This window comes from Melozone crissalis, unplaced genomic scaffold (assembly GCF_028551555.1).
Source record: "Melozone crissalis strain CALT ecotype California unplaced genomic scaffold, PUWL_Pcris_2 ptg000005l_1, whole genome shotgun sequence".
Taxonomy (NCBI): Eukaryota; Metazoa; Chordata; class Aves; order Passeriformes; family Passerellidae; genus Melozone; species Melozone crissalis.
In genome coordinates, this window is record NW_026535783.1 from 33,435,360 (window position 1) to 33,579,538 (window position 144,179).

The following is a 144,179-nucleotide window of genomic DNA, read 5'->3' on the forward strand; positions in this document are numbered from 1 at the left end:
ATCCTGGATTCCCAAGTCTTATAGGAATTAAAACATGGGCTCTTAATCAATTATGATTTCATTGTACTATTTGCATTAACTCCAGCCTGGACACAGCAATTAACATGGGTGAACAACGGAAACTGCAGAATCATTCTATGTCCTTGTTTACTCCTGCTGTTTTTCCTGCTTCAGTAATGCTCAAGGAATTAAAAGGAATCTATTCCATTCCTCTCTGGCACTATTTCCACACACTTTATGGCATGTAGATAAAATATGCCATTCTCCACGCTGAAGTTGGTAATTAGTTTTTTTAGTGAGTATCAACATTTTGGCACAAATTTCTTTTTGACAGACTTGTGTAGGATTAATATATAGGCCTGAATAGCTGTCCCACAAAGTTGCAATGTTTTCTTGTGATAGTGATGGAACCTGGTAATTTTTCCTTTCATTCGTACAGGAGTGTTTTTGTCAAGGGTATTTTTTTTTTTTTGGACTAATTTATTTTCAAATGTCAAATCTTATTTCTCTTTTTTCCACTAAGATTACAATTTAAACATTCTCATTCTGGTCTGGTGTTGTTGTATTTTCTTTCCTAAATAATGCTAAGGCCTGGATATTGTGAGGTCTCTAGTTTTTCTATTGCCATTGACTTTACAGGCTTAGAAACATTAATTAGTGTAAGTTCATCATAACTTTATAAAGTAGCTTTAATTGCCCTTGGATTCCAGGCATGTATGTTTGATCATGGACAATTTTGAGCCAGGTATGTCAAGATAATGTAACAGATTATTTGAGGTTTTATAAAACTCAAAAAAGTGTCACTCAGTATTGCAGCTTCTAAGTCTTCTAGACTGATTTTTTTAGAATATCTAGAGACTGGTCTTCTGGAATAACATCCAAGTATCTTGCTGATGGGATCACTCAAACTGTGGGGCTAGAAAAGAGTGGAAATAATACAGCATATAGCAGTATAGCAGCTTTTCATATCCTATACACATATAAACCCTATTTGGTTTTCTGTTTAGCCTGAAAAATCTCTGTCTATCTATGGATGCCAATGGTTGCTAGAAATAATGTAACACACTCCTTCTTGCACAGCCCTTTTTATCTGGTGCTACAGTTTGCATTCTTTTCCCTCTGGCAGAGACCTAAAATGTGTTTTTCTGTTCAAATGTGAGTTTACAGTGTGGGTTATGTTTGTTTGTTTGGTTGGTTTTTTTGTTTTGTTTTGTTTTGTTTTGTTTTTTTAATTTTCTTTTTTGTTATTTATTTTCTTTATTGATTACTATTTCACTGGTCTTTCAGGGCTTTGCTTGGGTTTTTCCTTTTACTGCCAGCATAGGAATTGTGGCCTAATGATGTAGGCTTCTTCATGCATGTTAGATTTTTTTAAAAACTTCACAATTTTACTTTTTAATATTGTTCCCCCCACCAACAAGACTGGGCAAGATCCATGTACCTGTGCGCAAATTTTGTGGGTCATTTGTGAAAAAGCTACTTCAGACACCAAGTATATTTCTATGTCTCATCCTTAACCCTTATAGCTTCAGGTTCTTTATCTGTTCTTTGCACTTATCACTCCTATCATGATTTGCAATTTTTTCCTTTAAAATCAAATGGTTATAATTTCATTGTCACTATGTTGATTTCAGTCAAAGCACTATGTGACTGGTGTACATTGCTAAGAATCTCTTTTGGCATATGGGTACATCTGTTGAAACAGATTTTCAGAGTAGTGAACTTCCATGAAGTGTGCCATGGTGAGGGCTCTTAACCCTACATGCTTATTAGCACCCACGCCTGAGTAGACTTTTTTTAGGCTTCAAATACTTCTAATTAACATGTTTCAGACTGCTCTCATTGATGTCAAGTAGGTAACTGTCTCCTTCCATCATACTGTTTGAGAAGTCATGCATTTCTGTTACATCCCAATGACAAATTGTGGACTTGTTTATTTCTATCAGTCCTAGATTTTTTTTGGGAACTCAGCTTATATAAAACTTCAATACAGAATGAGAGTCCAAAAATGTTCTCTTCAAAGCAACCATTTAATTTTTTTTTTCTCTAGCCGCTATTCCTAAGAGGTTAAGTAGTCCTGCTGTTACATTACTGGACTAAAAATGGGAAGTGTAGTAAAAAAGAGCTACTTAGTGAGCTGTGGTTTATCAACAAAGAAGATGTGCTTTCTGCATTAAAGAAAATAAATATTTGATAGATGGTGGAGGACTAAGAAAAAAAAGATGACTGAGATAAGAATAAGAGCCTGAATTTTGCTTTTTAGTATATGTTTGTAATATGGAGTTATTTAAGGGCTAGATGTTCACTTAAAATGTTTCTGTAGAAGTCACTAGATGAATTTAGCTTGCTGCTCTCTAAATATATTAGCAATAGAAAATGGTTTTTAATTCATGGACATGTAACCACTCCTGAATTCGAAGCTCCTCCTGAAGACAGTAGGAGAATTATGCCTCGTTTACCCAGGAATAGACGTGGCCAGCGTGATGGTCAGCGGCTGCCTCCAGAACATCAGAAACGCCCAAGGGTGATCCTCACTTGATAGATACCATGGATCGAGATAGCCAAAGGCACCAAGATCATTGTGAATACACAACTTCCCCTGACACGATCCTTGCTGGCTACTACTCAGGAAACAGCGATTGTCCAGCCCTGCGCAGTGAAAGACACTGTCATGCATATGCGGGGTTACAAAAGAAATTGGGGCACCTCTGCCTCAGACATAAAAAAATGTACAAAACAGCCCCATCAGAGACGACATTCATGAACAGAAAGAGATCTGGGGCGACAGAGGTCAGATCCAGGTTCACCCAGTACCGATCCCAGGCTCCACGCTGTCTCTTTGGCTGTGGGTTTTGAGGACGATATTTTGGTGGCGAAAATAAAATCTTTCGCATTTCTTAATTTGGATTTCTGGCTGATCATTTATAACAAAGCTTTTTGAAGTTTATATTTTTGTCCCTTTTATAAACAAATAGGATTATATTATTTCCATTGAGAGGAAGATATGTTAAAAAAATAAGACTCTTGTTTCTATCATGTGCCATGCCCTCTTTGAATTAGTTTCCCAAATATAATAATTCCCCTTTCTGAAAATATTAAAGAAGAATTGACATGTTTTCTAGTTTCCAGCTCAGTCAGGAAAAGGTCATGTTCATTTCTATTTCTGCAAAAATTATTTTATAGTTTCTTTTTAATCTGAATTGAAAATGAATTGATGCTTAGGTGCAGTTCAATCAGTGTTAAGAGAGTGGTGTTAATAGCTTGGATGTGTGCTGATGGATTACAGATTGTAGTAACATTTTCTTTAGTTATTCCAAAGATTTTTTCCCTTGTAGTTCAGAATATTTTCCATCACAGTTTCACAGATATTGAGGTCCTGGGTCAGCTACTTTCAGTACTTAGCTGAAAGAGGAGAATTTCTGATGATCTTTCATCATTAAATGCATCTTTAAAATCCCGTTTGAAAGTTCTCCAGTTATTTCCTTTAATTACACTGGCTTTTATTTTTCTTTTTTAGTTATCTGTCTTAATACACAATCCAATCTGTTTCACTCTTGAATATTTCTAGGATTTTTGAGAAATTGTATACTTTCACAAGAACAGATAGATACACTAGAAAAAAAGCAACACTAAGTTTATAGGAAAACCCTTTCTACTTCTGGAGCAATACCAGTAAGACGATTTGCTTGAAAAGAACAAATTAATAGAGCAAATGAGAGTGTAAAGAAAAAAAAAAATCATCATTCATATTAATAAGAATAGCATCTGCAATTCCCTCAGTAGAATAAAAATGAGAATGATTAATTCTTATGCATCGGGGCATAAAATGATCTGTTTAAGTTGAATGGAATTTTCTCTGGTTTTTATTGGTGTGAGTTTAAAAATCACTGACATTATTGGATATTTTTATACCAGTCCACCTACTTAGTAGCATGACATCTGTGCAAAGAAGAGCACAGATCCTATGAAGGTATTCACATTATTGAAAAAAGGATATTTTATATTTAAAAAGTCTTGATACTTACATAATTAATGTACATACAGTTTTGAAATATTATTTAATGACTACATCAGTGGAGAAGGAAGGGTTACAGATGGCAATTATCTGGACTTTAAGCTTTTCACACTGTTCCCCACCACATTCTTTTCTCTAAATTGGAAAGATAATGATTTAGTGGTACTGTTAGATGGATAAGAGCCTGGTTGGTATATAAATATGTGGTATTCATATCCACATATTGATGGTGGTCAGTGGCTCAGAGTCTCAATGGACATGAGTGACAGGAGTGTCCCTTCTCTTTCATGTCTTCATCAGTGCCATGGACAATGAAATTGAGTGCACCCTTAAAAAATTTGCCAGTTGCATGAAGCTGAGTGATGCTGTTGACACACCTGAAGGAGGGGATGCCATCCAGAGGGAGCTGGACCAGATGGAGAGTAGCCTGGGTGAATCTTGTGAGGTTTAACAAGACCAAGCTCCAGTTGCTGCACCTGGGTTAGGGCCATCCCCAGCATTAACACAGACTAGGGATGAACAGATGCAGAGCAGCCCTGCCCAGAAGGGCTTGGGGGTGCTGGTAGCTGAGAGGCTGGACATGACCCAGCCATGGGCACTCCCAGCCCAGAGAGCCAAACGTGTCCTGGGCTGCATCCAGAGCAGCGTGGGCAGCAGGGCAGGGAGGGGATTCTGCCCCTCTGCTCTGCTCTGCTCTGGGGAGAGCCCACCTGGAACCTGCATCCAGCTCTGGGCTCCCAGCACAGGGAGGACATGGAACTGTTGGAGTGAGTCCAGAGGAGGCCAAGACCAGGATGATCAGAGGGATGGAGAGCCTCTCCTATGAGGAAAGGATGAAAGAGTTGGGATTGTTCAGCCTGGAGAGCAGAAGGTTTCTCTGACCTAGTTACGACCTTCCAGGAAAGATGTAAAGGACTATTTACAAGGGCATATAGTGACAGGACTTTTGTCCTTGATGTCTCCTTAATAGAGAGTTTGATTCTAACAGCTTTCATAATGTGATTCCTCATATTCTTTGTATTCATGCCAGGCTACTTGTTCTTCTGGTGTGCGTTTGTTTGTTTGTCCAAGAGTTCCTTTTTCATTCACTCATGTCACCTGCCATTTTTGACTGACTTCCTCTTTGTTTGGATGCACTACTCATGAGCTTGAAGGATATGATCTGTGTGCTTCAACTGGCTTTCTTGGTCCCCTCTGCCTTTCTTGGCTTTATCTTGTGGGAGTCTTTGAATCAGATCTCTGAAAAACCTGCTTTCCTGACATCCAGGATAGTGAAATCTCACATAAGAAGAGCTTTAAGCTAGAAATTATGGTGAGAGACAGAATGGGGAAGTGGTTGTCTTAAGTTAAGCGTGCAAAGTGTATAGGATGATATACATAGGATGATATATAGGATGAGAGGATGATATCATAGGATGATATGAGAATTTGTAATCAGCAAAAAATGTTGTAGTGGGGCCATTCCACATTCTGTGTGCATATGACAGTCATACAAGACAAAATTTTTGGCAAATTTCTCAAATTTTTTACTAGGTGATGGACATAGCTGAGGGCCTGTACACTGATGAATGCAGCATGAGGAAGAATAGGAGAAATAAGGGGTTTCTGTGCTGTTGCAGGGCTATGACCTCTTTGGGAAGGAAAGCTTATAACTGAAGTGCTGCAATAGATGTATACAAGCTCTTCAGAGACTGGAAAGGAGAGTAGGAAGGTAGGAAGCTGCCATTATATGAGAGAAGTGGGAATGCATTGAAGCTCTGCCTTGGAATTCATGATGAGCTAACTCAGAGCTTATTAGTCAGGATTAGCAGGCTGATCAACAGGAATAATTTTTATGGGTCTGCTACAGACTGCTCCTGGTCAGGGAGAGCAAGTGGATAAGACCTTTTTCAGGCTACTAGAGTTAGCTTCACATTCATAGGACTTGCATCTCATGGAGAACTTCAAGGACCACAACATCTGCTAGAAGCGCAACACAGAATGACAGATCACCAAGGGTTTTGAAATGCATTTTAAAAAAGCTTCCAGATATGTGGCTGAGAACCTGATGAGCAGTGACTTTGTGCTGGACCTGTTTTTGACAAATTAAGAAAAATGTCTTTGGGGATGTTCAGGGGAAGCCTTAGCCATAGTGACCCTGAGATTATGGTGTTCTGGAGAGGAGTAAACAAAGGAGAACCATAACCCTGAACTTCAGGGGAGCAGACTTCAGCCTGAATCTTTTTCAAAAAAACACAGGGAATATATATATCTGGAGTGGAGAGACCTCTGGAAGAATTTGTTGACTTTAAAGAATCACCTTTCAAACTCCAGAGGAGTTGAACCCAGTGAAGAAAAAATGAAGCAAAAATATAAACAAGAAGATAGTGACAAAACTCAGATGGAAAAACTAAGTGTACAAGAGGTGGAAAAGGGGAAAGAATATAGACAAGTAGCTTGAACATACTGAGACATGATTAGGAAAGCAAAACTCACCTGGAAATAAATCTCCCAAGAGATGTGAAGGGAAACAAGAAAAGTTTTCAAAAGTTTATCAGCAGCAAAAAGAAGACTATGGAAAATGTTGGTCTGCTGGTGAATAGGACAGATCTCATGGAAAAGAACACAGGAAAAGCTGAAGAAATTAATGCCTACTTGACCTCTCTTCTGTCAAAAGCAGCAATTAGGAATTCCAGGAATGTATGGAACATGTAAGACTCAGCCTCAATACAGGAGGATCAGGTTAGGGGATATTTAGATAAACAAAATATGCACAAGATCATGGGACCTGACAGGGTGTGCCCACAAGAGTCACTCCTATCTTTAAGAACGTACAGAAGTGGGATCCAGGGAGCTACAGACCAGTCAGACTCATCTTGATCCCTTGGAGGGTAAAGGTGGAAGCCCTCTTGGAAACCATTTCAAAACACATGAAAGACAAGAAATTGATTAGAAGTAGTCATCGTGGGTTTATGTTTAACCTAAATGATGAATTTCTAATCTAAGATGCATGAGGGGAGAGAAGTGGATGTTGGTTATACTGACTTCAACAAGGTTTTCAACACTGTTTGCCATAATACCTTCACAGACAGACTGAGGAGTACAGGCTATAAGTGCACCAGGAGTTGAAATAAAAAAGAGCTGAGTTTCTGAGCTGAAAGAGTTGTGGTCAGTGGCATGAACTGAGAGCTAGTTACTAGTGGTGTACTCCAGGGTTCAGCATCAGGGCCAGTACAGTTTAAAATCTTCATTCATGACCTGGATTCTGGTACAGAGGGCGTTCAGCAAGTTCATAGATGATACAAAGCAGGGAAGAATGTTTCTCGTGCCAGCTGGGTGTGCTCCTAGTCAGAGGGACTTTGACAGTCTGGACAAGTCACTAGATAGGAACCTCATGAAATTCATAAAGGTAAAGAAGAGATCATGGGAACAAGACAACCATGCACCAGTACCTTCTGGGGGACAGCAAGATGGAAAGCAGACTGGCAGAAAACAGCATGGAAAACCTACTGAACCAATTGGTCATGAGCAATGTGTCAGAAAAAGACAGAAAACATCCTGAGATGAGTTGGGAAAAATCACCAGCAGGTTGAAAAGCAGTGACACTTACTCTCAGCACTTGTGAGACCACATCTGGCTACTGCTTCCAGATCTGGGTCCTGCAGCACAAGAGATTTGTGGCTTTGGTGGAGTGAGTCCAGTTAAGCTTGCAGGTATTGGAGCACCTGCTATTCAAGGGGAGACAGAAAGAGCTGGGGCTACTTAGCCTGAAGAAGAGAAGTGAGATCACTTACTGGTTATCTTATCAGTGTGTACAAATATCAGATGGCAGAAAGATAGAAGAGAAAAACAGACTCTCAGCAATTGCCTGGGACAGGATAAAATGAGAAATTCCACAATAAGTCTGACTGTGCAGTGGAACAGGTTTCCCAGCGATTTTGGTTTTTTCAGTTTGCTCTGAAAGATATTAAAAATTAAAAATTCAGGAGAAAGTCCTGAATATCCTGTCGTAACTGCAAAGTTAGCCCCTGTTATGATGAGGTGTTGACCACCCACATGTCTCTCCCAGCTTCCATTAGTCTGTAACTCTGTAGTTACTCAAATCAGTAGGGACTGTCTCAGATTCTCACATTAAAAAGTCAGTTCTCCATAAGGAGAGCTGAAATGCTGGAAACAGCAAGACTAAACTAAAAGTACCAGAAATTCTTCATGCATTTGAAACCTGATTCCTCCTGGACACATCAGAAATGTGTTGAAATGGAGAGACTGCTTATATGTTGATGTAAGGTGTATGTGTAGGTGGATAAGTGGATGTGCAAAAAAAAAAAAAGTGAAAAGAATAAATTCTGAGTCCATCATCACTTTATCTGTATAATGTATTCCACACACTTTTCTTTTTGTGTCTTCTCTTTGGACAAAATTCCTCTGTTTTTAAAGCCTGAATCCTGAATGGACCTTTTGTGATCCACTCGCCTGTGATTCACTCTTAGTAAAAAGTGGGACTGCATAAAGTGCATTAACCAGCCCAGTTCTTGAGTCTGTAAACTTTCAGAGCCTGAGCCTCTCAGGTGCTCTTGCAGACACTGCCAAAACCCATGCCATCCCTCATGTTTAGGAAAAAATCTATGATAGGATTTTAGGAGTTACCACCCTCTAATTCCTCCTTAAATCACAGTAAATCCAAAGTAAATGAAAATAAGCAGACTTCTGCTGACCCAAGACTCCTGTCTGCCATACATTCTAGAGTTGCCTTTTTATTGTTTTAGTACAGTAGTAAGGGTAGTACAGCCAGGTTAAAAAATTTTAACAATAAACCTCAAAAAAACCCCAACTGCTTTAGCAAAAAAAATTACCAGTATTTAGGTCATTTGTACAAAGGATGGTTGGTTTTATGTCTGTCTATCATTATGTTTTTATGTCAGATTTTAATCTGTTTTCCATGTGCCTCTACTGAAAAACATGACACCTGAAAGATACATCTTTGTGACAACTTCTGGTCACCTTAGCATCTCTGGCAGACTTTGAGAGACTTCAGTCATCCAGTACTTGTAGATTTCTGAGAAAGAAATATTGTTTTCAGCCAGCTTTATAATTTCTTGGTATCTGCAAGGCAGTGCAAAGAGGTGAAGGTCACGAGCATTCAGGCCCTAGTGTTGGCTTTCTTCGTATTTCTAAAACTAGTGTGAAGTTGCTAACAGTGAAGAGTGACATAAAAGGAGAAGTCTCAAAGCTGCACAGAAAGAACCTGATTAGGAAAACGAAGCCAGCAATTAAGGCTAGGAAGAAATATAAATGACAGACAGAACACAGGGGTCAGAAAAGAATGATCTTTAAAGAGAACTGAGGACAACGAGAGGTCAGGGAAAATAAAAAAAACTAGACAGCTTCTGAGGAACAGAATTACAGAAAAGAGCACTTTTAACTAGGTTTAAAATCTGAGATTTAAAATGTATTTCTAGAAATATAAGAAAATAGATGTTTTAGAAGATGTGACAGAAACCCTTCCCAAACAGTCTGAATTCTTAGGAGTTATTAATTAGAGAGGCTATTATTACAAAGAAATTCTGGTTCCTACTATTACCACACTTAGCAGAAGAGCCAGTGCAGTTTTAAATATATATCCACATTTGGTTGTATAGCAAAGGTTGTACTCCAAGTGTACAGCTGTATTTCATATGTGGGAGAGGATCTTTGTCAAACAGCAGGGACTATGACCATGTGCCCATGGCTACAGAGGAGTCTTACAGCAATTCCATACAATTTTGCTAATTGTACTCTGCTTTCTGAAATATTGTCTGAATTTTGAGACTGAGATTCTCTACAAAATTAGTGTTTTCTTCTTTCTTGTAACATACCATAAGGAATTTGACATTTAGTGTTGAGACAAAATTTTCATCTTTAAAATCCTTATAATCACCTAATGCTTCTGAGCATAATACTTATCTTTATAATCTGGTTAGTCTGAACTATGAAAGATAGCACTCACCTGGAGAAAATTAGGCTATCGCTTAATTACTCATGAGTCAAGAGCTGCACACTCTAGAATCTTTTTTTCTTTTCTCAGAGGTATGGGGTGCTATGAAAAGAAGAGCAGAAAGTTGGAAAATTTGTTGCCTAATGAAGGGGAAGAAGGAGCATGTTGAGTGCGGCAAAGTCTCACAAGTTTAAGAGGCTGAGTGGTGCTATATAGCAGATGATGCTGATCTGTCTAAGCAGCTGTGCTGAGAGAGTGTGAATAATTTTTCTTTTCCTGATATTGCTGTGCAAGGATAATTAGACTTCATTGCTTCACACTGTCATGGGTGTTCTGAATTTGAGAGGTTATAACTTGTGAGCACTTAAATCTGAAGTGAGTTACTGATGTATTTGTATGCATATGAAGAACAGATACTATTATACTTTGCTTGTTGTATTATATGCTTTAATTGAAAAAAACAAGATTAAAATGTATGGAGGAATGATGTACACTAAATCAAAGATGTGTTATATACAATAATCAGATACATTGGCTGTATTTACCTTTTTTTTGCTTCCTAATGCTTCCTTTTATTCTTATATTTTGTATAATACCTTGTGAGCAGAGACATTTAAACAAAGCAGCATAATGATATGGGACAATTTTCTTTTTTATTCCTGCAATATTTCAAGGAGAGAAAAAAAAGTATCAATAAACCTTCACTTGGTTGTACATAGTCAAACAAGCATTGGTTCTTTGAAAATCAGTAAACTTGATGTATGGAAACAGCTCTCCTGTGGAAAAGGACGGGCATTAGTTCTGCATGGTACTCTTCAGTGGGACCAATAGCAATGAAGTGTCCATGACATAATTTTGACATAGGCAGTAGACTCATAAAACTAAAGCATGATTATATCAAGAAGTGAAAGGAAGCTGCTGCAAGGACATTTATGGAGTGAGACAGGGAGCTAAAGAGCAGTAACAAAGCCCTGCACCCAAGCGTTTCTTTGGCATCATTCTACCAACTGAGCGTAAAACAGCTGCATCCAGCTCTGCTGATTTGCTCATCCCTTCTTCCTTCTTTCCATCCTGCTGCTAGATGCTTTTTAGACTGTTGGCTGCAAACTTTAGGCAAGCAGCTGAAGCAGCTGGTGTGCCTGATACTTCTCTTGCCAAGAAAGGTCTTGGATAACCTAAGCTAAATATTTGAGGTTTCTCATAGTATAATGCATGATTTCAGATATTAATTGACATCATCCCTGAAGAAAAATACTACAGCTGACTGCTCAGGGTTATTTGTAACATTAGGTTTAGGTTAGTTTTACTGCTAAATTCCTTTTCTTTATTTTTTCTTTTTTCCTTTTTTTTTTTTTTTGTTGTGTTTGGTTTGGTTTTTTGTTTTAGTTTAGTTTAGTTTAGTTTTGTTTTGTTTTTAAATTTACTGGCTAGGGGCCAATTCAGAATGGTCTGAGTGTTAAGACAATTTCTGCCTGCTTAGAGAAGCCTTTAAAGCTCTTCATGACAGGAGTGGAGTTTGTAATCCACCACTACATGTACTACTCTTTGTAACTGCATGTTGCATTTATACAGACTAGAAAACTTGTCACACTGCTTGATGCAATAAATCAGTAGCTATTGAAAAAAGCTGCCAAGTTCCTGGCAGGAAGTGTAAATTATTCAAGTCTCTTCAACAGCAGTTTAAAATGAGAATGTCCAGATAACCAAGAGATCAATCACCATGCTAAAAACTGCCTTGGTCTGCCAAATGAAATTAGGTGAAAGAAAGTCCTATAGCTCTGTCAAAATGAGTTTGTCATAGGCAATACCAGAAAAGAGTATATTCATGAAGATAACAACCCCAAACAACACACACAGGGCACCTTTTTAATGGAAAATATCACTTTATCACCTTGTCTTTCTATACGCAACATAGAAAGTCAGGTCAAAGTAACATTAGTGTTTAGAGATTGGCTGCAATAATTTTTGCTCAATGCCAAGGGAATGTCAAGAAGTGCTATCATTCAGAATGGTACTACCTGGGTCAGTTATAGCTTCAAAACATCTTGCACCAGTTCCATTTCTTGCAGTGTTCAGTGCATGGAAAATATATTTCTTTCAACTATAGGAAAAATACTGTAAAAGAGTATTTTTACTCAAGAAAAACATCTTTTAATTGGAAGGGTTTTATACTTTTAGAAAGAAAATAGGACAAACAAGTGAGGGAAAAAACGAATGACAAGCTCACAGAATTCTTCACATTTCCCTAATGAATTGAATATACTTGACACTCGGATATTCTTTCCAAAGTTTCAACAGCAGATGATCAAATGTAAATAAGCTCCATTTGTTTTAGCAGACTGTTTTATCTCAGGCCTTGAAAAACATCAAAAGGAGCAGGATAAGATCAGTTAGAGTACAATCAGCTATGGCCTTTCACTGAGACCTAAATTTCTTACAGAAGTTTTAAATGTCGCTCAGAAATTAACCCATATCAACAATGGGCAAACATTTTGATCAATTAAAAATTCCAGACTAGAACTGAAGCATTCCACCTGGCCTCTGCTCTGTCTTTTAAAGGAATATTTGACTAACTGATGAGAATACAAACACTTCCAGTAGGTTTGGTGTATATGGTAGATTTTGTAACACAATTGTCAATGACGTTATAGTTCATATTGAATTCTTTATGAATTTCTTTTACATAATAAATTCACCTGGGCAAAGCCCGGTCTTGAAAATACCATTTTTCTGTGGAGTAAAATTGGAAAGTGTACAGTGACTAATTAGCTTTTAAAATTTATTAGCAATTTGACAGTCTTCTTTTCATATGTAGGTTAAGAGGCAAAGTTATAGAAAAGGTGAGAAATAGTACAATAACTTGAAGTTATATAGGTGTATATCTGAAGGTTTTGTGATATATTCATGAGAAAATTCCATGCACATTGCATGTTATGATGTTTCATTCCATCATACCAAGAAAAGCCAGTGAGGAAGGATAGCTGTGTGAAAGACAACATAATTTGACAAGTAAAAATTACATCATGTGGGGAAGAGATCATCCATTCAGTATGTGTCAAACAACTTTGTACACTGATTTATATCAAAGAAACATAATACCGAATGCAACTGGTGTAAACTTGCACTTCAAGATTACAAAGCAGTTGTGATCTGGAAGAGCCATTAAGGATCCTGAAGCAAACTCAGAGAAAGGACAACCCGAGCAGGTAAAATAGTCAGAGGCAAGTGCAAGATTGGTATGGATGACGCTTCTGAAGTCTGCCAAAATGCCACATGTATTTTCTGAATCTTACAGATCTTGGCGTCCACATGACTACCTGATCAACCATAGAAATGATGGAAGAGAAAGGGCCCTATGTTCAGTATAAATAGTATGTTATGTTTCCTTAAGGCTTTCCATCTGATCAAAGAAACCTGTTTTGAATTTATGAAGCCTATGAATTAAGACTTGATGTGTTTTATGGAGCACAAAGGGAAAAAATAGGAAGGCAAAGCTGAGGCAAACTACAAGAGCTGACACAGAGATAACTGAATTATTCTTGCATTGCTCAGCATCTCTAAACAAGATTATTCTTCAGATGCCCAAATAGTAGAGTTACATCTCCAAATTCTAAGAATCAAACATAATAATTTAGCCAAGGTCATAAGCAGGGCTGTCTCATACATATTAGTTTGATGGTTGTTATGTATTTTGAAGCTATAAAGTAAAAAAAGTTGTTTATTTTCTTTATGACTGGGCGTTTAGCATGACCTTATATTCAGTTTAAGGAGATGTACGTTGGATTGTTTTCCTTAGGAAGGTGTTGTAACTATAATATTTAATTTAAAATAAAATTATAAGCTCAAGGGAAAAATAATTGCCATCCATTTATTGTTAAACTTCCAATAGTTAGACTTTCAGAAATATAGTGTTCAATCTAGGGCTTTAATTTTCTTAATGACTTTAGTTTTGGCATGAAGATGTAGATTTGGAGATTATATCCAAGTTAATACACTTGTTTTTGTCTTCTGGTTGCATTAGTGGTCCTTGAAGGCGAGGAAAACAGATGCCCAATGTTTAGAGTTTAGTGGTCTATTTATAAGTAAGGAGTGAAAATCAGTTGGGAAAAAATGATTATACATAGATTATGCATAATCTCTATTAATACTGAAAAGTATTTTTTCTAGAAAAGCCTCAGGCTTGCAGCACAGAATAAGGAAGACAGAGGAGCAAAACAATTCTGAAAACTCTGAATTGAATATTAATATCTTAGCAAAGAGCATGAACTTCCTGAAAATGTTACAGGCAAAATAAAACTCACCAGGTGTCTAATACTCTGTTAAGACTGATTTTACGTCCTTCAGTAATTTACATGCAGGTGGGGTGAAACATGATATTAATCATATATCACATGCCCTTATGCGAGCCACAAAGAATTTCAGCTGCCTGTCAAATAATTGTTATTTTCTGAGCTGGTCATAAGAAAAGTATAATTATGAACATGCATCAAAAAGTGTTGAAAATAAGAAGAGATGGCTGTGAGGGGAAACAGTTCATTCACACAAAGAAGAATCTTTAGGAAAAAGAATAGGTACAGGAAAAGCTTTGCTTACCAGGAACACAAGTCATTCTAATGTATCTGAAATAAATATCATGTTTGCATGGGTGTGTTTAGTAGAAGTCAGAGCTAAAATAACAGACACTCATGAAAACTGAAGAATATTGTGTGTATCCAGTTGGAAATTTGCCAAATCTTTTCTTTTAATAGCCTACACAATACTTGTGACAGATAAAAGGAAAATGGTTTGCAGAAGCAAACCCACTGTCAAGGGTGATAAAGCTACAGGAGCAGTCAGATGTAAAGATCTCATATGAATGTACTTTATCTTCAGAAGCATAGGTTATCTAGATGACCATCAGGAGAAGATAAACTGTGTTCTAGACATAGGTAACCATGGGGAGACTCAGTGAAAGCTGTAGTTAGCTAACCTCCCAGGGTTACTTATCTATAGATATCTATAGATATTTATATATCTAACTATCTCTATCTATAGGTATATCTATATCTAGACTATATAAATCTAGATTATATCGATATATCTATCTATAAATACTAGCTGCAACTGTATCTAGAAAATAGGAAAGAAATATCTAGGACGGCAAAGGAGATTAATGATGCTTAGATGAGAAATGAGACAGGATGATCTAGGATTTTTCAGATTTGTCCCTTCCTTATTCTCTGTTACAGAGAGAATAACAAAAATGCATCTCTGAGCCAGGCTTGTGTCAAGTAGGATGGCATCTCTTTTCTTGGGCTTGTTAGCGCTGCTGTCATCTTGGAATAATTTATTCCTAAGAAAGTTGTTTAAATTATATTTTCTTCTTTCATCCTCTGTGTCCATGAGCTTTTTTTTATTGCTCTGTGCATGAACATACATCCCGTCCTGATTATAGTACCAGTTTTGACAGATGTCTTTATTACCCAGTGGCAGAGGACTTTTCCCTCAGGCATTGCTTTCTGGATGACTTTTTCTGACATAAGTGGTGTGTATTGTTGAATTCCTTTTGAAAAGTTCTCTTGTGGGATTTCATGCTGTCACGCATCAAGAATTGTATAGTCCTTTTATTTAAAAATCAATAAAATAAAAATTTAAACAAAGGGAAACTAGTGATAACAAACACTTAGTTTAATCAAAAGAAATGTTAAGTTCATTTACCTTGTAATATACAGAAGTATTGTATGTAAGGAAGGGCCCTGAGGTTTTCATTAAAACAAAGTTAAGTTCTTAATTCCACGTCAAGGTTTTTTATTAAAGACTTTTTTAAAAAATTGCAAATATTGCTCATGTGAAACTTTTAAAGAAAGATTGACAATTTAAAGGAAAATAGTTTTTGTGAAGCTTCTGTGATTCTTCTCGATATGGTCAAAACCAGTTTGGTTCCTCAAACATCTTTGTGTTTTGTTTCAGTCGATATTGTATTGTTCACATTATCAAAAATTACCCTCAGATCTATCATTGATCAAAATCAGAGAGGACGTGACATGTTAAAATATAAACTAATTTGAAATAGATACATTAGAGACTAAAAAAAAAAAAATCCATTGAAGAATTAAAAAAAAAATCTTCTGTTGTTGTAAGGCATCTGTAACATATAGATATATAAGTGTCTTGAAACATTTCTCAACAAATTGAAACAGAATTTAGAGAATAGATCACAATTATGTATCCTAATGACTGGAAGTCGAAATTCCATATTTAGTGATACTGCATTATAGTAATGAGCTGTGGAAAAATGAAAACTTTGTACATTGGATGATGTTGAGCTTTCTGGCAAGTCAATGCTGGTAAAATGGGTTCCCCTCAAAGAATGAAGATCTATAAGATTTTAGGTGATGGCAACAATTTTTTAATTTCCCATCTAAGTATTCTGTAGAAGGTTCTTACACAAAATTAGATGCCAGTCTGTAGCAGCTGGATCCTACCTCCTGCAAATGACCTAGATAGGGTGGATGTGAAGGTGTTTGACTTGCATTCATGAATTCCTTTTGTCCTGGGGATTTTCATGGTCGATGGACTTCAAATTTGAAACGAGATATTCTATGATGTCCGAATCCATGTGATATTCCTTTGTCTGTTACAATAAAGCACATTAGCACTACCGTTCAAGTAATAATCCTTGAATGTGAAGTCCATGCTCATAACAATCAGTGCAATTAATAGCTACGTCCTGCTGTGTTGTTTAACGTAGCATGGTGATTACCATGTGAAAACACACCAGGACTGATCTCTCAATCCCTCAGCAAGTTTTGATATGATTAAGCACTGCTGTCCCTGATTTTGATTTCTGGTTCAAGCCTGGCATGCTTTATAATATGAATACATGCTGAGGAAGAGTCAATTCTAAAACAAATTGCTACCCCTGAGCCTCAGGTTCACCATAAAAAACAACAAGAACAACAAAAAAACCCCTTCAAACAACCCCCAACCTCTTATTGCCCATTGATGTTGTCTAATGCTTAATACTGATATCTTTGTTTTTGAAACCTGATGTAAACCATGGCTCAGTTGTACTTTATTAAGGGAGTTTTGTTCAATGCAGTCAACCACTCATATTACTGTCCTGCTAAATGTGTTCTCTTTCTGTGTTCTTGTCTGTTTTCTACTGAATAAGATATTTTCACTATAATGACTTTAAGCCTTGCATGAGGAGAAATGTAGAACTAAAAGAATGGAAATGCTGGTGTGTTAGAACAAACAGTGCTATAACAACAAGAGATCAAAGACCTGATTTTAGAAAAGATTTTGGGTTAGGAGTGATACTAACCTTAAGCCTCCAGCCATTTTTAATTTTAACTCTATGGATCTCCATTTATTGGTAATAATTTTTTTTCCTTTGATCTTCCACTTGAGCTGAAGGATTATTAAATGGATAACATATAAGCCAGGCCTTCTCAATCTTCATTTTAGACTAATAGACTTCCCAGTTGAAGTGTAATAGGTACCATGCTATGATATGAACATATTTTATTTATTTTGTACAAGAAATTACAGAAAGAAATTCAAAAGAAGGTTCAAAAAAATGGGTGATGGGCATGTATTCCTGTCTTGACCAACTGGTAGAGGACACTTCACTGAAAGTTCATGCATTTAAGGTTTTGCTTAAGCACCTGCATACCCTTTTTTTTATGGTTAAGGTAAGAATACATCACACGAATATGAAATTTTTAAATGATGGAGTGAATATGTGCAAGCATAGTTTATGGAAGTTCTATGGCTTTCAGTAGCACTATGTTCTTTTAATATTCCTATTACTTAAGGGCTTTCTCTTCTCTTCTCTTCTCTTCTCTTCTCTTCTCTTCTCTTCTCTTCTCTTCTCTTCTCTTCTCTTCTCTTCTCTTGCTAACAAAGCTAGTCCAACCTTTTCATGGCATTAATTTTGAATAAAAAGAGAATTTTTTTTTCCTAATTGGCAGGTCTCTGAATGTAGATGTGTATATGCTTTGAACGAAATTTTCTTCAAATTCCAAATGACTCTGTCATTACACATTATAGATATATCTCTGGATGTACATGTACATATTTTTTCCAAAGGAATGGTATTAGTTTAATCATTTCTTAAAGGGGGTCAATGACTTCTAGGCATTGATAAATATTAGGAGTGATATTTTGTGAAAATGGAAGAGTTGTGGCTTTTAGAGAAGCCATGGCAAAGCTATGTAAAGCAACTATGTTATTGTCACACACGTGATGGGGAAAGTAAAGCCAATTATCTATGATTTAAAGACTTTGGAACTGTGAAGCCAGACTGACTTCTTTTGCCTTCTTAACTGTGTTACAGATGGTCATGTTTTGCTGACAAAACATTCTGTTTGTCTCCAAAGGAAATGATATATTTGTATCATTTTTGTTTTTGATATGCAGATAAAATAATATTTCTAGTTTCTTTTCCCAGAGCTGGATTGGAAAACATATTGAAATGCAACACTGGAAAATAAAATGAAAATTTTGTATCGGATTAGAGCACTTCTGTCCAGAGGATATAAATGCAGTCTACTTCAGGAAATTTCAATGTAGTTTACTCAATTACATTGAGTCAAAGTCACACTTTGTCATGGTTTGCAGCTAGCTTGTAGTTGCCAAATGAGACAGAATCAGACCTTCAGCCTCAGCCAGCCCAGAGGTGACCAGCTCCGCAGATGAGGCAGGGATAGGTTGGGTTTAAATCTACACAGGGATCTTCACCTATCACATTCCATCCTGAGCTGCTGGCATCTCCCTGGTCAGGAGCTGGGCTGTGAGAGGATCAGACCAATGAGCTGTGGACGCCTGGCAGTGTTGAACTCCCTCTGTAAGAAGGACAGGCTGTTTGTCCCATGGAGCTTTGGGAGGTGTGTGTGTCATCCCTGTCTCCAGCCACCAACCCCATGGAACACATGGAATTTAACATTATAATACTTGAATTTGAAACACAACAAAATTGAAAGCAAAAGCTGAAGAGACCAAATTAATCACAAATACCTAACACTTTTTTTTTTCAGGTTGGTTTTGATAGCCACAACAGAAATGTTGGGAGTTTTAAGAAGAAAATGCTTTGTTCTGTACAGTTCCAAGCTGCTTCAATATATTTTTAAGCATTGAAGTAAACAAGTTTTTTCAAGGGTGTCTACAAGCAAACTGGACAGCCTTTTCTTTTTGTTACTAGAAAATAAATATATGGGGACTTGGTATAATTTCCACTACTGCTATGCGTATAGATCATCTTTCCACTATGTGTATAGATGATAGCTTTCAGTGTAGAAATGTGCTAATATTTTGTAAATATTCTTTGCCCTATTTTAATCCTGAGTGGGTGTGTGTCATTTTGTGCAGATGATAGTGGCTCATACTTTAAAATGGCAGGTAAACACTGTTCACAGGCTAGCAAAAATGGTTTTCAACTCATCTTTGTTAGAAAGTTTCTTACCTCTAGATTACAGGATTATATCTATATATGAGAAAACTATTATAAATTTTATGGTAGATTTATTTAAGGTTCTATGTGAAGTGCATTTTAAGTTCAAACTTTGGAACATATGAAAACCTTAACATGATGAATAAAAATAAGGTACTACATATCATGTATACTTACACATTTTTAAACCCCCCAAAAACCTAAACAAAAAAGCAACCAAACAAACAAACAAAACCCACTTCAATTTCTTCATGTCAGTCTTCAATATTTTATGATCAATGGAACTTTCTGTATTTCAGGTTTTTTGTTTAAAAAAATCCCACATGATCAGATATAACTTACTCTAAAAGAAATATTATTTTAATATCAAAACATTAAAAGTTTGGATAAAATGTTCCAGCTGGCCATTGACCTCTGAACCTTTATCGTATTAACCTTTCAAAAGGAAATCCATTCTGTCACAGGGCACTTCAAGACACTCTGCTTGAAGCAGGTTTCTGCAATTCATTACAAGCATAGAGCTGTGAATTTTGATCCAGGATGTTTTAAAATATCTTTACTACCTGTAGACTGAACACAGTCCAAATGCTGTAATTGGTATTAGATGAAAAGGTACGAGGAGAAGAGCTATCCTCCTCTGCCAATCCCATAAGGCAAAAGAGTGACTCTTGTGTTTCAAAGAAAAAAAGATATAGGTACCCACCAGCTGATACTATTAAGAGGCTTGCTAACGATGAACCTCATGAAAAATTTTCCTTCAAACAAGTAAACAAAAAAAGGTGCTTTAATTCTCAAACAGAATTTTTTAAAATGACAGCTAGTTTATGTGGCCGCTCCTTAATGGACTGACTACTGTGAGTAGCCAGCCCAAGCTATGGTGTGGGCTGACAAATCTGCAGCTGCTGTGTGTTGTGCAGATGGTATCAATTGTCAATCCCTATCAGTGGTTTTGCTGTGGCACCTTTGTGCTGTGGCACAGGTGCTGTGGCACCTGTGTTAATAGGGAAGTCCCTTCCCCTATTAACATGTTTTCAGTAAGAAACAGAGAATGGAATATAATTTAAAGGTTTACCAGTGCAATAGAGTATGCAGTGTAAAGGTCTTGGTTTAATAGGAAAATTGATTTAGGAATAATGCAGCGGTTGAATTTCCCTGCAGTATATTGCCTCAATGCTGAGAAATCACCTGTGCTTTGTTCCCCTACAGCTGCAGCAAGGGCAGACATTTCCCTGTATCAACAGTGGACAGGTTTTCTAGAAAATCATAACAAATAGGAATTTGGAGAGTAAAGAAAATGAGCCAATGAGTAGCAATCATTTAAAGACATCTAAACTTGCAGAAAATCATAAAATAATTTATGTTAGAAAATACCTTTAAGTTCAATGAGCCAAATTATTAGAATGACATGCTGAAATTGAGCAGAATTGTTTTGACCACCATGACGCATAAAAGTCCACTCCATTTGATCTCCCTTTAGATTGGTCCATTAGCTTGCTCTGGACTTTTGTTTGATTGTTTGGGTGTTGTTGTTTGCTTTTTATTTTTTTTCAAAGAAGCCTTGATGATTAATATCACAACCCTACATTCTACCTAGCAGGAATTAACAAATGGCAGATTGTGTTTCAGAGTTAGTGTTTCTCAGCAAGAACCACCCTCAGAACAAGAAGTTCAGGCAAAGTGTTAATAAGATTTGATGGCCTTTTGCAACAACACTTCACTCTTTATTATTATTCTAGTTTATCTGAAATCGTACTTCATCTCCTTGCCAAAGACAGAGCTCTGTTCTTCCTCACAGTTTGCTCTTGGATGCAAAAATGACAGTAGAGAGAAGAGAGAAGAATCCTCTTTCATGTCCACCAAATTAGCTACAGAAGCAAATAGCAGCTCAAGCTGAGTGTCTTATGGTAATTTCTTTACATGATGCTAGCTCAGATTTGCTGAGTGATAACTATGAAACAAAGTTTAGTAAAGAGATCCTCTTCTCTCAGTATTTTTCTCCTTGTGCTGCTCATTTGTACTTCACCTGCTGGGCAATGGCATTGCAAATTTCTGGTGGCTGCCACTTTGTAGAGCACAAATTGGGAAATTATATCCCAATCATCTCTTCAGTTTTGGATGCATAGCCCTTGATGCTCAGGAAAATTTTCACAATTGTGAGTGGCCAGATCTAGTGTTCTGCAACAGAGAAGTTTGCCTACCTGCTTGATACCTGCAGAGCCTGAAGCAAGAGGGCAGGATCCTTAGGAAGAAAGGCTTTGGCGAGCAGGGCCAGCCTTCTTGTGGCTTTGTAACTAGTGCAAGAGCAACGTCTGTGACTGCTGGCACTGCAGGTAATTATAGAATACTTGCTTGCTTGAATAAAAATTCATCATATGCTGTGATGTAACAGTGACAGGGTATTTGAAGTACACAAACAAAGGCAGAGCTTGGCATTTGTACTCAGCAGTGTTGCTGGCTGCTATAGGGATCATTCAAGAAAATCACTAAACACTGTGTATTTTTTCACACTCCCTTTTCTGGTTTCCCAGGTAGTCTCATTCTCTCTCTGTGTAGTAAATAGAGAGTGCAGAATGTTTTTTGTTGGATTCCTTTTCCTTTTATAGAATGTTTTTGTGGAGTTTTGGGGCATACTGAAGTGTTTGACACAGTGATATAACAGAAGTGAGTGTATAAAGTGAGGAAAGGGTGTTTTGCAGCATAGATGCTATTTACAGGATTATATAAAGACACTTGTCCAGATACAAGCATTTCTATCAATATCTCGGCTCCCATCAACCTTAAATGGCTGCCACACCTTTCTAAATCAATAAAAAGTGATGTAATGAAATCAGAGCTGAGCTGAAAATCAGAGTGATCTATCATCCTGTTTCAGACATGTGTGTCTTCTCTTTTTGTCTCAGAGTTTGGCTTTAGCAACAGCCATGTAGCCTGCATCCCTTTTGACCCACATATTAGTCTGTGCCTCAGACTGCATCATTTTGCCCAGAAAGTCCTTCCCCTGTGGTCTATTTCAAATATGAAATGAATTGCACTCTGCTCAACAAGTCAGCAGGAGCTGAACAGGGGGAATGCTGGATCTTGGCACCTACCAATGGGAGAGGTTTGGAAAGCCTGCCTGCTCTTAGTGTCACCTGTTTCAGAACAGTGTGCCATGGCTGGTTGTCAATGGAGAGATTATGGAGCAGTTTTAAAGATTTAAAACTTATAATGAACATTACATAAATGTTCGGTTATTTGAAACTGTAAATGAAATGAAAGTGTTTAACTTCTTTATTGGAACATGTCATAGACTGCGAGATCTAGCTAAACTTTGTGTCTCAAAATTGTAGGATGTCAAATCCAGCCACAAATCAATTTATTTATATTACAGCTGCAGTTCAGTTGACCCTGTTTATAACTGTCAACACATGTACTTCTTAATGGTTCTTTCATATTGTCAAAATATATTTGCACATTATTAATGAATGTTCTCAGAGATACTATTCAGAGATACACACATTCAGTGCACTGATACTGATGAAAGTGCGAAGTTCAACTGTTAAGTGGAGCCAGAACTATATGGGGACTGCAGAATGTCTAAATTCCAGCTGACTTTCCAAGTCCTTGGTTCCATTTGAAACACATGACAAGGAAAATGAAAAAAACAAAACCTTTACCTTACCAAAAAATAGAAATTTAAAAAAATTTTCCTTGATTAGCTTTCCTAGGGCTTTCTTATCTACTTCCTCTGATATGATTTTAAGTCAAGGCTCTTGTCACAAGAGCAGTTACTGGTTTATGCTGTAATAAAACATTTGTTACTCAAAATATTTAGACATCCAGTGAATTATGAACTGTAGTGAGACCATCCTCCTAGCATCTACTTGCCAAATGAATGTGGTATTTCATTCAGATCTGCACTGCCAGGATCTAAGTGGGAATACACTTTAATCCACCAAAGCTTAGCATAATGTGTAAATGAAGAAAAATACACTATTACTTGGGGATTTTTTATACAGTCCAGAATATATTTTTTGTGTATTTGTTTTATTCCCATATTTTTATTTTCTTTAAATTTCTACTTTGGCAAAAGAGGAATAATTTCAAAAGATGACTCTGGCAACAAAAAAACTTCCAAAGACAATATCTTTGGCAATAATAGGGACTTGTAGGGACTTAGGATCTAGCAGGAGATTGTAGGACAAGAGATCTGGAGATAGTTTTAGGCTTTATTATTGGCATAATCATTGTACTTGGCATTGTAATCAACTATTTGCTTTCCTCATGGGAGAGCAAAGTACTGCTGATGGTATTTATGAACTGCTAGAGATCTGATGGAGATCTGATTTACTAGTCTAAGTATACCTGTGGGGTTTTTTTGCTCCTTAAAAGCATCTCTAACAGTGGATTTTTCCCCAGAAAGTTGTAAACAAGCCTTATTATGTTCTTAGAAAGGCACAGGATAGTTCTTCATGTGACAGTAAATTATTGATGGTTTCCCTTTTCTGTATTCCTAATATAGATCTGCCTACCAGTCCTCTTCTTATCGGATTTCCTGAAGTTGTTGTTTTCAAAGACCACACTGCCTATTGTAGTGAGCATGTTCCCAAGCTATTGTCATGCTTCTAGCAGAGCAGTGTTCAAAGCACAGGGGCTCGGTCCCCTACCTTAGTAATCTTGTGATTGCAGGACACAGATGCTCTATCTTTATTTTTTTATTACTTTTTTTTCTGCTTCAGAAAGGACAGGCAGGCTGAATTTTTCTCAGCTAGTGAGCCACACAGATTAGGCCAATATTCTTTGAATTATAGTCTGTGTGTGCTTTTTCATGGCTGGATGATCCACGGTATTAAGAGGAATGTTTGCTAAGACAAATGCTGCTGTCAGATTCATCAGGCTCAATATGGCAATGTTCTTGTTGAACTGCATGTTACAGAGAGCAGATCTTGCATAGTCCATTAACTGTTCACCTCCCTCTCCTCATCTTTTAAAATTTGTTGCAGTTTATGCTTGTGTGAAGAGATTTCTAGATACTTGTCTCAATTACAATGACTTCCCCTAAAAGGTCTGTGAAAAGGTTGCAGATACCTCCTTCCCCTGCCCAACAACTTCTTTCTATTTAGTCAAGAGTCCTGCTGTGATCACTGTGGCAGCATTCCATTGTTCTCTTACATTCACCAGAAAAGGGTCCTCAAACTCCTTCAAAAAATACAGAGTGAGATGCTTGCCCCAGTTCATGTCTGCAGCTGACTCTAACTCAGAGATTTTACCTATGGAAACTTTGAACTCTGATCCAGGATGACATGGGCCCTGGATGTAGGAAGAACTCTGAACATACTTTCTGAAGAACTGATTCATTGAATTTTAGCAATCTCTTTCCTAAGATTCCACACTGGGAGATGTCCTTCTCTTTTTTCTTTGTGCTACATTCTATACAAGATTTAAAATTAGGTATTTGTTACAAAAGAGACAAATAATTCACTGGAATTTTTTTTCTTTTTTTTTTCTTTTTTTTTTTTTAATAGGATGCTTAAAAATAAGGAGCTGATCACTACAAACCTAAGCTTAGTAAAATACCTGCTGAAATCGACCAGGCTGTGCTTTCTTAAACGTCCTAAATTTGGCTTTTGCAGTGGAACTTGATTTTCCAGACTTCAGGCATAGTAAAAATGATCTGAGAGTGTCAGTCTGGTCTCTCTCTCTCTTTGGTCTGTGGAAACTGTAGTACTTAACATTGATTAAGTGATCTTGTCCTTAAAATGAAGTGTGAATTTTCTGAGAAAATTTGATTGGAATGGTAGAGCTGAGGGTGACTTTGAGAAGACTGAGAAATAAGACAGATAACAGCAGTTAGTTCAACCATCCTAAAGTGAGTTTTAGGGGTGAAAAAGTTAAAGGAAGATGGAGTATTTTCTGTTAAAGTCTTGGAATAAAAATGTCTGCTTGTAAAAGATTGTATGATGTAAGACAAACACATTATCTTTTTAAATAAGGAGGTGATACTGTGTGTGGAACTAGAAGTGCAGTGTAATTCATCCAAATCTTTGGAAGAGCAGCCTGTTTTGTGTCCCAAGTGGGAGTGAAAATAAGGTGATTTCATGCCTTTCTTTGACTTAATCTACATCCTTCAGCTAATGCATTTTGCAGTGAGATTTTGCTGAGATAATCTGGTCCTCCTGTATCACTGTAACACTGCATATTGCTGATGGACTCCTTTGCTTGGGAAAGGAAATAAGTACCAAAGCTTTTGTACACCTGCTTGAATATGGGCTAGTTTTTATTCTCAATGTCTTCAACTTTTAAATTTTATAACTGTGTAATTCTTAATGTGTAATGCACTTTGAAAAGATATGCAAAGAAGACTAAATGCTTGTACTCCTTTTTATATTTTGAATAGAATAACAATCCCCAAGAAATGCTTATGTATAGATCAGCCTACGCACAATAAATTCATTAAAGGTGGGAAGAAAAGGTACATTAAAAAAATTGAAAATGTATCATCATATCTATTGGATACCAATCTCAGCATCTAATGCTGACAAACAACTTCTAGAACTGCAAACTGGGATCCTTGAGGAGATGATCAAGGAATCCAGGTGTTTATTTTGATTTTCAGATGTAAGAATAAACAGAGCTACAAATTCAAAACAGTCAGTTTTTGGCTCCATAAGCCTTGACTGCCTAAGCATGGAATCAGTCCAGGTGACCACCCTGGCATTTGTGAGGGTGGCAATTCAAGTCTCTTGTCTTGCATGTACAAAGTGTCTTGTTAACGATACTGTGGTGATTACACTTCATTTTCTAATGAAGCGTGGTCAAAAAAACCCAACAAAAAACAACTCCAAACATGCACAAAAAGAGAACGGTGACTGCAGCCTTCAAAATAAACTCCTGGCATTTCTGCTGAAGCAACTGTTCTGCCCTTTCATGCCAGCAACAGCCCACTTACACTTCATGGAGATTGTAAGTGGTCTCAGATTTACTGAACCTGTTACACACAAATACTTCTACCAGACTCATAAAATTACTTATGTATCTGAAATATGCAGGGTTAGATTCCAAATATTGAAACAATCCCACAATGTTTTCAGTGCTCTTACAACTGTGCGGTCAATTTTTAAAAATGTGATTAGTAAATTACTGACTACATAAACATGTAGGTGAATAAAGTTATACATGCAAATGCACAGGACATCAGAAAGGCATTGAAGCCTCAAGAGAGTCTTTTAGAAGAATGTAAATGAATCCATATGACATGGTACTGTGACGGAGTTTGAAATAAAATTGTACAACAAATGAAAGCAAAATTAGTGTTGTATGTTTCTTTAGTGAATTAAATATTCACCACAGGGGGAATAGAAAACCCAACAGATTTTATACACATGTACATGAATAGGCTGCAAACCTGGCTTTATAGCTAGATCTAAATCAGAGTGAAGATTAGAGAAGCTCCTTCAAAGGGAGATGGTGGGAAGTTGATGAAGATAGAGGAGAAACAGGGAAAGATTGATGATAGGTTAAGGTGAGAATAAAGGAGAAGAATTTGTCTTGGTTTTAATTTTTTTTTCCTTTGTGTAAAAATATACTTTGTGATCTTTCAATTGTCATTCCTTTTTGATGCTAGTAGAAAAATGACTGGAGGTAAAATCAGAGGAACCTGAGAAATTATATTCACATCCTTAAAAATTACAGTGTGAAGTACAATTGCTACTCCCTGGGTGGAATGTGGTTGGCTTACCTGAAACCTGTTCCATGATGATTCCCTGCAACTACAATCTGCAACCACAGCACCTGCTAAAGTGGGTGGAATGGAGGGCTGAGTGAAATGGAGACACTGCCGACAGACTCTGCTGTAATCCTTGCAGGGAGAGGAACTTGATGGCACTTTGTGATTGAGAATCTGCACAGCATGGGGAGATAGGACAAGATGTCCTGCTGCTGAGCCAACGCCATCACAGTTACCCACTTCCAAGACATATCCATCCCTCACTGGGCACATGCCCTGTACATTTTTTGGACCGTGTCTTTAAAAATGAAGAGAGACAATTTTAAACCAATCTGTAGCAAATGTATGCATGACTAGAACCACTCAAGCTCCATTTAAACACAAAGGAACAGTATAAAAGGAAGTTGAGAATGGGGGGAAAGTTAGGAAAGAGTCCACTATAACTAACAGGATCAGGCTGAACCTGTTTTCTCTCCCAAAGACATGTTTACAGGGTAGGAATCATATTATGGGTGTGCTGAGGACTTTCACTGTGGATTAGAGCTTGTCTGTATCTTGCTTTGAATACATTTTTGCTTGAACCTTAACCTGTCACAATTATACTGGTTATAAAGAGCATTATTCTGCAAATTGTTGGTGCGAGTCATTCGCCATAGCATTCACGGGCTGCAGGTGGCATACCCAAATAAAGAGGAAGATCCATTGAGTGTTCATAAAGTGAGAAGCCCCAATGAGGGGTCTCCCTTATGCTCTTGGTATGTGCCTTTAACTCAGTTGAACTGCCCTCCAATCCAGCAGGACTGCCCAGTGAAGAGTTTCCCTACAGGATGCAGACAGACCGGTTGGGCACTGGGCACAAGGAGCCTGGCTTTCCTATATGGTGCTAACAGACAAATTAAATACCAAGGGTAGAGGAAATCTCTCCTTTTTACATGACAAAACCTCATTCCATTTTGCTGCCACTCTTGTTCCTCACAGACCTCAGAGACTATGTAAAAATATTGGTTTCTCTAGTAGATGTTTGTTTATTTTTCTTACTTCCTACATGCAAAGTGAGACATGGCATTTTTGATATGTTTAGCTACCAGCATTTTACAATATTTTGCCTATTTTTAAACCCGAAGTCTTGTCTTGTCCAGCCTACTGCCTGAGTACCACTGTGTTTCCTGCTCAGTGACTGTAACTTTTCTACAAGACTCTCTGCTTCTGTGGGAATACTCCTCAGCATTTAGATGATGAAAAGTCACTTAAATTTCTGTGTGTGTACAGTATATACTAAAAATTCCTGGGGAATTTTTAGCCAAATTGGCAAGTTTATCTCTAAGTTAAGACCTTTATCTTTTAAAGAAAGCTTATTATGAATAGTGAAAGTAATGGATCATCAGCTAATGATCCATCTTGTTGTTACCAAAAGCCAGGCATAAAACTGCAATTAGTTTCCTGCTAAAATTTTCAATAGGACTTTCTTTTTTTTTTCCTGCTCTGATGAAATATGCCATAAATATAAACTGTATAATTTTTATTGTAGTCCTTTTCATCAATAAGTGACTGAGCAAGAGGATTTTGCCTCTTCTAGGGTTCATTATGCATAAAAGTGTTGTTCATGAGTTTCATATGGTACCCATGGAGAACTTGTTATTTCACATGTGTATTGTATTAGAATTTCTCATGCTGAGCAAAAATTATGCATTTTTTTCAAAAAGAGCAAGAAGTCAAGTATTTAGGAATTACTTTAATGGATGTGCAAGAAGGAATGGAGAATTACTAAACTTGAACAGAAAGCATTTCTGTGGGAACTTCCTGACTTCTGTCAATGTGCTCAGTGCTGTTCTTTGCAGCATTAAAGTGGTGGTAGAAAACTAATGACAGCATAGTTCTCAGTATCCATATTATGCGTGTTGGCAAGCAACATGATTTATTTTATATCTTACAAGAATTGTATTATTTAGCTCCCCCTTTCATGCAATGACATGTAAAATTAATAGGGGAACAATATTCTTTAGAGATTAGAAAATGTTTGATTCCAGGAGTAGCAGGCTTTATATGCCTTGTAAGAGCTGATTACCTAGTTTAACCATGCATCTTATGAAATTTGAGTTCCGCTTTTCCCATTATTTAAATCACCTTGAGAACAATTGCAGCTAAAATGTTGACCATTTCAAAATTTTATTTGAATTCAGAAGGTGGCACATGCCTCTTCCCAAGTATTATTTGAGCAGGAAGGCAAATGAGACATTTCAGTATCAACCAAAACAGTAATTTCTGAGTCAAAACGATTAAACTGTGGCATGAAAAGAGAAATAGATAGTAGCACAGGTATGCTTGGGCAAATTTTCATCATAAGCATCATGTGAGCAATGGAGTTTTACTTTTCTTATTTTTCAGTGTGTTCCACATAGAGCCAGGTAAGAATATAGGAAGAGATCTAAAGGAAGCAATTCAAAATGAAGAGAATTCCAGGAAGGCCTTGATCTCTGTAGGATTTGGAGCATGCTTTTGTACAGAAATCTACATGTCTACTTTTTTTTTTTTCCCCTGGGGCATTTATGAACCAGCTTTTCATAGTTTCACAGAATAAACATTAATTCACCAGAATTTCATATGGAATTTGCTTGTACCAAGTATCTACACGCTTTTCTTAGAATTAATTAATTAATGAAATGGACTAACTTCTCCTCATGGTCAAGCTTATCAAGTTATTGATGACAGATTTATTTGCTGAGCTTGTTTTTCAAATATTTTTTTATTGTCTCTTTCACTTTTATGGTTTTATTGACTTCATTTAAGTTAGATTTCTTTTTAATTCACAAAGTGTAATACCAGGCATTTATCCACATTATCAAAACATCTTGGTGCATATTTCTCCAACTTAATTGCTACCAAAAAAAATTCTAGGCCTGTGTATACCCTCCTCACATCTCTTTATTTGCAAGTTCAGTTGACACCTTTTCTCGTTTAAAATGTTCTGAATTTTTTGTGCAAAGGAACTGCTACAGGAAATGTGAAAAAATGAGGGTTCCTTTTCAATACTCTTGCTGCTAATTACACAGCATTTTAGTGGCATAAGTCATATTTAAACTTTTGACTGTTGCGGAGGTTTAGGTGGTTTTATCCACACGAATCCATTAACTTTGACTGTTAATAATGTGTTTATTTCCTTTTTGTTTCTTATCTTATTCTGAGTAGATGAAAAAGTCTAAGCATTACCAGAAATATTGCAGAGGCAAAGACTGTAGCTGAGCATTGAAATGACCTTATCATGTCATACGGACTCACTTCACCGACTGGTTCTGATGTTGGAGGAGTGAGAAAAGCCTCCCAGCTTCTCATCTGTGCATGATCTTTTGCCTAGCATTGTACCAGCCTAAATTAATTTTCATTCAATTGCAGCAGGGTGCAATTCACCAGGGTAAATGTGAAAATAATCTAGCTCTATTTAAAAAAAAAAAACGAGAAAGAAAAATGAAATGAGGACACATCATTGCTTATAGAGTGCTCAGAAAGCACCCTGTTCTTCTGGATTTCATAGTCTCGTACCTCACTTTTCAGTTGGATTAATTTTCCTTATCCTAAAGTGTAACATAGAATACAAGAGGGGAACTTTAAAGTTCACTTTTAATCCACTAAGGAATTAGTCCCAGTTATGGGTAAAATACTAAGCCAGATCTTAATCCCCTCACAGTGCAGCTGTTTGCTTTGCACAGGGCATGTCTCCCACAAAAATGCATTTAGAGATCTTAAACACATGTTCTACCATGCATAAGAAGGTTTCAGTCAGATGAGAAATATGAAGTGGAATAATAGCTTTCTCACAGACATAGTCTCCTGCTCTCTGTTGAGTTAAAAATGGAGTTTATTTTGCCCTGAATGAATTTCTCTCCTCACCCTCCATTGACATATTTAATCAGATTTAGCATCTTGTATGCAATTTCTGTTTGCTTGCTATGTATAATTTCTCCAATAGTATTCCAGGATTTTCTTCCTTTTCTGTAAACCAGTCACATTATCTTGCAATATCTTCATTTTCTTAAAATCTTGGACTCTGACGATTTCAGGTTTGACCCCACTTTTGCCAATCCTCTTCTTTCATTTGCAGAGCTATTTATAATAGTTTTGAAAAAATTAATTTCTTTGAGTAAAAAAGCCAGTGCTAGCTGAGTTACCATAGTAACTGACTCCTTTTTCTTGGGAATTAATGGGATTCCTGGTCATTTGGCCCTGCAGGAACACTAATTTCAGTAAAAAATTGATACTATGTGACTTTATCTGTCTTCAAATAACAGTGGCCTGGTTCTCAACTTATATTTGTGCTCAGTGATTTAGATTAGCCTGACTTCAGCTGACTAACCTCTGGTTATACGCTGGTGAGAGAAAAGGAAGTAAAAATGTTCATCTATGCACACTTTGGTATAACTTAAGTGGTAGTTGTTGATGCAGCATTTGATAATGGTTTCAAATCACACACAGAAGGCTTGGATGCATAAAGAACAGAACTCTCATTTAGTTTAAAAGATTCAATCTTGTAAGTCTTGAACAGATTACTCCCTCTAAAGACTTAGAATATTTTCCTTACTGCCATTTTTTTTACTGAATTTTTGCATCATGACCTGGAGAGGCTGAGAATAGGAAAAAATGTAAGAAATACTTTGCTTGGATTTTGATATCAACTCTAATTAAGCAAGAGAATGTCTTCAACATGTAAGAGGTTCTGAGAAAAAAACCTAGAGGACAGAATCCCTTTGAACTTTGAAGTATTTTAATCAGAATCTCAGTTTCAGAGCAGGCAACCGCTGAATTTGTAATGGGATAAGCCAATGTTTCACACTCAAAGGTTCTCAAACATTTATAAATTCAGCTCTTCATTTTTATACAAACCCATATTTGATAAAAAAACCTTTAGTGTTTAGTGCAATTCTAATACCAAGAAAATGCAATTCTAATACCAAAAGAAGTCATTTGAATGTCAGCTGCCTTTTCTATCCTGCACAAACAAATTTCATTTTATGACTAAATTTGATGTTTGTAAAATAGATCTCAACTATTATAATGGTCACATTCATGTTTTTCAGAGAGTTAATTTCTCAAAAATGTGAATAATATGCGGACTCTGGTTGTTCCCAAGGAAGTTTGAAGCTTGCCATGACTCTTTTATGTAAAGTGTTTCACAGATTCATAGCATCATTTAGGTTGGGAAAAAACCCTATGAGTCCAACCATTAACCCAACACTGCCAAGTTCATCCTTAATTGTGTTCCCAAATGCAACATCTGCATGTCTTTTAATTGTCTGCAGGGATGGTAATGTCAAAGTTTCCCTGGCAGAATGTTGTACTGCTTGATAACTATTTTGGTGAAGAAATTTTTGCAAATATCCAACCTAAACCTCCCCTGGTGCAAAATAAATAATTTAATCTCATATCATCCCTTGTTACTCAGGAGAAGACACTGGCCCCACCTCACTGCAATCTCCTTTCAAGCAGTTGTGGATAGCAATAAGGATTCCCTTGAGTCTTCTTTTCCCCAGGTTAAACAGCCCCAGCTCCCTCTGCCACTCATCTTAAGACTCATGCTCCAAATGCTCCACTACCTTTGTTGCTGTTCTTCAGACGCACAAATATATTTCTGTCCTTTCCTTCATTTCCTACTTTCTTTGTCTGGCTTATTCAACCAAGTCAGTAAGAATCCTTTTTTTAATAGCATTAAGCATCACAATATTATTTTTTATGCTTGTCATATTCGTAAGAATACAGACTGCAAATGCATCCTGAGTTTTTAGAAAAAGTACTTTTATCACCTAATTTTATGTATACTATGTTTCAAAATTGCATTGATTTTGATTAAAATACCTTGAGAGATTTTTTTCCCTTTCTCACATTGACTTTTGAAATGTTAACAAAAAAATCTGTCGTGTTTCTTCTCAAACAGCTGGCATACCAAGGAGTGTTGCCCCTTTTCTATTAAAGAGAAAGGAAATTTGGGTTGCAACTGAAGTCCTCACAGTCAGCGACTCCTCTGTCCTAGTTTTAAGCCAAAAACCCATTCCGAAGTGCAAAATACTAGGCTTTCGTGACCTTCAAAACCTATTTGAGAGTTTCTAAATGAAATTCAAGGTACTGGCTTGACATTTACATTGTGCATGGCATGTAGAATGTACTTAAAAATACCTCTCCAAGTTTCTGCGTGTGGACTTGTTTAAACTGGAGGAAGGAAAAGGCTTTTTTGTAGCCCTCAGTTTTCAGGTTTTTAAAATTTATTTGTAATTTAGAGTAATGATCTGTTAATGTCCTAGGTACTTTGCAAAGCAGATTTTTGTATTTTTATAGTTTTCTCTATACTTATATTTAAGAATTGAGTGTCAGTCTCTTCTGCGGAACAAGGGAGAATATTTACTGTTAGAAAATTTCTGACAGTGCTAAAAAGCCCCATTTCAACACTTCTGTCTTGTTCTGCTGTGTTAATTAGATATACCATCTGCTAATGATCTTCAGCTTGTATCATGATAACACCGAATTTTGAATTTTCATGCATTGGCATGTGCATTCACACCCTGTCTGGTACTCCAGCAATGTCTGCTCTGATCCCTGTTTTGTGTTGCTGAAAGTTTCCTCAGAGATCTTCCCTTAATTTCCCTCTTCCTTATTCATTACTCATTAACAGAGAAAAAAATTGTTTTCATTTTTTTACAAATTCTGACAATAACCCAAGAAATGTCAAAGTACTCCCTGTTAACTCAATTAGCTACTGTGCTGTTCTTTTCAGGTCACAAATGTTAATTTATTGTGGTCAGTAGTGATGCTATTTGGGGACCGCATGAAAGACCCTGATTTTGAACTTTGTTGCAGTGAGTGGGATTGTTTATTGGGAGGGATGTTATGTGATCTTTGAGAGTCCTTCCTGCAGCATGAAACATGGCAAACTCTTGATCAGAGTCCATCAGGCTTCAGTCACAGTACATACGATGCAAAGAGGACTAAACGCCTGTGATGTGCTCCATGTTCTGCACATAAATCTGGAGCGCTGCTTATATTCTGAGTGTAGAATCACAGGAAGAAGCTTATTTGTATGCTTGATTTTGTGAAAAGAATAAAAATTTTTAGGAGGTGGCAAAGAAAAAATGTCTTTACCTAGAAGCTCTGTGAAATCGAATACATTTGACTTGAAGAGGCAGGTTTGAAGTCTAAAAACACCGAAAGGACACGATATAAGAATCCAACTGCCACTCCAATACAATTCCAATTTCCAGTCTAGGAAACAACATAATGGTCTCTTTGTCCTTCAGCCCTTTCATTGCTCCTGCAGCTCTTGTATAAATGAGGCTTAAGTTTATAAAAGCTTATTAAACTCCCTAACCCCCTACCCACATCCCTGTAAAATTGCAAAATACTTTCCTTGTGTGACCTCTAAGGTCTTTGGAAGAGAAATAAGAGTCTTCTTTGACAGAGGGCATATTAAAGCAAAGATCATTTACATCTATTCAGGTATCAGTTTTTCCAAAATACATTGTCTAACTCAACAACAAGTTCTTATTTGGTGTATCGGCTATAAAAATCAGAATCAAATTGCTGTCAATACACTGTACATTTATTTTTCAAATGTAGCTCATATTTTCCTGTTCATCTCTTTTATGCAGCTTGCTCTTTAGCTTGTTGCAGACACTTTCCATGAGAAACTGTAATTGTGGTGTTATTAATAAGTTCCTGTATTGTTTCTTGACCATTGCATAAACTTAATTAGAATTTTCAGCAAATACTCACGTGATGCTTTTCATTAAACAACTTGAGAATCACATATTTACAGGAACATAATGTCCCGATGGAAAGGTTGACACCATAGATCATTGTAGCTTTTTGTCCTCTATTTTAAAGAATAAATTTAATGTCTTCAGTGTCCATTCTTTTTTATTAATATCATCACCATCTTAAAAAAATTATCTTAATCTTCAAAGAGTACCAGCATCTGTATTGTATGGTAACTTACAAGCAATTAAGTATGATTGTAATGACACCACCCAAACACATTATTTTCTTCTAATATGCCTTAATTTTTGTTTAAAACTCTTACTTATATAGAACACGGGGCATTGTTTTCTAAACTGTTTTCAGTTGGGGTAGAGTTAATTTTCTTCACAGTGGCTTGTATGGGCAGTGTTTCATATTCGTACTAACACAGGGATGATAATATAGAGAGGATTTTGTTTCTTCTGATCAGGATTGACACAGAGCCAAGGCTTTTTCTGCTTTTTGCACTGTCACCACAGCAAAGAGGTCTGGGGTACATGGGAGGATGGGAGGAGACACAGCTGGCACAAGTGACCCAAGCCCAGCAAGGGGGTATTTCCGAACATCAAGTCCTGTATGTAAAATGGGGGGAAGAAGGAGGAAGAAGGGGACATTTGGAGTAATGGGATTTGTCTTGTCAAGTCATTATTACTTGTGGTGGGGGCCTGCTGTCCTGGAGATGGCTGAACACCTAACTACCCATGGGAAGCAGAGAATTAATTCTTTGTTTTACTTTGTTTGTGTGTATGGCCTTTGCTTTCCCTATAAAACTGTCTTTCTCTCAACCCATAATTTTTCTGGCTTTTACCCTTCCAGTTCTCTCCCTGATCCTTCTGGTTGGGGAGTGAGTGAGCAACTATGTGGGGCTTGATAACTGGCTGGGCTTAAACCATGACAGTAGCTTTTTCAGCTTCCTTGTTGAAGGAAAATTAAGATGTTACAACATTAGCTGGCCAGCAAGGCTTCCTTTATTGGGTTTTCCTTCACTTAAAGCAAGTGCAGAAAAGATTGTAAAGGTAACTTATATTTTATACAAGAAAGTTGCATTGAAAACAAGATATAAGCATAAGAAAGTTTATCATCTTTATTGGAACTAAGGGCATTTTCTTTTAAAGTTTTTATATTTTGGGTTGAATGTAGAGCTTTCTTACAAAAAAAAGATGTATTTTGGGGCTGGCCTATCATCACATATTTCTGAAGTGTTAGTTTGTGACTTTCCCATTTTTCATCCTGTAGAATGTAAATGAGTTTAGAATAGAAATCAGAAGCACTCATTCTCATTCCTTCATTATTTACTTACTCATGTGATACATGAGACAGTCTAACTTTCTAAAGTCACTTGCAAAGAGAAAATAGATTAGCTTATGCATCTCAGGAACTTTGAAGAAGTAAAAGCAATATATGCTGCACAGATGGACTGAGTTGTTTGACTTCATGATCAGTAAAATAAAGTGTCAGTAAGGCACTTAGGTGGTGCTCAAGACTCACACAAGATTTGAGTAGCAGATTCCCAAAAGGGTCCACACAACCCAAATAATTTAGGTTAAGATCAAGTCCACTGTGGAAAGTAAAATTATATGTTTTTCATGTATTTGGCTGGTATAAATGACAGATTTTTTAAAATAAGCTTAAAATGTTTAACACCAAGTTGGTTTTGTAGCTGACAAGCAATGCAAACCAGTATTTTCCTTTTGTTTTCTCTCCTGGAATACACCAATTATGTCACGATGCTATGACAAAATATCTGTCATTGAAATGGAAAATGCAAAGCAGCAGCATAATTACTGATTTAATAAGTTGTTTATATGGATGCTGTCAAAGGAGAAGTGTTATATGGCTTTGGTTACAGAGATCTGCAGCATACTGTGAAAGTTATTGTTAGTCTATCAGAGCAAATTCATCGCACTGGCTTGGATGGATGATCCATCATAAGGACAGGGTCATGAGAAAACGGTTCACATACCTTGAGTAACAGACTACAGACTGCTATTCTAGAATTTTAACAATGAGTTTGGTGTTTCAGTTTTCAACAATAAAATTGGTTTTGCAGTGCATGTGTTCTGCTGTGTGCAAGATGAAAATTGGTATGATATTTAAAGAATATTATTTTGATCCAATAATTTTTCTTCATTGAATGTAATAGGTTTATGTTTCCACATAATTTCTACAAGTCAACAGAATTGACTTTCCACATGAAAAAAAGTGTAAAAAAAATTTCTGCATATAACAATTTTGTTCTTTTAAAGTATAGGTACATGACAAATACTCAACGATGTTTTCAAAAGTACATCTTGAGAAAGCTAATGAGAACAGGTTTAAAAATTAAGTGTCAGCAGCTCTCTCTTGAATCATACTCTGTGAACAACTTTTTACAAACTCAGCTTTCGGATGAAGCTGGCTGTTAAGGTGGCAAACTGCTCCATTTTAGGCTAATTTGAGCTACTGACAGCAATCGTATGGAAGAGAATGCATTTTCAGAAGATCCTTACATTAAATATTTTTTGAAGAACTTCGCCAGACTGTTGACTCGCTAGTTGCTGTGCAAATTCTTCTGGCAAGTGTCACTGCAGAGGTTCCCGTGCAGTATTGAGCACTAATGTCCTTATTTATAAGAAAACCAGTGTTGTGCAAGACTGTTCATTAGAAAAGAAAAGAGTTCTTCCCTTGTTTGGATAACAGCTGAAATAACTCCTTTAGATCTAGAGTGTATCACTGTACGGCGTTTCTGAACATACCTACATAGTTCTGTTTTTGGATGGATGGTATGGAGTGTATGGACAAACCCTGAATGTATGTAGGGACAAGTACGTTTGCAGTATGCTGAAAAAAAGGCTCTTGGGTATTTTCAGGCTTCATCTTTTTCCTTCAGCATTTTCTTAAACATGGGGAAGAATGCGAAAAGTCTGAAAAAAGACAGTTTTCTAACCCATGATCTAATCCAAGTGTGTTACATTCTGTCTTTCTAGCATCTTGCAGTGAGTATGTGAGTTCAGAACGAAAGTTTACAAATTACGTATATTTTTTGACCTTGAAACTCCAAAAGTGTCAAAATGTTCAGATGGCTGGACTGATCATTTGGCAAATAATAGGCCAGTTCTGTAGACTTGCAGACATATCATAAAGCAAATGGTAGCATCTGCCAAGATGAAAAAATCACATGGAAAGTGCTGTTACAAAATTTTTGGTGCTGTTAGGAAATAAATGCTCTCACTCCACCACAGAAAAAAACCAGACATTCAGTGAGTAAATCTGTATTTTTACTACTTCCCAGTGAGAGAGAAGTAAGAAGAAATCGTTAATTTCTTGTGGGAAATTTATTACATCTGCTGTTAAGTCCCATTGGATTTCTGTGTCTTCAAAGAAAGCATAATATGAAGGAGTAGAAAAATTTAGAAATGTAATGGAATATACAGGAAAATATTCTCTGGTTTATAGATTTGACTGAAATATCTAGGTAAAACAGAGAACAAAAAAAAAAAAAAAAAAAAAAAAAAAAAAGAGGAGAGCAAAAAGTCAAAAGAGCATTCTACCATGGCAATTCTTTCAGGAATATGCAAGGAGCTAGTTGACATTTGCATTGTGTTCTGCAACAGAGGAAATCAAACTGAGATCCCATCTCCTGTCAGGAGTGGTTGACATCCGATGCATCAGCACAAAACTTTTTCAGAAGTTTCTTTGTTCTTCTGGATTTCTTTGGACAATCAAATATCTCAACAACATCCTTTTCCCAGCTCATGAACCTGGTTGGGTATTATAAGAGTAGGAGATTGAGATTCTCTCAGCAGACAGCAGCAACAGCTTGACATGTCCCATTTATTTCTTGCTATGCAGATCTCCAAGGTTTGATGTCATCTATGTGGGAATGGCTAGAAGGCCACAGATGGAGATGTGGAACTGAAACTCTCAGCTGTGCAATGAGGGAACAGGAAATAACAGGACTAGATTTTTACTGGCACAAGTTAAAGGTTGATATCTTGGTTTTGTTGTGCTGCAGTAAAAAAATTAATTTTCTTGGAAAGGGTGAAAAATGCAGATTCTAGCCAGCTAGTATATTTTGCAAATGTGTTTCACATTCATCAGAAAATCTCATCTGACTACCCACCCTTTCCTCAAATTCTGATCTCTTAGAAAGTTTTATTTAGAAATTTTCAACTTAAATACTTGCATCTTTCTTGCTAAAAATAAGTTATTATTGAGAAATTTATCTCACTTTTATTTAAAAATAATAAATACCCTCTTAGGCATTCAGATGAAATGAAATATTTTGATTTGACTTAAACATGTTTCCTTCAGTTCTAAGACAATGTTTTCATCTGCCACGAAAGCATATATAATTTTGCAATTGGATATTAATATATATTGTATTTTTTTTAAAAATGGGGTTTTTTGGCTGCATCTATTTTAAGACAGCAGGTAATCTCACACTTTGTGTGGAATAAGTCAATTCTGTTCCTTTCTTCTGAAATAAATACCAAGAGCATTTGTACTGGAGAAACATGAAAGGAGCAGTGTAGCTGGTCAAATATGGAATTCACTGGGTATGTTGATTAATTAATACATGCTCATATATTGCTACTGTGTAACCAGAAACCTGTAAGTTTGTGGTGCTTGAACTGAGATTAATGATATGTCTTTTGAAGACCACAGATAAATAAACATAATTTAAATACATAGCATTTTAAAGGAGTATTTCTTCATGTCTCTTGAGATGATATTTTTGTTTCCAGGAATACTGATCCTTTTCAAGGTGACTACTTTAAACAAGGCCTTTCCCTTTTTACGAGTACTGCATTTCAGAATGGTGCTGTTGTACTTTCTTAATGACACAAGGCATCAGTTTCCTTTTAGTGCACACATCTCATTAGGCTTGCTTTTGCCAGCAGAAAAAAAAGGATTAGGGAATGATTTTAGAATTCATATGTAAAGATTTTTTAAAAACCTCCTGGAAGCTTAAATGAAGTTCTCTTTTTATAGAAATTAGCATACTGGATTTCATATATCTAATATATTTTTAGTTTTTAAGCATTTTAATGTGTGTTATACAGACTTAAATTTCAAAGACTAGTCAATTATCTTAATTTGCCTGCATATCGTTAATGACGATTTTTTGGTGGTTTACATATTTCATGCAGATTTCTCTGTGTTAACAGAGTGTCCTGTGTAAACAGTTTTTTGTTTTTTTTTTTTTTTGTTAGTGTGAAACTAACTCTTCCTAGTTCCTTTAGCAGAACAAATCTAGTGAGTTGAAAACCCTTGCATGCTGTATGGAAGTCTGAAGGGCTAAAGACAATAATAGGCCTTTACTTATTTGGAAGTTTTATTCAGCTTTTGGAAATTCAGTTTGGAGTTGCTGTAAAAGTCTCAAACCATTTGTTCTAGAGCCTGGGCATTTGTCACTGTATTAATGTACCTAAAGCAGTCTTGCAACGGCTTATTAATCAGCTTTTCTCTATAACCCAGAGCTGAATAGTGACCCTGAGCTGTCACCAGGAGTTAGGATGTACTGTAGTATGAGATGTCCTTAATTTAAGGATACTTATTTTGTTTCTGCTTGGATAAAAGGACATTAAAATGAGTGAAGTATGGATTCTAAGACGGAAAGGCTGGAGAATTAAAGGCTGATACATACTTGACTATTTTGAAAAGGTGGTGGGTTTTTACTTGATTTTGCTGGAGTCAGAGTCTAAGAACAAGGCACTAATAGTGCTACATAACACCCATTCAAACCAGTCAGAGAGTGATAGATATAGTATTTAGTATCCAGAGCAAGGCACTGCATTGTTAGGAAGAAGCTGTTGATCTTTCCCCTGCCTGCTTAAAATACACTGTTATGGTATAACCACAGCCAACAACTAAGAACTGCACAGATGCTCCCTTACCACCCCCAACCACACAGGGGGTTGGGAAGGAGAAACAGGAAAAAAACCCAAAACCGTGGGGTTTAAATTAAATGAAATTAAAACAAAATTTAATAATAATTGTGACAACAATAATAATAATATTGGGTTGAAAAGAAAGTCAGCAGAGATAAACAAAACCCAGGAAAGGCAAGTGATACAATAGTTAATCACCTACTGATCGAGGGCCAGACCAGCATCTCTCAGCCAACTGCCCCCAGTTTATAAACTGGACATGATATCCCATGGTAGGAAATATCCCTTTGGCCAGTTTGGGTCAGCTGTCCTGGCTGCGATCCCTCTCAGCTTCTTGTGCACCTGCAAAGCCTTTGGCTTAGGGGGAGCACTACTTACCAACAACCAAAACATCAGTGTGTTGTCAACATTATTCTCATACTGAATCCAAACAACAGCACTGCAACAGCTACTAGGAAGAAAATTAAATGCGTTCCAGCCAAAACCAGGACATGAAGCTTTGAGCCATGCCAGTTATGCAAGTGATAGAGCTGTTTCACATGCATTACATTTCACAGTTATGCAAAGGATGTGTGCAAAATTTTAAATTCTGACACCATATTTACAATGTTTCTTGAAAGAGTTAATAAAAATACTAGTGACCAGACTGCACTGATGCAGCCCAGCCATTAGTCTTGCACAACTGTTTCAGGTATAATTATCTTTAAGTGATACAAACTATGTTTTAAAAACATTATGCTTAAAAGATAACATTGTATTCCATCTTCTTTACTTGTTGAGGTTGTCAGTCCAAAAAAATAACTAATCTCAGCCTGAAAAAGAGTAAGGTGTTTGTTGAAAATTTATTTAGTCTTTTAGAAAATGATGATTATAGTTTCACATCTGTCTTTTCCTGCTGTGTAGCTTTTCAGATTAATCTTTCAGGTTTGGCAACAACAGATGCCATGCTGTCGAATTTTTCTTGCACCAGTTTCCTATGCATTAATACAGCAGTGTCACCTGTACAGCAGCATTTAAACATTCAGATTCTGTGTGTTAATTCTAGAAAATATTTTTTAAATTGTCTGTGTCAGACTAGTCTTGTGAAGATATCAAAATCACTAGTATTTTTTAGTTGGAGTGCTGATTAATATATGCAAAAATATACAGTAAGTTATTATGCTATGAAATTTCACAGAGACTTTGGTAATAAAATGTTTATAATTGAAGACAGGCAAACAGAGCACAAATAAGTGTAATAGATTCATAAAATTAGAGAGAAAATAATTTGGGAAGGAGAGGTTTTGGAGTGGATGGAGAATAGAAATTATTCATAAAATTATATAGAGCACACTAAGGAGGTGTACTGTAGTTTGTGATTATGACAAACCTGACTGAACTGCAGAATGTGACAATCATTAAGAAATATTGAAAATAAAGATTCCAAGAGGCATTTATTGTTGTAAATGCATTATTTATGGATACTGATTAGAGGTAAGAAAACAAAAATATGCAGGCAGGTAAATGCAGTATTGGCCATTTGGTATATGCTTTCACAAAATGAATCATAATTTACTTACCCTTGTACTAGCCTAGATTTTGTTATTTTTCCTCTTAAACCTGTGACAGGTTGCCTATTCTAAAAGTCAATGATTGTTATGTAGTGAATTTATCCCATTGCCAGAATAGTTTATTTATTTATTGTTTTTAATCCTCCTTTTTGAAGCCTTTCTTCAAAAACCCTAGCTTCAGATGCTGACATTGAAAGCAGTGAGGAACAAACTCAGTTCCTCACTGTTTATCACTTCATATACCACTCTGAGCTAACCTTGATTCTAGACAGGGACCATGAGAAGATCTAGAAATCAGGACCTTTATCTGGGGTAGATTATGTAAGAAAAATAGAGAATCTTATCAGAACTATTTGCGAGAGAATTTCCTGAATAGCCTGAAAATTTTTTCAACTTAAAGGAGGGAATAGAATCTGAAGGCACTATTTGTAGAAGACAGAGAAACAAGGGGAATTTTCAGCCATATGACTAAAGGATACAAGAGGAAAAAAGGGAAATATAAAAACAAAGCACTGCCTTCTAAAACTAAGACAGTGGCAGTTCCTCCTGCTTTGGTGCTGAAAAGTTCCTTGTAAGGTGCTTAAATTGATATGGAATCACTTCTTCGTTTTGTACTCAGTTTGAATACAAAGTCTTGTAACTTTGAATAGAAAGTATTCATCACTTTGTTTGGAGTTTTAGAATTACATATCTGGGCCAAAATATTTTTTGTTGAAAGCTCCTGGAGATACTGAGGTTGTTGAAACCCTGTTTGAACTGATATGAAGGCTTTGAAGTTGTGACCTCCAATTTGTTTGTGTACATGGAGAGGGTTTGCCTCATACAGGTTTTCACCTCCTCTTTGTGAGTCAGGTCTGTGAGACTCCATGAGCAGTACACGTTCATTAATAATGAATATGGCATTGGGCTACATCCAGAGTGTACAGCTCAATGAAAAACTGTCAGGACTTCTACATTTTTTTAAGCATGTCATGGACCATATGAAGTCTAAGAAGCAACTGTGTCTGCTGTGACATCCCTAGTGGGGATTATGCTTAGAGGTGTTGTCTCTGCTGGGTATCTTCATCCAGATAAATGAATTTTGGTTCAAGAATTTTACTCCACCAATTTCAGATACTGAATCTGGCAGTATTTAACTTTGATTTATTCACTATTTAGCATCACTTTACTGGATGCCTTTCAAAAAAGTATTACAAATCAAGTGCCATTATTAATGATTTCCAAGTCAGAAAGGAGGTATCCTAAGCCACTTGTACTCAACACCTGACACTAAATATTGTATTAAAGTAGAATCTCCTTGACTAATAAGTTAGTCTTGAACGATGCTGGAGTCACAATGTTAGTGTGACACTTCTTTTCATTCAGGTAACGACTTTAACATTATAGTAATAATGCTTCTTTTTGTACTTGGCAGTGAAGATGATAAACATAAAAAGGGCAAAAGTAAATGTTTGTTTCCTTGGCAAATTCATACCACATCCTGTCATAGCTAAACATTCTTCACCTGTATGTTACCCATATCTCTGAAGTTCCATATAATTGAAATTCAAGAGTATCTTGAACAGTGTATGTCCATGCCATATGTATAAAATCTCTTGCAAGAAAAGAAAACTTTTTCCTGTAAAATTGTGGCACTTCTAATTTAGAAAGTAACTGTGGTCTAACAAATTAGGCTGCAACAGGACATGGAGAATTTGATAGGTAACTGGAAGAAAGGTTAAGAACGTAAAACATCTGAGAGATTGGATAGGAATCTGTTCATAGGTAGAAGGTACTTAGTGTTGGATTTACTGTTTGAGTCATACTACAATTTTAATTTGTGGATTAGTTGCATTGCCAGGATCCTAAATAAATGTTTACTTCCTAGCTGTCTGCATGATTTTAGGCGGCAGGCCTGAATTCTGCTAGGATAAACACTTGTATGTTTTAAAAATCAAATAATAAATATGACATTTACACATGAGACAATTAAAATAAAACCCAACTTTTTTCCTCTCATTGGCAATTTTGTATTTAGGAAGTCATCTAACTCTGTGCAAGGAATCAGGTCTTTTGTTTTTGTTTTTGAGTAATGAAAAAACTGAACAGCCTCAATTTAAAATACCATTTAAATTTTCAAAGAAGTATGCTCACAAGGGCTCCATGTATAAGAAAATTATGTTATTTTAAATTTCAAAGCATCTCTAGGAGAGCTCCCTCAACATTTCCTTAAAAATTGCCTTGAATATAATTGTCATGGTGCAGTATTTCAAGAGAAGCGGCATACATTTTTATACCTGTGAACTTTTCTGTGTGGATCTGGTTTTTGATATTTTACCTTGGTTATAAACTTTGAGGAAAAATCTTGGTAGAGGGTATATTAAAGGCTTTTGGAGACAGCAAAACAATAGTTCCATCTTCACAGAACAATAATTGATTCTAAAAGTCATGTTTCAATTGTGGCCTAATAGTCACATTTGGTGATATAAATCTGCAGCTCCTTAACTTTCTCAGATTGAAAAAGAAATTGAAAAACGTCTTTTCTCTGTTCTGTTGTTGTTTGTAGTAGTTCATAACCTTTTTTTTTTTCTGCATTTAACCACAAGTTTCATTGAAAAGTTATTGGTAAGTTGGAAGAAAATGCAGTGTTTATCATCATCATACGTTTAAGGAAAAGTGTGCATCTTCCATAGTTTACAAAAAATGTTTCTAGTACAACATAGCAGAGTCATAAATATGCATTAAACTGCAAATCTAGACTAGATATAAATTAGGCCTGTTCGACAGAAAATTAGGACTTAGTCAATTTGTCCCTTGTACAGCTTCACTAACCAGGTGATTCTGGACTGGTCTTCTCTTTGCTGGTTTCCAATTAAAATTTTTTTATGTCAAAAGGGCACTATTAAAAGACACTTCTAGTCTCATTAATTATGGATGCTGTGTTAGGACTCAAGTTATGCACCTGTCACAGCTTAAAGAAAAGTGCAGCATAAACAGTTCCATTTGTTTGGTTCGATTCTTGTGCAAACAATGGAATTTATTCCCCAGATTCCTACGTTAGTGAATACAGCTTTGCCACATTCACTTGGAGTGCCTCAGTTTATCCAGCTTAAATGAGGGATGAGGTTAAACATGGTGGACTTTAAAATTCAGACTACTTGTTTTGTGTGAGTACTAAGGAGCCACACAGAAGATGTGGCTTTCAATGAAGAAAGAGAAAGTTGGTTTCAACATACTCTTATGCATTCTTGGTGAGCTGTGGTTTTGCGGTTTTTTGGTTTTTTTTCTGAACATCTTACAGAAAAAAACATTCTGGAGAGCAGCAGACTTGCTATTATGTTTGGGACAGTAAAGTGACAGTGTCTCTGGATCCTGGTGCCTGTGTGCAATGTACAACTACACTTTTGATTTCCCAGCAGGAAGTTGCATTGTCCCATGGAAACGTCATCAGATATTCAAGATGTGAGAACTAGTTGTGTTTGACAGTAGATTATTTTCCTTTCTTTTTTCTAATGTGTTACAGTCCTAGAGGAATTGCTCTGGTGCCAGTTGGTGCAACTTTCATTAGAAGAGCACCCCTTCAGGTTGAAGTGCTTTCAGAGATGTTTTTTAACTGTTGAGTTAGAGCAGGAGGACAAATGAAAATTTCTTGAAAGGTGAAGTTATGTTACAAAACAAAAATAGATGAAAACTACTGCTTGGATGACAGAGGGATAAGTTCAAACAAATTTTTCTGTATCTTTGAACATCAGGCCCCAAAGTCTGTCTTTTTAACTTGCATGTTGACTTACAATTATGGCAATGAAAGACTTCATTTTGTCAGAGAAAGATGATCATTCCTCAGACCTCATTATGCCTGTGGGAGAATCATAACAACATTTAGCATTTGCAAACACATTCAAAGTGTGGGCTAACTTTGCAACTCCCCAAGAATATACCACTTCTCTGTCAATATTGTTGCCCCATTTGTGGATGATGAACTTCAGATACATTTATTTTGCAGCTACCACAGGTTTGCCCCAGAGAACTCTGAACTAGGTTGGTTATTGCTAAATACAGGGTTTCCCTCTAGCTCTGGGAAACCTCATCTCCTGGACTTTTACCCACATTTTGAGGCAGAATTTTTTGTGTTCTTTACTGAACAGTGTACATCACAGCTAGTACATATGCATGAACTGAAGGCATTAGGCTGGAGACATACTCTAAAACATGATGGTTTGGCCAAGTGAAACCAAAAGCTTCAGGCTGTGTCAGATCTTGGATACAGGAACAGAATATATCATCTTCCAGGTCCAGAAAGTAATTGATAAGCAAATACTGATATCCACTCCTGAAACTGAGATAACTACCCTCAGATGAAAATTTATTCCTTTCTAATTTAGGATAATTTTATTCTAGAAGCAGTAATCAGTTCATCTAGTCTTGAGTTCTCAGTGCAGTATTTGTTACTTCCGTATCAGTGCCCTCCAGGGTAGCCTGCTTTATCTTTTGTTCCTAGTAATTTATCTTAGTCAGTGTGGAAATTGTGAGTAAGGAAGATGAAGGCATGCACTTCTGCCTACTTCTTATCTGCTGTTCAACTTCTTTACCTCTCAGAAGTGTGAACTTTCCCTATGGTCCTTTTGTTAAAGGTTGATAGGGTATGTTTCTGTTTAGCAGGAGATAGACTCTGAGAAGGTACCTTGTGCCTTCCTTTTTCTTCAGCTTTACCACATATATTCATTTCTCAGGCTGCGAGCATAATCCAGTTGCAAATAGTTACAGCTCTTCTCTTGGCTGTGCATATCAGTACAGTCCCAGAAAACTCAAATACAGAAATAAACTGACTTGCTGTTTTCATTTCCAGTAAGAACTTGGTAGATCATTTACTCCCACATGCATATCCCTTCCCAGTTTTAGAAGTTTTTCTTTTTTTGCTTAAAAGCCATTACAACTGATTTTCCACAGAGACCATGTCACAAACATAATTGCATTCCAAACACTGTTAATTGTTCAGGCACTTTCTGGAAACAGCTAAAAAGTTTACATTCTCCATGGACATTGGTGAGTAAAAGGGAACCATACATAACAGATTTGACACCACAGTGCTTAAAATGTTTTTTAAATATTACTTGGACAAGTATACCACAAAGAATATGTTGCAAGATTGTTGCTGAAATTTTTATGATGTCTAAGTACTAAAAGTTGTTTAACCCATTACAAGACTAAAAGGTTTCGATTGTACTGTAGACTATTAGCTGCAATTTCTCCCCTAACAGGATGAAACTCAGTATTTCCTCTCTTTTTGATTGCACACTCCATTTACCTTTGTTCTGCTGATGGATGGTATCAGACATCTTGAGTAGTGAAGATTATCAGCTGTAGCAGCTTGTCATTTCAGCTCTACAGCTTTTCAGCTAAATTATTGTTCAGTTAAATGCAGTGTATTATCCCAGATGCTGGTAATTGTGGTTCTATTCAAATTGACACATGTGCAAAACCTTAATTTCCTAGAAACATAAAGCTGACTTAAGGTTTGGGATAGCTATAATTCTGTGCATCTTTAAATGTTCTCCAGTTTGTGCTGATAAATTCGACAATGAGGCCAGTGTACCAGTAAATGTGGCTGAGTGGAAAGGCAGGGAAGAAATTCAGTATTTGGATTGTGAAAGCAAAAGAATTACATAACATAAGAAAAATAAGAAGAATTTACTCTATTAACATCTAAATAATAAAGTGTTTTAATAACTAGCTATGAAATCAAGTAAAAGGCCATTTTCCTAACTCCAGCATGATTGTGGTATATTCTTAGAGCTGGTGTAAATCTGATGGGCTGATAAAACATTATATGTTCCCAGATGTATTTTGCTTCAACATATGGATGTTGACAAGTAATACTGTCATAGAAAGTATGACATGCAAACCAAGCCAGAGTTTTGCCCTAGATGTTGGATGTATATATTACAAATTTACATAAACATATTACACAATATTTTTTGGTAAATGGTATCTTACTGCTTGGTATTTATAAAACCTAATTTTAATTTAATTTAACACTCTGATTTGCTTTGTTTAGTTTTCACTGAATGTTACTGAGTAGAGTATGGATATTAATCCATTTATTAACATGTATGCAGACCATTTGGTTACTGAGATACAAGAATTAGCATTGGGTGAGCAGTAGACCAGCAAGAATTTGGGTATCAACAGGAGGATCCAAAGGATCCAACTTATATGCAAGTTCATTTCTCCACCTAAATGACCAGGACATGTCTGTAAAACTTAAAAAAAAAGTTAACCCTTACCTAGGAATAATTTTCCCACAAAAAACAGCACACCAGTTTTTAGATACAGCTGAAAAGTTTCCCTGCCATTAGACAGCCCTTTATAGCCAACTTTCATCTGGGGTCAATTCCCAGCTCAGAACTGGTATATGATGTACCTCCTCTATTTTTTTTCTGACAGCAAGTAGACATTAGGCACAAAAGGAGATACTTATTTAAAATAACAGTTATAAATATCTGAAGAAAAAAGTAAAAAAAAAATTAAATCATATGACTTTCCATCTACAAATAGCAAAAAATATTGCCATGCAGAAAGCAATATAAAGGAATGAAACTTGGAAAAATATAGGTAAAATAAAAAAAGATTTGAACAAAAGTTATGTGAAACTTTAACTCTCTCCATTAAAGTTTTAGAACTATATTTTGTGAGGGAAAAATTTCATCCAGGGTATTTAGAGCAAAAATTTACAATGAAGAAAAAAAAAAATTATTTTCCTTCCTGGTAGTTTAAAATGTAGTTGTCTACATAGAGGGAAAAATTCAAAGCTTATTGTTTCAAAAAGCTGACAAAATTTACTTTTCTTAAATATTTTAAATTTAATTTGGTTTGTTATAAAAGAGTTTTAAGGAGTGCTGGAGTTAAAATAAACCCAAAACCCCTAGTTGCTGAAAAACAACAATTACTGTTTACACAGCAGCTGTTACTTCACATGGTACACAGACCCCACTTTCACAGCATAACAACATGTGAACTAGAAAATCTTAGAAAGTTTTTGACATAAGCTTCCCAGAGTGCTGTTTTCTGAAGAGGAGGAAAAAGTTCCACTTGACCTTTCAATGATTATACAATATTGCACTAGAATCTTTCCAGGGTCAGCATTCCTTCATTATATGGTTTAGCAAATATGAAAGAAGAAACTTAAAACATATATGTATATTAAGATAAAGAGACCTTATTCATATGTATATCTCAAGGTTTGCTTTTCTATCACCCTTGATTGAAAACTGAAAAGCAGCAGATTGAAATATATTATGATACTAAATTGGTTATCTATAGAGAGGCATGAACAAGACTAGTTAATTGTAATAGACAGAGACTATTAAAAAGATGCTTCTATTTTTTAATTAAATAATAAAAGAAAATTCTGTTCCTTACATACGTATTTGAAGTGTTCAGTACAGTTCTCCAAATGCAGGATTGCACATTACCAAGATGGTACATGGAGATAGTTCAGAGCTGTAATCAAAATAAAAGAAAACGAGAAAGAAATCTGGCACAATTACATGAAAGTTACTTAACCTTTGGACATGTAGAAGGACAGACATATGATTTGTCATCATTTAATTACTTCTGAGAGCTATAAATTGTATACCTAATAATGGTAATGTGATACAGCCTTTTATACCTATAATCCATAAAAAACATGTTGGGCTCCTGGAACACACATTATGTTATTACAGTATTCAACATGGAATGGTGGTAGATTTCATCACCAAGAAAAACAAACAAAAATAATATGTGAAAGAGACACAGAGCCTTTTCACTGTAGTTAGTCCTGACCATCCCTGAGGCTGTAAAATGCTTTGCAAGACATAACTGCATCATATAAAAGTAAAGGAATATATCTTTAAAAATTTTAAAAAAAAGACCATAAGAAAACACACAGAGAGGTGACTTGTACAGATTCTGAGGATGGGATGAAACTGAAAACCAGTGCCAAGTGAGTGGAATCTGCCAGTTTAAAAAAAAAAAAAAGGAAGATATAAAATGAAACATAAATGAGTTTTTGGGAAAATTAGCTCAAAGCTAAGAATAAAAAGAGAGAAATCAGGGGACAAAGAGTAAAAAAGAGAGAAATTAGGGGACAAAAGACATAAACAAGGGAACAAAAATCAGAATAAAACAAGCTACCTTTCTTTTTACAAGGCTTCTCTTTCTATGTCACCTTTAGCTTTATCTTTTTATCATAAAGTTATTTCCTTTTTTATCAGCTTGAATAAATAACTCTACTAAGTTTCCATCCCTCCATCAATGCTTCAAATCAGTGGGTATGATATTTTGTTCAAATATAAATCAGAACAGAATCCCTCCACCTCTGCTGAAGGAAAGCTGAGCAAAGATCAAAGATCTGCTCTTCCATCCATCTTCATAGGCCCTGCTCAGTCATCCAAAACAAGGCTGACCTTACAGAATCATACAGGGGTTTGGGTTAGAAGGAAACTTTAGAGGTTGGCTCCCCTCCAATGACTGGGGACAACTTCAACTAGATCTGGTTGCTCAGAGCCTTGTCCAAGCTAAGCTTGAATGTTTACGAATGATGGGGCATTTACCACCCCCTTAGGTAACCTGTTCCAGTGTTTCACCACTCCCACTGTGCCTCTGTCCCCTCTTTCACAGTGAATTGCCCTGGGGCTTGTACCTCCCAGGACAAATGTGCAAGAATCACCCTGCTAAAAAGTACCTCCAAAAAGAAATGTGAGTTCTGAGTGTTGCAATTTGATGTTTAAATTGTATCTCAAGTCCAAACCAAAGAATGTCAAAATCTTCCTTCAGCTGCTGCATTATAAGGTCATTAAATTCATATCTAAAGTTAACTGGAACATATTTCTGCATTTTAATGTGTCTGGAATAGCTACACATGGGCCCAGTCTGGTCCTGGTACTCTGGTGGGTTGGTCCCAGACAGCATCCACACATCCACCCAGCCTCTTCCTCACTCCCTTTTCCTAGAAGATGGAGAGAAAAACAGGACAAAGGTGAAAAATCTCAAGAAGCAAGAGAATAGCAGATAAATAAGAAAAGTAAATGCTGCTTGAGCAACCAAAGCAAAAAGAGAAATTAATCCACAGCTTCCCATCACTGGCCAGATATCCAGCCATGCCTTGGAAAGCAGGGCCTAAACACATGCAACTATTACTTGGGAAGATAGATGGCGTACCTCTGAATGTTGTGCCTTTCTCCTCTTTTTGTCAGATTTTACTGGTGAGCACCATGTCAAATGGTGGGGAATATATTCTTAATCACTTGAGATTAGCCGTGTTCCCTCACAGCCTCTTGTCCACCCCCAGCCTGTTAACTTTTGTGGCAAGGAAGGAAAGATAGATTTGGCAATTTGAGAGCTCTTTCCAGGGACAGGCAAAATACTGCTGTGTTACCAACATTGCTTAAGCCACAAATATGAAACACAACATTATATGGACTGCTCTGAACAAAATTATTGTCATAATTTTATTCCAGCCAGACCTCAGTAGAAGGGTTTGAAGCTGTGACCCACAGTAACTCAGTCCACACACAAAGTTCTACTTTGTCTTGCAATGTTTTAGGCATGGCTAGTAATGATGGTGAGGTGCAGCATTTAACACTTCAGCTCAGTCATGAGGAAGAATCTAATGTTTTAAAAGCAGGAAATAAAATACGGCATCTTCAAATTCATGCTCTAATTGCCCAGTGCAACTGGAATGGTGTAGGGCAATTTCTTAAATATGCTCTCTGCTTTGGTCCAATTGTTTAGGCTGCCAAGCTCCTTCTCTGTCCTGTGCACAGTAACCTACAGCCTGACACTTTTATGAGGATGTATGACCTTTATTAAGAAGCAGACAAAGGAACTGAATCTGTGTCTCCTGCTTTGTGTGTATACTAGAAGGTACTGTTCTGGCTTGCTTATGAAACATGCATTAAAGTGACAATGGACAGTAAAAATCAAACACCAGGACGTTAATTTTTAACCAGGGGAAAACACCTAAAATGGTGCATAGAAATATGTAATAGGTGGAAGCTCTATTCTTCATTTTAGTTTTTGTCTCTTTAGTTTTACACAGCATATTTTGATGGAGTTCAGATGAAAGGAAAATGGAGGGTTTCTTTGAAGGACATTTAGTAAAATCTGTATTTTCACTCTCTCCATCATCCTCAAGTAAAAAAACCCAACCAACCCAAAAAATTACAGCCCCTAATTTATTTTATAGGATTCCAGATATAAAATCACCATTTTTCAAAGGCTTTTTATTCAGGTGTTTTGGTTATTTTTTAAGCCAAATTGACTGCTTCATTCAGATTTGAAAAAAGAATGATGAGAATGGACTGATTTGAAATAATGTTTAAAGATTAGAAGCTAAAGGAACAGTATTTACATAATACTGCATGAAAGTGAAAAGCTCTTTATATTCATCTGTCTCTTATTCTTAGCATCTATATCTATCCTTAATTTGTCATTAAAATACATTAAATTACATTAAAATATGAAAGATGGAAAGTGGAAACTAGATGTAAGGATTTAAATTGGTACAGTTGAGTTTATTTTATAAAAATAGAAATTAAAATTGCAGAAACTTTTGAATTCATTAATAAGACAACAAAGTTCTGAAAAGGAAAAATGGACAAAGTGAGGTTTTAAATTCATTTGACAGCTTATACTAACGTATATGAACCTCAGTATCAGCAAAAGATTTTTATTCAAATAAAGAAATCTTATCCTTAATAACTTCTCTGTGTTTCAAAATCTGTAAGAATCATCATGGGTTATGGAAATTATTTCCTGACTGGTCCTAATAAGTTTACAACGTATAACCCACTTTTCAGAAAAAGAAACTTCAGAATTGCATATATACATAACATACACAGAAAGCTGAATACATTGAATAAGAAACCTCTTTTGAACAAAGAGGATGCTTTCATCCTGACAGATGGGAGTACAAGAAAGCAATTTGATCATGGAGAAAAAAGAATAAAGAAGAGAGTTTCTTATATATTTCATGTTGTGATTCTTGCAACAATAGTGATTGCTACAAAAATATTCATATAATTATGACATTCTGCTTGCCAGAATTTCATAAATGTATAGTTATACTCCAATTTGTATGCCTATTTACTATACATGTATAGGCTTCTGTGAAAATTTTGCATACAAATTAGACATGCAGGTATATATACCATTCTGAAAATCTATTCTTAGCTGTCACTGTATAAAATTAGATTGTTAGATTGCAAAAATACCATTGTGTACAGTCTGCAATGACAAAATTAGAAACATCTGATTGTGGCAGCTGCTAGTCAGTATATTTAAATGCTGAAGTTAATTCCTTTTTTTTCTTGTGGCAACATGCATTGCAGGTTGCTTGAAAAAAGATTTCAAAGTTGTATTCATTTGCTGTTTGCCAAAACAGCAGCACTAAGGCTACATTTTCTTTTAAATGTGAATTTCAGTATCCTGGAAATGATAAATATGACTAGCTCTTGAAGAAGCATGGTAGTGCTGAAAACAATTAACTCTCTCTCCTCTGGCCTACTCCTTAGTAAACTCTATCAGTATCCAGTTGTGGTGGAATTAGTTGTGCCTGCAAGCCTGTAGATGACTTTAAATGGAATCACAGGGTACTGTGATCTGAGTCACTGCTTTCTTAAAACCTGACCTATCACTCTGGTAAACTGCCACCTCCCACACAGCAGTCCTGGCTAGCTGGTATAGCCAGGCAGGGTGCAGGCTTCTAGAGGTCTGTGTTAGGAATACCTCCACTCCTTCAACACCCTGCTCAGACCGCTCTCTGGTAACATCACAGCCCCACTAACTAACCTCTGTGCTCACCAGATTGCTTTAAATATGTTCTCCTTACTGCTAGCTTAATTTCCATGGATGAAGAGCTCTAGTTCAGGCACAGACCTCAGGCAGCAGCAAATCTTGTCACTGGCATTTTGGCAGGGTAGGATGAGAATAAAAACTGCTATAGTCATAGCAGCATTTCAGGAGAAATGGGATCTGGATAAAATCAAAAGTGCTGTCTTCTGTAAAGCAGCTATTTTGGTGGATGAATGTATGGGATGGACAGAAAGCTAAAGGGAAAAAAAAACCCCACTATATTTTTGTTTGCATTTCCATTTGTGGTATCTTAGTATAATAAATAGAATAATGACATGGCCAAACATGATGGCATCTTACTAAGGGCTAGCACAATCCATCTTAACAGTTTCAAGAAATTGTTGTAATGTCTCGTGTCAAAAAAGCACTGAAGTGTATCAGTGAGCAGCTAATCCCCACTCAGTCTGACAAACTTCAGAATATTATGGCAGGGAATAAGAAGAAGATGCCTAGTGGTTCCCAGAGTTTAACAAGCAGTATGCCTTTTTTCTTTCTGTATTTAATTCTTAATAAGAAAAGCTATAATGTTGGGAAGGGCAGAGGCAATTAGGAAAGAGTAGCTGTTATTGGTTCTACAACACTTGAGAATGGAGAATCTATACAAATTGTTTTGCATGAGATGATAAAGCGTTTGCTTTAAAAAGCATCTATGTGATATAATACTTACGCTACTTTTTCTGTCTTTAAATGCAGTTTCCATATGTTGTCTCTCATTTGCATTTGCTACATTGTGCTATAAGAAAGGGGGAAAAAAGGATGGATAAAGTTACTGTTTTTATGTTAAACACCTGAATGTATCTAAGCACCAGAACAGACTGCCCAGACTGTCACCACCCCTAGAGGAATTTAAAAGATGTGGAGATGTAGAATCTAGGGACATGGTTTAATGGAGGACTTGGTAGAGTTGGGTTAATAATTGGACTTGATGAGCTTAAAGGTCTTCTCCAACCTAAAGAAATCTATGATTCTTTTCCTGATTCTTCCAGCTTCCTATTTTCTGAAGTCTGTGTTACTTTTTTGGCAAACACTTGATTCTGTATAAAGATTTTTCTGCTTTGACTGAGCCATAACATCAACTAAGATCATAATGGTACATCCATGCCAACATAATGGACTTTTGGGTCTGGAAATATGACCCAGTGCTCAGTTTCATTCTTTGTAGGGAAGCAAGTAATTATACCAATATTGGTATTTACCACATCAGGAGGATTCTAACTTGGTCTTTATCTTTCTGCATGCTTTTATATCTATCTGATTTAATAAAATCACAGTAAGTGGCCAGATAGTCTTTCTATGTAGGCATGGGGAAGCACTCAAACAAAAGACAAACCAGGGGAGTCCCTGCCCCTCCACATATTTTTGGGAGGCAGCAGCAGAACTAGCTGTTTTGTTGAAGATAACTCTAAGCTTTTATAGCAGGAATTGCCCTAGATGGGAAAAATAGTCCTCTTACATCATCTTGTAGGAGCCCACAGTTTGGCTTCTAGGCAAAATTATGCAAAAATTTCAAACAAAGTCTGCTAATTGGTAGCAAATGTTACTCTATCCTGGGGCAAGTTCTCATATTTTCTGGTCTTTGTTTTCAGATGAATCTCTCATGATATTATAACCTCAGGGGTTTGAAGCAGTCATATTTCATGCAGCTTTAGACTTCAGAGCTTGAACTATTTTGATTTTTAGACAATAAAGAATAATGCACCAAATCATCAATAATAGCAAGTCTCTTAAAGGGAAAAGAAGACAAGGGGCAGATAGATGGCATAAACACTGAAAGTAGAACTGTTACCGTCAGATTTTTCTAAAAATAATTCTTTGAAGAAAGGTTTCTGGTTTTGGGGGGTTTGGTATTATTCTTTTGACTTGGTTTGTTTGTTGTTTTTTTTTTTTTAATAAACATGCCCCTATGTCTAGGTTTCTTGCCCACCAATTTGTGCAAAAAGTGGGATTATAAATCAGACTAATATTATAGTATACTTAATATAATAAGCATCTTAGTATACAGATTCAATAAGAAAGGTGTAGGGCGAATGTTTCTTACACCATAAAGAATTTCGTCTCCTTTACAGTACTCTGCAGACATAATTTCATTTGAGTTGCTCTCTTTGATCTTTGCCTAGCATTATGTTTCCCATACAGGTTTTGGCAGGTTGAAGTGTTTGGTTATAAATGGTGTTGGTGTACTTTGTGATAAGAAAAGTTCCCCATTTTAGTTCAACTGACTCTTAAATTATTAACACTTTTGCAGAGGTAAATGGGATGGGCGTATTTACTCATCAGAATTAAGAGGGACCACATAAACTGTGATTTACACTAAGTTGTTTGCTGGGGTTGTTTTGAATTTGGCAAGAATCCCATCTTCGAAATTTCTGGAACTGACGCATAGGACACCTGGAAAAGATAAACATAAATGTGAGTTCTAATGAAGAATAACAGAATCTTAATGCAACTACAAAGTCTGTACTAACACTGCCTTTTAATTCTCACAATGTAATAATAGTAAATAGTACTTTAAAACTGTTTTTGAGTGGTGAAACCACTACTTCCTTAAAATGAAGATGAACTGTAAAAAACATAGGAAACGCAGGTCATCAAAAAGGAACACTACAGTGCTCCTTTTGTTTTGAAGACCTGATCTTTAAAATAAACCACCTGTCATTAGTCTCTTCACAAATTAGCTTGAGGGCAGGCTCTCACAGTGTCTCATCTAACCTGAACAAGGTGCTCTCCATAAATCCAAGGCCATAATTTTTCTGCACGTCCTCTTCATACCTCCTGGTCAATGCAGCCAAGGCTTCTGTCAGTATTCATGTCATGTTTATGAATACAGGTCCAGGGTTGCTAATATTCCCCCAGAAGAACTAGGTCCCACAGAGGAGCTGTTTCAGGATACTTGTAAACTTTTTGTTCAATTCATCTTATTACAATCAAATATTAAAATAAAGAACTATATAAAACTATAAAAAACTATAAAAAATTAAAATAAAAAACTAAAGCTATTATAAATGTCTCTTTCTATCATTAAGTGATGAAGCATTACTAAGGAAATCACTGTCAATAATGAAAACATATCCTGAAGATGTGGCAATTTAGGTTGGACAGGTATTAAAATGCATATATGTGTGTGTGTGTGTGTGTGTGTGTGTGGGCGTCTGTCTGTCCGTCTGCATGGGCCTGTGTGTGTATACATAGGGCCAAATGAGTAACCAATATTTCGTGGAAGATCTGAAACATACTCAGCAATGATCTGAACAATGCTGAATGACTCAATGACTTCCATGGAACTGCAAATTGGCTCTGAAAATAGACTCTGTTGTGTTAAAGGGATATCTGTAGCCAGTGATTTTTTTAAAGGTAGCCAGCGATACTTTTAAAGGTAGCCCGCCAAGTGCTACAGACAAACGATCACTGACTTCAAATTACTGTGCTGCAACTCAGAACCTATTCTGTATTCAAGCTTTTTCTACTCTTTGCATGTGAAGTTTTTACTTTTTTTACATTTTTTACATCTTTGCGTGTGAAGCGACCTCTAGGAAAGATTTTACTGAAAAAAAAAGTCCAGAAATCCACACACATAGAAAAGTTTAAAAGAATAAACCATGACTCCTGCAGACTTCTTTCCAGCAGATAAACTCATTGCTGCTTGCATTCTTGCTTCTGCAGAGTTGGTGAACTACTTCCCATACCTGCAGAGAATATTTTCCTTAACTTCAGGAGCTTTTGAAATCTAGAAAGCAAGGACATTGATGGATGAGGGTGTTTCAGAGGCTTGACAATCAGTTTGTGAGAAGTTGATTATGCAAGCTGCAAGGAAGGGCACCGGAAGAACTTCCTAGTTACAGTGCCAAGAGTTGTTTCAGAGACAGAATGTTGATTCCAGAGTCCTAATCAGGGATGAGAGTAGAAAATAATTGAAAATTCACCTTGTCAATTTTACCTGTTACATCTTTCTGGTCAAAAGATGTAAAAGTAGTTTTATATAAGTTAATTTCTTTGAAATTTGTTATACAGATATTCAGTTTTAGAGTAAAATTGAGGTCATATTTAGGGAGAGCTAGATTTACATAATTTGTTTCATTCTAATGCTGTGCTTTTTCAGACAACAAGAGTCTTGTTAAACTTTCATCTATAGAAGAAAAATGTTTCCAGAAAGGTTAAGGAAAATGCTTTTTGTTTCAATTCTTATTTGAAGAGTAAAATAGGTTAAAGGTGACATTTGTAATCAGAATCTTTGCCAAGCACTTGCTTGGTCTTGTGACAATAAAAAAATGTCATGTTATGCCAGTTGGGGTAACATGTACCATAGCTTCATGTGTAGAATTTAGCCAGTTTCAGAGAGATGTTGTGATCTGCCCAAAATGAATGCTTAAATCTATTTTTCAATAGAAAGTGGTGGTCATTTCCAGGTGCAAAGAAAGTACAGGAGAATACAGTTAATATCATGAACTGAATTTTTCAGGCACTGTCATGGAATAATAGAATGCTAGAATGCTAGAATAGTGTGGGTTGGAAGGGACCTTTAAAGGTCATGTGGTTCAACCTCCCTTACAATGAGCAGGGAAGTTTTCAACCAGACCAAGTTGCTCAGAGCCCTGTCCAATTTGACCTTGAATGTTTCCAAGAATGGGAATTTACAACCTCTCTGGGAAGCCTGTTCCAGTGTTTCACCACATACATAATAAAAAATTTCTTCCTTATATCTAGGCTGATGCACTAATCTAACACTTTAAAACTTTGTTGTACTGCTACAGAGACCACTGTAGTGTTTGTCCCCATTTTCTTACAGGCCTCCTTTAGGTACTGGAAGGCTGCTGTAAGACCTCCCCAGAGAATTCTCTTCTCCAGGCTCCTCCTCAAATCCTCTTCATGGTGTCTTCTGGACTCACTCCACGAGGTCCATGTCCTTCCTTATTTGAGGGTGCCAGAGCTGGATGCAACACTCCAGCTGAGATATCCCCAGAGGGGAGTGGAGGAGGAGAATCATGTCTCTTGTGACACTGCTCTGGATGCAGTCCAGGATGCGTTTGGCTTTCTGGGCTGGGAGCGCCCATTGAGGGTCATGTCCAGCCTCATACCCCAGCACTCTCAAGTCCTTCTCGCCAGGGTTGCCTTGATCTCCTCATCCCCCAGCCTGTGCTGTCACCAATGGTTGGCATAGGCCAGGTGAAGGACCTTGCACTTGGTATTGTAAAGTCTCATGAGATTCCCATGGACCTAAGTCCCAAGCTTTTCCAGGTCCCTCTAGATGATATCTGACCCCTGAGACATGACAACCACACCACTCAGCTTGGTCTCTTCTGCAAACTTGCTGAGCGTGCACTCAATTCTGCTGTCTAGTTCATCAATCAAGATATTACAGAGTATGGGTCCCCATGCAAACCCCTGAGAGGCTCACTGATCTCCATCTGGCCCTTCAGCCACAAACCACTGCCCTCCTTTCTGCTCCACTGCCATTTGCACCCATATGAAAGCCTGTGGGGCTAGGTGTTTAAGTCAGATGTTGGATGTAATTTACACCATTTGCACTTTTTCTCTACTCAAATATTGTATGTCAACAAAAGAGAATGAGTTTAGATTTGACTTAGTGGGGAAAAAAATACCCCAAAAACCAAACCCAACAACAAAAACAACAACAAAAGAACTGTTTACAAAGTACTTTTAAAGTTAGACTGCAGGGAATAAAATATTAGGAGGTAATAAGGAGAGCGCCTGCTTTGTAAAAAAGGACATTAAAAAAATTAATCTTGGCAGGAACATAATTCTACATGGATATCAACAAATTTGACATGATTTGCTGCTTACATGTTAAGTTACTATCTTTCAGATCAGATCTGACAATATTTGTTTTTTCTTACTTCAATATTTTAAACAGTTTCAGAATTTTTGATCATTTGTTTACAAGTCATAAGCTAAAAAAAAAATCTCTTTTAAAATGTCTTTTTAAAAGCCATGTTCAATAGTTGTAAAGTCCATAGTAAATAGGAAATAATTATTATTCTTTAAAGAATGGGGCTACTAAGAAATGAGATAGGGAGCTTGTACCACCTTGACAAGTCTTCCTTAACCATGTTAATTAATGGGTAGAATGCTGTGCTCATACAGATGAGAGACTCTGATATCCAAATGCTAAGAAGAAAGCATCATCTTAAGAAGTGAACTTTTAAGCTTTGTATATGTATGCGGAGTCCTAAGAGATATAAGAGCAAGATCCTGATAGTTATTAATCTTTGATCCAGGTAGAACCATAACAAAAATGAAGAATTTAAAATCAGATTTACGCACTGAACAACTATGCACATAGAATAATAAAAAACTTTTAAATGCTTTTCCTCAAAATTGCTTCTTAAAAGCGTTTTTTCCTTTCCCTGAAAGCTCGAGATTACCTTTATCTATCTACTTGCTTCCTCTGTAAATTTTAAACAGCAGCAAAGATGTTTCTTTACTTTGGCCACTTATCTTGTGAAGAGTACTGCAGCACAGAGAAATATATTCAAGACTGTTTTCATCTTAAATAATGTTCTCTAGTAGACGGAACTTCTTTGGATACCTTTTCAAAGAACACTCTTCCAGAGATCCTATCTGCAGCATGGAACTTCAAGAGTGACCAAGAAACCTGTGAAGGTTGGGCTGTCACATCTTTCTATCAAGCAACAAGATAACCAGCAAAATCCAAAGATCAGAGATAGTCGTGAGAACAGGTGCAAAAGTTTTACTGTATGGCAAGGAGGACAATGGAAGAAATAATCACCACTAATAAGATCTCTGATGTTCTCTGGCAGAATGGACATGGATCCTTCTACAGCCCATCATTTACTCCCAACCCTGCACCCCAAACATGGGCCTTTCAAGCATGCACAAATGCCCATGTGCATCCCTCCCTGCCCCCAAAAATTCAGTGACTCTCACTCTATGCAGGTATTTATATAGATATATACATTCTGGACAGAAACATACACGAACACAGGTTCATCACTTGTTTTAAAGGAAAAACAGCACTCAGGTAAATGGGTCTAAAAGCAAATTTTACATGTAGATTTCAAAGTTCAGACCTAAATTTAGAGTCAAGGGGGCTATTAGATTCACTGTCCTGTTTTGCAACACTTCCGAGATTAATTCCCTTTAAAGAAAAGACACCATCTTGCTGTTAAGTAACTGTAGATCCATATATTGGAAAATTAGTGATATATTGAGAAGTAGGAACTGGTTTTGTATCCCCAAAATAGCAGTGAATCTCCAAGTGCTTTCAGGTTGCCGTCTCATTCAGCAAATTTTATTTTGGTTTCTCTATGATTTAAATGGTGAAGTACAGCAGTAGAAAGTTTTACAAACACTTGATGTCAGCTTGCATCAGAAAACGAGTGGTGAAGTAAAAATTTGCTGCCATAGTCAGAGGAAGAGGTGGTTTTCATTCTTACTACCAGAAAGGGACACTGTTGAGGTAGGGAGCTGCAAAACACACTGGTGTGCTTGTATGGGTGTTAGGCTGACCTGTGCATCAGAAAATTTGTGGGACGACTTAGGGCAGGTAAACTTTTACTCACTTCAGTTCCTCCTACCTGGAAATTTGGTGACAGTCCTTCCACTCACTGATAACCTCTACAATCCTGGAGTGCAAGGGGCCTCCCTGCAGCCTTCTGGGCTTGGAGGAGGTGTTTCTTTGTGTACTGCCTGCTTCCTGTACAAAGCTGATGTGCCCTCCTGAACCGATACCATGTATTTGGCTCTTCAGCTTGCTGTGAAGAGGAAGGAGCAGTGATGTGCTTCAGCTAGTGTGTTTTGCGGCCTAAGGTGCAAGGTGTGCTCTTCCAGCTGGTCTGATAGTAAATTCTGGGCAACCAAAAAGACTCTTGTTCTCCTGAACCTGCCCTTCGACTCTCAGTTTAGCTGTTGAGCTCTTCATCTGTCAGTGCAAGCACTGAAACAAGCTCAACACTAGGGATGCAGCCATTCAAGTTTTAATGCAGTGCTTGTGCCTGATTTATGTTGTTTAGCTAATTGAAGAAATGCTCTGGGTTGCATTGACAGAATTGTAGCCTGACTCTGTATCTCTGCTAGGAGATTGACAGATGCCTCCTTGGTATGACAGAATTGGCTTTGCAGATTGTTGATTGTGCTCCCTGGGCTACAGTGCAGGAAGCATTGTTCTATCTCACCAGCCAGTAGCCTTTATTGTAATTATTGTTTTTTCTCTTGTGCCTATACAGCTCCAGCTGACATCTGGGGACTCTACATGCTAAATCCTGGCCCCTAGTATCAATTTATGAAACTAGAGATATTTTTATTTACTTATCATTAAAAAGAATCATTATTTTAAGACTTTTCAAAGAATCAAAGTTTTAAGACTTTTGTTCTGTATGCTGTTATTTTTAGGTATGTGAGTGATAGCTACATGGAAAATATAATCGTTCTTTGTCTGTGATCAAAGCAAACACTGACTGATGTAGATTAGTTCCATCTTTATATTTTTCAATCTGTATCTTTATATGGGTAGAACTGGCTTATGTTTAAAGGACTGGTTTGAGAATCAGAGTTTAAATATCAAATTCAGCCTCATATTTACTATGTAATCTTCAGCAATTTGCACAGTAAGTTGCAGAAACAGCAGATGTAGAAGAGCTGAACTTTGAATTATCTTGTTCCCACCGTGAAGGTCTGGAGTGAAGTGCTAAAACTCTCTGTAGAATAATGCCAAGTATATTAGCCACACTCTAACAGATTTTAAAATAACCTGCTAAGCAAATCCAGTGCTGTTGGCATTCTTCTGACTGGAGACAGCCAACAGGACAAGTGTGGAACAAGGGAGTGTTATAGATCTTTGTCTATTCCACATCAAGAACCTGAAATCCTTTCCATGTTCAAACTTGCTTTCAAAAACCCACAGGTCTGAAAAGGGGTTATGTTCTTTTTTGCTATGCAATAGGCTTGCATTACATAGATCAGGAAGTCTGATCCCATATATTCCAGATATGGGATATAAAGCCTCTCTAGAAAGAGTGCCGTAGGCCAGGATGCTGTCCACATCACTTGCTGAAGAGATGCAACTGTGCTCAAAGTGCAAAAGGGGAACTTTCTGTGAAAGAGGGAGCTGGATTTCAATGAAACATAAGATTTGTGTGTTTGTACCCTGTTGCTGTTTTGCAACTGACTTTATATTGCCTTTAAGTGCTGTGCTTTTCACTATTAGAAATTGAGCATCATCAATGTTTTCCATTGCTACCCTGTCACTAACCTGTTTCTGAAGCAAGACATATCTGGATGGTAAGGGATTTGCCCCTGACATACCAAGGGTGCAGCAAATACTGATTTGAGCATCACAGATCATTTGTGAATAAGGATGATTCTTGACTGTGAAGTAAATTCAGAACTGTCCTCACCTGTGAGATATGTTCCTAAGTAGTCTTGTGGATTGGATAAATATGCTGTGGAGATTCTTTTCAACATTCAATGTTGGAAAGAAAGACATTGCTCAAGTTAAATAGCTGAAAAAACTTGGAGGATTATCTGGCTTCTAAGCGTTTAATTGCTGCCAAAATTGTTCTTTCAAATTCTCAGCTAGCTGACGGATATTGTCCTTTAGTTTATAAATAACAATGAAGCATAGAACACGAACATAAATACATCTATGATTAAAATGTATCTTTTAAAACTTGTACTTCACATGTATATGTAATTACCAAGAGGTTAGATTGGGCAGGAAATTTTGTGTTCAAGATCACTTTTTGGCTTTAGACAATTATTTATTTATTGTAGTGACAGTAGCAAAAATACAACCTCACTGGGTAAAGATGTCATCATGTAAATGTCATCACTGCCATCATTAATAATAAAGTGTTACTTTATTATTATTACATTGCCATCAACAATAATAAAGTGTTACTACATTAGCGGAATTCAATATTTTGCTTACATTAGAATAGCTAATAAAATTCAAGATCCCTGATTTTATTGCAGTCTGCCTTGCTAATGCTTTTACATTATGTATATAAAGTAGGTATTGTACTATTTGTTACTTACTAGATCCTAAGAGGAATTTGTATTTTTCAAGAGCAAACCTCAAAGTGCTGCATATAATTAGCTCACTGTAATTGATTTTGAAATACATTGAAAACACAAATCCTTCACCTTGTGTTTAGTTGATAGTCTTTTGCCCTGAATGGTGTTTTCTGGTACTGGCAGCTACCCAAGTACATTTGCATTTACTGTGACATCAGTTAATGTGGTATCCTTTCTAATATTAATCTCTTTTGCATTATATGCAACAATAAAAATGGAATCACAAGAATATTGTTATACATAGCTGTAGGACTAACCGGGTTGAGCAATACCAAGATGGGTATTTTATTTGTTCAGTTTGAATTTTATGGGTTTGAAGTGTCCCCTCAGTCAGTTTGCAGCTGACCTCATGTTGGGCAGGAGTGTTGATGTGCTGGAGGATAGGAAGGCTCTGCAGAGGGATCCGGACAGGCTGGATTGATGGACTGAGACCAATTAGATAAGGTTCAACAAAGCCAGTGCCAGGTCCTGCTCCTAGGTCACAACAACCCCAGGCGGCTCTACAGGCTGGGAACAGAGTGGCAGGAAAGTTGCTTTGGGGAAAAAGACCAGGGGGTTCTGGTCAAGAGCAGCTGAGCATGAGACCACTGTGCCCAGTGGAAGGCCAATGGCACCCTGGCCTGTACCAGCAATGTGTATTTGCAGGACCAGGGCAGTGATTGTCCCCCTGTACTCAGCACTGGTGAGGCCACACCTTCAGTGCTGTGTCCAGTTCTGGACCCCTCAATTCAGGAGGGACAGTGGTGCTGGAGTGTGTCTATAGAAGAGCAATGGAGCTGGAAAGGAGTTTAGAGGGTAAATCTTATAAGGAGCAGCTGAGGAAGCTGGGGGTTTGGCCTGGAGAAAAGAAGGCTCAGGGGAGACTTTACCACTCTCTATAATCACCTGAAAGGAGAATGTAGCCAGGTGGAAGTCAGTGTCTTCTGACAAGCAACCAGTGACAGTCTAAAAAAGGATGCAGTCTAAAACTGGGCTGGGAAGGTCCAGATTGGACTTCAGGAATATTTTTTCATAGAAAGAATGACTGGGCATTGGAATGGGCTGCCCAGAGAGGTGGTTGAGTTGCTGTCTGTGAAGGTGTTTAAGGAAAGACTGGATGTGGCACTTAGTGCCATGGTCTAGTTGACAAGGTGGTGTTCGATCAAAGGTTAGACTTGATGATCTCAGAGGTCTTTTCCTGTTTAATTGATTCTCTTATCTCTGACAATGGACTCAGCTGTAGCAAACTTCAAAATTAAATTCCTTTTGAGTCATTTAGACCTTCACTATTGTTTTCTTGTGCTCTTTTGCTGAAGTGATGGTGTAGCTGACAGCAAATGGAATGACCTTTGAAGCAGCACAGCCACAGTGTTACTGATATTACAGCAATCTTCTGTTTCATTCAAAGATCAGTAAGTTGCTGACTTCAACAGCAATTACTCTCTTCTAAAAAAAGGAGAAAACTTTAAATTTCCCTTCTTTAACATTTTGGCTTTTAATATATACTTAAAATGCAGTGGTTTATTCATAAGAAGGTCTTAGGGAGTACAAGGGTATCTCAAAAAACCACCAGAAATACCGAAGTTCTAAGTAATAAAACCAAACCAGATTTTTTTTTCTCAGGTACGCTGAGTCAAATCCTGCTTAGACTATTTGAATTAACAAGGTTTTGATGAGAAGGAATCAAGACAAATAAATAAGACACACTAATACATAAAACCACAAAATCATATACCATCAAGGGGTCTGGGCTTCCTTTTTTCAGTTTCATTTGGTAATTATAGTGTATGGACTGCCATATGAACAAAACAAATTTTGAAATAGATAGATACATAAAAACAAAATTTTGTTGCTATCCTAGAGCTGTGGAAAGTCAGTCAGGACCTAAAATGCCAACATCTACAAGGGGAAGTCAGAATGTTCCTGAGTTGTTAAGAATTAGTGTGTTGAGGCACCCACATAAAAGTTGCTCTCTGATGACAAACACTCTATTGCCTTTTTCCATATTTTGAAGTAATATTTTTAGACCAATGGTTTATTTGTTTTTTCCCCAAAGAGAAGATACATATGGAATGGCAAAGACAAGAGGGAAATCTAAGACTAATTCAGTTTTCCTGGAAATGCTTGAAACAATCTATAGGAGAGAAGACTAAGCTTTCAAGATTTTTTTCCTTTCAATTGTATGAATAAATCCAAGTGCTAGCTGAAAAATCTTTTATTCTGACAAACAGAAAAAGCTGTGAACTGATTACAGTGAATACTTTCACCCTGAAATAGCAACACTATCTTCTAAAGTAAGTTTTTCCTACTTGTCACATAATGACTTGTCGTTTTAAGACCCATAGGATTAATTCGTGGATCAGACCTACTTTGGAAGTGAAAACTTGGAAGCTGATACTTAACAAAAGTCTTGGTTATTATTGGAGACAAGCTGTCTAGTGGTCTTTTAGTGTTTGTTTGGAGTGCAAATAGGTACTGCTACTTATGCAGGCTATTATCCTGTCATCTTTTCTCCATGGATAATAAACTGTACCTTACAGGAAGAGCCTAGATTGAAGAACGATATTCCCTCCTGGGCAGCAGAATCAGCATTGTTCTGCTTTATGCAGCCTTATAAAATTCATAATTTTCATAGAAACCAACATTTCTGAGGTACTCGAGAAAGAAAAATCAGGTATTTAATCTTGTTTTCTGGACACTGTTAGGAGTTCAACTGGATCTAAGTTTGGCAGGCATGAAGTAAATTCTGCATAACAGATCTGTAAATTACTTAATTATAGACATTCACTTCTCAGTAATGTTGCAAGTGTGACTTTTCTTCCCCTCATACTGAGATGCCTGCTTCAACTGAAGAACCTAAGAGGGTCATTGCTCCAAAGGTCAAGTCAGTCAACGTGTAATTTTAAGTTCTCTGAGAAACTTGGAGTAGGAGAAGTAAAGAAAATGAATAGCAAAAGGTCTTGGGCTTGTATTTGCAGTGTTTAAAAAAGTCTGTGCTTTTTGTCTCCATAGTTTGGAATAGTCCACATACTAGTTTATTATTAAATAATCTGTGGGTCATTAGAAAGCAAGCGACAGAATTACTATACCAGTGTGGAAGATAAAATATACTTAAGGAAACAATTTTGTTCTTCCTAGACCCCCAGTATATTGATCTTTTTTTGGGTTAGGCAGTTATAGAATTCAATTAGGATATTTATGGGCCTCCAGAGTTAGTAGTTCAATTCCATTTAATTTCAAAAAGGATTTGTAAAAAAATACTTTTCCTGATTAAAAGGGAAATGCTAAAATATTATAGAAAAGACTGGCTTTTATTTTTTTTTTCAAATACATTGAAAATGTGGTTTTTGAAAATGGGTGTTTTTGGAGGGGTATTTTTTTTTCTTTATTTGTTTTTTTTCTTAATTACTTCTCCCTAATTTTGACATTCTGTAGATGTTTGCAAGATACTCATGCAACATTTAGTCTCCTCATCCAGTGGTCAACACTGGATGTCCATGCTGTGTGTAATTTACTTAGCACTTCTGAATATCAGCCCCTCTGACAAAGTTAGTTTTTCTGTTTAAAATGAGAGATATACACAACAAGAATTGTCTCTTTCCTTGAATATGATCTAACATGGTAGGTATATGCTTCTCCGGTTATTTAAATCTGAGATGACACAGTGTCTCCAACTATCTAGGCACATTTTTTAAAAAATATGTATAGACTTGGTATTTCTTAGGATAGAGTTTCAACAAGAAAAGGAGTTGCTTTTGGTGCCTTTTCTTATATTACCTTTTGTACAAGTTGACAAAGCTTTCAAAACTTAGAAGTAAATTCTTCAGTATGTATTACTGTATGACTCAGAAAAACTCCTGTGTGTTTGCAAAAACAAAAATCCAAGACTGCACATTTTTTTCTGTGTCATCAGAGGTTGTATTTTGACTTTTCAGAAGACAGGAATGCTTAATATGTCTTTAGGCAAAGAGAGCTTTTCCAGGGGTTGGGCTAGGGAGTAGATAAGGGAGAATTATAGAATCATGGTATGGTTTGAGTTTCAAAGGACTGTGAAGATTATCTAAGTCCAGTCCCACTGTCATGGACATCTTCCACTAGAGCATGTTTCTCAGAACCTCCAAGCCTGACCAGGAACATTTCCAAGGACAGAGGATCCACAGCTTTTCCAGGTAACCACTTCCATTGCCTCACAACTCTCACAGTAAAGAATTGCTTTATAATATCTAATCTAAATCCACTCTTTTTCTGTTTGAATCCATTCTCCCTTGTCCTGTCACTACATAAGTGTCTCTGCATCTTTCTTATAAGCTCTCTTCAGGCACTGGAAGGCCACAACTAGGTTACCCCAAAACCTTCTCTTAAAGGGTGACCAATCCCAATTCTTTCAGACTTTCCTCATAAGAGATGTGCTCCATCCCTCTAATCATCTTGGTGGCCTCCTCTGGACTCACACCAGCAGCTCCATATCCTCCCTGTGCTGGGACCCCAGAGCTGGATGCAGGTTCCAGGTGGGCTCTCCCCAGAGCAGAGCAGAGCAGAGGGGCAGAATCCCCTCCCTCCCCTGCTGCCCACGCTGCTCTGGATGCAGCCCAGGACACGTTTGGCTCTCTGGGCTGGGAGTGCCATGGCTGGGTCATGTCCAGCCTCTCACACACCAGCACCCCCAAGCCCTTCTGGGCAGGGCTGCTCTGCATCTGCTCATCCCCAGCCTGTCCTGGTACTGGGGCTTGCCCTGACCAGCAAACTTGCACTTGGCCTTCTTAAACCTCATGAAATTCCCATGGACCTACTTGTTGCAATTTTCCAGGTCCCTCTGGATGGCATCCTGTCCCTCAGATGTGTCAATTATACCACTCAGCTTGATGTCATCTGAAAGTTTGCTGAGGGTGCACTTGATCCTGATGTCTGATATTAAGTAACTGGTCCCAGAACTGGCCCCTGAGTGACATCACTTGTCATTGATAACCATTGGGACCCTCAGCCATTGGACACGGCTGCCCAACCTATTCTTTTTCCATCAGTCTGCCCATCAAATCCATCTCTTCCCAGTTTATATGTGGGGAATTGTGTCAAAGGTTTGATGCAAGTCCAGATAAATGATGTCTGTAGCCCCTTCCTTGTCCACTGACATAGTCACCACGTCGGTGTAGGTAGAATATGATTTTTTCTTGTTTGATGGTAAGTAAGCAAGGCCAGAACACAGCTATAACAAGGCTATTAACATGGCTGTGCATAGTCTTTACAGCAATATTTAGACAACAGAGAGCATGGTAAAATAACCTAGAAAATGAACTGTCAGCAATTTGATTATTCTTTCATTCTAGGCTGAGTAAAATTTATAATGATAAGCATATTTAGTTCAGAAAAATTACTCAGTCTAAAATAATTTATTTTAAAGGAAGTTTTCAGCCTAAATTATTGAAAATATTAGTGTAAAGATTACTTGAAAAATATTTTAAAATGGAGACATTAAAATTATGCAGAGTAACTGACTGAAAACTTTGGATTTCTACTGGATTGCTGGCCATGAGGTTCATCTAACAGAACATGTACAATGAAAGAATCCAGCAAAGGATCACAAGAATGTGTGCGCTTCAGACAAGAAAATGGAAATCAGTGTTTGTACATTTATACTGCAGGCATTTTGACTTGTTTGTCTGCTTTATTATTTACTGTGATGGACAGTAGGATAGAAGAGCCCTTGAGCTGAAACCTGACCTTTAACAAAGTGGTAGAAACATGAATTTGGTAAAAATACCTAAACAAATAAATAGAGATATGTACAGACCTTTGTGCCCAATGCTCTCAATACCGCTGGAATGCAATTACAGACACACTGGAGTGTGAGACAAGAAGCATCTCTCCATAACAACAAAAACAAGCTCTTGTAGGAGAAACTGTAGGTTGCTTGATATAAAAAAAGAAAAAAAAAAGAAAAAAAAAGAGACCACATAGTTATTACAGGTCTGCTAAACCTACAGATACTTAACACTTGCAACAATACATTTGAGTTATGAGTCTGCACAACATCTTTTAGCTCCTGGTGTGTCATCTGGTAATATCTGCTGGGCATACACGCACCAAGTGGCCTCAAAGCTGTCACCAAATTGTTCCTTATAGTTGTCTTCAACTTCCAGATGACCTTGTTATTAATAAAAAACAAATAAACAAATGAATAAATTCATTTCAACTACTCAAGGAACTAGTGTCTACATACTATCTCCTTTTAGTTTTTCAACTTTAATTTTTTTCTGCTGTTTGTTTTTCTAGAACCTAAACTAGCTGCATGTTTTTATGTTATATACATAGAGAGAACATTTTAGCAGTAGTCAGCTAGCTAGAAAAGGCATTATAGAATGGGTCTTCTCAGAACTCAAAAATTTCCCATATGTACTGAGGTACTAATAAAATGGCTGTGTTTAAAACTAATTCTGATAATTATTTATTGTAAGAGCCAAAAAAATCTCTCAAAGTAATGTGTTTTTTCAAAACCAGCAATTTTGCAGACTTTGTAGGTTTGGTTTCAATTTTATGAATAGCAAAGATTTTCAGCTTGAGGAAAGCAGCTTGAAACACCAGAATCCCTCACCAGATTTCTGAAATGAGTCCCAGCCCTTCAGAGGTGTTTGATATGTTCTGGTTCTGAAGGTACATATTTTCACAGTCTGGGTACCAAGGGATTTATCACTTCCATGAAAATTTCTCAGAACAAAGTTTCAAGATGTTCTCTGTGACAGAAGTCACTTATTTACACTTCAGTGTTTTAATGGTAGCCACAAAAAAAGTATCCTACTTCAAAAGAAAGAGTGCTGGCTAACAAGATTCTGTTCCATTTCAAGTGGTTGGGAAGTAAGAAACAGTATCTCTGATACCAGTGATACAGCAGGGAAGAAAGCAAAAAACAGTTTAATGATTGACATATAACAGCACTTTTTTCTTTCTTTAACCAAGCATTTTTCTGCAAATTCATTTCTTGAAACACTGTCAAACCAGGACTTCATCCTTTAAAACCACAACATGATGTGTAGTAGTGGAGAGAGTATTTTATAACATAAAGACAAGAAAATACACTAAAATAAGATTAAATGTATGATTGTGTGTTTGTAAGAATTTTAAAATGTGTAGATAATTTATTAAATGTATTATTTATTTTTGTCAATTTTTCTGTCAGCAGATGATTGCTTCCTCTATAATTCTTCGTTCAGACTATAACAGAAGTGGTGCATTGCCATGGGGCTAAAATGGAATGCTCGGGCAAAGTCGGCTTATTGCAAGATACTTTGTAACATCAGGGTCAATTGTCACATTGACATTCCTAGTTAATCATTAGAACTAAACAGAATATTTCAGTTTCTCTATGTTTGTACACTGGTGTTGACATAAGATTTCTTGAGAGACTCTGAATATTATATTTTGTATTTGATTTCCCAGGCAGAGCTGCGGCCTGAAATTTTGGTTCTGTTCAGATTCATCAGTGTAGGTCATTGATGCCCATTGTTCAGTACATTTAAATGTAGTTTAGTTGCAGGGAATCGGTTTTCGCCTTATATAATTAATTATACAGTGCTAGTGTAAAAAGAGATGTTTCTTGAATTGTTGAAGAACATCCTTGTTTGCTTACAATTTACTTCAGGTGAACCTTGAACTAGACTTAACCTGCAAGCTATAAGGATTTCTTCCACTATGCTTTGACAGGCTGAGGACTGACAATCGACATTTTAAATTTCTTTTAATCTAGAAAGTATTAAAATAATAATAAAAAATTAATTCAAACCAAGTCCCCAAACCACAATCCAGCACAATGATGTATCAGACTAACATTTATATTTATTTATTAATTCATTTACTTATTTTAAATAAAGGGGTGAGTCTTACATATGCATGAAGAGGTGTATGTTGAATCTGACACACAAAGAGATCATTCCTCATGTTGGTACCATCTATGCATGACAAATGATATACCAGTTGGCTCTTTCATGGAAGACATGTTGCTTCATTAAAGGAACTAGTGTATATTTATCTGGACCAAAACAGCCAGGTGGCTTTCAGCTCTGGGTGTTACCACGCTGGGTGTTTGCATGTACCTGTGTGATCCTACACAAAACACAAACATATGAAGAAAACCTCCAGTCTTGTTCTTGAGAGACACTTAATAAAAATCCTGCTCAGATTTACATGAGCCCTAAGCCAAGGGACATGACTCTCCCAGAGGAGTCTTTCAGTCTGGTTAAAGCCAATTATTTTTTTAAATTGCTTTCAATTACCTCTTATGATGTGTCCACTTTCCATGATTCAGAAATAATCCAGGTTCAGAATATAAAGAATATTCATTGCATTCCTTTATGAAAGAAAAAACAATAGGAGTGAAAACAAATCATTTGTAAAATGGATTTAAAAATCCCCAAAATTAAGAATCAGACCTAATTACTTTCCCAGAAAAAAATATTTTACAATAGAATCCTAGGCTTAACTTCAAGGCAAATTCAAATGTTTTAATACAAAAAACATTGAAAGATTCCTATGCGGTAGAACAAGACACTTGGGGACTCTTCCTAAATGAGATTTCATCATGTAATTTGTTATGTATCAAGTGAGACAGTAATTTTGTTGTAGAAATCTTGAAAATATGTATGACTTAATTAATACACTTTGTCCTTTCAATAAAATATCTTCCCTGTTGCAATTTTAACTAAAACTCTCCCTCTGTATGTGTACGTGTATGTGTATATGTGTATGTGTATGTGTATGTGTATGTGTATGTGTATGTGGAGATTCTTATGACAATATTTTTTATTAAGACCTTGTATGTAGCATTGCTTTAATTATATAATATAATCATGTCTAAAGAACATTTTTATCTGTGTGCAGTTTCTAAAATAAGTCTCTAAGATTAGCTGGTTTTCCCACCTGCTGTTCAAGTGACTGCAAAAGATCAAGAGCTATGTAATCTGGAGAGTTCATGGAAATGAAGGAAAAACTCTGAAAAGGGCAAACACAATCTGCTTAAAAGCTCACTTCACTTTCTGTTTCTAAAATTAGATAGATGCAGTAAAAGAAAAAAAGGGGAACAAATTGGCAAAGGATCTGGCCAAAAGTGAATGAAAAAAAACAGCAGGAGAAATCTCTGTACTGTCATACTTGTCGCTTTAACTCTAATACTCTCATTATAAAGTTAGTTGAGCCCCTTTCCAAAATATTGACGGTAACATTAATTAGAAGTTTCAAAGCCACAGGAATATGGCATTGTGTTCTGAATTGTAGTGATATAAACTTAGCAAAATTTTGTTGGCTGTAAAGACTCTGTTCTTCTGGAAGAAATATCTACAGTACATCTTAAAATGTAACATTATAAAATATTAGGGAATCTATTTCTTGTCCCTAAATGATGAGTTTTCACAGGGGAAATACAGTGATTTCATGTTGTTAAACTGAATTGGGATTGAAGTGGTTTATTGATTTATTAATGTCATGTAATTAACTGGCAATCAATGAGCTGTACAGAGATCAGTGTCAGTGATGTAACTCATAAACCATACACTGGGACCCCTTCAGAAAACGCTGATAAACATCCCCAGCCTCTGAGCCCCCCTCTGTCACCAATCCCGGCAGAGCAATCCTTGTGTCACCAATCCCAGGAGTGCAATCCCTGTGTCACCAATCCCGGCAGTGCAATCCCTGTGTCACCAATCCTAGGAGTGCAATCCCTGTGTCACCAATCCCGGCAGTGCAATCCCTGTGTCACTAATCCCGGGAGTGCAATCCCTGTGTCACCAATCCCGGCAGTGCAATCCCTGTGTCACCAATCCCGGCAGTGCAATCCCCGCAGCCCCTCTGCGGATGGAGGCTCGGCTCGCCCCTCCTGAGGGCCCAGGCCGCAAACCCTCGGGGCGGAGCTGCCGGCAGAGCTCCCAACCCGCCCGGCCCGGCTCCTTGTCCATGGCCAGCCCCGGGAGCAGCGGGCAGGAGGGCAGGAGAGGCTGCTCACAGCACCCCGGGAGGGCAGAGGCCAGGACACCCGGGCTGCCTTGTGTGGTGTCACACAGCTCTGATGGCATCGGCTCCTGCAGCACCGTCCCTCCCGCCTCTGCAGCTCTCCTGCTCCTCCTAGGCCTCTCTTTAGGCTGATTCTTTTACTGCAAAAGCCTCTTTGTGGTTTTTCCATGACTGCTTAACATGATTACCGAATTTCAGCCAAGTCAGTTGCTACATTTTGGGCAAACACTGTCTCAAATAGTTTCAGGGGCATTAGTAACATGCACTGTTATGTGTTCCAATTTGACCTCATCTTGTTATGCAGCCTGGCTTGCCAGAGGAGGGCCTGAGCAGCACCCTCACAGCAGCTAGTTCTGTCTGAGACAATTGAGGAAAAGTATATGCAATAACTAATTATCTACACCTTAGATTTGAAACTGGTGAAGTGTGATTGCTATGGTAAAACATAAGATTTCAGAAAAATGAAAAACAGATAAGAAAAGAAAAACAACCTGACTATACTATGCTTTCAACTGCTCATTTTTATTTCCTGAGATTAGTACCTACCCTATTTCCTAGATTAATACCTACCCTTCAGAATGAGTTAACTGCTTTCTGATGCCATTCTGTGAAACAGGTCATACAGTGGAGAGTTCTCTTCCCAAAGACATTATGTTTGAACTTACCTCTGCACAGGCCTAAAGAGATTTTGTCAGTTAGCCATGTTAAGAACTCTTGCTGTTTTGGTTCCTCTTTAATATGCAGCATCTTCTCTATGGCTCATGTCAGTGCAATCTTTCTAGTGACTTTACTCAACAATCTCCTTCTAAACATCCAGTCAGGGGAAAAAAGTTTGTGATCTGTTAGGTTTTTTATTTTTAGGTCACACTTATTTTTTTTTTTTGGCCATGAAACATATAAAGGAACTTCTTTTCCAGCTTAAGGAATAAGTAATTTGTTCAGTCACATCCTCCTTTGGTTTTTGTGTGCAGAAGGGAGCAAAGCAATTAACCTCTTTTATTATATTATCAACGTATTTGCATTATCCTTCCTAGGGTAACAGCCTATATAAATTAATACTGATATTTATTATTCCAATTCAAAGGTTATGGTGTTCTTCTCCTTAGAAAATGATAGTGTTAAATTCTCTCATTCTCTGCCTTACTCGCATAAGGATATAACAGTGATCAAAGTGACTTTGGGTACAAAGTTAATCTGAGATTTTAAAAAGAATAGAAATTCCTGTGTAGTTTATTATGAGACTCAGGTTTGTACAAGAAATATAGCTGAAGAAACCTTCACAGTGTGATAAAATCAAATCTTGTAGGTAGCAAGTGTTTCTACATGGCTTATTTTATAAGATTTGCTTGCCTGTATTCCAACAGGATGCCATCAACATGGAAATTAAAATCACTGAACACTGAGTCACTGAATTTCCGTCAGTGTGTCACAATTACAAAACCAGCTTCTGCTATCTGAGTCTGATCTACTGTGAAAATGTACAAATTATTCAGTTGCTCTAGAAATGCCTCATTTATTACCCATATTGAGAAATTCAAATGGGTGAATCATGAGTTTGACTTCACCACTTTCCCCTGAATCTGATTACAAGTCCCTCTGTGTCATGTTTTCATGTAGTTTAAAAAGGTATAAGACACATTTCATTTTGAAGTAATTCTAATTCTGCCTGGGTTATATCAGTTATGCTAGAAAGGGATTCAGGAGGCTCAGAGTATTTTTGGCATACATGGAAGGAAATCTGATTAGCTGAGAGTCTGCTCTAGTCAGTAGCTCACCACACTGGGGGAGGCAGACTGGTACAGGAAGCACACCCAGACAGCTGTGCTGAGGTGTACAGAATGAAATGGCAAACTTGGCATGATTGATTTCTTTTAAAATTTAAAGGTATTAGTTAGGGTCAAGGAACTATGATGTCGAGGGAAAGTTTTTCTTCTTAATTCTACCTGTGGCAGATAGTCAGACTATTTATTGTGATGACCAGTACTCATTTGTGTTATTATTGGTACTTTGAGAAAGAATAATACGATAAGGTCAAAGATAAGATCTTGCTTAATGTAACATTAAAAAGATCAGTGTATGTAGCTGAAATAAATGTACAGAAGACTTTAATTTTTAGAAGCTTGATGATATGTGGTTTTGAACATTTTAATCTCTGTATTCTAGTTGACTATGAAAGTTGAAAATTTTTGTGGAAATGGAAATGCAGAACTTTAAGTAGCCCTCATCATCATAGTATTAATCTATGAGAATAGATGAATGTCATATAATTACAATAAAATATGAAATCAAAATAAAGCTTGCTTGCTGACATGGTTTATTTGAATGACTATCGCCTGAAGAGTAACTACAGGTATGAAAAAGGTTGTTCTGAAGGGTGGAAAACAAGTTAAGTTAAACTGTAAAGATAAACTACTCTTTGAATGAGAGGCACAAGCATTTGCAAAAATGGCTCCCCTGCAGTTGTCAGCCTACCCAGGATTTTAGGTCTTTACTGGAGTAGTCAAAAGGAAAATTGAGGTGAAAGCCACTATGCTTTTGTTAAGCAGAAAAGTGATTCTTGAAAAAGTCTGCTTTTTGGAGCGCAGAGGAGGAGGAACCAGCAACTAGTTAGATATAGAGGTGATTAATTAAAGAATTTGAGAAAAAGGCAATGTTTCTTTCCTTTATTTTTCTTTTCACTATGGATTAGACTACAAGTTAAGTTATTAAACAATTCTGTAGAAGATGAGATATATTTCTTTCTTTCAGTTGAAAATTGACCTGTGACTGTCCGAGCCTGACTACCTGAGCCTATCTTTAAACACTCCATCAATCCAACAGGATTTTATAATGTAAATTTTAGCAAAGAAAAGGAAAAGGTGAGGCTAAGAACCTGCTTGTTTTCTCTTACATGTGAGGAGTGAATCCTATGCAGGAGCACAAGGACAAAAGAAAATTAGAGTGAAGCTTATGGGAGGAATTAGACAGGATTGGGTTGATAGAGGTGTGCAAGAAAACATCTGAGATCACTCTCTATCTATCTATCTATCTATCTATCTATCTATCTATCTATCTATCTATACGTGTGTCTGTAGGGGTACCTTCAAATAGGCACAGTCTTCCATGTTTTGTGTTTATGCTTTTGTGGGAAAGGGGGTGAAACTCAAATAAAGTGAAAAATAATAATCCCACGTCTGTTTGGATATCTGTGAATCATACTTTGATAAAATTTGTGTGCTCTTATGGTTTTTCTCTCTTGGAAAATCCTATCACCCTCTAGAGAAGTAAGGATTGTGGGAGGAGGAAGACAATGTAATGACAACCCATGTTTATTGAGAGAGAATTTGATTGCTAGATTTTATTCTTTCAGGCTTTTTGTTCAAGCATGATATGAAAAGATCAAATTCCTTCTGTATCAGATAATTTCTGTGCTATGCCATTAGGAAATGGTTTGGACTGGGAACACTACAGAGATATTCTCAGAGAGATATTTAGATTGTTGATACTCTGCTACCTCCTGAATGCCCACATTACTGCGTAGAATTTGTCTCCTATAAAGCACTACACATGCTTGGTCAGATGAAAGACTGTTATAAAGGATGATAAATGCCATTTAGAAACAGCAGCTTTTCCTGATTGAGGGTGGAGGCATGCTGTGCATCCTTTTGGTAATTCCTATGAGATAGTGAGGCATTTCAGGAGAAGGCATATAAACACAGAACTGGCCTGGGGCAAGGAGGCGCGTGCAGAAACCCACACTATCTCAAAGCTGCCAGACACCATTAGTGGATAAGCTTTCCCTGAAAGCAAGGAAAACCTTAGTTCACAGACTTATGTAAAGCAAAATTAACATTTATGGGGCTGATCTAACATCCTTTAAAGCTGAAGATTTTCCCTCTGTAGACTTCTGTGAGATATAGATTGTACTTGGTATATAAGTGTTTAAGCAGTGCTTTCTCACTCATGAAAGTTGAATCACTAATTAAGCCATACCTATTTTTTATCCCAACTATTTTGTTTGCCATTCATGTTCTTGTCCTTTCTTCCCTCTTTCACCTTTTTGTTTGGGTAATTAAAGTTCTGCTTTGGCATTAAAATGAAATTGAGAATGATAAAATTCACTGTAATCAAGACACAGGTTGACAGGTAGGCCAAGACCCTACCATCTCTTGTAATGCTTGAAGTTTTTCATGGTGATTTTTAAAAGGCTGTATTCTAATTTGCACTGAGATTTGCTGATACATTAAACAGTATTTAAAAGTGCCCAAAAGCTAAACTTCTTACAATTTTTTCTCAGTGTCATGATCCTGCTGACTGTTAAAAAATTGTAAGTCACAACATAAAACATACTTCAACTATTAGATTTTCTTATTCCATCTTATGGAATAATTGCTGTTTCCTTTGTAACTGATTTTGTAAAGCAAGGCTGTCTGCTAGGATATCAGCTCAAGAGCTCTGGGCAGAAAAGCTGTCTGGGTGAGTAAAGGCTTTACATCGTGTGGTTTATCAATAGGTCATGACAGAGTGAAATACGGGGCACTTCGCTGCTAAGTGATATTTATAATTGCTCTGATAGAGGAAATAAAATCGCAAATTAATAGAATGAGAGAAACATTGGATAAGGGGCAGCTGGATAATATGTTTCAAATGTCATTTCTTGGCAAAATATATTGAGTGTCATCTGAAAACAGAATTTTCTAGGGTCTGTTACTGATACTTGTCTGTACATTGGAGCACAAACAATTTAACTTCAACAAATAGAACCCATCTTGCTGACCTCTCCTAGGTATTTTGTCTCCACTCTATGACACCGTGTGTTAGCAGGCAGGAGTTTACTTCTTAGAAGACTATCCATATAGAGCTGTAATCAGACAGCCAGTTTGGAGGAAGGTTGCAGAAAGCTTCTGTTAGCAAACAGAAGGAAAATAATGTCGCCCAATGACAAATGAGGACTCAAAGGCAAAACACTTAACAATGCAGGGTGAGGGAGGCCTAATAATGAAGGTATGGAGTTGAGCATTTTCATAACTCCTTTCTTTGTAACTTTTGCCTCTGCCAACCATTCACCTGAGTTCTACTGACAGCCAAATATGCAGTAATTTTTCTCTTGTCTTCTAAACCAACAATATATGAGTTTATTCCATCTTTATTGTATTCTTTGTAACCAGATGATAATTGTAAGAAAAATCAGTGGTTTTTTTTTCTTTTCAATATAGTTTGATATTTGCTCTTTAAATGTTGTTGCTTGCCCTCATAATTTCTGTGTTGTATTTCGCTGTAGTTACGTGAGGACAATAAATTCTTGGGTAATATATACATGAACAGGACTGACATAGCTTTACTAGCAGAGATTCAGCAACCTGTCTACTACTAGCTGTACTGATGTTGCCAGCAGCACTGAAAGAATGTTGTATTTTGTGGTTATACTAGAACACAAACTTACTGATCATGCTGTGTGTTTTTCATTCTTATTTCTCCTGGGCTTGACTTACACAGTTTAAAATGTATTTCTTGGACCAAATTCGTTAGGGTATTTCTCTTGAAATAGGAAGCTGGTATTTTCTGCTAGGAGCTATGCCAACTGAAAAAGTGTTTCTGAAATGTCATTTAAGCAGGGGCTATGCTGAGTTTTCCTTTCCTGTGAAGGAAAAGTAGTACATCACTGTATCGCCTCAGGAGCAACCTGGAGATTTACTAAATCACAAAGGAAATGCGTCCAACTTGTTGGTTTCCCACTTTTTTTCTGATATATAAGAAAGAGAAAGAGAAAATGCATGTGCCTGTCCTTCACTGGCTGATAAATAGCTTCCTAGTTCTTCTGCCTTAGTGCCTCTCTATAACAAGCTGAAGATTGGGTCAAGGTTTGCCAGTGCTTGCTTCTACATGCCTGTTCCCTGCTCACAAATCGGCACGAGAAAGAGCAGCTGCACAAGCGAAAGATGAGGAGAATTTTTTTCTGGTGGTGGAAAACATTGATTTTATAGCAAACTGCCTTCACAGCAACAGTGCTTAATGCTACTGTGATAGCTCTGTGGAGTGGATTGAGGGCCTGAGTACTGTCTCATGGGACTCAGAAAGAGTCTGCAGCTATCAATACTTCCTTGAGCCTAGAGGCACTGTTATTGCTCTGTAGCTGCCCCTTAAACTTATTTATATCTCCTCAGGAATTGCCATGAGTGTTTTGACTTCAGGTACAAGTGTCTTTCATAGCTGCAAATGATTGTCCTGGAGGCTGAACTCATGTTCTGACACAAGAAGTATTGACACAGGAAGGATCAGAACAGGGCTCTCACCCATGAAGCCCAGGTTTCCCACTCCACATTTTAGTGGTTAGTCATATAAAAAAGTGGCAAATAGAAGAAATTTTAGTTTTGCTTTTTTCTATTGCTGCCAGCATGCATTCCACATCTAAGCAGGCAAAAATGTGTTTCTACTGGTGAAACTTAAAGAAGCTTTCAGGGCTGGCTGAAAAGACTCCAAGAGCTCTCAGCAAAATAAAGGAGGGAAAGATTCCTATTACCTCAGAACTATTGTGCTCTGAGGTAGGCAGGGACTCTACATGTTTTTGCCTGATTTAAAGTGGCCTCCATTAAGCCTAGCTTGAATGTTAAGCTTACTTGCAAGACTTATTATTTCCCAATCCAGATATCAGAGGACAAATTGATATGGCCCTCACAAGAGGTGAATATTAATTTGCAACTTTGTGAATATTCATTTTCATATTTGATAGTAATGATGCAAGATTCTGAGGCCAGTAGGTCCTTAGGGCACAGGCATTTTTACCTTCAAGCAGTAGTGACCAGACACTCTGATTTCCCTCATGGTCGGCCCTTTGCACTGAGGTTCTTCATCCCTTAACAGAAACTTCAGCGCAGGACGATTCTAGAAGGAAAGGCAATTTTGTCACCTCATTTGGGCATGACTTGTGGATGTTAGCCCAACAATACCCTGAAATTACTAATGCTTTGCTGTCTTTAGTTCTTATCCGAGGGGAAAATATTTTCTGTGCTATGTAAACCTGGCCACACTGTGCTATAAGAGTAAGGAAAAGCTTCCCATTCTATTTATGTTGAACAATGCTGGCATCAGTTAGACACCCCAGAAAGCAGTGCTAGCAGAATGCAGAGAGAGTGCCTATCCCTGTAATTCACAACTTGCAAAGCACGGTAAAATGTAAATACTAATGTAGCTAACAGTCTTTAAGAGCCCTTTCCAGAAGTGGCAGAGGTTTTTGTATTGCTTTTTTACTCTCTTTACAGTCCTGGGACAAATTAAGGTCTTACTAAGTGGATGAAATAAAGCATGACATTAATTTAAAAACAAACCTCCCAAATCTAGTAAACATACCAGTAATAGAAGTCACCTGTTAACAGAAGAAAGATATCTACCTACCTATCATTTTACTTTAACTTCTCAGCTTGTTGGAGAATTTTTTGGCATATATTCCTGTCCATATGTGCACTTGTTTACTATACCATTTACAAAGTCCTTACCATACAGATGGCACAAAATAAAGCTAATAAAAATTAATAGATTCCTATTACTTTATTTTCTTTAATTCTATTTTTATTACAAAATCCATTTTGTTTCTGTCTAGAAAGAGTTTAGGCATCAGAAGAATGCTTAGCAACTATTAAATGTAGATTGCAGCCTGAGTGCTAAAGCAAAGTAAGTCCATATAATTTAATAGCTTTTCAATTTAGTGAAAATTGGTTGCCAGATTGTTTAATCAAGAATTTGTCATTGTTTGTGCAAATCATTTAATATGAAACTATCAATAGTTTCTTGCAGTTTTGTTAGTACAAATCCTAAAGAAAATCTTCAATAAGGCACAACCTTTACAATATCAGGAGTTCATTGCAGAAAAGTGTCAGCCCATTTGAGGTAATTTTACAAGGAATGGATTGTTACATTTAAGGTGAACTTAATGACACGTGGCAGAAGCATTCTGCAGGTATTAAATATATGTGACAGAAAATACAAATCTAGTTTCAGAAAACACAACTGTAGTTTGAAACTCATTTCGAGAGTTTTTGCAGCTGTGATCTCCTTATAGTGATTTTTATGTTCCTCAGTAATCTTAGTCATACCATCAAGATGTCCATCAAACTTGTGAGGCAGAAAGCCAGCAAATGTTTAAATTACAGACCTTTGGTAATGTACATTGACCTCTTAGGCATTATGTGAATTTTTAAGTAAAAAATTAAATGTTGCATCCTTAAATCTTTGATGACCAGGCTGGATAATGATGAGTTCTCCGAGAATGGTTCAGTTGCATACAAAATATAATTAACAGGACAGCTGAGAGTACACATTGTTCTGAAGAAATCAACACTCATCAAGAAAACAATGCAGTGCTTTGTGCCAGCCTCTTCACCTTGACAACATATTTTCAGTATGGCAGAAAGTAGATGCAAGCACAAGAACCTTTTACCTTCATCTAAAGCTTCTTAGTCTCCATAGCTATTATAAAATATAATATAAATAAATATAAGAAGCATTAGATGAAGGTAAAAGAAATACCATATACAAAGTTGGAATATGATGAACTGAGAAGGAAATGTCAAAGTCATTATAATCTAAAGGTCCACATGTGACACAGGAATTAGGAAGGTTTTCCTATGCTGTTGTGCTTCACATAAAGACCTTAGAAGTTTTAACTGATAAGTGGTGAAATATGTTCCCTAATTTGTATTAATAACTATAAAAGTACTACCAATATGGTTCAAGGAGAATAAACACCATGTCTTTAACAGCTCATAAGCACTGCCCAGTATCAGTCTCTCAATCCCAAACCTAAGCTAGATAGTAGTTTACTTCCTAATAAAGGAAGCTATTTCTAATAGTCTAACCTGAGATAGTAGTCACCTCTTCTTTAATTTGACTCATGCATTATAAGCATTTGAAGAGATTTCCGTTTTTGAAAGAATTTCGCAAAGGGATAATGCCTGCCCTTCTTAGTTTATTGACTAAAAGTTTTTTTTCTGCAGAAATGGCTACATATGAAAGGATGTGTCCTTTCTTCTAAACATACCTGAGAATATGAAAATTAATCATATATAGAAACTCTATGAACAGTCAATTTTTCAAAAAAGAAACTTGAAGAACACTGTCATTAAAATAAACATGAAGAATACTGTCATTACAAATATTTCCAAACTTTTTCCAAGCCTTAAACTTAGATTTGTATTTGGTGAACCTTTACTGTGTTTTCTTGATTTTTTTAAAAGTATATGTATTCTGAATTGTGAACCAGTCCAACAAATGTACCATAAACTGTATCCAGAGGAGATTCCCAGTTTCCTATCTCTAGTGCATCTGTTTGTAACTGACACTGGCATTGGGTTTTTACATTGATAGCTTGGAACAAAGATCAACATGAAATTTCAAGGTTCTAGCTGAAATTTAAGTCCCTGCTGCTCATATTTTAATAAAAGGTAATTACTTATTTAAAGTTAAATGCAAAGATTAAGGGCTTCTAGGTCCTGCTGTGGGTTCATCAAATTTGCAAAACATCATGCAGTGCCAAGTTTTCACTTGTCAGCTCTAATTTTACTGACTGTATGAGTCTGTATGCATACCTGTATATATACATATCTGCCAATAGTGATTGAAAAAGACCTTTTTGCTTTACTACTTTGTCTGAGTTACATTACACTCCTTTTCTTGTCTGTTTATGGGCTGAAACGTACCTATGTTTTCCCCTTCAATTCAGGTACTGTGAGCACATCAAACCAGAACTATAAACAGAAAATGCTGAAGGCTTGCACATTATGTATGCATGCTTTCCTGCAGCTCTTAGAATTACTGTTGCAGTGTTTTTTTCTACTTTCAACACCTACTGAATGACAGCTTTGGGATAAAGTTTGAAAAACTGAAATGAACAGAATTGTCATCTATTTCTCTGCAAGCTGGTATTTAGCCTCAGGCTGTATCGCACTTTTTGAAGACTTTTAAAGCAAGGTTTTCAGGAGGAAGGAGAAGACTTTCTTACCTGCCTTTGCTGCTGCCAGGTTCAATGCAATTCAAATACAGTTCAGCCAACTGACTTTGCACCAGTTAGATTGTTTGCTATTTTTCTTTCATTTCATGTCTTTGGGACATGCTACTAAAGTCTAACACTAAAGACTGAATGTGGCGTTTTTGATATTTTTGCCTTTGTAACTGCTTTTGTTTTAAATTAACCTTATCACAACAGCCTGAATCACAGTATTGTTGGGATACTCTTGTGGTGGGAAATGGAAATAGTTACTTATAAGCTCTGCTCCAGAAAAACTGTTGCCTATTCTGAGTAGTGGTCTCTCAGGCACAGCTTGTATTTTGTCTTAGGTTTTCACTGAGGTGTTCTTCTCAGGTGTCCGTGTCAAAACTGTAGGGTAGACATAACATAGTAGCTAATATATTGACAATCAGCTTAGTAATCAATGCTGTGCTGTAAAGGATATCTATGCTATATTTTATGATATGAATAAAGGAAAAGCCTAGGCCTGCTAAAGACTAACAAAAATAGAACTGCTAAAGTTTCCTCAAAAATTACCTGATTTCATGATTTGTCTTTTGAAGATTCTAGAGCTCTCATAGGCTGTGTGAGTGTGATGGTTTTGCCTGTTTAAGGAGATGGAATGCAGATTGCCCACAAAACTCAGAATATTAATGGGAAATGATGTTATATAGTGTACAGTTCCCTCATCTTTGTCCCGGAGTCTTGACAAGGCATCAATTTTTGTAAGAACTCTGTATCAGAACTGAAAAATTTGGAAAACATACTAAAGAATAAAAGCTATCATTCCCTTCTTTTTTTGGAGAGTTAGAATGTCCAGAGATTCTCTCTAATTTTTTTTCAAATAATCTTCCATTTTTCAAGTAATAAAGCTGAAAGGTTTATTTTAAAAATCCTTCTGAAGTAGTAGACGAAATCTAGATAATGTAGTGAATTGTGGGATGCAAAGGGATAGCTGGAAAAGACTAAGGTTAAAAGTCACTTAGCAGAATGTCATACATTTGCTTTAAAAATCTACTTCACAGTTGTAAAATAACACTAAAATAGATTCACAGAAAATTAAAGTACAACCTTAGAGCTCCTGTGGTTATGGAAGACTTTTAAGGGACAGGTTTTAGTCAGTTGAGCCACGTTTTTCAAGAACTTTCTGCTCTTTGGTGTCACTGAGGTATTTCTTGTGTGTATGTGGCTTCTCTGCATATATGTGGGGCTGAATCTGGTTTTCCCCTATAGATATTGCTCAATTTTCACACTGCAGCTACCCTGTATGTTGTTTTCTCTATAGGCTATTTTCTTGTGCATGATGAAATAAATTACAGACCACTGTGTGTGCAGAAAAGCCTTAAATTACATATATGAGATAGAATGGCAAACATGTTACTGGATTTCAGAATGCATGGCAAAACACTTGCTTTATTCCTTGATCATGCTCTGTACAGCACATTTGACAAAAAAAAAAAAAGTTTGCTTTTCCAAAGCATCTAGAACAAGGGTTATGAAGTCATACCTAATATTATTCTTCCTGAAGACTTTCAGGCATCTGTTTGAGTTGAAATAAATTCAGAATTTATATTTCTTAAGGATAAGACTTATCTTTGATTGATATTAAAGTGTTTTTCTGGGAACAAAACTTTCAACAATATTTTTCTTCAGACCTCTTTCTAATCTAAAGTTTTATTTAAACTGAGTAACACAATTGATTTCAAATTGATTGTATTGAATTGCATATTTGCAAGTTATTGATTTGCTTGACTGAATTACTGAATCTCTGAAACCAATTTTGGCTTGTGTCTACTATGGTTGGTGGAGAAAATACAAATCCTCAGATGTATGAGTTGTAAGGTATCTCCTTTGAGATCATGCATGTTCTATGCCATTTGAGAAGAGGTGAGATTTCATGGAAAACATAAATCTAGATGTATCAAACTGAGCTGCAGTATTTGGACAGCAGAAAATAATAGTTCTTGGCAAAGAATTATTTTATTTGTCAAAACTAAATGGGCTTTGCTCTAGACCATTTTAATTTTACAAAACCAGCATTATCTAGCAAAAACATTGCTTTCAAGTACCTTATTTTCTAGTATTGGTCAATAACCTAACGCTCAGGAAATGTGTTGATAAATGTTTTGAAAAAAAAGTTTCTGAACTATTCCCTAAGATATTGCCTGCAAAGTGACAATTGGTAGGACTTCATGAAGACTTTTTACTTTAGTAGATATTTATCTCAAAGGAATTACGCATGTATTATTAATACAAAACATTGTATAGCCTCAAAAACAAGTACTCTGGAATATGGAAGGGAAAGCAAGCGAAGAAACTAAACTCTGTATTCAGATTTTCAAAACAGTATGAAGTATGAATTGTCCTTTCCAATAAAATATTTTGTTTCATGATTAATAACTTATTTAATAAGTTATTATGCTTATTGTGATTATGCTTATGAAGAATTGTGGGTAATTATGATTATGCTTATGAGGAATTGGTGGGTAAGTAGAGACAAAAATAGGTCAATTGACTGGTTTGTAACTTCCATGCAGTGTGAAGAAATGAACCCTGGTTTAATGAAGATATTTGTACTTATAAAAAATCAAACATAATTTCCCCCCAGTTTTTTAAAATTTGCACTGGCATAATTGCATCAATTTTAATACCCCTAGCTTTAAATGTCAATATAAACACTAGCGGTTTTGGAAAGTGGATTATACTAAGCAACCCTGAAGCTTTTACCCCTAATTTTACAATCAGCTGGTCACATATCGAAGAATCCTAGATTATCCTGAAAGTGTTCACTATATAGACACTCTTGAGAATACTACACTTCTGGCAAGCCTAAAACTGCTTTGTTACCAGTAGGAAGCTCTTTCACAAGAATGAATCAATGCAATGACATAGGTGTAAGCTGTACTTCTTGACACTAACAGGTCAGGAACTTCATGCCACTTTAAGCAGATCAAAGGCAAAAAATTATTCATAAAAACAAGAAAGAGAATTAGTGCTATTCAGGGAAATTAAATCAAGTCTCAGTTAAATTAAATTGAAAATTTTCATTGCATGTAGAGAAGTTAAATCAAATAACTTGACCTGGATCCTTAACCAAAGTGCACATGCAGCTTTTATTATATGAATAATCCAGGTGCATCCAGCTCTGGGATCTCCATCACAGGAAGGAATGGACCTGTTGGAGACAGTCTAGATGAGAGCCACCAAGATGATTAGAGGGATGTGCACCTCTCCTGTAAGGGAAGTCTGAGAGAACTGGGATTGTTCAGCCTGGAAAAGAGCATCAGGGTATATGTATTTGCTGCCTTTTGGTACCTGAAGGGAGCCTACAAAAAAAGTATAGAGGAACTATTTAAAAGAGCATGTAGTGATAGGACAAAGGGGAATGGTTTCAGGCTTAAAGAGGGCAGGTTTAGATTAGATATTAGGAAGAATTCTTTTACTGTGAGACTGGTGAGGCACTGGAAAAAGTTCCTCAGAGATGCTGTGGATGCTCCATTTCTGCCAGTGTTTAAGGTCAAGTTGGATGGGGCTCTGAGCAACCTGATGTAGTGGACCTTCCCTGTGGTAGGGGGGTTGGAACTAGATGGTCTCCAAGGTACACAGGCTATTCTACAATTCTAACATTTCCATTAAAGTAGTAACTTGAGTAATAATTTAGGGAAAGCACTGAAATTGGAGAAATTCTTATGAATTAATATGTTACAGTCTTAGAGGTAGCTTGCAAGGTGTATCCTAGGGTGTTTATAGGAGTCATGCCCAAGAAGTAGAATAGCTATCTGTCTAAATAGTGAAAATTCTAAATTGGTGCAAACTTTTGTTGGAAAGAGTGAAATAAAGACACACACAGAAATTAAGACAACTGAGATGCTCAAAACATCTATGAGGTTTGGAATATATTTTTCAAAAATTTAAACTGTTCCAAAACCTACAAAATTTTATTGTAAATATGCAGTCAGAAAGATAAAAATAAATTATTTCTGGTTCTAGTATCATTTTCTATGTCAGAAAGTTCATTAAAATCTCATTTATTTGGTAACATAAACTTCTGTTACTAGTTTGGTTTTGGTGGCATTGGATGTTATCACAGCTATAAAAAAATCATAAAAATGAAAAAATAAAAGGAGAAATGAAACAGAATTTGTTCTCATTCAAAAATAAAAAGTTGCTACAAGACACTTTTATGCTAATGGGGCGTGTGTACTGACAGTCAAAGAAATGTGTCCGGTACATAACTGGCAGCATAGAAATTTTTGAATAATTTATTAGAGGACTTGGCTATTTATTTGAACTTAAGCAGAAGCCTATTATATATTTACTGCAAGACAAATGAAAACGGTTAAAAACAGCCTTATTATTTTTCATCCAGTATGGGTGCTGGGCTTGCTGTCTCATTTTCATGTGCCATAGATAGCTTGCCTCTGCCAGGCCTCTGTTTGTGATTCAGCTGTCATAGATGTTGCTGTGACTCTTCCCATTCACTTTGAGGAGTCTTGGACTGAGCTGCTAAACTACATTTTCTTTCATGAATATCAATGGAAGTGGCATGTAAGTGCCAGATTTCATTTTATTCTTAATGCACCCTGCTGGATGGAGTGCATGCTTTGTTCTCTCAATGAGTATGAAATACCAAGACCTGTCAGAGAGATATCAGAGGCAATTATAGCACATTTAGAGTACTGTGCTATGAGAAAATAGTTTCAGAATAACTAGTAATTTATTCTATGCAAATTGTTTCAACTACACTCTGCAGAATATATAATTGACAGCAATTGATATCATAACACTATTAGTCAAATTATATTAACCCTAAGTTAACTCTACATCTGCTTTATTTTGCTGGAATAAAATGTGACTTTTTGTTTTTAGTAAAAATAGAGCCCCTTGCACATAAGACCAAAAGAGTTGTATACTCTGCATAAAGAGGTAAGTACAGTCTATAGTTAAGATAGATATTTTTTATCTTTTTGAGTTTTTCCAAGCAATAATTTGCCATTGTTTTTTAAGGTATTGTTCTTATAAATGGGGATTTATAAGAGAAAAGTGGTGATGGTCAGTATTGGGGTATACTTCCTTCCATGAAAATATGAGAAACAAGACATTCTATGAAATTTAGCATACATAAATGCTTGTGTTGGTACAGAAAAGAAATAATACATTTTAAAGGATCACAGAAATTGAATAACTGATTTTAAATCTCCCTTTGATCCTGATTTGTGACCTGATCATCTGCTTGTATAGATTAAGTTAAAAAAGATAAGTGACACTTTCTCTTGCGTACAAATCAGGCATTACCAAAACAAGCATGTTCATACATTCACGTTTAAAATTCAACATATGGAATTAGGCAAAGTGCAAAAAAAGTCATAGAAGAGTCACTTCATAGAAGAGGCAGAAAGAATGTTTATCACAGAGATACATTAAGAGTTCGCACTTTACATTTAAGAGAAAAACCTGAGAAGTGACTTGATTGCAGTTTATAAGTACTTTCAGAGAGAGAAAAAGCCAATTCCTTAAGTACTTTGCTATTTTCTAGGCAGAGAAACACCAGAAAAAAAACAGAGGCAGAACCTGGAATGAAACCAAAAAATAGAACAGTGAAAGTGATTGAACGCTGAAATAAGCAGTAGAGGATCCTTCATCTCTCTAAAATCATCACCTGCATTCTGGAAGGTATTAGCTAAAAAATAAGCTACTTGATTTCATGCAGCTGTATTTGAGTGATACAAAACAAGCTGGTCAAGAGTATGTGCAACTAGATGATATTATGACCACAACAGCATATGATATTATGATATTAAGAATGGGGAGAAAAAAGGAAGAGTTTTAAGTTGCTGTCTTACCATCCAGCAGGCAATAGGTTTAGACAATGTAGGTAACAGTTTTGCCTTCTTCTCTCTAACTGCCTTTACATCTAGCAGAAAAAGAAGGAAGGTAACTACTCAAAGGGATAATTTAGACAAAGAATCATAATTGACTGTCTTTCTATCAATCACAGAAGATGTATAGATGGATTTGTGTGATATTTCTCCAAATACTTCTTTGGTAAATTAAATTTTGGTACAGAAAGCTCTGTTTCCTAGGGAGAAAAACAACTCATCTTCTTCTGTGACATAATTCCTTATCTATTTAGAAGTCATCTCTGAATTCACACAGGTAAATGTGGTAGGTTATAACACTCACTATATCAACTGAATTATTTTAAGAAGTTCTCTGTAGAGATTTGGTACAAAACAGGACACATATAGATCAAATGGTTTCTAGGCTTTGCAGCAGCCATTGTTAAAAAAGAATTTTGTAGTTTCTTTCCTCTAGAACTGTATCTGCAAAGATAGTCTGATTACTTATCTTTTTGCCTGTCAGCCCCATAAAAATAAGTTGTCACTGTGGGCAAAGAATAGATTTTAAAGGAAAAAAGTAATCTTGACACTAGATTCTAATAATCTTTTTAAAAAAATACTGAATGAGAAGAGTGGGAAAATCTTCAAAGGACATTTGCTGGCACATATTGTCTAGTTACAAGCTCCAGTGCTGAGTTGAGGTGCATCATTCAAAGACATGGAGTATCCCCACCTATAGAAAAGTAAGGGCAGGATAATGATTATTGAGCATTTAGCCCAAACAACTTATGTTTCAATTTGGCTGATATAAGTGTCTTCAAAAATAAGAACTGAAACATGTACACCTGAATTTGGAATGAAATAAAGTTCGCATGGAAATAAATGAACACTTAACAATTATTTTCTAAAACTTAGATGCTTGTATTAAAATAATCTAATGAATGGGTGCAGGGTGAGTAAACATCCTCTTACCAGCAGGCTTGAGTCTACAGAACCTCATATTATTCCTAGGACTTTTTGAAGTACTTAGAATATCAAACTGTGAGTCTTGGAAATTATGAATACTCCCAGAGATTAACAAAAAGACAAAATTTAAAGAGATTAGTAAATGACTGTATTGAAACTATTTTCTTCGTGTGGAAAGGGATGCATTTATTTTTAAGTTTAGTTATCTCAAAAATAGTAATTATTTTGGTTAACATCTATGAAAGTACCTACACTGTTACTGCTAGTCTGTCTTACTCATGTAGAAAAACTTGTCCTAGTATATGAAGCCACTTAGATTCACTTAATTATTTTTTATTTCATGCACCAATTTCTAGTTTTAAAGAACTAGAAATTTAAAGAACTAGTCTTGTTATTGCATTTAAAAGCAGTTCCACCTCTGGGTAAAGAAACAACTTCCCATTACATCAGGAACATATGGCAGCTTCTAAATCTATGGATGGGAGATTTCTTCAAGTAGCTTAGAAATAGTAATATAGTAGTGCTGTAGTATAGTAGTGCTATAAATATGTATGCTTATTAACTATATTTCTAATAATAAGTCAGTGAAAATGTAAGAGTATATCACTGGGTTTTTCTTAATATATCATCTCTCCGGCTTTATGATGTATATGTGCTGTGATGCAAGTAGCCAAAGAATTTGAGACTGAACAAAACATACCATATAGATATATATAGCACAGATAAACTATGACAATGTCCAGTTTGCTGTTTAGAAAAAATCTCGCTTTTCTTCAGCCATAATCTCCTTTATTGTTTTTGTCTATCCTAATTATCACTATATTTTTGTAAGATGCAAATGAAGTGTGATGAAACATTCTAGTTCTTTCTAATATGAAAAACTACTTAAAATAAAGCCAAGTATTAAATATAAAACTTAACCCAACAGGTTTCTGTTAGACCAAAAATCAAATAGGTGACCAATTGTCTTAACTCTGTTTTATTGTAGAACTGAGTCTTCTCAGGCTTTAAAACTGTCTGGACAGCTATAAGCATTTGCTCAAGATATAATAGGCGATATTGAACAACATATTCCATGGCTGAATGCAGGACAGAACTAAAGCTTTTTGTTGACATGAAAATTTATCCCTTCTCTTGAATGTCAAAGGAGGATAAAACATAAGAAACACCCCCAACATTAAAAAAAGTAATGACAATTAGAAACAGAATTAGTTTTCCTATTCAAAATACTGTGGCAGATTTTAGTTATTTACCTTATCCTGTCTTTACCACAGAAATAGATCTCTAGTGGAGACAGGCAAAATAATGACAAAACACTCAGGGTAGTTATTGACTTCTGATGCTGAAATTTCCTTCAAGATAATCTCCACACTAATGAAATCCTCTCAATATAACTATTCCTCCTGGGGAATTTTTTTAACATTTCTACTTTTATTGACTTGTTCAAATGGACAACTATTTCGTCTTTCTCTCTTCTCCAATAACAATATTGATTTTTTTAAAAAATAACACAGTCAATCAGCATTCACTGAATTTGTAAGTGAAAAAAGTTGCCTCCTTAGAGCAACTTCACTTTTACTTCTACAGTGCTGTTTTCACCTGGAATTGATCATAAATTCATAGAGTCTGACTCTTTTAATTGTTGAGCTCCTATATTGGTGCTGCATACATGATAAGGTTTTGTTGCAGGGAGGCTATATGGATGGCTTCTGTTGCAAAGATCCCAGAAGCTTCTGATATGTCTAACAGAGACAGTGCCAAAAAATTATAAGACTGACCTGACACCATTTATAGCTGAATTCATCAGCAATGGTGGTGGCACCTGTGGGACCATGTAGTTAAGAAGAGGAAATAAAGGTCCTCTTGGGGAACAGTATCCAGAGGGGAGGAATATAAAAGAACAACAGTCCTGCAGACACCAGTGAAGATGGAGTGGGAGGAGGTGCTTCAGGTTTTGGAGCAGAGGTTCCCCTCCAGCCCAGAGTGAGGACCATGGTGAGGCAGTTTGAAGACCAGCCTAGTGAGGGATGCACACCGGAGAAGTCTGCCCTTGAAGGACTGTGTCCTGGGGAAGGGACCAGCACTGAAGCAGTTTGTGAAGTACTGTGGCCTGCAAGAAGAACTCATATTGAAGAAGTACATGGAGGACTATCCATCATGAAAGGGGCTCCACTGTGGAGGAGGGGAGGAGTGTGAGGTGCCCTACCCATGAAGGAGCAGGAGCAGCAGAAATGTGATGAAGTGATGAATGAGACAACATCCATTCCAACTCCTTGCACCACTGAAATGGTGTGGGAATGTTAAGGTAGAGAAATTTCTGGTGAAGTCAAGCCCAGGAAGAAGGGATTTTTAATGTTTAGGTTTTATTTCTCATTATCTTACCGTAATGTGATATGCATTGAAGAAAGTAATTTTCCCAATTCTTTTCAGTCTCTTTAGCTCAGGTAATTGTTGAGCAATCTCCACCTGTACTCAGCCTCTGCTTGTTCTTATCTCAATGGAGGAATCTTTTGTTAAACTTTCTCTCTGTTGTCCAGCTGAGGAGAGAAGGGATAAAGCACTTTTGGTGGGAACTTGGGAGTCCAGCCAGGATCAACTTACCTAAAAAATTATATTTGTTATAAATTCCAACTGGATCTTCTGTAACAATGTAATAAAACAATCAATGTTATTTACATTATATACATATTGTGTATAATTCAGTAATATCTTTGGAGATTATTAAGTAGCCAAGAACAAGCAGATTTTGAAACAGACTGAAGAATTACAGCAAGCCATAGGACACTTTTCCAAGCCTGAAATCAGCATCAGAAGGCTAATTTAAAGCACTAAATGGTATTATTTCATTAAATAATAACTTTAAAAAAATTTCATTAGAACAGTTAACATTGTAACAAGGTGCATACTTTATAAAGGTTTGAAAGTTTTGTACTGTTTAATCATACAAAGATGACTTTATATATTTGATAGAAGCACTTTTTTATTATTATTTGCCTGTAAAGCATGTATGTATGTGGTTTATATTGATCATAGCAACATATGCCTGTTTGTACATGGAAAATGATGAGTAGTTGAGAGTTCCCTCATGGGCTGAGTGTGCCTACATGTCTCTTAACTAACTGTTAGGCATGAAATAAAACCCAATGGACAACATAAGGTTGTAAAATATGGAGCCATGTCTGTGGAACTAAAAACTGGGTATGATTGGATGGAAAATTCATAGACACCATGCCCATTCAGTTTTTATTTTTCTGTAAGTCTTATAATGTGAGTTTTTAATTGATTCATCTTTTAATATCAAGTTTGCAGAAATTTCAGGGATTGCTGATTTCCTACTTGAAATGCTTTGCCTATTAAGCATTTTCTTTCTCAATCCATATGGAATAGGACTAAAAGAACAGTCTGTTATCTCTGTTTCATATAGTAGAATTAAAAAAAAAAAACCCAACATAAATCCTGCAGTGTTATAAAAGTTACATGAACCAAAATATGAAATATTATTTTAATTCCACTTATCCTGCTTAATTGCACCTAATGCACACATAAACACACACAAGTCGGACAACATGAGTTTTTCTACTGGAACTGCCAAGCAAGGTTGGTAAAAATTTACAGAAAAAAAAATGACTATGTCACCAAAGAGAATTCTACTATAAGATGGCATTTTGTTATTTACACATAGGTTCCAATCACCACCACAACTGGGGATAATCTGTTCCATTCAGGAGTGACAGCATGAGGCAGCACATCTCCCAGAGCACCCAGAGGTCACATACTTGATAAGGTAACAATCACCACCCTCTTCAAGGAAAAGAAAGAGGACTTAAAAAAACGGAAGAAATTTTTGTTGCAAATTTCTGAGTTTGCCAATATGTGATAAAGTTCTCATTTGTTTGCAAAATTCCTTTTCCTTGGGAATCTTTATGGTTAGGGATGTTATGAATTTTCAGCTCAGAGCAGACAAAAAGCAGCCCATGTTTTTTACTGGATGCATACTGTTCTGGATTTGGAAGTTCATACACAAGGCACTTTTGATTTCCTTGATTTACCTCCCTTTCCACCAATTGTTGTGCAGGAATTTTGTGGCCAGTTTAACAAAAGGTAAAGGCATTGGTTTGAGCAAGTCTAAATGCAAGTAGATGCTTATACACAACTCCCACGCAGCTCTGCTATTGCACTTCAATCCTGCTCTGTAATATCAACTGTCTAGTTTATTTCTAGACTGCTCCTGAGCCAGGATGCTTGCTAGACTTGCTAAATTGTACAAAATTGTGGATTTATGCTGTAGACAAATGAATGTTCTACTGGGATTGCCAAACACAATTTCAGTTCTTTGAATTTGGTCTACTTTGCACAAATAGAGCATTGCTGGCTGGCTGCTACACACCTAATGTGAGAAACTGCTTCATCTTTCCAATGGTTTTATTATTTTAATTTACTTTTGCTATTTCTTCTGACGCTGGGTACAACTGTGCCTGTCCCTAGAATGCTTTTTTACATCTTTATTCTTTCTCTTTCTTCTTTAGTCATTTGAGGCATCATGCATGGCTAGAGTTGGGCAGCTTTCTTGTTGAAAATATAAGCTGATTGAAAATGTTGTGAGAAATTCCTGAAAGCAATTATGAGAGGAGTATTGAACTAAAAATGATCAGAAGTACTAGGTCCATGAGAAACAGGCTAATGTGGTGGAAAAGCTATTTCCATCTCCTGTAATATCTGTAGAGACTGTATTCCATTTTGATCATTAAGGATGGCCAGTGAATAGAAGAACCTGGTGATCCTCAAATATGATCTTTGAGCAATGTCTTGCATGTGACACTCTGAAACACTCCACAGTGTACTGAAAAAACAAGGCATAAGAGGATGCCTGCAGGGTGTGTGACTCCCTGCTGTTAAGGGAAGAGAGCCCCCCAGACTTGTAAATGTTTGTGGTTGAAAGGAAGGACAAATGTTAGAGGATCTGCAAAACCAGATGAATAAAGATAATTTATTAGTAAATAACACACTTGGTATGAAAATAGGTATGTTAGTTTCTGATGTAAGCACACTGCAGTGTGTTTTCGATAAAGGAATAAGATGAAAAGGAAGTGAGAAAGAAAGAAAGAGATTAATTACTTGCTTACTGTAAATTTATCTACAGTAAGTAGAGTTCCTTCTGAAAATTTGGGCCTAATGCGAGACTTCTCTAAAGGCATCATGTGATCCAGAGGAGCAATGAAGGAAGGGACAGGGAGGGACACCTCCAAATCTAGTGTCCTAGTCCTTAGGGAGGAATGCAGATTGCATGATATTAGCTGGCAGAAACTGGCAGAAACTGTTCCAGGAGATTCCCAAAAATGCCTGGAGGAAAACTGTTTGAGGCAGAACTTTGAGTAGTGTATCCAAGGCAAAGCCACCCCTTGTGGATCCACTGTCAAGGAGAAAGCAGCACCAAGATTCATAAATGCTCATGATCTAAAGGAGCAACAGTAATCATAGGTTCTGCAAAAACTCATTAAGTTTTAATAGTGAATTACATACCTGGCATGGAAGTGGCTATGCCAGTCCCTAACCTACACTGTATACACATGGCTTGGGAGAAAGGGGTAGGGTGAAAGGGAAGGGAAAGAAAAAGACATGAGTTAAGGAGAGGAGGACAGAAAGACAGAGGAAAAGAAAGGGATGAAGAAAGAAAGAAAAAAAAGAGACGGAGAATAAGAGATCAGCAGTCATGGTTCCAGAGTTGACCCAGACAATGGGGATGTCCATCCTCGTTTCAGCATCGATCCAGCCAATGGGGATCTCATTCCTGGCTACAGCATCAATTCCGATGATGGCATGTAGGGGGTCCTGGGAGCAGGCTCAAGAATGTCCTTTGCATGGAGGGGCTATCCTGCCCTGAAGACAGGTTCCTTGCTTTCTGTGCAAGCTCATTGTCCTGCACAGTCTGTCCCTTAAGACCTTTCTGGAAAAGGGTGAGAGGCATCAGGGCTCTTTAGTGGTCTGGTTTCTCCTCTGCAGTCCACAATTTCTTCTTGGCTTCATTTCTACCCTTTTGCTATCCTGGGCTATGCTTCTTTCCAAGGACTAGAAGCAAGATTTTCATCCCAGAAAAATGGTATCCTCCTCCACATGGCCCCCATCTCCAGTCACAACTTCTTCCTCATGTCCAGGTCTCACCAAGAGTCCTTGGTTATTGCCAACAGCTCTTGTGTATTTTTACCAAGAGACCTTGGCTGACTCCACATCTGTCCAGCTATGGTGTTGGAGACACATACGCCAGTCTCCTGTCTTCTGCAGCTCTCCACCTGTGCTGCTCCTGTCGGATGCTGAGCAGGCTAAGGGCCAAACAGCCTGTCTGAGGCCTGGCCTGGTGCTGGCAGAGGACTACTAATTGTCAGGCAATCTCCCCATGCAGGCACACCAGCACAGCCTGCTCAGCACCTGGAGAACACGCCTGAAGTTGGTAGGACAATTCCTTCGCACAGCCTGTGGCCCACTCAGGCCACGATCTTCTGGAGGGCTGGGTGAAGTGCTGCCTGGGCTGCAGGGCCTGTGCGGGGCAGCTGCCCGGGTCTCTGGCCCTGCAGCTCTCATCTGCTTGCCAAAGGCAGGAGAATCTGCCACAGCCTCTTCTTGAGCCTCGGCAGCTCTGGCCAGGGCAGCTGTGCTAACTCTGAGCTTGTGGCCCTAGCTGCGGCAAGAACCATGCTGGGCAGGTCAGTGACTGCCTCCACTGCTGCCTCAGGGCCACAAGTACTGAGACAGCTGAGCACCTCCTGGGCAGCAGTGTCAGGGTCCTGGTCACTCACTGGGTCCAAGGGACTGTCACAGAGGTTGTAGTTGGGACAGCTCTTTGTCACAGCTGTCTTCCCTGTTGGGAAGCTGTTGTTGTCCTCTTCTTGGTGCAGCTCTTCATCACTGCCATGTTCCCTTTGGGACAGCTCTTGGAGTGTCTTGTCATCCTCTGTCTTTGGGAAGTTTGCTTCCAGCAAGTCCAGCACCCTCTGGTAACTGGGGATTTCCTCCAGCTTCTGGAGAACTGTGCTGGCTTCCCTGTGTTGAAGGAGGGAGACCAGGACACCAGATGGTCATCAACAGGTCCCATTTATTGAAGAAAGCATCAGACACTTATACAGCAAGTAATAAGCTTATGAATATTCTGTAAGCCAAGCGATCTATTGGTTAAACTATACCATCAACTCTTCCTCATTCCTTTGGGCCCACGTTCTCTATTTCTTACGTCTCTCTGTCCACTCGTTATCATACTCAGCTAGGCCCAAGGACACGCTATCTTGCAGGTGCAGGACTTGGAATTAGCCACGGCCTTGTACTTTTCCATTCTCTAGTCAGCTAAATTCCCAACAGACACCCTGCCTGCAAAAAGGGCCTCTGCCCTAGTTAGGACATCTTTACCAAATTGATTCGGCTGTGTCCCCTCTCCTCAAGCCACTCTTTGACAAAACTCTCCACATCCCTGAGTGGGGGCAATGTGTGCTCTGCATGGGCGAAGCGCTTGGTGTTCAATCCCTGCAGGGGCTCCTGATGGGACAGGGTGCCCAGGTTCTCAGCAGCCTGACAGGGTGCTCAGTTTCTCAGCAGCCTTTGCAGACATTGGCAGAGATGTGCTGCTGAGGTTTTGCCTCATGCTTTGGGCACAGGACAGAGCCTTGTCTTGCTCTGCCTCCTGCCTGCAGCACCATGTCCCTGGAAGGCTGACCAAGTGAGCTGACACAGGTGTGCCTTGTGCCCATTTCTGCTCTTCTGTCGTCGGCTGCTGGCTGGGTTTCTGGAGCCTGGCAGAGACCACATGGAACACTTGTACAGGGATACGGCTCCTGTACACAATGTAGGTCTTGTGGAATATGCACCTACCTAGCAGGCTCCTTGTCTCCATCTCCTGAGAAGGGTGTGTGTCACAGAGCTCTGGCTCTGCTGGGTCCTGCTCTCGCAGGGGAGCTAACCTGGGCATGCTGCATGCCCAGTCCTGCAGAGGCTGTGGACTCGGCCTCTGCATGCCAGTGGAGGCCATACAGGAGAATTATACAAGAATTTGGCTCCTGTACTTGGTGTATGTCTCGTACAGTTCAGTGCAATGCATGGCAGCCCTGAAGCCCTCAGAACTTGTGGCTGTGCCCTGCTCAAGAGAGTTGCCCCAAGACAACTTGGGCTTGGCCTTGTCCTCCATCAGCATCTCTGTTGTCCTCTGCAGAGGAGCTCTCCAGGGAGCTGTTTCCTCACAAGCCAACAGAGCACCTCTGCTGGGAGGACATCCCTGTGGATCAGGGCAGTGATACCCTGCAGTGTCAAATGGCCCCCCTGCTGATGCGGGTCTGCATCAGCAAGGCACCTTGGAACATGCCTCAGCCAGAGACAGCCACCTGGTACTCCTGCAATAGTGGAAGCACTCCACTGCAATGAGGGGATGTCTAGATGCCTTGACACTCTAAGTGTATGAGAAATTTTTGTTGCAAATTTCTGAGTTTGCCAATATGTGATAAAGTTCTCATTTGTTTGCAAAATTCCTTTTCCTTGGGAATCTTTATGGTTAGGGATGTTATGAATTTTCAGCTCAGAGCAGACAAAAAGCAGCCCATGTTTTTTACTGGATGCATACTGTTCTGGATTTGGAAGTTCATACACAAGGCACTTTTGATTTCCTTGATTTACCTCCCTTTCCACCAATTGTTGTGCAGGAATTTTGTGGCCAGTTTAGCAAAAGGTAAAGGCATTGGTTTGAGCAAGTCTAAATGCAAGTAGATGCTTATACACAACTCCCACGCAGCTCTGCTATTGCACTTCAATCCTGCTCTGTAATATCAACTGTCTAGTTTATTTCTAGACTGCTCCTGAGCCAGGATGCTTGCTAGACTTGCTAAATTGTACAAAATTGTGGATTTATGCTGTAGACAAATGAATGTTCTACTGGGATTGCCAAACACAATTTCAGTTCTTTGAATTTGGTCTACTTTGCACAAATAGAGCATTGCTGGCTGGCTGCTACACACCTAATGTGAGAAACTGCTTCATCTTTCCAATGGTTTTATTATTTTAATTTACTTTTGCTATTTCTTCTGACGCTGGGTACAACTGTGCCTGTCCCTAGAATGCTTTTTTACATCTTTATTCTTTCTCTTTCTTCTTTAGTCATTTGAGGCATCATGCATGGCTAGAGTTGGGCAGCTTTCTTGTTGAAAATATAAGCTGATTGAAAATGTTGTGAGAAATTCCCAAAAGCAAAATCTTTTCCAAGAGCTTTAAGCTCTTTTAAGTATTCCCTCTTGTGTTACACTACTCCTTCTAGAAGAGGACCAATGTTCTGTTTCAGTGATTTCCTGTGGTAGCCCTCAAGAGGCATTATATCAAGCAAACAGAATCCTTATGAGAGTAGTATTGAACTAAAAATGATCAGAAGTACTAGGTCCATGAGAAACAGGCTAATGTGGTGGAAAAGCTATTTCCATCTCCTGTAATATCTGTAGAGACTGTATTCCATTTTGATCATTAAGGATGGCCAGTGAACAGAAGAACCTGGTGATCCTCAAATATGATCTTTGAGCAATGTCTTGCATGTGACACTCTGAAACACTCCACAGAGTAACTGAAAAAACAAGGCATAAGAAGATGCCTGCGGGGTGTGTGATTCCCTGCTGTTAAGGGAAGAGAGCACCCAAGATTTGTAAATGCTTGTGGTAGAAAGAATGGACAAAAGTTAGAGTACCTGCAAAACCAGATGGGTAAAGAAGTTTTAGTAGTAAATAATGGACTTGGTGTGAAAATAGGTATATGGCTCCTGATCTTCTATGTAAGCACATGGAAGAGTGTTTTGGATAAAGGAATAAGATGAAAAGGAGGTGAAAAAGTAAAAGATTAATTAAGGAGAAAGACAGGAAGTGAGAAAGAGGAGGAGGGAGGAAGAGAGAGGAAGAGAGAGGAAGAGAGAGGAAGGAAGGAAGGAAGGAAGTGGTGGAAGGAAGTGGCGGAAGGAAGTGGCAGAAGGAAGTGGAGGAAGGAAGGAAGTAGCGGAAGGAAGGAAGGAAGGAAGGAAGGAAGGAAGGAAGGAAGGAAGGAAGGAAGGAAGGAAGTGGTGGAAGGAAGTGGCAGAAGGAAGGAAGTGGCGGAGGGAAGTGGCGGAAGGAAGTGGCGGAAGGAAGTGGCGGAAGGAAGGAAGGAAGGAAGGAAGGAAGGAAGGAAGGAAGGAAGGAAGGAAGTGGTGGAAGGAAGTGGCAGAAGGAAGGAAGTGGCGGAAGGAAGTGGCGGAAGGAAGGAAGGAAGTGGCGGAAGGAAGGAAGGAAGGAAGGAAGGAAGGAAGGAAGGAAGGAAGGAAGGAAGGAAGGAAGGAAGGAAGGAAGTGGCGGAAGGAAGGAAGGAAGGAAGGAAGGAAGGAAGGAAGGAAGGAAGGAAGTGGCAGAAGGAAGGAAGGAAGTGGCGGAAGTGGTGGGAGGAAGTGGCGGAAGGAAGGAAGTGGCGGAAGGAAGGAAGTGGCGGAAGGAAGGAAGTGGCGGAAGTGGCGGAAGGAAGGAAGTGGCGGAAGGAAGTGGCGGAAGGAAGTGGCGGAAGGAAGTGGCGGAAGGAAGTGGCGGAAGGAAGTGGCGGAAGGAAGGAAGTGGCGGAAGGAAGGAAGTGGCAGAAGGAAGGAAGTGGCGGAAGGAAGTGGCGGAAGGAAGGAAGTGGCGGAAGGAAGAAAGGAAGGAAGTGGCGGAAGGAAGGAAGGAAGTGGCGGAAGGAAGGAAGTGGCGGAAGGAAGGAAGTGGCGGAAGGAAGGAAGGAAGGAAGGAAGGAAGGAAGGAAGGAAGGAAGGAAGGAAGTGGCGGAAGGAAGGAAGTGGCGGAAGGAAGTGGCGGAAGGAAGTGGCGGAAGGAAGTGGCGGAAGGAAGGAAGGAAGGAAGGAAGGAAGGAAGGAAGGAAGGAAGGAAGGAAGGAAGGAAGTGGCGGAAGGAAGGAAGGAAGGAAGGAAGGAAGGAAGGAAGGAAGGAAGGAAGGAAGGAAGTGGCGGAAAGAAGGAAGTGGCGGAAGGAAGGAAGGAAGGAAGGAAGGACGGACCAGTTCTTTCTTTTGGACATGTCTGGATATGGGTTGAAGGTCTCTGGGGGTCATGATCCCTTCTACATTCCATGCCCATTTCTTGGCCTCATTCCTGAGCTGCTGCTAGACTTTGTTGTACTTATCTCTAGGAACTAGAAGAAAGATGTTCACCCTGGAAAATTGCTGCCCTACTTCTGCATGGTCCCCTTCTCTTAACCACAGTTTGTTCTATTCCACAGCATTATTACTGAGAAAGCTTGCTTACTACTAAAAAATCTTTGGTTATTGCTCAGAATCCTTGTCAGTTATTACCAGCAATCCTTAGGTGGCTCCACAACCATCCAGCTATTGGTGTTTGAGACTCTTGCATTAACCTTTTATCTTCTGAGATTCTACAGTGAGCTTCTTGTTTACTATCTCCAGTCAACAAAATATGGGATGAGTGTCTTGGAACCTTTGAATGCCTCTTATTGTGATATATCACTGTGGGAAAAAGACCAGTGATAAAATTACCTTTTAACAGACAGATATTCTGGTCAGGATGCCCTATGTTGCAGTGTGTTATAATAGCCTCTTTTAAACTTCCGGGTCCCTTCCCCAGGTGTGCCAATACCCCCCTCTCCCTTCCCCCTCGCCCCTTGCTGAGTGAGTCCTGTCAATCAGGCTTAACATTCCAGCAAGGCGTCGTGTGGTTGGTCAAGTTCAAAAGATGCCCCTATGCCCAGGGGTCATTGGCCTGTCTAAGTGTCATCCCCCCCTGAGACCCCGCCCCTCTCACCTGGTTGGTGCTCATTTGTCCCCTCCCCTCCCCCTGCCCCGGGAGCTTGAAAAGGTGATCAGGCCATGCGGTCACGATTCTGTTGGAGCAGTTGCCTTCATTCAGACCTCTGTAACCATGGAATAAACCTCTGGATTAAACCCTCCAGCAGAATCCATCTCTTTTTCTCCTCACCATTCGCCTGAAGCTTTCCTCCTGAGGTAAACGGAGTTCCTAACAAGCCTGGACTTGTTCAGTGCCCAGCTGCAATCTCCAGCAAGCCAAGGTATCTCTGGGGTGATTACACCACAGTTGCTGCCTTTGGCCCAGCAGCGAGAGTTAGACTGGCCCAGGCACAATATAACTGGTAATATTGGGATTCATATTCCAATAGCCCTACACCCCTGTCCTCTCAAAATATGGTATAGGGGAAAATGAGGTTGCTACTCCCTGGAGAAAATGTGGTCAGCATGGCTGACTTCACACAAAAAATCCCTAAAGGAGGGATTAATTGGAGGTTGGAGTGGAGTAGAAACGGCCAGATCCCATTGAAATCCTTGCTGAGGAAGGAACTCAGTTGTGCTTTTATCTGATAAACTGCATGGCTGCTGTCAGTCAAGGGAAATAAAAGTGTATGTCTTGCTGTTGAACCAACCAGTAGCTGGCATGAAATCACTCTCCTCAGACTTGATACTGATGTATATCTCCATCCTAAGATTTCCTCAGATGTAATACTGACATTATCTGCCTCCAAAGTACAACCACCCTTCACTGCATATGATGTTTGACACTCAAGCTCCTCCTAAATGTAAGAAATATATGTATAAAAATATGCTTAGAATGTGGAGAAGTTAGGGAAGACTATCATAATTTCTGGGACTAGTCAATGGGCTGAACTTGTCTTCTTCTCCATAGGGACCCCTATTGGGTAAGAACCATAGTCTGTGTGCTCTGAGTGATTATGTTGAGCTAGTTTTGTTAGGGACAGAACATATTTAAAACAACATACAAACATATAGTTTGTATATTGTTTTAAATATATTTTTGCAATCAGATACTATCACCGGAATCCTCAACCTTTCACAATTTTATTAATAAACAGTGTTATTCTCTGAATTGTCAGTGTGAGTCTTTCACGTGCATTAGTAGTTGCTGGCAGTGGGTAATATACTCAAATGAAATTGCGGTGTCCCAGGGGAATTCTTTCTGTGGGCTGGGGATCCTGAACAAGTGAGTCAAACTGGCCTCTCTTCTATTGGACTGCTTAGTAGAGAGTCTCCCTACTGGGATTCTGACTCAGGCACAGGGGTCTCAGTTTTCCTGGGGCACCAGCAGACAATCAACCACAAGGGGTTTGAGGAAATTTCCGCCTTTCACATGACAATTTTCTTTCCAGAAAACAGTATTTAAGTTTAATGCACAAAACAAGATCCCAACACAAGCTCCATCCTTCAAGTCAGTCTTCAACTAATGTATATTGAAATAGATTAAGATAATTAGAAATTCCTTCTTAAAAGATAGCCACTCTTCATTCTTCAAACTCTTGAGTCTTTAAATGAAGTTGCTTTTTTTTTTTTTTTTTCTGGAAAGGATCTATTGAATAAAGCCAAACAAAGGAATTGAAATAATACATATTTTCAGTATAATTCTATTGTAATTATTAAAACAAATCAGGGACTGCAAAGGTCCTTTTTTCCTCTACTCTGGCAATTTCTAAAGTCTCAGCCTTCTAACCCTTTCCTCCTCTTAGTTTGCAATATGAAATTTACATATCTCAGGTTTCTTCCTTTATTTCATAGAGCATCAAGTGTTCAGAGAACTAAATAGAACTGCCAGTTGGATCTACTAGACTGTTTCAGTTAAATAAGCAAATTGTGGTGTTTAAAACCAGTCTGCAACAGTGTGCTGGATGACTGCAGACAGAGTCCAGGAACCATGGCTATGAACATGAGCAAGGAAACAGCTACACAAGGAAAACAGTATAGCTTCCTTATAACCTTGGTAAACAGCACAGTGCAGAATTAATGAATTACTAAAGAAATCTGAAAGGTCTTTTTCCTATAGACTGAATAGCATGCTAAAAGTCAGAAGACTAAGTTATAGATAAATCTATATTCTTCTATTGTCTCCAGACAATGAAAGAAACCTGTTTCCCTCAGAACAGGAACTTTTATTTTGAAATAGGTAGTTCACGTCCTAGATACTGGAAGTGCAGTGCTTTATTTGAATTGGAAAGATGGCTAATAATGGGGAAAGAAACTGTGAGCAAGGCAGAATAAATCCAGCAAAAATATTGCCACACTTGTAATAATACAGTTTTAATCAAATATTGATTTCATGTTGTAAACCAATTTGTATCATACTGTCTATGATAGTATAAAAACAGATACAATTAATTTCAGCTGCAATTAAAATAATAATTGTTGACAGAAATAAGATGACGTTTATCGGTTAAATAGAGGCAACTTTTCCCATTGATGTCCCTTACCAGAGCCTCTTTATGTGTGAGACTGGGAAACAGTTTCTTAAATAATATTAAGACCATTTGCAGTATTGTTTAAGTCCTTGTTTTATAAAACCTGCATATGCTTTGAGCTTTTCGGGGTCTCCTATATAGCCTTATATCAAATAGAGCTAGGCAGAAGGAGGTTATTTAGATATACATGATACCAATGACTTGTAGGAACTAAAAACAGGGAGCAAAGGAAATCCTGGTAGGTGCACCACCATAGCCTATAATTTCTAATATTCTTCAGATGTAATTTTGCCAAATTCTTCACCTGGACAATAACTGAATTCCTGTGTTTTTTCTCTTTGACTGACTTTATAACTCCAGAAGTCTCAGGTTTGTATAGAAAGAAAAATTTCTAAGAAATGTGGATAAAAAGTTCCTAGTGGTTATATATGGATTTTACTGTTTATTTACCAGAAATCACTTAAAACTCTTTTTTTGAATCTCATCTACTTCCGTATCTATTTGATGTGAATCCTGAAGGAAAAGCTAGCATTACTTGCTATGGTAGTTTAATCCTTTTTTTTGGTATTTGTATATATGACCGTAAGTAGCAATTAACATCTTTACTTTATTCTATCCCACACGGTAAGAAGGAAGTAAAGATTAAATAACTCAGGATTGTTAAAAATGTATTGTCTCACAGCACATAGTTTTTTGGCTTTTAATGGAATCACTGTGAAGAATTAAGGCTGTATTTTTTTGTCAAGGAGTTGCAAATAATGTGAACAAGTTATTAAAAAAAAGGAAAATTTTTCTTTGCTATGAATTTATCTTAAGAAGCTTGCATTCATTAAGCCTTCTTGTGGTAGGTGGGGATTAAAGCAAAAGTAACTCTCTCAGTGAGTTGTGGTAGAAGCCAGGATAGAACAGGTTTTCCTGGGCAGATCCTTTGTGATGGATCAGGCTACTTAAATGAATCAGGCTACTTAAAGGAATCTTCTCCCCTCCCCTCCCCTCCCCTAGAAAGTCACATGAGTAAATTAATAGCTTTGTCACCAGAGCAGCACTGGAATAATATGTGATATCTAAGGCCCAGGGCAATCCAATAAATGATGAAGAAAGAATAGCATATCAAATAAATGATTGCAAAATGAGAACAATCCATTTTGTACACTAAATGAGGAAAGAGCCTATGAAGAAGGCTATGACTTTGTTAGTTTAATAGTCTTGCATAGCATATACTCACAAACTCACAAGGTTTTGCATCAACCTTATATGTCCAACAGTTGTTATATGACAGAGTCCCTATTAAGATTTTTTTGAGTTTTTATATAGAATAAATACCTTTTTATTTTTTTGTAGAGACACTTGTGAGAATCATGGTACCTGAAATTTGAATTTGCATGTGGAGTGGGTGGTTTTAGTTGGCAAGGTTTGAGTTTCAGATTTACATATGGAAGACTTAGAGGGAGATGGGCAGGAAAAAATTAGGGGCTTTATTTACAGCTCTCCTTTTGCAGTGTGTTAACCATATACTGCCAAATTCTGTTAGATCAATCTCATGCCTGGCCTGATGTAACAAGACAGTAAGAAGCAATACAAAGAATAGTAAACAAGTATATTAAAATATTCCCACTGTACCCCTTTCTGATAATTTCAAATCACTAATGGGTAAATCCTAGCAGACAGTTTGACAGCAGATCTCTTCATGGGAGTGGCCCACGCTGCTTGCTAGGACTAGCTACTATAAGAAATCCACAGTAGTGTACTGTATTATTCTGCTTTTAATTCCCTGAATTTATTTTCAGAAGGCAGAAGCATGTGTATCTTGGAACATGTAAACACCAAAATTATCTCCAAAGCTTAGACCTTGCCAAGTGGTACCCTACCTTCCTGGCTGCTACCTGCTCTCTGATGGGTGTAAAGAACTTTTCTACAATGTGTTTCATTACATTTTTAAAAATATATCTGAATTAAATGTAATGGTTGCTCCCTTTTGGTCAATAAACAAAGCTTTGAAGCTGTAAAAGAGTGGGGAAAAGGAGTTACTTCCACTATAATTCCTATTTGGAGTAGGACACATAATTAGAGTGGCTTCAGTTTATCCACAGCTCTGGGCTCTGGACTGATTAAAAATATTTAGGGTCAATAGTACAAAACATAGATACAGGAGTTTTTGATTTTATTGTTTTAAATGAAAAATGAAAATGTAAAGTGTCTTCAGGATTTTAAAAGTTTCTTAAAGGACTTCAAGGTCAGATACTTTTTGTTGAAATCAGTAGGACTTTCAGATGTTACTTTATCCTTCAAGAATCAATGGATCAAGTGTTTTCTAAAACCCTAACTTCTCTCCTGTTAACATAGTTTAGATGGTTAAGATGACCTGAAGTCCTTAAAGGAATTGTGTCTCATAGTTTTCCAATTCCAGACTACTTAATTGATTATTTTTGAGACTAGCTGCTCTGAATGATCAACATAGTCAGGCTACATTCCTCAAATATGGTTAACCCTTTTCACCTGGTTTCATAACAGATATTGAGCACAACTTTTGTCATCTAGTTTTGAGCAAATTAACCTGAAAGACAGTTGAAAGATCAAAACCACAGATTTTGCATGACTCCTGGGGAAGAATCTGCTTTTACTCCAGTGTTTGCAAGCCTGCACTTTCAATTCTGACTAAAAGTTTCTTACAATTTTCTACTGTTTCTTTTCTACTGTTCTCATTTTTCTTTTCTTATTTGTACTTGTTTATTTTCTGTTTGTACTGTTGCTCTGTTAGTTTAAAAGAAGCTGTCTGAGAGCAACCCCAGCTCTGTTACCGTGTCAACCTCATACTCCATTTAAAGAGCAGAGCTGGCCAACTGCTGGATTTTTTTTCAGCTCTGAGGGATAAACTATCTATATAATCCTGAAGTTATTTTTTTAAAGACTGAGTGGATTTTTGCCCTTGTCTTTTGATAGATAGATACCCTCCAAAGCTTTTTCAACAGTTTCCTTCATTTCACAGTTGTTGCTTGTGAGGATTCCTTTCTCCAGATCAAAACATTTGTCCAGACCCTGTTGCCCTCCATACCATCAAACATCTGCTGTATCTTTTTGTAACTGCCTTGTGGTGTGAAGTGTTAAATGCCTTTGAAATGGCAGCCTGTGGAAAGATAAATGTATTATATCTTTCTGGAATTCTGGCAAGTGTCCTGTCAATGCACACACTGACAGAAAAGGGGTATTTCCTCAGATATGTCTCCCTTACTCAATCTTTAAGATTTTTTCCTCATTTGAGCAGTGACAAGTTCAGTAACTACAGTTAGATAATCATTCTTTGATGCCTTTACATAAATAATTGTGTTGCATGCTTTAAAGAAAATTTCTGTGAAATTTAAAAATATTTTTATTTGGCTTTCTGGTTTTTCTTTCTTGCATTTCATTCAATGTATTGCAATGGTATTTTGTGGTTGCTGCTCTGGAATGTAGGCATTGTAAACATCTAGGTATGTCATAGAGTCTGCTGATTGAGAATTAAAACTCTTTCGTATTGTATTTGAATTACAGATTTCATGGTGAAATGCAAGTACTGTCTTGATTTACCTTGATAATCTTGAATCACCTTTTAATTATGATGGTTTGATGTACTGTCCTTGAAAATGTGAAAGGTGACTGTGTTAAGTATTATGTTAAAATATTTTGTGTGGCATTGCAATGCAGACTACTATGATTTAGCACATGTGACAGAATTTGAAGTGCTGTAATTTCATTAAAACAGAAATTTAACATAATTTTGGGTTACCAAGAGAAACATAATTTTTCCATACCTTTATATTAATTTTCACCAACCCTTCTCTCTACCCCTGTGAATATGCAAATTCAAATTTCTCCCTCAACCAAAAAGTAAAATAAATCAAGATATGAACCGTTTCTTTCTCATCAATAAGACTCTGAAGTTATACAGCCTTAATATATCAAACACTGTAATGCGAGGGGAGTGGGTCGGAGACAGAGACGACCGCACGCCCAATGTTCATGTGCCAACAGAGAGCCTTTATTGGTTCAACCCCTCCTTATAAAGTGGGTTTGACTGGATAGCTCACTGCTGTGATCTTTCAACACCACCCAGCTCCCAGATCAGTGAGACGTCTGCATCTTAGGATGGAACCTAATTGGTTGAGGTTCCTGTCTGTCAACCCAGGGGCTGGTTTATGGAACCCACTGGGCTTCTTATTGATAGCCTAATTAATTGCCCAGTACAAGCCAGCTAGTACTATGACATACTGCGACAAATAGCTATTTTATTTTCTCGCTTTTTAAATAACTTTGTTTCACTCACAATTATTCATAATAATATATTAGAAACAGTGGTTTGCAGCTATATTCTTTTATTTCACCTTTTAAAACTTGTTGTTCAAGTTGACAAAGCTTTGAAAGCTAAAACCCAGATGCATTTAGCTCTGTATGATCACTGTTAGCCAGTACTGACTTTTGAGCTCATAGTTTTTCTATATTAAGAAAGATATTAAGAAGAAATCTGGATAGCTTTTTGAGTAGAGACCTTATTTCAGGTAGCTACATAGAAGAAAATCTGTAGCCTTCTCTGGCTCTGCCCTTTAAGATAATACCTTATAAGCCAAATAATGGAGTGCAGGTTTGAGGATAGGAGCTGAGGCAGGAATATTTGCCAGGCAAAGACTAACATACAACCAAATGAGAAATGGAGGATCAGATGTGTAATAATCAATATGTGAAAGGTAGCTTATGCTACTCGTTTCCTTACTGATGCACACTGAAATTTTCATTACTCATTGGTGGTTGGGACAGGAAACCGCTATTTTAGATTTTAATTTAGTGCTTCTTCAGGCATCAGTTGATTCTCTTCTTAGCAGATTATTTTGCTTTTATTTAGAGTGATGAGAATAACTCTGGATAAAATGCATAAGATATATAATGCATATTTGTCTTGCATTGTCAATTTTGTTTTGCCCATTGTCAGATGTATTTGAAGTTAAATTATGTGTTTGATCATATTATTCATTGAAGCATGTTTAGCTTTTAATGTCTGCAGGTTAGCAATGTGTTATGTGGAAAACTGCTATGAATTTTTATATTACACATTGAATGATGAGCTTTTTAGAGATGAAATAAAATTGTCTGGGTGCATATAAAGCTCATATAAAACTCAGTTGTTTATTTATGAAGTCTTCTGCAGATTAATCCAGAACAAAAGATTTAATTTAGGGTATAATATAAAATGGGAAAAGAATCTATAAGGAAATAAATGACACTAGATAGGTAAATACATGAAAAAGAAAGCATGGGTCCAAGTAATGTTTTTGGATTGTATGCCATTACCCTATCATTACTTTCATGGAGAAGAAATACCACAATTCCTTCTGTTGGCATCTACCCAAATTCTTATCAGAAGTGACTCTCTGGTTTTATGCCTTTTTTCATATTCTAGGTTAAAAAGAGTTTTCAAACTCTAGTTGAGCATCTGCAAAATCAAATATTCCAGGTAAAGACCAGGTGAAAACATGTTTAAGCATGCTCTTTGGAGCCAAACACAAAATTTAATACGTCTTTCCTTAGTAATCATTCTCTTTTTCTCTCTCTTTCTCTCCAGTCTTTGCTTTGAAACACATTACTGTTTGCAAATATGTGAAATAGGAAACCAAAGGATTTGGGATCATACACTTACATGGTAAAGACATTCTTCCCATGGTCATCTTAGTAGGCCTCTTCCAGGTGTTGAAGGTCAAAATAATGTGGAAATTTCATGTTCAAAAGCACATTCAACCAGACTGACATGGAAAAACATGGTTTTCTATGGCCTTTTGTAATGACAAATGCACGCACAGCAGTAGCTCTGACTTCACCAGTTTCTGAGAATAGAAATTCTGATCATAGGTTATCTTCTGGGGAATGACTTAATCTTCATGAACTTATTGAGTCTAATATGGGTAAAATGTAATGACTTGTGATATTCAGGTGATTAAATAAGAAATTTTTCATTACTTTCTGAACTAGACTTTTATGAAAGGCTGTAACTCTGGAATATGTCTTTTTGAACTTTCCATTATTATCACTGAGAGGACGCTGTCAGTGAATAAAATTTTTTGGACACACATTCAAGAAAAAAAATACAAAACTTAAGGAAGCTTATTTTTTTGTGTGAAGTTAAATGGCATGACTCTAATGGAGTTTTATTTTCAAAGTAACTGAGCATTAAGATATCATCTCAGAACTGAAACACACATAAATGGCATTCTGATTTAAGTAGGTAGAACTAAATTTTAGTTATGAGCAAAATAACTAACATTATTTATTTTGTACTTATTTGACAGTACTTCTAGGATTTTTTTCCTTTTTTTCACTTTTTTCATGAATACGGGAACTTTTTAGAGAGCTTCTGATGTGACTGAAATACACAGAGACATGAGGCTGTTGGTTGATGATCCAGTGGCACTCACTGATATTAGCTCATGTCAGTGAAGCCCTCCCAGGAATAAGTTGGCCTTTATTGGATCACTGAGAGATTGGAACCCAAAGAGAGAGAGAAAAAAATACCTTTATCATGTTGAAGAAAGTGTTGAATTTATTTACTGAGTTTCAAGGCTTTCATACACAGAAAGAACATGTTCAGGGAGACATTAAATAGAAACTCCCTGTGCGACAGGAAGTTATTTCATATTTCATCCAATATTTCAAATATAAAGGCTCTTCTCTATGCAGAACCTCTTTGCAAACTTCCAACAGGAGGCCTAAAGGAATAAGAGGAGCAGTCACAATCCTGTAAAGCTCCTGATGTCATAAAGGTTGTGTAAATTGACTGGCTCCCAGTTAACCTCTCCATATTGTTCCTGGGATGAAATTTTCTCTGTATTTCTATGTGACATGCAGCAGTTGATTTACCTATATAAGCCTAAGAAATGAATTATCTCTAGTATCTATACTGGAGATTCTCATTGCATATGATCTTATTTTGCCTTGAACTCCCTTTGTTGCCAATGGATATTTTTTGCATAATAGAACAAATAAAGCATGTTCAACTAGAAAGCAATATGAGATGAGAGATCTCAATTTTGTATATTGTACTGAATTTTTTTGTCATTCTGAAATGAAACTTTCTGAACCTCAGTTACATTACAGAAGTCACAAACTTTATGTTTTCAAAAAGAAAGTAGGAAATATTTTATATTGATTTATCTTGTGTAACTAGTACAGTGTCAAAAGTCTAATAAAAATATAATGTTATCCACCAGAACTGCCAGTTAGTTTATAAAGGTTGACTTCTTCATGCAATAAAATGTAATTTTTAAAAACTGAATCCTTGAAAAAAATGTTAAGGAAAAGACTTAGTAGAAGTAATCTCTCTTTTTTTCTTTCTTCCTTTTTTCCTTTTTTTCCTTTTTTAAAAAAAACAAATAAAAGGAAGTTCTAAAAAAATTTGTTAGGGATTTCTTCCTGGTCCAACAGATTAATTATTTCAACAGAATGATAATTGCTGTAAATTCCGTAAACTACTCAGTTTCCTTTGAAATCAGTGTGTGAGTGAAACAGAAGTGTTTCAGGGAGGGTTTCTGAAGAAAGAAAACTGCTTGAAAGAACATCACAAGTAAATGATCAAGAGAATGGTGTAAATTGATAAAGAAAAAACCAGGCTGATTAACAAAGTGTCAGTAGATAATAGAAGAACACAAGAATCTTAAAATGTTTAGTCATGGAAGAAATACGAATTTGATGTAAAAAAAGTATGTGTTGGCAAGAAAGTGATACTGAAGTTAAATGAAATCTTCAGCTGTGAAAGACTTGTAATGGAGTTATTATTGACCTCTGTATTGAAATTTCCAGATATTTTGATCTGAATTTTAGGGAATAGAAGGGACGTATCTCACATTAAAATTAGTTCACCGAGTGTTCTTTAAAAGGAGCTGTTTCTACTAAGGCCAGTAATAAGTGTTGTCTCTACTGGAGTTCCTTAATATTAATTTTTGATGCACTAAGACAGACTGGGTGCTATCCTTTGGTAAGTTGCTGCAGTGTAACAATGTGCCTTTTTAATATTGTTAAGTACAAGACTTACCTAGGAACAGTAACAAAATAAGGTGAACTATATCTGTGAACATTGCATCTAGTCCTTGCTTGTGGTGTTCTTGAAGAGAATTTAAAAATGTCTTCAATCTAAAACAAGCCTTAACATACACATTTTCATGAGTTCTGCAAACCTAGCATCTTGTGTCAAAAGCTGTAATGTGACCAGTGCAGCAGTTTTCTGGGCCAGCGAGGAAGATGTTATGATGCAAGGTCAGCGTCATAAATGCTGTAGCTTAAGAACATGGATCCAAAGTCCTACATACAAGATAGAGAAGTCTAATAGTAAAATACTGACAGAATCACAGCATCTGCTGAGTTGGAAGTGGCTCACAAGGACAATTGTGTCCACCTTACAGTACCGCAAAATCCCCAAGAGTCACATCATGTGTCTGAGGATACTGTCCAAATGCTTCCTGAATTCTGGCAGGCTGATCCTGTGACCACTTCCCTGGGGAGCCTGTTCCCCAGGGAATAGTGCCCAACCACCCTCTGGGGGAAGACCCTTTTCCTAATATCCAACTGAAACCCCCCTGACACAACTTCATTCCTTTGGGTCCTGTACCCCCTCTTACCCTCATGATGAAGTTGTAACTGCAATGAGGCCTATCCTGTCTCCTCTTTTCCAGGCTGAACACACCAAGTGACCTCAGCCCCTCCTCATACGGCTTCCCCTGAAGGATTTGGAATTTCAATATTGAATTAGCTTATCAAAGAAAGATATGAAGCTAACATAACTTGTGGCTTTTTAGTCCTGGATATGTTAAAAAATAATATTTTGCCAAAATAAAATTCTTCAAATCACACAACTTTATTTTTTTCCCCCATTCTTCCACCCACTTTCCCTAATTTCTCTTTCTACTTAAACAGAAGGAATGGCAAAATCAATCATAGATCTTTATGTGTGAAGGACACTACAGGGAAATATGTGCATGGAAGTTTACTTTGAGAAACCTTTCATAACCTATCCCTGAAGTTGTTGTTTCCTTACTTCTTCATGTGGAAATATGTTTTTTACTTTTCTTTTTGTCATATTCTGTCAGTTTGTGTTGAGGAACACAACACTATGGGGAACTGCAGGGAGTTCTTTTAGAACAGATGGTCTGGGATAAAATTAAGTCAAATGAGACAATATTATATCTGAGAACTATTTATTGGTAACAAAAAAGGCATTGCCCTATGAAAGAAGAGATGAAAAAATAGAAAAGGAGGAATAAAAAATGAAAAAGGGATGGGGAGAGAGAGAAAGCAGAGACAGAGAGAAATAGCAGGCATCAAAATCACAGGGTCGAGGAGTGTCATTATGTCCAGGCAGCCTGAGGCATGCACTCACTGTGGCCAGGGAGCCCGCGCAGCTCCTGGAGGTGAGCAGCTCCACTGGCACAGCTCCTGCAGGATGTGGGGTAATGAATGGCTGGGCGCTCGGGCAGGAGGTGCAGAACCTTGGACAGGGTCACAGCAGGAATTGGTGAATCGGTGGAGTAAGGTTAGAGGCAGGTGGATCAGGCAGGAATGCAGGGACGAAGCAGGCAAGGCCTCAGACAGGAACACAGGCAGGCAGGACAGGTGGTGGCAGGCTTGGAGGTCAGCCAGCGTCCAGCCAAGCACCTCGTGAGAGAGAGGACAAGTAAGCATGGGCAAAAAGAGCAAAAGCAGGCTAGAGACAGGGCAAAAAGTAGACCAAAAGACCAAAAAGACAAGACCTCAGAAGCTGTGGTGCAGTTCCTTTTATGCCCCCTTGCTACTCCCAAGGTCCATCTGCTGATGGGAGACCATTGGCCCAGTCCAAGTTTCCACTGCAGTCCATTGGTGGAGAGATTTTGCTATTCTATTGCAAAGTCTTTCCAGAGGGTGCAGTGTCCTTGGTGGTCTCCTGCTGCCTGCCTCTGCCATTTGAGATATGAAATGGCTGCCAGGCAAAGCCTTCCCAGAGACCAGGCTTTCTCCCATCTTCTTCTAGTTGCCTTCTGCAAGTGGCACTTGTACAACCCCTCCTCCACATGCCTCTGACAATCGATGTTGAGACAGAGATCAGAATTAAATTGGTTCCTCACAATTTATTATTGAGGTAATGGTGTCATGCAGTGAGCCTGCCAGCTTCCTCTTCTGGGCAGTCAACAGCTGTGAAATCTGGTAAAATATTCAAGGTAGCATATGCTGTATAAAGTATATTGTCTTGAGATTCAAATATTTATTTACTTCTGTTGTGTTTTTCCTTGCAGTTACATAATTGTTACTGGTGAACATACCCTACTTCTCTGTTCTTAAGGACAATCAGCTTTCAAAGCAGTTCCACCCCTAAGAGTTTTGACACAGTATTGGACAGTGTCATACAAGAACTTACCATGAACATAAGGCTTCAGGCAAAACTTTAATTGCTCTGGAAAGTGATGACTGAGTGTAAACAAAGCAGGTTAATGTAGAAGGTGGAAAGGTGAAATTCTTTTATGAATTTGTGGGCCTAAAGCTGTGGTAAGTTTGACCCACACAATATGCAGCATGGCAGATAAAAACCTCTGGTTATTTCTAATTACACTGGTGGAGGGTTTTTTTTTTGTTGTTTTTGTTTTTGTTTTTGTTTGTTTTTTGTTTGTTTGTTTGTTTCAATTTGATTGTGTCTTACAAATAGGAAATGCTTGCAGGACTAAGAAAACCAATTATGAATATCAGCCTGCAATATAATCTTAATGTAGAGTGAGAATGTACAATATTAAAAGTATCAAAGGGGGTTAACTGAAGGAACATTAACCTTTTTTTGTAAATACCCATAAAATTTTAGAACTCTCACTTCATAAGTGCATAACATCTTTCAGCTGTAGGTCAGAATACCTCATCAGATTGAAGGAGCCACATAAAGGATGGTTAATGAGTGTACAAAATTTTAAATTTCATTTCAGATCTATCTATCTGTCTATCTGGTAGCCAAAACCTTTGAGATTTGTGTCCACAAAGGCTACTGTCTTCTACTGTGCTCTTTCTGATTGTGTATCTATACACTTATAAATGTAGGAATTTTTGTCTTCTCCTTGAGCTAGTCTAAAAATAGATTTTTTTCTTTAAAGCCTTAAAGTAGGGAAAAAAAATATTTAAAACTTTAGGAGAACCAATTCTTACCAGGAAGATCTTGATCTTGACCAATTCTATTAACTACAAATACTTGCCATGCGAATCTGCCTTTTCAAAAGGATGTTAAATTTGTTTACTCATTATCACTCATATATATTCATTTTGTAACACATGCTATTCTTAGTACTAACATTATGTGGTAGAATATTGTAAGGATGGGAACTGTTGTGAAATTCTACTGGGAACTGACAAGTCTCATAGTTTGAAATTAGGCTAAGATGACTTTTCTATTTATTGGGCTGATAATTTTGAGATAGATTCTAAACTCTGCTTTGAAAAATACACAGTGTGTTCCCTATTATCTCCTCTTCATTATTAAAAGTTTCAGAAGCTAATGCCTGAAGAAATAATCTGATTCAAGGGTAATCTAGACTAAGAAGACTGTCTCTTTTCCAATACTTTCTCAAAGTAATTTTCTTGTTATGTCTTTTCCACCTTACAGCCACCTAAAATGAAAATTTTAGCTGCTGGTAAGAGTGACTCAGAGAATTTTTAAATTTGATTTGAAGAGCCACTAGTAATTCAGTTGTAGATGAAGTTTCTAACACAAGTGGTGACTTTCTCCTTCACATTCTCAGTTCCCCTTTGCAGAAATAACATCTTTAATTTAGCTCTTGCTGTCCTCTTGTCTGAAATGCACAGATCAAGCTTTTATGAACTCAGGTAAATTTGCATTCTGTAACCTATTCATGGTAAATTAGCAGAGCTTTCAGTGACTGCATGAAGATCATGCTGTCCTACCTCAGCTGACAAACAGGACTATATTCTCACAGCTATAATTTTTTCTTTTCTATAGAAAAGCTGCAATATCACTTTTATATCAGAAAATTAAATCCTGTGCCTGAATTAAATATAGATGATGAAGTCTGTATTTGAATTTCAGTTCTACAGCTGTCACTTTGTCCCAAAACAGTCTTAATCACTAATTTTTATGACAATTTATCGTCATGCTTTTCTGAAACTTCTCTCAGTAATTTTTTTTCCATTTTTGCATTCAGGCTCTACATACCCATTTTTAGCATTTTAACATTTTGCACTCTTCCAAAGTTTCTTCAAGTTTGACTTCATGCAGAGGGTTAAGAGGCAGGTAGTAACTTTCTGTCCACATTTCACAGAATTTTAGGTTGAAAGATCTAATATCAAAATAATATCAAAATCATAGAATGGTTTGTGGTGGAAGGGACACTACAAAGAATCTTATATTAAACCCCAGCCATTAGCAGGGATGTCTTTCACTAGATCAGGTTGCTCAGGTCTCCATCCAACCTAGCACTGAACACTTCCAGGAACAGGACATCCACAACTTCTCCTGGCAACCTGTTCTGGTCCTCACCATCCTCACAGTAAAGAATTTCTTCCTAGGAACCAATGCAATTTCACACTCTTTTAGTTTAAAGCCATTCCCCCTTCTATCCATACATACTCTTTTAAAAAACCCCTCTCCAGCTCTCTTATAGAAGCCCTTTATGTACTGGAAGGTGCTATAAGGACTCCCTGGAGCCTTCTCTTCTCCAGGCTGGAGAGCCACAGAGCTGTTACCCTGTCTTTTTCATATGAGAGATTTTTCAGGCCTCAGATCATCTTTGAGACCCTCCTCTGGAGTCAGTCCAGAAGGTTCACATCCTTGTTGTGTTGGGGCCCCAGAGCTGGACACAGTACTCCAGTAGGGGTCTTATGAGAGCTGAGTAGTGTGTAAGAATCAGTTTTACAAATATTCCTTAATACATTTTGCTCTCAAGAGCATTTGTTTTCAGGGTTTTCATGCTGAGTCAAGAAGAGAATGTGCCCAGGATGGTTCTTTTGAAGGAACTAAATACTATCCACAAGGCTTATGACTGTAAGCATGAGCTTCACATGTGGAGGAAAGAATATTTTGTGTTTTCAGTTGAGAATGTGCCTCATGAAGCAGAGATTTTGCTTAATGTTCATTCTGGTATGAAATGATGTGGTTGTGTGAAATTTGGGGAGGCAGAGCTGGCTAGATGAGAGGGGCTTATAAACCCTTTGTCCTTTTTCATATTCTGTTTATCAGTAGAATTTAACTGTTTATCAGTGCTGTTTAATTGCACATGTTTTGTGCACAATCACAATCTACTAGCAATGACTTTCAGTGCTTTTGTGAACCTGGCCCATTTAACCATAAGACTGGTTGAAGAGTGGGGAGATTAAATGAGTTGCAATATGTGGCTAAATAAACATTGTTTAATATGGAGTTTGTTGTTGTGTCTGACAGTGCAGTGGAAAATGACAGACTGGCCTTATATGGCCTTTGATTTATTTTCATTTTTTAAAAAATGGCTGTAAATTAGATGAGATTTGGTTTTGTTTGTGCTTTTTTTTGTTCTTTGTTTGTTTGTTTGGTGGTTTTTTGGTTAGTTTTTGGTGGTGGGTATGGGTTTTTTTTCGCTTTGTCTCCCTGTAGTGTTTGCCTTTATCTGACATGACTTTCTCCAACACAAAAATTGAAGAATATGCATGAAGTTTTCAGAAATATACTACTCAAATTATCCACTCTGTTTTCATTTATGTGCAGCTAAGGATGCTTTTCTTATATAATTAATACTTGGATGGAGATTTGTAATTTGTTTAATTTTTTGTCTCCTATAAGACATATTTTCACTTCTGCCTGGTTATTCATGCAGCAGTTTGAACAAGGGGAAAAATAATCCTGTACTTCTGTATAATTGTTATAAAATCAGAACCTACAAATGACCTATGAAGAATATATAGCAGGAAAACAGACCACTTTCCCTCCAGCTATTATGATGTGCTTGCAAAGCTTTTTCAAAAACTGCATTATCACTGAACTAGTTAATTAATTTTATTTTATAATGCAGCCAGCAACTTAAGGTAATTTTTCCCTCCCATTGTTTTGATAGCTCTCTTTTTACAAAGATCCAGACCTTCTAAAAACTCAGGTAGCCAAAGTACGTGAAATGAAAGAATGAAGAAAGAAATGTTAAGAAGGAAAGCTACTCTGGGATAAAAACCTATTTTGTGGCAGTTTTTGCTTTCTGTGGTAGTATTTTTCTCTCTTTTCTATTCACATAATCAACACCCATAGAATTCATTGAAAAATCAGCAACTGATCATATCATGGCTGAATATCATCATAAAAATATTTAAAAACACTTTAATTAACCCCTTGAACACCAGGGAAATATGCAAATTAATTTGCTTATTTCCCTGAGCTCTTTTTGGAGCTATTTAATTAACATGTTTTTGCAAATTCTCTCTTTTATTAGTAGCTCTACAGTTGGAGTACAAGGGGAACTAGCTCTGAATGCAGGACTAAAACTGGTGGGTTTTTTTCCTTTTCATTAATGATTTAATTTAATCTTGAAATTTGGCACAAAATAAATCTAGAGATGATAATTATTTTTTTATGTAACTTTTTGGCACAATTCTTACTAACATTTTAGAAGAGAACATTCTGAAGGGATTCCATTGTTTTAGAATTATATCCTCTAAACACAAAGTGACCTCTGCCATAGTCTCATAGATTCTTCTTGTGGTTGGATAGAAATTTGAGTCCATGGGAACTACAGTCATCAGAAAATCAGGATGAAACATGGTGTAAAATAAGGCAGCAGTTTGTTTCCCAGATATTGAACACTTTCCAGTTTAGACATTACAAACAAGCATGAGACAGAGTGTTGGCCGAATACCAAATAAGTACTTTCATAAATAAATCACTTTACAAATTTTGCTGGTATCTACTGAATAATTAATGTGACAAATAGGAGATCGTCAGCAATGGTTCTCCTTAAATACAAAGAATATCTCTTTTAATTGAATTTTTAAATGAAAAATTAGTAATTTTCACTGACTTTTATATTCAATGATTGTTACTTAATTAGATTTACAAAATAACATTCACATTGCTGGTAGAAAGACATGTCATTTGAGGACAACTTAAATTTTCTTTTGTACTCTTTCCCTAATGGTCTGTACCACTTTTGTCCTGTTCAGCTCCAGTTCCAAGTCCTGAAAAAGGCTTCTCTGCTTGGTGTACCAGAATCATCATGTGACTTGTCATTGGCCCAGCATTCTACTTTCACATCACTGGGAACGTTTCAGGTTCATATTACTCTGAATTGATACATGGGCATTTATTCATATAAAACAGTTAACTTGTATCTAAACATTGCATAATGTCCACTTTCACCCTTGGAACTAAATAAAACCTCAAACACAAAAATTCCTAGTATTCAATTCTACAGTTAGGAACTGTACCTGGTTATTACTGCAGAATTATAAAAGTGATTCCCATGAACCTGAAGAAGAAATCAAGCTCTGGATTTGTTATTGCCAAAGATTTGGCTGCTTAGAATGTATTTTCAATACCCAGAAACTTAAATGACAAAGCCTTTAGATTAGGGAAAAGCAGTTAAATTTGAAAATATTTCAAATTTATTTAAATTTGAGAAGATAAAGAAGATAAACTATGCGTTTCTCAATGTGTCTAACAACTGCTAAAATGCACTGGGGTATCTTCCATTTGAACTGTGCCTTACATGTGTTGTTCTAGTTTAGCTCTGTCATTTAGGTCAAAGATCTTCCTCACAATCTGTAATTACCAGAGATCTGATGATATAAACATTGTGCAGTCTTATTTAATTTATTGAATATTCAATAGAATATAGAATATCTGGGTGACTTCCAAAATGTTTCTGTAGAAATTAGCTACATAGAGGTTTATGGAATAGCTGTAGCACTCTTCTGAAGCTGAACTCTAGGCAGCCTCTTTCTATTCAAAATCTTTTCAATAAAAATTTTACTCATGGACATAACTGATAAAAAGGACAATCCCTGAAAATCAAAACATGATCACATGAAGATTTGCACAGAAGTTTATTTTCAGATGTTGTTAAAGTCTGACTGCTCAGTGAAATGCATCAAGAACATATGAATGTGTATAATGGATACAGATTTATAGCCTTCTTTCTACCATGTGAATGCCGTGGGATAGTTCCACATTAAACAGATGATCCTGGAATATATGGCTGAAGATGAAGGAGTTATTGAATGTTATGTGATTGAAATAAATATATTTCTCTAAATTAGGATGATTTCAAGTATCAGTCAATAGTGGTTATTTTCACTATAGCAGGTGCATCCTAACTCTGTAGAAAATGGTATCACTGTAAAAAAGAAGAGTATGCCATGTTTAGGATATGAAACAGATGTAAAAACTGAAGTGAATGCTCCATCTATCTAGTCTGGCTTCCAAAAGAACAAATTATTTATTGGTTTATGGCCAGTTGCACTGATTGAGCTGCAATGTTTCTACTATAAAAACCTCCTATCTTGCTGCCAAAGATGTAAGAGAGAAGAAACTACCATGGTATTTGGTAAATTTTCAAATGCGGGAATCAAATTTTTCCTGTATTCCTTAAGTATGTAAGGCAGCAGTAACAAATTGTTGGCCCTGTTTAGAGTTTCATTCATTTTTGTATTTTATTTTCAGTTGTAATAATGGTAAAAAAACATGAGCCAAAGATCAACAGATATAACTAATAATACAGGAAAGATTGCTACATGAACTCAGAAAATGCCTGATGGGTTTGTTTAGATGCTTGTTTTTAGGGTATTCTTAAAAAGTGCCATAAATCCCTTCTATCTCTATTGTACATATTTTAGTATTAGTTTTCCTTTTAACATAGTTTCTGTGTAATATATGCAATGAAGCACTTTTTCTGTCTGAAAACTCAATGAAGCTCAAGATGCCATCTCTAAATATTTCAATTTTTACTAGTCATATTGAATCTGCACTTTTGCAGATTTCAAGATGCTTTTGAAATATAGCAGCTCCTTGATTGGTCTGGAATTTTCTGCCAAACATTCAAGTCATGAATGATTCTTTTCAGAGAAATAATCTCATTAACATTCCCAAGACTTAATCAAGGCATTAAGATTGAAAAATATGCATCTCTGAAAGATGCACATTCATTCAGCTTCAATTTTCATCTGTTGAATGAGATTAAAAATTTCAATACTGAAATATTCTGCTGAATTAAAATTATTCCTAAAGACACTTTTGTGTTTGTGCTTCCTTGTGCTTCCACAACTTTTTTTGTGTAAAGAAAGCTAGGTGGCTCTGTTGGCAAAGTTTAATTCCTAGACTGAGTCATTCTTTTGACACGTTGGATTTTGTAACATCTTTTGACTCTCTTCTTGAACTACATCTGCTTCTGGAAAGTTCTTACAGTGGACTCCCTAGAATACTAGGGAGTCCACTGCTCAGTGCAGATTTCCATTACTGACTTGATCATGTTCCACAGCACAAAGGGGACCCTTAGCTATGTAGGTTAGCTCAATTTGTATTACATGAATGGGCTTAAACTGAAGGAGGTCATTTTTTGATTAGATATTAAGAAGAAATTCTTTACTGTGAGGGTGCTGAGGCACCGGGCCAGATTGACCTGAGAAGCTGTGGAGTCCCCATTTCAGGTGATGTTCAAGACCAGGCTGTATGGGGCTCAGAGTTACCTGGGCTAGAGGAAGGTATCCCTGTCAATAGCAAGGGTTTGGAACTAGCTGATTTTTGAGATCACTTCCAAACTTAACCATTACATGACTCTATGATTCCATAATGTTTACTGAACTATGTAGATTGTTCTCTTAGCTACATATAAACCTTTCCACAATCTGCTAATTTCTTTATGACTTTTCTTCCTGATTATCAGTTCCTGTAGCACACCTTTGTCACACACTTTCTCTAGTACAAGTCACAATTTTCAAAACACCTTTAGGCTCTATCAGTTACCTGGTTTTCATCCAAAGTTTTGGCTAACATACTGCTTTAAATCTTGCAGTCAGAAGCACGATAAAATACAACTAGTAGCTAAACTCGAAAAATTCTGTTGTAAGAGATTCTTTTAGTGATCACAGCTAACTCCTAGAAACAGCTATTTAGGGATGTTTAGGAGCCTTTTACCGTCTCCCGAACTAAAAGGCTTATTAAACACTTGCAATCTTATTGAGCTATTAGTGTTTTTAAATATACAAATTAAGTAACAGCTTTCTAAAGCTTAATGAAATCAGAGGGCTTTAATGAGTTTTTAATTTAAGCTCCTTTTTTCACTTCATTTCACAATATGTTGCTTATTTTTAGTCCAACAGTGAAATTGGGAAGATATTGATCTCACAAACTCTTCAGAATTTTTTTATCTTGTAATTAGTAGTAGCAAAAATTGATACTTGAACCTTTCTCTAAAAATTTGCATTTAGGTACCAATTCCTTTCCTTCAGTGCTTTATTTCATGCTTCATTACAATATTCATCCTTGTCTTTAGCCAAAAATACTCCACTGGAGTACCGCATTCACTCGTCAGGACAGTGGAGAAAATTGTAGGGAATGGGAGTAATGCTGACCCTCCACTAAGAAGCTGTCTGCTGTTGTTGTCTCACCTCAGAAGAATTGTGCCTTTTCCCTCTGCCAACAAACTTAATTTTCTTCTTTTTCAAGAACCTTAAAACTTAAAAACTGATACAATTCTATTAGGCTATATCCTATGTAATTTCAAAGTATTTCATCATAATTTCTCAGTGATCTTTCTAACAAAATATAAAAAAATAATCACTTTGGAACAAACTGAAGAAGTAGGTGACACATAAAAGCTGCAAAAGTTACATTTTAGTTAACTGGAGCATTCCTTAGCTTTGCATAGTAGCTTTTTAATGTGATTTAGTTTTTATGCTCTTCAAAATAAGATCTTAGTGAATAATGGGTAGCAACACTCAAGTCACCATAAAAGAAAACGACAAAATGACTTCATAAAAATGCCAGCAAATGCAAGCTAAGAGCATTTTCAATTTATCTGCCAAGTTTCTAAGCACTCATCCAAAATAGCTTTGTGATTTTACTTCCAAAGCTATTATCTGTACCTAAATAAGTAGCTGTCAATAACTATCAGCTATTATGCTGACCTTTTTCTGTGTGAGGCTAAATCAGAACAGGTCTGTTGAAAGGTATACCTGGCTTCCAGTACAGAAGATCCCATTAGCTGTTAATTTTTTACTCAGCTCTGAGGTCAGTGTTCTTGTCACTGCCTTTATGGCAGTTTTGCAACACTTTAATAATGATGTACTCAGTTGCTATGGAGTTCTAGTTATGCTTAGAAGAAAACTATCAATGAAAGCAGGCATGATAATAAAGGCAAACATATTTTTTTCCTAAATGGATTCCTTGTTTTACCTTGAAAAAATTATCTTAGATATGTTTTTTAAGCTCATAAATCCATATGATTTATAAGCAGATATATAATGAGCTACATTTTTATGTCTCTCTCACCCCAATGTCAGGTTTTATTATGTAATGCCAAAAGGCTCACAAAATGTACTCAATTTTCACAAACTGAGAAACAACATTGGTGCTGTTTGAACAGGCTGAATTCCTCCAGAGGAAAAAATGTTCATTTCAAAGAAGTAAGGACTGCTGTGATTACAAAATAAGCATCAATTAATTATAATGGAATTTAATTAAGCTTTGCTCAGGTTTGTATTCTCTCTCATTTCTTTAAGGATTGATCTTTAGGAAAGACTCAAAACCACATTTCTCAGGTAAGTCACTTCTTATTTAATTGTTTATGATGAAGTTAAAAAAAAAAAAAACCCAAACCCACAAACAAAACAGCTACATAATTTAATCTAAAAATCTAAAACTTTTTTATTTCCATTTACAATGTTACTGCTAATGCTGAAATTACAGTTCCCTATACACTTAGGTTTTCTAATTCACCTATTATCATACTATAAGAAAGCATGGGTCTCACAAGATTGACATTTTCATACTGGTGAGATTGTGACCTCAGAATCAAGCTTTGTTTTCTTTTTATTTTCATGTCTTCAGTTCTTACTTTCTCATGCACTGACATCTGTGTTCATTATGTTACATTCAACCACAAGGCAGATCTTGAAGCTTTTGGTTAAGTTGACCTAATACCAGCAAGAGATAGATGCATGAGCACACAGATTTTCAATCAACCTGTCTTTCCGTCAAACTTCTCTTCTCAGCTCTCTATTTTCCATAATTCAGGATAGTCAAGAGCAAAAGTATTCTCCATGACTTTTTTGCTCTGTCTTCTGACCTTTGTGCCTTACCAAAATTACTTACCAAAAGGTGATGTGCTCAAGATTACACATACAAAGTCAAAGCAAATGTCTCTGTGGAAGGCAAGACTGTAGAAACACTCTTTTTGAGGTTTAGGAGCTGGCATGAAGGACATAATTGACACTAAATTCCCTTAATTTATAATAATAGAGGTATGTTGTAATAGCACTGGACACTTACTTCGTAATACTTGAAGGGTTTGTGAAATAGATTTGTCTTCAAAAAACAACTCTCTGTTCAGTGGCAACAAAAAATCCTACTGGAAGCATAAGGCAAAGTGTAACACTATTACAGCACAAGTGACCTATGCAAGTGACCCTGGTACTGTAAAGTTTTTCAGATTTGTTTTATCTGTAAATTCCAAATCATTTTAGTTTTGCTTTTTCAGGAGAAACCCTGAAAGCTAAATATTTTTGTCTTGCCTTGCTTCTTTCCTTCTCCTTCTCCTTCTCCAGACTATGGTGAGATAATGTCCTTGAGGAAAATTGTGCACAAATCTATATTTTTAGTTGAGGTTTGTAGTAGAAAAAGTTTCCATGCAGTCGCTGATATCTGTGATCTCTATGTATGCACATCTATTTGTGAGCACAAATTTTAAATTAAGTTATAATTAGGATGAATAAAAACTGTACCATATATTGATTTCCTAAAGTTAGAAAATGGCACAATTGTGGGTGCTTACAATTATTTGGTGAAGGTGAAAAAACCACTGAAAGATAATGTAAATAATTTCTTTCTTATTTTATTTTAATCCATGTGCTTAGGATTTATACAGGTGCCTGCCATTGTTTGGGAGAGCTATAATAACCTATTGTTTCATCTTTTTGGTAACAATTATAATTTTAACATTTATTTTGATTGTCACAAGAGAGTTTTGTCCTTATATAGTTAATGACAAAGTAAGTTGAGATTGTGACTTAAATTCAGACAAAGAAAAGACTTTAGGGACATAATAAATTCTGATGCATCACTTACAATTTATAACTGATGTCAAGCACCTTGCCAGTATCAGCACATCATCTTGCTCATGAACTTGTCTGATATCATGAAAGATTCAGCTTTTGTACAGACAAAATACCAGTAGTCGTAATATGTGTTCTTTGGGCATTTTTTCTCTCCTGAATGTTCTCCATGAGAGCTTTTAATGCCAAAACCTATCTATGTAAATAATTAATCTGAAATTTTTCATGTATTTTTATCGAACACACATTTTTTAATTGTCAAGAGACAACTGTCTAAAAGTAAAGAATGTTAAGAAAAAATTACGTTTGAAATGCCATACTTTATTTGATCTCAAGTCAGTCAGAATAATCAGAACAGTAATTTTTACCAGATTGGAAGTTATACTTACTACATAGGCCCAATGCTGCCACCAACTTTCTTCAAATTTTGCCTAGTATCAACAGCAGGTTATGTTAGGTATTTGGTAAAAAAACTAATGTGAATTCTTACCTTACCATAGATAAAATGATGGAACATCCTTAGAAGGCTAGAGGATTTTATACTGAAGTGTTGGAAAAGTATTTTGGTCACAGAGACCATTATTACAATACATTAATGTTATGAATGGAAAAGGAAGTGATCTGAGATGTAATCTTGCCTCAGACTGTGGTCTACACTATGAAATAGTTTGCAAATTCCTATGCTAACCTGTTAATTATAGTATATTTGTGAATAAGATCCCTGAAACTTGTAATATACACTAGGGGGATGTAAAAATAAATACTAATTGTGATTATAAATAAAAAAAGAAGTGAATTAATCAAGTGATTCAAGGATTTTAACAACTTTCTCTCTTGTCAACTTAGCAACTTCAGTATGACAATACTAACAGAAGAGACTACTTCCTGTAGAACATGCACTTTCTTAGCAAATTTTCTTAAGTATCTTTCTCATGCTCAAGGCTATGTTGTTGTGAAGACTGTCCTATCTGATGAACTAGCAGCAATCTGATTCTTTCTGGTTTTTACAAAACAGTTTTAACACACTTTCTGACAGTAGGCAATACCTGTATTATAAATACAGATGGTGTTATTGGTTGTTATGGTAATAGGGTTCATATCAATGTCTATCTGGATAGGAACTGAAAGAAAACTGCTAAGTCTCCCATAGGTTTCAACTGTGTCATAAAATTTCAGAAAAATATGTTCATGAGTAGTAAGGCAATTACTGCAAAATTTTGCCAAAAAATCTCCTCCAGTGCAATCCATCAAAAGACTGAAGACAAAGTTTCTATATATGTATAGAAGTAAGATAAAGGCCTGAGAGATGATGAAGCCTAGACAGACAGTCCAAAAATTCTTCTGCAATTTAAAATTAATCTTTCCAATGTATTCCAGTGTTTTACTCTGTGAAATGCTATATAAAGGACTAGATGACAGCATGTTCATAATTTCCCATGTGTTCTACTAAAAACTCTGCATGATCATGTCAGAAAAATAGAAAGACAATATGGTTGATTATTATGTTTGAATTGTTCACAGTGCACCCCCATAGGCCCGTGCTTTTTTGCTATAAAATAAAAACATTGTAATTAAAAGTTCATACATTAATTTGTATATTTATGAATTTGAACTGAATAATTTCACAAACTATCGGCAAAATAAAGTCAAAATTTGTCTTTTCCACATGGTAGTGGAAGTGCTCATGATGGATTTGCATACTTTCCTTTTTCTTTGAACATTCGTGTTTGCTTTATATTTCTGTGTCCAACAGAATGTTTTGAAGGGACAGTAGTCCTCATGTAGATACTTCAAGCAGTGATGTTGGAAGCAGATAGGCTAGCTATGAAATTGAATTAGCTGTTTTTATTTTAGGAGTGAGCATCCCTTCTATAGCTGAAGTCAGAATGATTTACTTTGCTTTATGAGGTTTAAGAGAAATCTTACTAATCACATGACTGATTCTAAAATTTTACTCATTTATTCATTGCCATTTCTTCCACACATATGCATCTCTATAGAAGCACATACTGAGATAGGACAGGAGTCATCACCTTTCATTTAGGATGTAAAGTAGCTCACATTATTATTTATATATTCAAATGATGGCCTAAAATTTTGGTATCTTTCATGTTTCATAGTAAGGTTCTTAGTGGAAAGATTTGGACTCATGTTATACTTTTCTTTTCCTGCTATCAAAGCTTATTTTCCTTGGGAGGTTTGAACCTGTGCTGTGAGATTACACACTCTTCTGCTAGAAGAGGTAGGCAGAGACATATACAACATTTTGATACTCAAAGATGAGAAGTGTGCAGCTGACACAGAGAAGTGAAGTATTTGTATTAGGTCACAGCCTTTTCAATCTATGTTTCTTGTTTTCAATGTGGTATAGTAAGATTTTTCATAAGCATTTTACATATCTACATAAAATGGAAAAGAAGTTCTTAAGTGGTTGTCATGAGTTAACCCCAGCCAGCAGCTAAGCCCCAAACAGCTGCTCTCTCACTCCCACATTAGCAGTATTGGGAAGAAAATTGGAAGGATAAAAGCCAGAAAATTCATGGGTTGAGATAAAGATAGTTTTATAGAGAAAGCAAAAGTCACATACCCAAGAAAAGCAAAACAAATAATTAAATCAATACTTCTGATTGGCAGGTAGGTGTTCAGCTATCTCCAGGAGAGCAGACCCCATCATATGTAATTGTCACTTGGGAAGACAAATAACATCACTCCAAACATCCTTCCCTTCCTCCTTCTTCTCATCACCTTTATATTCTGAGCCTGATGTCCTGTGGCCTGGAATGTGCCTTTGGGGAATGGGGGCCACCTTGCTTTGTCCCATCCCAACATCCCATGTACCCTCAGTCTCCCTGAGATTGTGGCAGTAAGCAGAAAAAGACAGAAAACCAGAAAAAGCCTTGGTGCTGGGCAAGGCCTGCACAATAATGACAAAAATATCTCTATATTATCAACCCTGTGTTCAGCAAAAATCCAAAACACAACCCCATATCAGCCACTCTGAAGAAAATTAACTCTACCACAGCTGAAACCAGCACAGCGGTCCTTTAGATTTTAGCACAAAAGGGACCACACAGAACAGGTTTAATGAAAGTTTTTGATCAGTCCTCCTGAGAAAGAACTTTCAGCTTCACGACTAATGATACTGGTTTTTCATGTATGAAAATTCAAACCAGAAAAGTAAAAAGTACTTCTTCTTTTTCTGACTTGGATTAATCTGATGCAAGATGAATGAAATCTCTGGATGGATCTTGATTTGGGATGTTGAACATTCTAGCTATTCAAAATTTAAAAATAAATAATAATAACTGTTTTGCAGATAGTAGCTAGACATAAAATTACAGTGCCACAGAAATGAAAATCAGAGCTCTCATTGACTGCATCTTGGCTAAATTTCATGCAGTGCATTTAAAATTATTTAGGACAGCATTAACATTAAAAAATAACCCCTCATCTTTTGCAAACGCAATAGATCATTGATAGATAAATCAAATTCAAGTACTTTGGCTTCTTTATTGCAGCACATCTGTTAGTAAAACCAAAAGTCTGCACCACATACTATTACTATATTCGAGTAGTAACAATCTTTGGATGTTTTACTTACGGTTTAACTCTTGTCTTTCCATTAGCTTCTTTTACAGTTATTAAGCTGTGCTGTGTATCTTCCATTCTCTTCTCCTTCTTGGCTAAATTATTGAAAGAACTGATCTTTGAAAGGCCACTAATAATCATTATCAAGGGATTCATGCTTGTCCTTCTTCTCTAAGCCAGGAAATTGACAGAAAAACATACAGCACAAGTGAAGCTGTCATCTTATTCAGTGGCATCCCCCATCTCCACTGTGGTTACTACACTCCTATGCAGTACCATGCTTGCATTTTAAAACTGAGAGTAGTGCCTAAGGTGGAATTCTTAGTACTCCTTTTGACCTCTAGGTTTTACCACATAGGGAAGTGTCTCATTTGAAATCTAGCAAGAGGGGACTGTTTCCTCCTATCTAAAATCTTAATGATTAAGTTAAACATTAAGATTAGGGGGAAGATGCCGGCTGTTATACTGAAGCAGACGATTGTATTTCATTAGCAGTTGAAACAGTTCCTCTTGCACTTCTGTATTAATACCATCTTTCATCAGAAAAAGGTAAATACAAACTCAGTCTTGTTTTACTGTTAATGTAATACAAGTCCATTTTCCTTTGCTGCTACAACAAACCAAGATGGACATGACCTGATTTCCCAATATTCAGGGCAGATGACCAGGGCAATTATAATAGCAGCAGCAAATTTTTAGGCTCATATTGATTACAGTTACGACAACATATAGTCTGATAGGCCTCTGTAAAGAGAGACAAATTTGCTGCTAGTCAAGGAAGCAAAAATTCAGATTGTGTACATTATCATCATTGAACAAAAATTGGGTGATTTATGCTCTGCTTGTGTCTAAAACTTTTCTGGAAAAAGTTATATTTTTAGTAAGAAGAAAGGACATATGTGAAGAGGGATTTCACCAGACAAATGAAAATAAAAACAATATAAACCAATTAAATGTATGAAAACCAGAAGAAATGAATGATTTTTCTTGCAGATTCCCCCTTCCCTTCCCTTCCCTTCCCTTCCCTTCCCTTCCCTTCCCTTCCCTTCCCTTCCCTTCCCTTCCCGGAACTTCCCGGAACTTCCCGGAACTTCCCTTCCCTTCCCTTCCCGGAACTTCCCTTCCCTTCCCTTCCCTTCCCTTCCCGGAACTTCCCTTCCCGGAAATTCCCGGAACTTCCCTTCCCGGAACTTCCCTTCCCGGAACTTCCCTTCCCTTCCCGGAACTTCCCTTCCCAGAACTTCCCTTTCGCCACTTCCTTGGATAACTGAATTATATTTCTTAAAATTGTGGATCCTGATACAAAATTCATATGCTTAGGTTACAGCCTCCCTTCTCTGTTTAATTACCTGCTTTCACAACCACCTTATGAGTTTTTTGAACTAACTCCTCCTTCTCCCCCCATATAAATTTGTTGTACTGGCCAACAAACTCAACAATTACTATTGCTGCATAAGCATAAGTGGTCAGGTGAAAGTTACTTACTGGGAAACTAGGCTATAAATGTTCAAACAAATTTACCTTTGTTACTATTTAGGCTTTTTTTTTGCTTATTATGCATTTTCACAACTGGTAAAAATACTACTCTGAGTATAAATGATCTGTTTATTAGCTTGAGGATGAGTAAAACATTCATTTGGTAACCTTCACAGTATTCTGGAATTTCTACAGTCCACTTTTTAATTTCAACAGTGTCACAGATAATTTATTACTTTGGCATTTACTCCCATGAGCATACGCATGTGAGCATGCTTGTATACTTGTATAATTTCCTTGGTGGCAGCTTTCTCTGAAGAGAAATATAAAACAAACAATTTGCCTGCTCAACAGTTCTTACTACTTAAAAAGAAAAAAACAGTTCTCAAAAATTCCTTAGATGCATGTATTTTCATTTCGGCTTTCCTTTTTATGAAGTAGTCTAACTCTGTGTGAGTATTTCTCTTTGCACGTAATTTTATGAGATTGTTTTCAGGGCTTTTACAAGATTTTTTATTTATGACTGTGTTTTTTTCTTTAAAGCAAAAAAACCCCAAAGCAAATAAAAAACACACAAACACACAAACAAAAATAAAAAACCAAACCAAACAAAAAACTCAACCAAAAACTACTGCTTTCTTTTACAGTTGGCACAAATTGCAAACATAAATCAGTGTGCACTCATTCATGGTGCATACATGCATAAAATAATAGACACCGTGAAAATTGTGAATATATATAAAAGCCTTGCTTATGTTTTTCAACTATTTCTAGGCAATATTCTTTACAATAGAAAAAACCAAAAACTAAAAAACAACCAAAATTTGGTGGAAATAGTAAATATAAGTTAATAATAAGCATATACAGCAAATCTACATAGGTGTTCTCAAGCCAGGGTACTTACTACATTCATTTATGTATGTTCAGGGAATCCATACAGCAACAACTACCAAATTCTGCCCTAGCTGAACTGGAAGCAGTGAAAGTTATAACTACTGGGTATTGGTATGGGAACTATCACAGAGCATTCTGGTTTGGAGGGGATCACAAGGGCCATGGAGTCCAACTCTGAAGTGAACGGCCTGTCTGGGGATCAAATACACAACCTCGGCCTTATTAGCACCATGCTCTCACCAACTGAGCTAATCTCAGCAGCATGGATGGTTAGTAGGTCTTCCCTTCTTGTATATTTCTTGACCAGACTGGCTGATTTATACCTCCACAATTTCAGACTCCTGGACTGCGCCAAGAGTGGCTACTCCCTATCCATCCTGAGGGTCTGGGTAGTGGTGTGAGCATGGCTGCTTGGCACCCGAAACAGCTGGGCTCCTCTCTACAGTTACCAATCTTAAAAGGTGTTGAGGATCAAGATAAAGAAACAGGAGGGGTCCCTTGCATGAGTTCCCAAGAAGTTTATTCTCAAGAGGGGTCAGAGACAAAAAACTACAGAACAACAGATTACAGTAACTTATAAAAGGGGGAGGTAACTGGGGGAGGGTACAGACTTCCAATTGTAGGGAACCAGGGGAGGAGTACAAGGTGAGAAATACAATGCCTAGACCAATAGGGAGTAACAGAGGAGGAAAATAATTTGGATACACCAATGAGGTCTCTCTTCCATGTCAAGTGATATGGGAGGTTTCTAGGAGCAAAGGCAGGGCCACAGTGAGGAAGAGAGGGCAGGGTTACCATGATGGGCATGGAAGGGCCTGGAACAAAGGGCAAGTCTTTGGGAAGATGGACAAGGGAGGTTGGAGGATACGGCTCAGGGACAAACCATATACTAGGGGTAATGGAACAAAGCATTATAAACTTGTAACAGAAAAGCACACAACTACATACCTGAAGTGCTGAAGAAAAAAATATAGAGATAACTCTTGGATTTACTATACCTTTCTTAATGTTTAAATTAGGATTATGTCCTGGCTGTGTCCCATCCCAACCTCCCATGTATTGCCAGTCTCCTTGACATTGTACCAGGATGAAAAGCCAAAAAGGCCTCGGTGCTGTGCAACAGTAACAGAAATATCTCTCTACTATCAACTGTGTGTTCAGCATATCTGTGATAAAAGTTGCAAGATCTGGGTAGATCTCCACACATTTTGTCTTGAAATGAAGCAACAGCTAATGTTTTTTTAATGCAAACTGACATGTAAAGCAGCATGGCCAAGTGGGTGCCTCATAGACCAGCTCTAATTTGTATGATATATTTCACCCCATCTCTTCAGGCCAAGGGACAGAGTGCATTTCCACAGCAAGGAAACAGTGCCTTCAGCAGCTGGATGAGCCTTGGAAGGCAGGGAATTCAGAGTGACTTAAGAATACATGCAACAGGTACCTATGGATAGGCATATTTCTAACCAAAAAGTTCTACATATTTAAACACAGATGTAGTGTGGATGTCAACAACCAAAATGTTCTTTGAAATACAAATGCAGTGAAGAAACTGCACAATTAATTTCACTATTTTAATGTGTTTTGGTTTTTTGAGGGGTTTTTATTTTGCCTCTGGGATAGTCCACACAATGATAAAAACAGATTGAGGCCTAAGTAGAGAAAAAGACCAAGACCAAACATTCTCTCCTTTACATGAGGCAACAACATCTCTTGTGATCTTGCAGTTAAGAAACTATGTTTTGTTTTCAGCAGTGTGTTCTCCCTGGCCCAATGACAGATATTACTTCCTGCACAGCTGTATAAAGCCCATTTTCTTAGACAAATGAAATTTTCTCCCCTGGCAACTTTTCATGTAGACCTGAAGGTGCTTATTTTTTGCCTTTGTATTAGTTAGGAGAGAAATTTGCCTGTTATGAAAATGATGGCAGTCCATTGTTAAATTTCCATCTATGCTACCAGAATTGCATTAATATCCCATGGATAATCAGTTCATACCATACCTCTTGAACTGCTATCAGATGAGTCTATATTAATTAGTAGCTTCCCAGGTATCCTACCACATTCCTTCCTTCAACAATGGCAGTCCTGTATTTTGCTTAGCTCTGCTATGTATAGTAATAACGTGTATTGTAGGGGTCACCTTGGAGTTAACAATACTTGCTGTAATGTGGTTTCTCTAAATGTAACTCACTTTAACTCCACTTGATGTCTCATATGAACCCAACACAACTTAAATTGTAGAATGTCATTGCAGTGGTACATTATTTTTTGTCTTTATATGGTGATTAACTAACTTGTGGACAGTATTAACGCATTCTTTTGTAACAAATGCAAAATCGGAAGCTTGTCTCTTGTTTTTTTAGGTTAATAGGCATTTCTCTTTCTCATTTTCCTCTTTATAACAGTAATATCACATGGACATAAAGACGTTCAGGTACTTAAGTGATTGTCTGCTAACACTAGCCAGACTACAAATGCTTCACATCTCCTTTTCATTTTTTGAATTAATATAATATACCATTAAGAAGTTTCAATATAAATATTACAGTCTGCTTGCAAAATGCATGTTTTATCGATATATCATCTTTCAAGTGTCAAAGCTAGGCTAAAAACAAATTTGAAATACCATTTCAGAACATTTCTGGAGAGGAAAATCTTTAGACCTCCCACACTGAGGATTTTTGTATTCTGAAACCTAAATCTATAGCAGAAGAATAAAAGGGAGTAGAAGTAATAAAACACAATTATTTAAGGAGCAGGATATTTCAGATTAAATTGTAATGTGATTTTACTATTCTCTTTTTTCCTCTCCCTGTCTTTTCAAAGAGAATGCTACTATGTGGGTCTTAAAAATGTGTTTTTAAGAGAATTAATTAGTTTTTAAACACTTTCTGTCTGATGTTATTATTAATCTCATCCATGAATTGAGAGATTAATTATTTTTCTCATATCATTAATTATTTCTCCATTTTCCTTTACAGAATAATGCTTAGATGCAAACAGAAGGTAAACCAGTCAATTATTTTTCTCAACTAGCATTATGTATTTTCCATTAGGAATGTATCTTTCCAACTGAAAACTTTTGGAGATTTCTTTTCCCCAAGTGCATTTAGTATATGATATACCTCACTCTAGTAAGAACATTGTTCTCTCTCTCTAGAAATATATATGTAGAAGAATATGGATCTGAAGTTTGCTGAATATTTCACTTAAATATTTTCTGAAATCATGTTCTGTCACTGCTTACAAAAACCCAGTTCATCGTTTACTTTGAATATGGAGATATTCTGGTGTTTTATCAAACTGGAAATGTCAAAAATAAATATTATATAAGATGAATAGAAAAGAGACTTAATATAGCTGATTCTGTAAATGTCTCATATGTTTTCTTAGGATGATTAATCTGCATTACCTCATATATTACACACATGCTAAAGGAGATGCTTAGGATATAAAGAATTAAGAAGTAGTGTCAAGTTTTTCTCATGAAATGATGCCTGGTTTGTTAAAATTTATCATACTGCACACTATTAGTGGTATATCAGGAATTAGTATCTAAAAAATGCAAATGAGCAGAAATATACTAAAATACTTTTCTATGAGCAAATTTCTTGGTCTAATGTACCTCTGTGTCAATGTATTTTACATATGAATAGAAGAATTTTTCATTGCTTTTAGAAGTTAGATAATTACTGCATATGTCTGAACTTTCTATAGAAAATATATTATGAAATGTATTTATTGAGCTAGATGGATTATCGTTCAGTGTAAAATCTATGATTATATTCACTGATGATGCAGTCAGTGACATTGTTTAGCTGTGGAATGTCCCCAGTCAAATTACTGGAGTTATGTGCCAACACAATAACATAAATAAATAAAACTCCCACAGCTATATTCACCTATAGTCATTTTTTATGTGTGATTGAATTTGGACTGGCAGACACCCACTTCCTCTTTTTCTCCTTTTCCTAGCTCCAATGTCAATGTATAGAAGTTGCAAACACTTTTTCAATGGTATAGAAATTGCAAACAATTTTTTTTTTATATAGAAGTTGCAGATACTCTTTCTGTTTATCCCTTCAGTGTTAGAAATTTCCACCCAGTGCATTTTCATTAATGAAATCTGGTTATCTAACTTATTTTCTTAATAAATTATGTGTGCGTCTGTGGGTGGGTGTGGGTATGCAAGTGTGTCCCACAAGTAGGAAATGTAACGAAATCACTTGTGGAATGTGACAAAGTATTAAAAAGGAAGTATATTTTCAAAATTATTAGGCAAAGTAAATACTGCAATTTGAAAAGTCAACTATTTAACCCAAGACAATTTATGCATATAAAGATCTGGGCTAAATGCTAAGGAACAATGAAGCCTGAGGCTATGTGTTTTTCTAACCACCCCTATCTTTCTTCAAACATATTCAAGTCACAAAGTATGGTTAATTAACTGATGTATTTTCTTTGCTGGAATTACTACTGAATATTCCATTCATTTTATTTTTCTCATATCTAAAGCTTGAAGGAAAAAACAATAATTACACACTGTATAGCAACCCAAATATATTGCAATTGTCTATTTTATTCTCCTTGGTCCATTTTGCACTCAATCAGTGGACAGCAAGTCTGACAGCACACATTACTTGCTAAATAATAATTTGGTTATGTGCTACTTGTTCTTGACAATCTATTTATATTGCATTGATGACCTCTCTCTTATATATATCAAATCAAACATTTTATTTTCACAGAGCAAGATGGAAAATGATACCAAGCTGTAACCCGCTGGTTGGCAAGTGAAGATGTTCCTTACTTATCAGGTGTCAGGGTGTCTACCTGCAAGGGAAAACTGGTGTCTCTGAAGAACATTGCCAATGGAAGGAATTAGGACACAGAAGAAAGAGAGAATCTACTGTAGAACAGAGTAGAGCCAAGAAATTTATTAACAATGGAGTGAATTTTGAAAAAGATACTTCAGGAAGGTGTGAAGTGTGAAAGGACAAAACTCTGTTTTACATCTATTGTTAAGAATCTATTGTTACATCTATTGTTACATCTATTGTTAAGATCTATTTCCCCTAAACTTTCCAATTGACTTTTTTACAGACTTCGCTCCAAAACCTGGTTTAGCAGAGCACATAAGCACATGTTTTTGTTTTAAACTTGTGATATTTAGACACTGAACTGAAGTGACAGTTTGAACCAATATGAAGAGAGAACAAGAGTGTGTATTATGATAACAGAAAGAATTTCTTAAACAAAACAAAAGGAAGAATGTTCATTAGGCAAAATGTAGGTAAGTGGCTGGCTATGCCGCTTACATTCACGTCTGGTGTGAATGGTGAATTAAGAGGAAAGAAACCTGACAAATGTACTATATATTCAGTTTCCACAATTTTAATGTATTGAGCTTCTGTCGTTGCTAAATCTATTCAAATCAAAAAAGAAAAAAACAAACAAATGAGAAAAATATATTAATTGTTGTTCCGTTAATGTTGCCTAATGTTTCTGGTCCTTTTGAAAACAGCTTACTCTTTTTCATTTCAGTAGCTATTATGCATAATTAACAGTCTTGCAAATAGACCATAGGTTGAACAGGTAGTGGAATTCAATAGCTATTGCTCTAAGAATAATTCTGGGGCTACCAGTTGTGTTTAAGATTATTGGTAGAACATGATCTATGAATGTTTTCCTGTGTACTATAAATCCTCAGCATGTCTTTTCCCTGCCCCCTCCTACCCCTCTTGATGTCTCACAAGCTGCCTAATTTAACATTGAGTAAAATAAACTCTATTGATGTGAACCTGGTTGGAAAGAGTATTTCAATTATATTCTACTTGCTGACATTTACAATTAAAAGCAATGAGTATCTTCTGTGAATAATCACTCTGATGGATTGGGATTTCAGGAAAGTATTAACACAGTAGAAAATGAATAGGTAAAACATAAATCTCAGCATGTAAAATGATAACTTTTACTTCCAGAGCTCAGATTGTATGATATATATACACATAAAGTCCTGTATTAACAAGGAAGGATTTGTTTTGAAAAGCATCTTTTATGTACACAGCTGTGGATTTCATTACACGTTGTTTATCTTGGTTTATTGTAAATCCTCAGAAAATGACAGTGCTTCAGGATAAGGTGAACAATTGTACTTAACTGCCTAGAGACCGTTTTGTTGGAGTAGTTCAGTTTCTCTAAAAGCCTAGATGGTCAGGGAATACAGACCTGAGGTGAGGAAAATTGTCTTTGGTATCTCTGGGATGCCTGAAAGACTCTTCCTTGGCTTCTCACAGAGAGGAAAAAGTAAAGACTCAGTAATGATTTACCTTTCATGCAAATAAAACACTCTCCTTTTTTTTCTCCCAAATGTGAAACAGATGTTCTGTGTAGGGAAGACTAATGCCATTCTTGACTCAGGATTTCATTTGACCACAATCAACATTGGATGTGTGAGGAGTCATTGAAGCTAAATCTCTCTTAGTTCCCTTTACCTCTGTGTGTAAATTCCAATACAAAAACAATTAAAATCTTTGCTGTCTTGAAAATATAGTTTGCATCACTGTACTCAACACAGTGTTTTATCATCTCGTATGATAGATGGCTAGAACGGGCCTAATCCTGGAAGACAGCACTCTGGCAGGTTTCTGATGGGAAAAAAAAGTCTGGTTGCAGGTGAAAGTGAAGGATGCTGCTTCTGAGAAGAAGGAAAAACCTTCACAGAGCTTTCTTTTGAATAGGGAAACCATAAAACTGTGAGAACAGAAGGCAAAACTTGAGGAAAAAAAGATTTTTTTTTAATGGGTTATTTTATTCCCCATTCTTGTTATTTTTTTGTGTTTTGATGAAATACATACATAGAGATTGGAACCATTTTGATGTTCTTTAGATATCTACCTTTAAATAAGTAGGACAGTTTCATCAAAAGGCTCTTCCTCCTCTGTGGTCCCCGACATAATCTTCCTGCACACTGTATGCCAATAATGAAATTGGAATTTTTAATTTAGCTAGTAAGTGAAAGCCACATCTGTTACAAAATGACCAGTTGCAAAACTAAATTTCCCAAAAGAAAAAACCCTACAGCTAAAAGCCCTAGCTTCCAGCTGTCTCTCAAAGACAGAATAGCACAACATGAAATAAGATCCCAAGGCAGGACAGTTTCCTGTCACACAAAACAAAACAAAATTACCTTTTAAACTATTTATCAAATCTGAGCTTCACACATTGATTTTAGTTGTTATTGACACTTAGATAGCTAATGCAACATTTTATGTAACTTTAAATATTTCAAGTAAATAAAATTGCTTGATGGTTAGAATCCTGAGCTTCAACAAACATGTATCACTCAGAGCTCTGGTTCAATACACCATTCACTATCCATCTAGCATATTTTCTTCTGAAGACAAGTGGAAATGGACTGGCCAGATGAATGATGGTTCTTGTCAAGGTTTTGCCTTAGTCAGTACAATCACTGGACAAAATATAGAAATAATTTATTGTGCAGAAGCTGAAGCCCTGGTTCCTCCTTTCAAGACTGTGCTAAGCAGCAAGACCGGAGATGTGGTCTACATGACCTCCCTGTAAATATTCTGTTTCCTATACGAGTGGTGCAGTTGCAACAAAGCAGGTGAATACTGCAAAGACAAAGCTCCCCTTTGGCCTGATTGTAGCCTGCTGTTTTCCTTGGTGGTGAAAGATATGGCCTTGAATGTCCTTGGGCCAGGAAGAGTGCTGAGCACAAGATATTCACCTCTGACTCAGTTCTTCAGCTGCTGTGTATGTACTGCTTTTTTCTTCATATCTGCTTTAAAATTAAGCATCTACCTAAAAATTTAATAAATAAATAACAAAAGCCTGATCCAAAGGCTGGGTCAAAGAAATTTTTAGTTTTTGCTTGGAGATGTGCATGAGGTATAAGCTGATCTAGTCTGTAATGGGTGTCCTTGAAAGCACAAAAATAAAAGAGGTGGATTTTTATGTGAAATGTTGTGATGTATTACATCTATTAAATGTTGTATAAAATGCTTGCATATAGCTTAAATTGGTATCTCCAATGTTATATAGGGTCGTTTTGGGGGTGATTTGGATTTAAACGCAAGTACTTCAGTTTTGCCTAAGGCCAGATTTATGTACTTCAGTCACAAATGGGACATTTTCACCAGCTAGCCTTTAAGGTATGCTCCCTTCTTCTGGAATAGAATTAGATTATTGCTATTATGATGCTAATTCTGCAGCTCCTGCAAGGTGCTAAGATCTGCATACCATCCATATGTTCTGTTGTGTTTCTAAAATTGACCAATAACCCTTCAAAGTGTGGCTACTGACATAATTGCTATTGTTCTTACCTTTTGCAAGACACTACATAGTAAGATTTTTCAAAGATTCGAGCCTGTAGTCTAACATTTCTCTTTTGTCAAGTACATAAATGCGATATTTAAAAACAGGAAGGGAAGAGTGAGAATCTGATGAACTCCTACACCTTATTAGATGGCTTTAAAATTAGATAATTTGAAGACTTTCTAGAGGATTTCAGAATGCTTCACTGAATTGCTGTCAATACACCTGTGCAATAAGCTCACAAAATGGAATTGTCACAATACTAACAATGTTGTTAGAAAGGAGACATTTGACTAAAAGGTGATGTGATTGCCAATTTCTTTAATGGGCATTCTTAATGAATTTTATCAGAAGACTGATTCACATAGAACATGGACAATTACCTTTGCCCACATTTAATATACCACAATTGCCACATTTGCCTTGGTTTCATTACTTCTTAGAAGCACTTTTCTTCCAAAGTGTATTTTGCAGTAGTATAATACCCTAAGCATTATATACAGATAAAAAGTCACTTTTTAATTGCTCATGTTTCCCAAATTATGATACACATAAAAAAAGAGGATAAGTATGCAATACAAAATGTCTTAATCAGCTGAAAAAAGAAGAGATTTAAGCCTCCTTTGAAACTTGGGTTGAAACAAAGATACAGAGATGTGATTTCTGGTCCTTTCAATGACTGGATAGTAAAATTCAGTAGAATTTATAGTTAAATCCTGTTGTATTAAAAGACCAGTGAAAATTTGTACGAGGTTAAGGTTGTGGCAACACATTGTTTCAATTATATATATTTTTTTTTCTTAAACATATTGACACTGTCTTGCATAGGACTGTTCAAAAACACAGCAGGAAGTTCCCTAAGTCAAACAAATTATTTGTTTTAAAAAGTCTTCTTAAAAATTCCTTTTATTTTTCTTTGAGGTTCCCCCCCCCCCTTGTTTCTGTCTTTTACCTTCTGTTGAGACTTAACATATCAATTTAATTCTGAAATATTTAATTCTGGAAGGTTGAAAATTTAATCTTTCCCTATCAGGGAAAGCAGACATATAGATCTGTCTCTTATTAGCACTAGATAAGAGCTACTACCCTCATTTGGTACACAAACATGCCACGTCCTCTCTAGTCCTGAGCAGGCCTCAGCAAGCAATGTAACTGTAATTGCATGTGGGTGATCTTTGCTGAGTTGTGCAGTGAACTGCACCTTACCACTTCTACATCACACAAGCTGAACTCTCAATATATATGAACTCTCTACAAGCAGCTGAAATATGAAGGCTATTTTTCCAGATATATTGACTATAGAGTCTATTTAAAAGCCTGAGATTATTCATTCCGTTATTTTAATCAACTAAAACTTATGAGTTGATTGATTTTTGCAGACTGGAATAGTGTTTTGTTTGTTTCGAGTAGGAGGCGACATGAAGTTATGTGGAAACAGTAACAGACAGATATTGCAGAGAATTAAAATGGAAGCTACTGAAAAATACCAAGTCATTAAAATCAAAACTTTTTTTCTTGTGAAACAATGAATAAATATCTCAAGAATATTTTTTTCAAAGATTCAGAATTTTCACCACATTATTTAATCTTTTCAGAAAGTTGTTTCTCCTCGAGCAGAACAAACAGCAAAACAAAACAACTTTGCAGAAATACCTGATAATTGAGCTAAGGATAATATTGTAAAAATTGTCTTGACGTAGCTATTCTGAGTTATTGTGATGTATTAAAGTCAAGTGAAAAAAGTTTTTATTCTTTAATATGTTGATCCTGTGGCAGGCTATTTAAATTTTTAATGATGTATATTTTAGAAGCTTTTATTGATGATGTGTTCAGAAAATAAATGCCCTTTAGGTATATACAGCCACAGCATCAGAGTGTCTGGGGTTGGAAGAGACTTCTGGAGGTCATTTGGTTCCACTCTCCTGCTCAAGCAGGTCCATCCAGGACCATGCACAGATGGCTCTGGAAAATCTCTGAGAATCTCTAAGATGGAAGCTCCATCTCTGGGCAACTTCTGCCAGTTACTCCTCACCCTCACAGTAAAAAACTGTTCCCTGGTGCTCTGGAGGAAAATCCTGTGTTTTAGCTTGTTCCACTGCTATTGCCTGTCACTGGACACATCAAAAAAACCCTCACAAGCTCCAGTAAAAATAAGGCTAGAATCAGACCATGGGTACATAGACAAACAGGGACCACAGAAACAATATTTAGTTTTCTGAAGGCATAATAACCAAAAGAGTTATGCTAACTGAATTTTAGTATAATAAACAACCTGTTTTGCAGGAAAAGGAGAAGAAAGGATTCTATATTTGTCAAGTATGATGCACAGGTTGCCATTGCAGGCTGAGCGAACTACAAACAAAAAATTAAATGTGAGAATATGCTTTAAAAAATATTAAAAAAAATCTTTAAAAAAAGAACATGATTCTGTCAAGGGAGATGTGGTGGAATTTACTGAAAGCCAGCCTTGAAACTGTAAATTTCCCCTTGAATTCCAATAAAAGACAGTCTGCTTGAGATCATTGATGTCAAAAACATAACAACCTCCCTCCCACCAAAAAAAAGCCAACAACAAACAGCTGAGAGACAAAGACTTGATTTGACTGTCTAATTTATGCCCCTTCATTCAACACTTACAAGACTATTCAGAATTTGCCAAGTAAAATATTCATGTATTTCAAGACTTTTTTCTATTAATTAGCAGTGTTTTGACATAGTGTACAGTAGATCAGGAACTGAATGTGATAAAAAAAGTCCATGTGAAATAAAAGCTGTTACATACTATTAAACAGAAATTATTTATATGTAGTGAAGTAACTTTCACATTCTTCCTTATGGAATGATACTGACACCAGAAACTGCCTGCCAGATAAATTGTGTCAGAAGGAATTGAAAAACCTGAAAAAATATTCCAATAGTGATCTTCTATGAAGGACAGCAATATGGACAGTATTATGAATGTGGATATCACATATGCAATAATTCAAGGCAAAAGGAAAACCCATGATCATGGCATAAGAAAAATCCTTGTATTAAACGTTACTGTACCTTCTTCCCTGAAATAAAGTTACTTTAAAAACTACAGTATAAAGGAATTGTGTATTCTCTGTTTTTGCTGTTTATGACTCTCTTATCAACATCTGATGCTCACCTGCAATGTAGTGAATATTAGTATTGATGTTTTACAGTGAAGTCTAAGTTCAATGAACGAAAGTTATATTTCGTTCCTATTAATCCTAAATAAAATAGATCTAAAAATAATGGAACACCAGTGTACAGGGTAGAAAATCTGTATTTTAATCTGTATTTTGAGCAAGTGATGGAATGGCACTTGAAAAGCATGTGGTCTAGTTATGGATATATTCTTCAAGAGAAGCCTGAGAAGCTTTAACTGCAA